Source organism: Narcine bancroftii, chromosome 4, assembly GCF_036971445.1.
Source record: "Narcine bancroftii isolate sNarBan1 chromosome 4, sNarBan1.hap1, whole genome shotgun sequence".
In the NCBI taxonomy this organism is placed as follows: domain Eukaryota; kingdom Metazoa; phylum Chordata; class Chondrichthyes; order Torpediniformes; family Narcinidae; genus Narcine; species Narcine bancroftii.
In genome coordinates, this window is record NC_091472.1 from 119,481,283 (window position 1) to 119,625,461 (window position 144,179).

General features: G+C 41.8%; 1 protein-coding gene and 1 long non-coding RNA gene across 6 annotated transcripts; one reads left to right on the forward strand and one right to left on the reverse strand.

Moving 5' to 3' along the window:
• Window positions 1–706: 706 nt before the first annotated feature.
• On the reverse strand, window positions 707–82,435 carry LOC138761052 (uncharacterized). Its single transcript, XR_011356088.1, has 3 exons — window positions 82,142–82,435; window positions 61,460–61,511; window positions 707–4,229 (listed from the first exon to the last, which is right to left on the reverse strand). It is a non-coding gene; the product is annotated as an uncharacterized lncRNA (long non-coding RNA).
• On the forward strand, window positions 55,556–107,006 carry gnb1l (guanine nucleotide binding protein (G protein), beta polypeptide 1-like). 5 transcript variants are annotated; one of them, XM_069932606.1, is made up of 7 exons: window positions 55,556–55,662; window positions 74,005–74,135; window positions 95,619–95,744; window positions 101,187–101,349; window positions 102,457–102,555; window positions 105,237–105,452; window positions 106,505–107,006. In XM_069932606.1, exons 2-7 carry the CDS (start codon window positions 74,020–74,022, stop codon window positions 106,769–106,771), a joined length of 987 nt encoding a protein of 328 aa, XP_069788707.1. In that variant the 5' UTR covers window positions 55,556–55,662; window positions 74,005–74,019; the 3' UTR covers window positions 106,772–107,006. The 5 variants fall into 5 exon arrangements, with proteins under 5 accessions (XP_069788707.1, XP_069788708.1, XP_069788705.1 ...); XM_069932607.1 differs by lacking the exon at window positions 55,556–55,662 and adding an exon at window positions 55,706–55,780; XM_069932604.1 differs by lacking the exon at window positions 55,556–55,662 and adding an exon at window positions 55,726–55,805.
• Window positions 107,007–144,179: the final 37,173 nt, after the last annotated feature.

Consider the following 144,179-nt stretch of genomic DNA (forward strand, 5'->3'; position numbering starts at 1 on the left):
CACCCCACCTCCCCACCACCAGACAATGCTAATGCTACATTTTTCTGACCTCCCACAGATTGTCTGTGGCTGTTCACTGTGTCACTTCTCACATCTTCCCAGTTCATTTACCATCCTCCCCATTCCCAAGAGCAGAATACCAGGGTTCTAAAGCAGAAAGCTTTCAGTTTTTCATCATTACTTTCCTTTGATATTCCACTTCCCACAGAGACTTGTTTTAACTGTGAAAACCAACAAAAACACTCATAGCTCCCACGTTGGTCACATTCTACACGTGAGGCTTTCTGTGTGTCTTGCAACTTAGAATAAATAACATGTCTGTATTTCACCATCACTTTACCCCATGAAGCTTAGCTATGACTGTCAAAGTTGATGCAAATCGAAAGTCAACAGAACCATTAAAAAAAATGTTAAGAACCCAGACTGCCCTTTTTAAAATCTTGCTATATATATTTTTTAAAACATAATAAATTTAAATGTGCCCTTAAGTCAGCTACAGCGCCTGCATTGCATTTGATTTAAGAGCCCCTTCAGTCTATTGTAAACAACAGGAAACATTTTGCCCAACAGTACAGGAGAGTTGTATGCATTGTTTATTCAAAAAGAAAAGGAATCTTGATGTGGTGATGACAATTATATGGGCAATTAGTCTTCATAGATTGTCAATTACACACTAAAATTTATAGTAAAAGTTGCTGAGAGTGAATTGAAAATGTGTGCTAAAATCCATTTTGTGATACAAAATAAACCCCTAAATGAACAAAGACCAGCATTGCATAAGAGGTATTTTCTTATGCCTACAGCAGTGGTTAGATTACAAAAATCCATGAGCGATCATATTGGTGTACTCCATGTATTCATCATACATATACCGTTGTGTCTAAGAACTTGATGACTGAATCAAACCTCACACTGTCCTATTAAAGAAATCCTTGTGTCAACTGGAACACCATTCATCTTCTTTTCTTCTATTGGCTATGCTTGAAATTGGCACCAGGTCCAAAGTTATGGCTTCAAGTCTGATTCTGACGGGATGTCCTGTACCTTAAACTGTAGCCCCTTTTAGACTGGCACCCCACTAAGTTGGCCGTTTAGTGTCCCGGGATAGGAATAGGGGTTTGGGTTTTCACCCTTGACCACTCCCAACTGGGTCACTGAACGCTTTCACACTTGCAAGGAGCCATCCCCAGGGTTAGGACTTTTCTACCTTCTGTTGGTGATGTCATGACGATCAAGTGATGGTGGACCTGCCCTAAATCCTGAACAAGATTAATCATGCCTAATTATAACATAATTAAGTTTTATGTACAGCACAGTATTATCCCATCAGCCCCAGTTGTTGTACTGACCTATGTAAACCTTTATAAGGGACCGTGGGAAAATGCTAGCAATAAATAGCAATAACAGACAATTTTTAAACAGCATGGGAATGTTGGTAACTTTTTCCCATGGTCTTTATAAATTGTGTGCTATAGCTCTACCAATTTTCCCAAGCTGTCTAAATATTGTCCCCTATTGCTATTTATTTCCTCTCTCTTTCTCTCTCCCACTGCAACTTTCTCATGGCAAAGTTTATACTTTCATTTTAATCTTTTCTTCCTTCACATTCCTGCACTCACACAAAACTTGGGTAATTTCAATCACACAGTGCAATTGCCTGTTTCACGCTTGCCTGATTTCAGCGCCGGCATCTGCAGACAGCGGGGATTCTTCTGGGGGTTGAGGCTATCAATCCCCAGCATGAGATGATGTCATCTGATGCTAGCATTGAGCTGATTTTGCTTTCACACTTCGCACTTTAAAGGCCAATTGGCCGTTAATTCCTGGGATCACTTGCAAGTGTGAAAGGGGCTATTAATTGCTTCTCCTTCCAATAGAGATGCTGCCTGCCTTGCTGAGTGTTTTCAGTGGATTTTTTTTGTTTCAGAAACTCATCTGAGTTTGGTTCCTGTTGCGGCAGATTCCAATTAAATAAGACTTGTGTTCTTTACTCAGTCCTCAATTCTTAAATTCCACACATTTTTGTAAAGAGAATAATAACCAACATTTGAAAGTCATTCTTTCTAAACCTCTCGTCTTCAGGACACACTTCAGAACAACCAACTCATGTTAACAGGTTCTTAATATTTACTACTATGTCTCTTTGTTAGCTCACAGACAGTTAGAATTAGCAATGTGGAACTGGAGTTGCTGGCACCTTGCCTGTTTAATAAAAAATTTACAGAATTTTCCCAAACATGGGTTGTATTCTCTGGGGCATCAGAGGCTGAGGGATCACATGATGGAGGTATATAAAATTGTGAGAGGTGCTGATAGGATAGATGAATCTTAATCCCATGGTAAAAATAACACATACTAAATGTATTTATGGTGGAGGGGGGAAGGGATGTTAAAGAAAATATGTAGGGCAAGTGGTAGTAAAAACACACCATAATGCTAGGGGATCTCTGCCGGTCTTTTTGGTGTCTAAATGAGATGAAGATATACTGCCGATGTTTCGGGCCTGAGCCTTTCTTAAAGGAATAAGAAGAATAAGCTAGAAGCAGGAAATCTCAGAAGGTCTCAGAACTCAAACAATGGGGGAAGAATCCAGAACAACAAAAGGTGTTAATGGGAATGAGGAAAGAATTTATCAAGCTTGTGCAAATGGAGAGACAGAGATAGGGGAAGGTGATGGGGGAAGAAGTGAGGGGGGTATAACGAAAGCCAGAGAAGTTGATATCAATGCTATCTGTATGGAGGTTGCCCAGTCAGAAGATGAAATGTTGTTCCTCCAATTTGCAGTGGTTTCAGTCTGGCAGTGCATGAGACCATTGTCAGATGTCAGTAAGGGAATGGGACAGACAATTGAAATGGATAGCCACTGGGAGATCCACACTTTTGTGGCGGACAGAGTCTAGGTGCTCAACTTCAAGACCGGCTGAGTTCCTCAAGCATTTTGATGTGCTTTTACTACAATCACAGCATCTGAGACTTTCATGTTTTACTCAGGGCAAGTGGTAGTGCCTGGAACAGGTTGCCAGGAGTACTGGTAGAAGCAATGTTCAATGTGAGTTTATTGTCATAATCATAAGTACACCATGCAGATGCAAGGAAATTCTTACTTCCTGCAGCCAAACCTGTACACAAGCTGCACCAACTACAAAGTAAAATTTGAAGTTATCATAAATTCAAGGCAGAAGAAGAATGTGAGACTGCCAGCAGTAATGAATGAAAACAGGAATGTGCAAGAGACAAGGCACAAAGAAATCTGGAGAACTTGGAGAAGATTTTCGAGATGGAAAAAGGATGGGGGAGCAAATCAGAGGAGAATGAGAATTTTAAAGTTTAATTTATCCACTACTTCACATCCTTATGTTCATCCATGTGCTCTCTCTGTGGTTTAGAATTATTTTCTTCATTTATTTCTTGATTTCTAATAATTATTCTCTTCCTGAAGCCTGCATACACTTTCTCTGCCTGGCCTGTGTAGTCCAGATGCTGGTTACACAGAGCCCCAGTATTTTCTTGTGGTCCTTTTGGTGTCTGTTCATTACCAGGCTTTGCAAAATCTTGTTAATTGAAATAAAATATGCTTATGTTACATAAAACTGTCTCACCTAAAATTCTATTTGAAACAGATATTAAATATCAAAATAATGGAATGTTCAAGACCAGCAGCTTAAATCCCTTTTTTTGCTTTGAAGTAATACAATTTTGTGGTCGTTGAATAGTCTGTGGATGAGAAAACCATGACTCATATTAAAAACATTAAAACTATTTCTGCAGGGTGGTGAATGGAGTTTCATTTTACCCCTTTGTTTTCAAAGAAAAACATTCAAATATGTTGTTACAGCAAAGTGGCTCTTTGATCACATTCAAATGATATTTTGTACTGTAAAACAACCTAACATTTCACTGAAAGCTGTGGAATCAAATATATTAATTTGTTTTCTTCTAACAAACTTTTTTATCAGTATTAAAATTATTTTGTGGTTGGGTTTTAGTTTGTGATATGCATGTACTTGTATGGTGGTGATTATGGGTTGAAATCCACATCCAAAATTCAGCATCTTTAATTTAATTTTGACCTTGCTTAGACCATTGAAGACATACTCCAGTTGAGAGGACAGGAGCCTGTCATTCATGTCTGGTCACTATTGACAGGAGAGCCATCTGGTGGCAACAAGCTTGACGTGACAACCTGAAGCGGAGATCCCAACTGTTTGCACAGACATCTTTGGGGAATACTGCAAAAAAAAAGCACAACAAAAGGTTAAAACCAAATTAACAATTGCAGAAACATTATTCTGACAGCACACTAGATTCAGGTGCAATGAGGAGCAACATTAAGACAGAATCAGATTGATTTGGAAATAATCAGCTGGTTGGACAGCATCTGTGGAGAGAAAGATGGTTGATTTCTCAACAAATTAAACTTGAAATTTGAACTTTTTTTCTCATTCCACAGATACAGACTAATCTGTTTAGTATTTTCAATATTTTTTTGGCCAAGATAATAACAGCCAAGAAAGTGCATCACTGCCTCAGCTTCTTCAGAAGGTTGAGAAAATTTGATGTCACCTGCTTCCCTTAACAACTTTGAAAGCATCCTGTTGGGGTGTATGATTGTGTGGGTCAGGAAATACTCTGCCCAAGAATGCAGAGGGTGATGAACATGGTTCAGGCCATGACATAAAACCCCTTCCACTCCGTTGACTCTGCCTATCACTGCCGTGGCCTGCAGCCAACATATTAAAAGACATATCCCACCCCATACACATTTTCTTCACTCCCCCTCCTGTCAGGAAGAAGATTCATGAGTATGAGATCAAGTGCCACCAGATTCAAAGATAGTTTCTTTCCTGCTGTTAGACTTCTGAATGAACCACAGAGGAGTAAAACTATGTTGCCTTTGCCAACTGACCTCTCCCTGTAACTGCACTTTCACACTTTATCTAAACTTGCTGTCCTATGTATAAGATGTCTTATTGGTTGCTTGCAAATCAATCTTGATCAGTGCAGCTTTGAACCTGTGAGAATAAACTAAGGCTTTTGCTTTGCATAATTTTTTGGTCAGCATCTAACTCCCCATCCCTAACCCATGTTTTCATGGATAGTCCACACCCAGTAACAAATAGAACAGATTGTCAAGGAGAGCAATGGAAAACAGGACTGTGAAGTCGTTTGATGCTGTTTTTGAAAGAAGAATGAATTTGTATATTATCACCTCCCTTTTTGGATGGTTACCAGCCTCTGGCAACACACCTGCCTCTTGACCAAACCCCAACCCTCACCATTTGAAGACTGACAGAGACTCAACAAATAGAGACCAGTCCAGCTCAGGAACAGGCCCTTTGGCCCACATTTCTGCATGGAACCTGATGCCCAAATTAAACTGAAATTCGGCTGCTTGCACATGATCCTATATCCCTCTGAACTCTGCCTTTTAAATGCTACTATTATATCTGCCTCAAGCGCTGAAGAGCTGGCTCTGAATGGGCAACTAAAGCGGCATCATCTGCAAAGAGTAGTTCACGGACAAGTTTCTCTTGTGTCTTGGTGTGAGCTTGCAGGCGCCTCAGATTGAAGAGACTGCCATCCGTGCGGTATCGGATGTAAACAGCGTCTTCATTGTTGGGGTCTTTCATGGCTTGGTTCAGCATCATGCTGAAGAAGATTGAAAAGAGGGTTGGTGCGAGAACACAGCCTTGCTTCACGCCATTGTTAATGGAGAAGGGTTCAGAGAGCTCATTGCTGTATCTGACCCGACCTTGTTGGTTTTCGTGCAGTTGGACGTCCTGCTTGACGTCCTGCTTTGCGGAAACTGCCAAAATGTTTGGCCTGGAAGTCAGCCTGAAGAAAACTGAGGTCCTCCATCAGCCAGCTCCCCACCATGACTACCAGCCCCCCCACATCTTCATCGGGCACACAAAACTCAAAACGGTCAACCAGTTTACCTATCTCGGCTGCACCATTTCATCAGATGCAAGGATCGACAATGAGATAGACAACAGACTCGCCAAGGCAAATAGCGCCTTTGGAAGACTACACAAAAGAGTCTGGAAAAACAACCAACTGAAAAACCTCACAAAGATAAGCGTATACAGAGCCGTTGTCATACCCACACTCCTGTTCGGCTCCGAATCATGGGTCCTCTACCGGCACCACCTACGGCTCCTAGAACGCTTCCACCAGCGTTGTCTCCGCTCCATCCTCAACATGCATTGGAGCGCTTACACCCCTAACGTCGAAGTACTCGAGATGGCAGAGGTCGACAGCATCGAGTCCACGCTGCTGAAGATCCAGCTGCGCTGGATGGGTCACGTCTCCAGAATGGAGGACCATCGCCTTCCCAAGATCGTATTATATGGCGAGCTCTCCACTGGCCACCGTGACAGAGGTGCACCAAAGAAAAGGTACAAGGACTGCCTAAAGAAATCTCTTGGTGCCTGCCACATTGACCACCGCCAGTGGGCTGATAACGCCTCAAACCGTGCATCTTGGCGCCTCACAGTTTGGCGGGCAGCAACCTCCTTTGAAGAAGACCGCAGAGCCCACCTCACTGACAAAAGACAAAGGAGGAAAAACCCAACACCCAACCCCAACCAACCAATTTTCCCTTGCAACCGCTGCAATCGTGTCTGCCTGTCCCGCATCGGACTTGTCAGCCACAAACGAGCCTGCAGCTGACGTGGACTTTTTACCCCCTCCATAAATCTTCGTCCGCGAAGCCAAGCCAAAGAAAAAGAAGAATTATATCTGCCTGCTCTCATCATCAGTAAGATGAAGGAACTTATCGAAGGGAACCACACTCCTGTCTTCATTGATGGGACAGTGGCGGAGACGGTTCATACCTTCAAGACCACCTATCACACTCCTGAGGCAAAATGCATTGGCTGCCCATATTAAACTCCACCACCCCCCTACCCCCGCCACACACACACTTTATAGATTCAGATATCCAGTTGGCTGGTGTTTAAAGCTAGTTTCAAGCATCACTAACAAATCCATGTCATTACCTTACTATCTATTAATCACTTTGTAAATCTTTTCATTGCACATTCTTTCTAATGTGACCCTTATATTTGCCATACATGAGCATAAAGTAATTGATCTAATCAAACCAAACATGTGGTAAAGCCACACTTATCTCACTGAAAGATTCATTTAAGATTGCAGTAAGCAAAATATTTAACTTGGCCAATGAACAGAGACCTAGCAAACACAAGAGCAAAAATCACAAGCCAAAGGCAAGATTAGAACTTTGAATAATTCATTTTCGCAGGGCAGTATGGAGAGAGTGACCAGGGAACTATTTGATTGAGGGAGCATTTAACACACACATGTCAAACTCAGGCCTGCGGGCCAAATTTGGCCCGTGATATAATTATATTTCGCCTGCAAGATCATATCAAATATGTATTAGAGCTGGCCCGCTGGCCGCCGCGCCAGTATAGCGCATGCACAGCTAATACTACAAATCCCAGAATGCTTTGCAAATCCATTGGCGCCGGCCGTCAGCCCGCTAATCGCCCCCGCCTCCTCTCTTTACTTTCATTAGCATCTGCGACCTGTCGCCCGACTCACATGTAATAAACCCCTTACGGAAAATGGCCAAACGAAAGACAGAAAACAGGACCTTTCAAGACAGGTGGGAGGCAAACTCTGACCCCAGAGTTTGATGAACTTGCATCTAAGAAGAGATGCCAAGTATCTGGTTTAGACCCAGGTGCATCAGAGTAAATCACAGTGTAGCAAGCTAAGCTTGGATTCATATTTTCTTTGGTTAACTTTGGACTGTTCATAGTTGAAAGATTGCATTTTCATTGAAGCAAGTTGTTATTTTTTGGACTTGTTGGCTTGTGAAAAAAAATACATTTAAAAGGAGCTTAAAGGCTATAGAGAAATATTATTTATTGAATATTTTATTTCTCATTTGTGAATGCTTCTTCTGGAAAGAGTTTAACCAAAACTATTATTAAACATTTATTTTAATAAGAAAAAGTTTAACATTACATATGTTGAAAGAAGAGAAAACATGCAGATGTTGTTGAAAATTTTCAATAAATATTTAGTTTGGCCCACGACTTAGTCCAAGTTTTTAATTTTGGCCCTCTGTGAATTTGAGTTTGACACCCCTGATTTAACATTTTAAAATATTAACTTGGGAAATAGGGGAAGGGAAGTTTAGGGGGCACAAGAAACGGCTGCTGTTGGAATCAAAGCAGCAACTGTGGGAAGGAATAGCCGGTCAATGTTTTGCATTGGGATCCTTTCACAAGAATGAAAGGGTTCTGACCCAAAATGCTGACCGACTATTGCTCTTCGTGGATGCTGCCTGACCCATGGAGACCTTCCAGCTCCAAATTAGGTACTTTCAGGTAGACCAAACACTCGTTTGTAAGGGCGGAGGTTCTTCGCCCTTATGGTAAAGACGTACCTTCCTGAATGCGCCATGGCTGGCTTTGAGCTACCGATTCCAACCCTTCTTGGGGAAGGGTAATCGGTGGAGCTGACCTAAATGCACAGGTGGCTGGTTAAGGGCAGGCTGCTGATAATGATGCCATCAGTCCGCGACCCACCTCCCCACTCACCCCTCTCCCTCCAAGGCAGGGGCGGTGGGGCAGCGGGAACCGTCAGGGGCGGCTGGTGTGGGCTGAGACAGCCACACTGGGCCATTTCGGCCTTTGGGGCCACTCTCTGTGGATCAAAATGCAGCAGAGCAATGGCCGTCTTCCCTACCCATAATCCACCATGCAGCTGGAACTGTTCTGCTGCATATTTGTGATGGGTGGCGCTATGGCACCAGTCATCCCGCCTCCATCGGCCCTGGAGGGCGTCTTGAGGCGCCTCTGGATATGAATGGGGCACTGGAGCAGCCTTTAGGGCTGCTGTCTGTAAGGTAAGTTCTTCGTTTTCCATCCGTTCCTGTGACTGGCCTCCAGATGGAGGCCTGACATGAAATGGCCTAATGTTTGCTTCAGGAGATATGAGCAAGCCTACTTGATAATTATTCCATCAGAATCAGAATTTGTTGTCATGAACACATCACCAAATACAGCAGCATTACAGGTGCAAAAATGGCTATAAATTACATTTTAAAAAATAAATAAATTACTGCATAATAAGAATGAAAGTGAGGTAGTTCATTGGCCATTCAGAAATCTGATGGCAATGGGAAAAAAGCTGTTATTGTACCATTGGGTGTTTATCTTCAGGCTCTTGTACATTCTTTCTGATGGTTGCAGTGTGAAGAGGGCAGAGCCTGGGTGGTCAAAGTCCTTGAGGGTAGAGGCTGCTTTGTTAAGACACCATCTCTTGTAGATGTCCTTGATGAAGTGATGGTGCTGGCTGAGTTAACAACTCTCTGAAGTGTTTTCCTGTCCTGTGCATTGGCACCTCCAAACCAGAGAGTGTTGCAACCAATCAAAATGCACTCCATGATACACCCTGTAGAAATTTGTAAGAGTCTTTGGTGACAGACTACATCTCCTCGCTCTTCTCATGAAGTGTTGCCACTGGTGAGCCTTCTTTATGATTCCACCAACATGGAAGCCCCAGGATTGATCTTCAGAGATGTTGACACCCAGGAATTTGAAGATCTTTACCCTTTCCACTGCTGAACCCTGATTGAGAACTGGTTTGTGTTCTCCTGATTTCCCCTTCTTGAAGGTCACAATCAGTTCCTTAGTTTTTGAGTGCAAAGGCTATTGTTGTGACACCACTCAACTCGCTGATCTATCTCACTCCAGTATGCTTCTTTGTTGCCTTCTGCAATTCTGCCAATAACTATGGTGTCATGGGAAAATTTCTTGATGGCATTTAAATTGTGCTTATCCACACAGTCATGATTGTAGAAAGAGTAAAGCAGTGGGCTAAGCATGCATCCTTGAGGTGTACTTGTGTTGAATGTCAGTGAGGAGGAGATGTTTTTGCCGATTCACACTGACAGTGGTCTTCCAATGAGGAAGTCAAGGATCCAAGTCAAGGAGGGGCAGAGGGCCAGTTTCTGAAGCTTGCTGACCAGTTCTGAAGGTATGATGATGTTGAAAGCTGAGCTGTAATCGATGAAAACCTGTCTGATGTACGTATTTCTGTTGTCTAGGTGATCCAGGGCTGTGGAGAACCAGTGAGATTATGGCAATGAGGTGTGATAATTGGGCCCTTACACCATAAAATCAGGCATAAACTCAGCTAAACCTGGACAGATGGCATTTCCCATCAATTAAGATCTTCAGCAAGTAGATGGAAATAATTGTTAATGCACTTTCCTGAGAAGTTGGGGGAGCTGGAGATGCAATTATGCTCCATTCTCCTGTGGGTTGTTCCAGGAACTGGGACACTGAAGAAGTAGTGGACCAATTTACCAGAGGGCTGAACCAAGATGAGCCAACCCCCTACAGGCCACAGATAAAACCTTGTGGTCACTTTGTGATTCCTTATTGTAATCAACAGGATATTTAATTGTTACGCTTGATTGGGGTAGTGCAGAGGGCTTAAATCAAACTTTTAAACTAATGTAGAATAAAAGATATTTTTTACTCAGTGGTCCAATAAGAAGTGATAAGCTGAAGAGAGTTACAGGAGAAGCCTCTGGCTTAGAGGGAGAGTCAAATGTGGAACTCACAATAAGGAAGTGAGATGTTGGAGAGCACACATTGGAGACAGCTGGTATGTGTGGAAAGGGGAAAAAGATGAAGGACAGTGAGGGATGAGAGATGTCTGCATGGAATATAAATTATCCATTGGTTTCTGTGTTGTGAATGTCACCTGAATCTATGCAAGGGCTTTAATGAATCAGTTGCTTTTTCAACAAATCAATTATGTGGCCTCCTTTTCAATTTTGGTTTAATACCAGATTAATTGAACATGAATTTTCAGGTGGCCTTGTTGGGGTTTGAACTCACAACTTCTAATTTACCAGTAGATTTAGTCCTATTGTATATTAATGTTTTTGCATTTGTTCTGCTACTCTGGATGCAGATTACTCAACTATGATTTACACAAACAATGGCGATAAAAATAAATTGTGGGTGTGCATATTTGAAATAATTACATAAACTATTAGAGAAATGATAAGGCAACATATTAAAAAGAGAGCTGTGAGATCCTCCTTCAGATTTATTGTCAGAGTACATACATAACATCACATACAACCCTGAGATTCTTTATTTTGTGGGTGAGGCAGAATTACTACTTATTGGCTGTGCAATAAAAAATACCCTGACTCAATGAACACATGTAAACAAATAAAGAAATGTAAACAAACCGACTGCAATACAGAGAGAAAAAAAACAATAATGTGCAAAAGTAAGAGTCCTTGAATGATTTCCTGATTGAGTTTGTTGTTGAGACTGATGGATAGCAGCTGTTCCTGAAGCTGGTAGTGCAAGTGTTGTAGCACCTATACCTCTTTCCCGATGCCAGCAGTGAGAATGGGGCGTTTGCTGGGTTGTGTGGATCCCTGATGACTGCTGCTGCTCTCCACAGCAGCATTCCCTGTAGATGTTCTCGATAGTGGGGAGGATTTTACTTGTGATGTCCTGGATTGTGTCCATTACCTTTTGCAGAGCTTTTTGCTTGCAGCCCATTCATTTCTCTGTAAATATATTTAAGACAAGGTTGTCTAGATTTTTACATAGTAGAGGAATTAAGGGATATGGGGAAAATGCAGGTAGGTGGAGATGAGATTATCCTCAGGTTGAATGGCGGAGCTGGCTTGATGGGCCAGATGGCCTACCCTTGCTCCCATTTCTCATGTTCTTATGTTCTACTGAATGCACCATGTCCACAGCATTTCGATCTTTGTATCCTGATTCTGAATGCTGATTGACATGTTGCATGTTTCCAGACACTGTGCACACATCTACAAATCAATCATTTGGACAGACATATTATAGAGAAGCAGCTCTTTAGCCATCCGACTCCCACAGGTGCTAAACCAGTTTTCCTTTAAGTGCTTCCTTTAAATCCTCTGCATTTCAATCACTCCTTGTGGGCAGTGACTGTTGTACACTCAACACATTCTGATAAAAAGATTTCTTACAAGTACCTTTGATTTATTTACTCTTTAACAAAATGGTTCTGATCATGGAGCTCGTCTATTATTCTTTTTTTTTAAATTTTTTATTTTTCACACCGTAAATCACATTAGCCATGATATACACTATTTCTTTTTCACACATATACAGTGACTTTTTCTCCCCCCCCTCCCTCCTCCCAAGCCACACCCCACCCCCCCCCCTCTCATCCATTTTAGGTATTCAATCTAGGTTGCATTAAGCCAGTCAGACAATGTTGTCATTCAACAAAAATACACCAGAAATTCTACTGAGTCCATTCTTTTCTTTCCTTCTCCTTCCATCAACTTAGGTAATGTTTGTCCCCGGTAGGTTTTCGCTATTGTATTTAATGTAAGGCTCCCATACTTGTTCGAATATTTCAATATTATTTCTTAACCTATATGTTATTTTTTCTAATGGAATACATTTATTCATTTAAATTTAGTAGTTTCTTCCTTTTAATTTGGTTATGTATTCCATTAATATTTAAAGTCATATAGTTCAGCGTAGCCATTTTATATTTTGTTTATCTTCTCTTTCCGTTTTTCCATCATTACCTTTCCTCCTTTTCCATCTCTGTTTTCTTATTTTCAACTCTTTATAAGACAACATTCCTACAACATCCAACATTTTCCTTATTCTCCTATTTCTATCTTCTTTATCCCCAATCTCCCCTTCCCCTCCTGAGTTGTCCTTTATCCCTTGTCGGACAACCACATCTCCCCTCTCCATTTGGATTTGCGAATCCACTCGCAAGCGTCAACTGATTTTGCAGTGACCACTATTTCCCCCCACCCAGCACCCCCCCAGAAAAGATTTCACTTTTCATATGTCACAAAGGTCACTCTTTTAATTCCCTCCTTATTCTCTCTATTCCATTACCTTCCCTTATTAATTCTTGTCTATACTATCTATATTTTCCTCTAAGTACAGATACATTCACGTATGCACATTGTCTCTATTCACTCTTATACCTCTTTACCCGCATACATATCAATCGTGATCATTTTTACTCTCATTACCTGTCTTCATCCCTCAGTCTATTTTTGTCTTTACCCACATACATATCAATCGTGATCATTTTAACTCTCATTACCCGTCTTCCTCCCTCAGTCTATTTTTGTAATTGTTCTGCAAATTTTCGTGCTTCTTCTGGATCCGAGAATAGTCTGTTTTGTTGTCCTGGAATAAATATTTTCAATACCGCTGGATGCTTTAGTATAAATTTATACCCTTTCTTCCATAAAATCGCCTTTGCTGTATTGAACTCTTTTCTCTTCTTTAGGAGTTCAAAACTTATATCTGGATAAATGAAGATTTTTTGCCCTTTATACTCCAGTGGTTTGTTGCCCTCTCTTACTTTTTCCATTGTCTTCTCCAGTACCTTTTCTCTTGTAGTATATCTTAGGAATTTTACTACAATAGATCTTGGTTTTTGTTGTGGTTGTGGTTTAGAGGCCAATACTCTATGTGCCCTTTCTATTTCCATTTCTTGCTGTAGTTCTGGACATCCTAGGGTCTTAGGGATCCACTCTTTTATAAACTCCCTCATATTCTTGCCTTCTTCATCTTCCTTAAGGCCCACTATCTTTATGTTATTTCTTCTGTTATAATTTTCCATTGTATCTATTTTTTGAGCTAGTAGTTCTTGTGTCTCTTTAGTTTTTTTATTAGATTCCTCCAATTTCTTTTTTAAGTCTTCTACCTCCATTTCTGCTGCTACTGCCCGCTCTTCCATCTTGTCCATTTTCTTTCCCATTTCTGTTAAGGTCATATCTATTTTATTCATTTTCTCTTCTGTGTTGTTTATTCTTTTTCTTAAATCATTAAATTCCTGTGTTTGCCATTCTTTAAATGACTCCATGTATCCCTTAATAAGAGAAAGTACCTCCTTTATCTTGCCTTTCTTTTCTTCTTCTATTTCACTGTACTCTTCCTCTTCCTCTTCTTCTTCCTCTGGGTTGGCCATCTGTTGTTTCTTTGGTGCCCTTTCCTTCTCTTCTTTCTTGTTTCTATTGTCTTCTGTGGTCTCTTCTTGCTGCAGGTGTTCTGCAGCTGTCGTTGCCGGCTGTGGAGATCGACTCCCCAGCTGGTCCCCCCTCCCGTCGGTGTTTTTTTTTTCATGCGTGGTTGCGCACTTTTACTCGGCTCAGCGAGCCATTTTTGTAGTCCATTATTTACCGACCTGAGGGAGCGGGTTTCTCTCTCCGCAGCGGGCCTCTTCGGACAGGTAAGGCCTTCACCTTTTTCCTCCGTTGTCTTCTCTTCCTCTCTTCTTACCGTTGGTTTTGATTTTTCTTTTTTTGTCGCCATCTTCTTTCCACCTTTATACTCACTTTTCTGTAACTTTTATTTCTGTGCCTTTGTGTTTTCCTTTGTTTTTCCCGACTTTTCTGGAGAGGGCTGGAGTTCACCGTCCGGCCACTACTCCATCACGTGACTCAACCCTCCTAGCTCATCTATTATTCTAGAGCACCAACACCTGCCAACAGGTTTTCCGTGTAATATTAATTCCATTTCTCCCTCTCCACTGATTGCCTGATCTGCTGGGAATTTCCTGCATCTCTGAAACAATAGAAGCTCAGCAGGTCATGCAGCAATAGACAGTTGACATTTTGGGCCTGAGCCCCTCTTCAGGTGAGCCCTTTTTAGCACTGGCGTCACTAGGTGGGTGTAGACCGCACCAGGTGACACCATCAAAGGGGGTGACACCAAAATGACTTGTCTATAAAAAATTTTTTTCAGTGTTTCGCAGTATTTATTATTTTCTATAAAAATATTCCTGTAGCTAGGTATAACAACAGAAACATTTTTCGTAAGCCCATCTTACATGTACCTACAAGGCTAAAACTCTGCTAATGCGCTCTGGTCAGAGCTGTCATTATTACCCAATGACAATGACACTTCGAATCATGTGGTTTCGTCTGCACGTGCTACATGCACGCGCTGTTGTTTTTGTTGCTGCTGTGTGTATGATATTGTAATTTAAGGGTGTAGTTTTAATTTTGCTCATTGTTTATCTCACTACTATTGCGATTACATTCACTGATTATACAGGAATTACAATTTGCAAGTAACAGTACAAAAAACATTACTAAGGATTCTGTATGGTCTGATACAGGAGGAGGTGCATGGGGGGGGGTGGGGAGGTGGGAGTGGTGGGGAGGGAGGTGATACCATGAGTTACTGCACTGGGTGACACCAACCCAAGGATGCCACTGCTTCTTAGGCCCATAACATCAACTGCCTACTGCTTTCCATGGATGGTGCATGAGCTGCTGAGTTCCTCCACCATGTTGTACATTGTTGCAATCCTCCAGCGTCTGTAGACTGCTTGTTTAACCTCCGATATTCCTGATAAAACCAAAAAAACGACAGTGTTCCAGGTGCCAAATCTATCCTGCAGCTGCACAAACGAACTTTCAGATTTCAAGGCTGACAAATGCAAACACACATTAACTCTTCACACAGAAAGACTCACATTCACGTATAAAGTCATTCACAGAGCTGTTTGAAAATATGGAATTGCACTTTAGGTGGAGTTGCTAGGTGCTAACGATCATCCAATGCTTTCCCTTGCACACTGTCCATGCACACATTCTCATTCTATCCTTCTCTCCCTCTGACACTATCTCAGCCCATCTTTCCATCTTCCACTTTCTCTCTCCACCTTCTTTCGCTCACACAAACTTTTTCTCATCCTTTATTGTGCAATCTTTCACAGACTCTCTCCCTCCCTCACATACTCTCTACCTCTTACACACACACACACATACACCCACACACACACACCCACACATACCCACACCCACCCACCCACACACACCCATACACACCCACACACACACACACACACCCACCCACCCACACACACACACACACACACACCCCACACATACACCCACACACACACACCCACACATACCCACACCCACCTACCCACACACACCCATACACACCCACACACACACACACACCCACACATACACACACCCACCCACCCACACACACACACACACACACACACACCCCACACACACACACACACACCCATACACACCCACACACACACACACACCCACACACACACCCACACACACACACACCCACACACACACACACACACACACACACACACACACACACACACACACACACACACACCCCACACACACACACCCACACACACACACTCTCTCTCTCTCTCCCACTACCAACACTGCTTCCCCCTAACCAGGAATGGGACCTTTGTGATCCCTGTGCTGAAAGTGTCCCAGTGAGTCTTCTGCTGAGGTGCAAACACTGCGGTTACCCAGAGGCAAAGTTTCTGGTCCTACACTACCATCCCAATCACTGCGATGCTTCAACCAGCCCAGTAGCTTCACCCTCGACTACAGCCATTACCTAAAAAGAGCAGAGTCGTGCAAGTCACAAATACCTGTTTGGGTAGTACCATGAATTGTTCTTTGTGGTCTCTCAAAGCTTCCTGAACTCCAAGGAGTGTTACATCCTTCAAACATGTCACAGCATGGAGGAGTCACGTGATGGAGTAGTGGCCGGTCAGGGAACTCCAGCCCTCTCCAGAAAAGCAAAAAAAAGACAGTGAAAAAACAAAGGCACAAACACAAAAACCAAAATAAAGTGAAAGTAAAGGTGTGGAGAAAATGGCAGCGAAAAAAGAAAAGCTAAAAGCAACGGGAAGAAGAGAAGAAGAAAGGATGTCGGAAGAAGGTGAAGGCCTTATCTGTGTGAGGAGGCCCTCCACGGAGAGAGAAGCCCGCTCCCTAAGGTCAGTCGAAGCCCCGAACTCGGGACTACAAAAATGGCTCATAGAACCAAACAAAAGTGTGCAACTGTGCATGAGCGAGGAGTCGCGCGTGCGCGATGCGCAAGACAAAAATAACACTGATGGGAGGGGGGACCAGCTGAGGAGTCGATCTCCACAGCTGAAATTGACAACCACAACAAAGCAGCAAGAGGAAAACACAGAAAATAACGAGAACAAGAAAGAAGAGAAAGAAACAACAGATGACCAACCCAGAGGAAGAAGACCAGCTTCAAGACACTTCTAGTAAAAATAAAAAGATCAAAAATACCCAACAAAATAAAACAAACAAACCAACAAGAAAACCAGAAGAGACAGAGGTAAAGGACACAGATCCTGGAGTGGACTCAGAAGAAGAAGAGGAAGAACACAGAGAAATGGAAGATGAAGGGAAGGGCAAGTACATGGATATATATTTTTTTAAAGAATATATGGAATCAGTAAAAAAAATGACAATCACAAGAATCAAGTGAAATAAAAAGAAGAGTAAAAAGTACAGAAGAAAAAATGAATAGATTAGAGATGATCATGTCAGATATAGGAAAAAGAGTGGACAAGGTGGAAGAACGAGAAACAGCCGTAGAAATGGAAGTAGATGACTTAAAAAAGAAATTAGAAGAATCTGATAAAAAAAGTTAAAGAGACACAAGAGCTGTTAGCTCAGAAGATAGATATAATGGAAAATTATAATAGAAGAAACAATATAAAGATAGTGGGCCTTAAGGAAGATGAAGAAGGCAAGAATATGAGAGAATTTATAAAAGAATGGATCCCCAGGGTCCTGGGAAGACCAGAATTACAGGAAGAAATGGAAATAGAAAGGGCACACAGAACATTAGCCCCTAAACCACAACCACAACAAAAACCAAGATCTATTCTAGTAAAATTCTTAAGATATACAACAAGAGAAAATATATTGGAGAAAACAATGAGGAAAATAAGAGAAGACAAAAAAACCACTGGAATACAAAGGTCAAAAATTTTTTTTCTATCCAGATGTAAGTTTTGAACTCCTGAAGAAGAGGAAGGAGTTTAATACAGCAAAAACGATCCTATGGAAAAAAGGATATAAATTTATGCTAAAGTATCCAGCGGTACTTAAAATAGTTATTCCAGGGCAGCAAAACAGACTATTCTTCGATCCGGAGGAAGCAAGAAATTTGTAGAACAACTACAAATCAGACAGAGAGAGGAAGATATGTAATGAGAACAAAAATGACCACAAACTACATGTATGTGTGAATGTATATATAAAAAAAAAATAGAATATAGGTAAGAACTAAGAAGGGAAAGAAAGGGAAGAAAGGAAGTATGGGGGGAATTAAGAGAGTGAGCTTTGTTTTATATGAAGATTAAAATCTTTTCTGGGGGGGCTGGGTGGGGAAGAGTTACGGTCACTGCGAAATCAGTTGACGCTTGCGAGTGAATTCGCAAATCCAAATGGAGAGGGGAGATGTGGTTGCCCGACAAGGGACAAAAGGCAACTCAGGAAGGGGAGGGGATAGTGGGGTTAAATGAATTTTAGATAGGAGAATAAGGAAAATGTTTTATGTTTTAGAAATGTTGTCTTATAAAGTGTTCAAAAAAAGAAAGCAGAAATGGATAAGAAGGAAAGGTGATGATGAGGAAACAGAAAGGAAAGATAAACAAAGTATGAAATGGCTATGTTGAACTATATGACTTTAAATATTAATGGAATACATAACCAAATCAAAAGAAAGAAACTGCTAAATTTATTGAAAAAAGAAAAAAATGATATAGCATTCGTACAAGAAACACAGTTAACTGAAGTGGAACACAAGAAATTAAAGAGAGATTGGATAGGACATGTAACAGCAGCGTCATATAATTCAAAAGCTAGAGGAATAGCTATATTGATCAGTAAAAATGTACCAATCAAAATAGAAGAGGAAATAATAGATCCAGCAGGGAGATATGTAATGATAAAATGTCAGATATATTCAGAGTTTTGGAATTTACTCAATGTATATTCACCTAACGAAGAAGATCAAAAATTTATGCAAGATATTTTTTTGAAGATAGCAGACACGCAAGGGAACATACTAATAGGAAGGGATTTCAACCTTAATTTGGATTCAAACATGGATAAAACTGGGAAAAAAATTAACAGAAAAAACAAAGTAACCAAATTTATAATTAAATCGATGCAAGAAATGCAACTTTTGGATATATGGAGGAAACAACACCCAAAGGAAAAGGAATATTCATATTATTCGGGTATACATAAAACATACTCAAGAATAGACCTATTCCTGTTATCAGCTCGCATGCAAGACAGAGTTAGGAAAACAGACTATAAAGCTAGACTATTATCGGACCACTCACCCCTGTTATTGACAATAGAGTTAGAGGAAATCCCACCAAGAATGTATAGATGGAGATTAAACTCCATGCTACTTAAAAGGCAGGATTTTAGAGAATTAATTGAACGACAAATTAAAATTTACTTTGAAATAAATACAGAATCAGTGAAAGATAAGTTTATACTATGGGACGCAATGAAAAAGTTCATCAGAGGGCAAATAAGACTAAGATGAAGAAGGACTACAATCAGGAAACAGAGCAGTTAGAAACGGAAATAGCAAATATAGAAAAAGAATTAGCAATGAAGGAAGACACAGCTAAAAGAGGAGAATTGGCAGATAAAAAAATAAAATATGAAACACTACAAACATATAAGGTGGAGAAGAACATAATGAAGACAAAACAGAAATATTATGAACTAGGGGAAAACACGCACAAAATTCTAGCGTGGCAGCTTAAAACAGAACAAACTAAGAGAATGGTATTAGCATTAAGGAAAAAAGACAAGCAAATCACATATAATCCAACGGAGATTAATGAAAACTTCAGAGAATTCTACGAACAATTATATCAAACTGAAAATGAAGGGAAAGAAGACAAAGTAGATGAATTTTTAACTAAAATTGAACTACTGAAATTACAAACAGAGGAACAAAATAAATTAACAGAACCATTTGAAATAGAAGAAATACAAGAGATATTAAAAAAACTACCGAATAATAAAACACCAGGAGAGGATGGATTCCCAATAGAATTCTATAAAACATTGAAAGATTTATTAATTCCTCCCCTTCTGGAAGTAATCAACCAGATTGATAAAACAAAAAGCTTACCAGATTCATGCAAAACAGCAATAATTACAGTAATACCAAAGACAGGGAAAGATCCACTCGCACCAGCATCATATAGACCAATATCTTTACTTAACACAGATTATAAGATAATAGCTAAACTATTAGCAAACAGATTAGCCGACTATGTACCAAAAATAGAAAATCTAGACCAAACTGGATTTATTAAAAAAAGATGAACAACAGACAATATTTGTAAATTTATTAACTTAATTCATGCAGTAGAAGGAAATAAAGCTCCAACAGTAGCGGTTGCTTCAAACGCAGAGAAGGCCTTTGACAGAGTAGAATGGAATTATTTATTCAAAGTACTACAAAAATTCAGCTTACCAGAGAAATATATTAATTGGATTAAAGCATTATATAAGGGGCCATTGGTGAAAGTGACAGTAAATGGATATATATCAAAACATTTTAACTTAAGCAGATCAACAAGGCACTATCTCCCTTATTGTTCGCATTAGCCATAGAACCACTAGCAGAACTGATAAGAACAGAAAATAAAATAAAAGGGATAAAAATAAAAGACAAGGAATATAAAATCAGTTTATTTGCAGACGACGTTATAGTATACTTAGCAGAACCAGAAATATCAATAAAGGAATTACATAGGAAATTGAAGGAATATGGAGAAGAGTCGGGGTACAAGATTAACGCAAATAAAAGTGAAGCAATGCCAATGAATAATGCGGATTTCTCAAAATTTAAGAAAGAATCACCGTTCAGATGACAAACGCAAGCAATGCGATACCTAGGTATACAAATAAATAAAAACCTCGGCCATCTATATAAACTCAATTATTATCCACTAATGAAAAAATTACAAGACGACTTAGAGCATTGGAAAGACTTACCACTAACACTGATAGGAAGGATAAACTGTATTAAAATGAACATTTTCCCAAGGATACAATACCTATTTCAGGCATTACCAATACGCTTAACAGAGAAATTCTTCAAGGAGTTAAAGAAAATAATAAGGAAATTTTTATGGAAAGGGGGGAAACCGAGGATAGCACTAGATAAATTAACAGAATGGTATAAACAAGGAGGCTTACAACTACCAAACTTTAAAAATTATTATAGAGCCGCACAATTAAGATACCTATCAGATTTTTATCAAACAAGGGAAAAGCCAGATTGGACTAGATTATAACTAGATAAAATAGGGGAGAAGATACCTGAACATATATTATATAAATGGGATGAAAAATTGGTACAACGTAGGAATTCTCCAGTATTGCATCATCTGCTCAACATTTGGAAGAAGATTCATGTAGAAAGGAATAAAACAAATTACCAACTACCAAAACTAATACTGATGCAAAATCAGCTAATCCCTTTTACAATAGATAACCTTTCCTTTAGAGAATGGGAGAAAAAAGGGATCAAAAGAATAGAAAATTGTTTTTCGGGAAATAAATCCTTTGAACAAATGAAGGATAAATATAATATAACTCACGATACAGTATTGGCATACTACCAACTGAAATCCTACTTGAAGGACAAATTGGGAAGCAGTCTGAGTTTACCAGAGGGAAGTAATTTTGAATATGTGATTACAGACACAATGATAATCAAAAAATTTGTAACAAACATGTATATTAAACTACAAGAAAAGGAGAATGAGGAAACAAATGGTAAAACTAAACAAAAATGGGAACAAGATCTAAACATAAAGATAAAGAATGAAACATGGGAGAAGTTATGCTCAGGAACTATGAGAAATACAATAAACACGAGGTTACGTATGATACAATATAACTGGATACACAGGCTATACATTACACCTCAAAAGTTAAATAAATGGTACCCAACAGTATCAGACAGATGTTTTCGCTGTAAAAAGGAAACGGGAACAACAATTCATGCAATTTGGACATGTGAGAAAGTGAAAAAATTTTGGGAAGATCTAAACCAGATATTAAATAAAATCACAAAAAGCAATATACCAAAAAACCCAGAGATCTTCATCCTAAGTAACATAAAAAACAAAGAATTTGGACTCAATTTGGATGGTGCACAAAAAAGATTTGTTTTGATAGCCCTAGCTGTAACAAAAAATGTATTATGTCAGCCTGGAAATTAGAAGATAACTTGAGAATACAACAATGGTATATAGAAATGAATAAATGTATTCCATTAGAAAAAATAACCTATAATTTAAGAAATAACATTACAATATTTGAACAAATATGGGAGCCGTACATGAAACATAATAGAGAAAACCTACCATGGACATCTACCACCTAAAATGACAGAAGGAGAAGAGAATGAAAAGAACTGACTCAGTGGAATTTCTTGTTTATTTTTATTGAGTGACAACATTGTTTGACGGGTTTAATGTATCTTATATTCTGAACTTTAAATAAATGGGAGCGGAGGTAGGGAGGGAGGGAGGGGAGGAGGGAAGTGGGGGGGAGAAAATGACACTGTATATATTTAAGAAGGAAAATGTATGTACCTTGATCAATATGGTTTATAGTGTGAAAAATAAAAATTTAAAAAAAAAAACATGTCACAGCATGCACACCTCTCCACATCATACAGGTGAAAGTCCTGGCTGGCTTTGTTTTCAGGGAGAAGGGAGATGGTGGGGAGGGACATAGTGCCCCAGTGGAGGGAACAGCATAGTTCAAGTTAAAGGGCTACTCCAGAGTCTGGTTTGAACTTTGGCAATCGCAGATTTTATTTCAAAAGCATGTGGGAACATCAGACCCAGCACATATTAGATTCAAAATAAAAAAACAACAGATGTCTGGCTGCAAGTTCAAGATAGTAATTCAACCTGTTCCAGCATTCTCTGATCATAAAGACTTCAGTCAGGAAGCTTGAGGTGTCACCAGAAAGTTTGACTAAGTTCCTATCATCCACTCCATTATTAAACTTAATAACCCGTTTTTCACCAACCACATTCCAATAAAAGGATTTTTCCCCAATGAAGTGCCATGATCCTAACCCTGGTGATGAAGTGAAAGACCTCTATTTGTACAACAATCTTTATGTCTTGGAATGTCCCAGAGCACTGTATGCATAATGATATGCTTTGTCGTACTTCTAGCATTTCCAGATTTTGATTTTCATGTACTTAATTGTGTTAGTTAAGGGATAAATAAAGGGTCCTGATGAACGGTTTTGGCCAAAAATGTCAAACATTCTTTTTCTCCCAAGGATCCTGCTCGAACCACTGAGTTCCTCCAGTAGATTGTGTGTTACTCTGGATTCTAGTGTCTGTCATCACCCCTGCATCCCCAGGTGATAAGTATTGGTTGGACCCCAGGGATGACTTCCATTGGGTTAAACAAGAATGTCTGCACACGCTGGGGGTCGAGTACAATACGCAAAGGTACTGGTTGCACAGCATCCATTGGAAATAAAGGGTGACCAAAGTTTTGGATTGGGCCCTTCATCAGGTATATGCAAAACAGGCAGGTGTCTGAACAAAATGATGGGGGAGGGAAAGGAGGAGAGGAGGGAGAGGAAGGGGAGGAGCACAGGGTAAGAGGGGGATACAGAGAAAAATACTGAGAAGTGATGGGAGAGAAGGTAGCTCTCAGAATTGAGAGGGAAGCGAAGGGGGTGAGGAGCTGAAGGAAAGGAGACAGAGGAATAGGGAAATTGAGAGACTCAAGAGAGGGGTTTAATGCAAAATGGAAAAGTCAATGTTAATGTCGTCTGGTTGAAGAGTGTCCAGATGGAATACAAGGTGTTTCTCCAATTTGCGGGTGGCCTCAGTTTAGCAGGACATGAGGAAATGGAAGGACATGTCAGTGGGCAATGGCGTGTGGAATTGAAATGGTTTTCAGCTGGGAGGTCCTTTGCTATTGCAACAGACAGAGCGAAGGTGCTCAAAGAAATTATCTCCAAGTCTGTGTCCAGTCTCACCGATGTAGTGGAGGCAGCATCAGGAGCAGATGCAGTAAATTATCCTGTCAGATTCACGTGAAGTCTTGCTTGGAAGGTCTGTTTGGGGCCCCCAAATGGTGGCGAGGGAGGAGGTGTGGGCACAAGTGAGGCATTTTTTGCAGTCACAGGAGTAGGCACTGAGGGTATCCTGGAGGGAACAAGGGAAACTGGAGCACATGGAGAAAACGCACGTGGTCATGTGAAGATCATAAAAACTTGTTACAAATAGCAGGTGGATTAAAACCCAGGTCGCTGGTGTTGTAAATAGCATTGTGCAAACCACTACACCAGGGCTTCCCAAATGTTATAACTCGCAGAACATTTGGGGAGCACTTGGAAATCACGGAATCCTGTAGTTATGAGCTGGAAGACAAATGGAAGTAGAAAGGCATCAACTTCCGGTTCGAGTGCAGTTGAGTCTAATTTAAATTAAATAATTTTCTTTAAACAGTTAGTAATCTGAGGCAGTGTTTGCAAAATCCCATTTCTTGAGAATTTGATTATTTTGTTTCAACTGAATATTAACCAGATTGCAAATACAAATATCACCAACCTTTCAGACCCCAAATGCCCACTATCACAGACCTTCCAGAAGCGGGTTTCCAACCTGTCCCCAGCTGTTTACAGGCCAGATCTTCCAATGCCTCTGATGCGGGAATCCACCTCGGCTACAGCTACCTGCAGGTGGAGCTCCTGATGCCTTCGACGTGGGTTTGCATCCCAGCCCCTGCTGCCCACAGGGCTGAGGTTCCAACACCTCCATCGCTAACCCCCATCCCAGCTGACCAGGTGCTGGAGCCACCATTGCCTCCTCCGGTGACCCTGACACTGCAAACATACTGTAGCTCCCGATGCCTCTCATGACACAGGTCGCAGTCTCGACCAACACCATTCCAGTGCCCAAGCCGACTTCAACACTAGTTCCCACACCAACCTCAGCGAGAGGGAAGGAGCGATTGATTGAGAGGGGGGAGGGAGGGGACAAGCGAGTGAGCGAGGGGGAGTGAGGGAGTGTATGAGTGAGTGAGGGAGGGGGAAGGGAGTGAGCAAGTGAATGAATGAGGGAGAGGGAAGGAGGGGCAAAACAAAAACCACAGAATGTCAGCAAAAGCCATTTCCGCTGTACAGAAGAGGTTGAATATCTTTCAGTTTAAATTTTAAAAATGTGGCCAGCCTTGTGCCAAAAGAAATTCAAGTCTCACTGGTTTAAAATGGTGTCTTGAGGCCTGTCGTCTGCGCTGACATCTGTGCTGCTGATGTCAGGCCTTAAGAAGCCATTTTGTTTTGTTATCGTCAAGGTAACTGTTTAGAAACACAGGTAAAAAGTCATTTAAATTAAATAAAAATAGTTATTTCGAGTTTTAGTTATTACTACGCATTTCTTCCTGAACCCAGTTCGGGAAATGTCGCTCCACATTAACCATGCCACCCATAAACTTTTTTTCCTGTTTTTTTTGGGGTTGAAATGAACTAGAAAAGCTGAATGCCCCCTCCCCTCCCCATATAAATTTCTATAAAGCAGATCTTTAATGACATGTCATTGTCCGTGCTTTGTATGAGCTTTGTTTGTGTATGTGTAAGGAAATAAAATACAAGCTACAGCAGAATATTGACTCAGTGATAAAGCAAGCTTAATAACACATCACCAAGGAGAGCAGTGAAAAATTCCCCAGGAGTCATCCTGAGCCCTGCTTCCACAGTCATCACACATCTCAAACTGACCCATTCCACAGGCAATGTATGGTAAGAAAGGTCAAATCAAAATAGAAGGCAAAAAAAAAACTGCACTATTTAAAAAAAATCCCATAAATGTTTGAAGTGGGTTTGATGTTATAGCGGCTTTCAACTTGTAATGGAATCCCTCCTCAACCTCAGCCAAAGGGAGTATCCTGTTTCTCACTGCCATTGCAATGGTTGTGTACTTGTGGAGTCTCTCCTCCTCAAACTATCCCGCTATTTACACTTTGCAGAATTTATCGGTGGCCCAACCTTGAACAAATGCAAGTTATCACATTGCAATCCTCCCTGCGGCCTTCAGCATTGCTGAGTTACTTCTGTTGTGCTTGTAAACTTCCTTATCACATCTCCTTTTTAATTTTGTTACTAGACCTCACTGCTTATGCTCAAATCTTTCATTAGTACAGATTTTCAGTAATTATCCATGGGCTTGGTTGCAGTGAGTCCATCTTTTACAGATCAGTCAGTTTAACCCATACATCTCCAGATTATTCCTAATAACTTTATGGGGTGAAATCGCTCTGTTTCTCCAAACTGGAGAAAGTGTAGAAAAGATTGATATAAATGTTGCCAGGACTTGGGGGGGGGGGGGGGGGAATGGACAGATCAGAATTTAAATCCTATCATAGGAATTGGGAGTTCATTAAAAATTTGGTGGCCTGAAATGGTTGGATTGTTGCAACATCCACCTGGACCCCTATGCTACCCTAAGCAAGACTCCACTTCAGCACCACCAAAAATATCTTTACTGTAGCATCACACCTTTTGTTGCACAAACTGCATCTGTGAATATTTATATTTATCACCTGTTCATTACTTTGGTGGTAATTTAATCCATACTGATAGTTTGTTGGCGTATTTTATGTACCTGTGTGGCTGCAGCAAGACAGAATGCCAGTGTGCTTCTGCACATTATACCATTCTCTGTTTTCACTGCTACCATCAGGAAAGAGGTATAGGTGCTACAAGACTTGCACCGCCAGGTTCAGGAACAGTTGCTACCCCTCCACCATCAGACTCCTCCACACCACCAGGTTCAGGAACAACTGCTACCCCTCCACCATCAGACTCCTCCACACCACCAGGTTCAGGAACAGCTGCTACCCCTCCACCATCAGACTCCTCCACACCACCAGGTTCAGGAACAGCTGCTACCCCTCCACCATCAGACTCCTCCACACCACCAGGTTCAGGAACAGCTGCTACCCCTCCACCATCAGACTCCTCCACACCACCAGGTTCAGGAACAGTTGCTACCCCTCCACCATCAGACTCCTCCACACCACCAGGTTCAGGAACAGTTGCTACCGCTCCACCATCAGACTCCTCCACACCACCAGGTTCAGAAACAACTGCTACCCCTCCACCATCAGACTCCTCCACACCACCAGGTTCAGGAACAGCTGCTACCCCTCCACCATCAGACTCCTCCACACCACCAGGTTCAGGAACAGCTGCTACCCCTCCACCATCAGACTCCTCCACACCACCAGGTTCAGGAACAGCTGCTACCCCTCCACCATCAGACTCCTCCACACCACCAGGTTCAGGAACAGCTGCTACCCCTCCACCATCAGACTCCTCCACACCACCAGGTTCAGGAACAACTGCTACCCCTCCACCATCAGACTCCTCCACACCACCAGGTTCAGGAACAGCTGCTACCCCTCCACCATCAGACTCCTCCACACCACCAGGTTCAGGAACAACTGCTACCCCTCCACCATCAGACTCCTCCACACCACCAGGTTCAGGAACAGCTGCTACCCCTCCACCATCAGACTCCTCCACACCACCAGGTTCAGGAACAGCTGCTACCCCTCCACCATCAGACTCCTCCACACCACCAGGTTCAGGAACAGTTGCTACCCCTCCACCATCAGACTCCTCCACATCACCAGGTTCAGGAACAGTTGCTACCCCTCCACCATCAGACTCCTCCACACAACCAGGTTCAAGAACAACTGCTACCCCTCCACCATCAGACTCCTCCACACCACCAGGTTCAGGAACAGCTGCTACCCCTCCACCATCAGACTCCTCCACACCACCAGGTTCAGGAACAGCTGCTACCCCTCCACCATCAGACTCCTCCACACCACCAGGTTCAGGAACAGTTGATACCCCTCCACCATCAGACTCCTCCACACCACCAGGTTCAGGAACAGCTGCTACCCCTCCACCATCAGACTCCTCCACACCACCAGGTTCAGGAACAGCTGCTACCCCTCCACCATCAGACTCCTCCACACCACCAGGTTCAGAAACAACTGCTACCCCTCCACCATCAGACTCCTCCACACCACCAGGTTCAGGAACAGCTGCTACCCCTCCACCATCAGACTCCTCCACATCACCAGGTTCAGGAACAGTTGCTACCCCTCCACCATCAGACTCCTCCACACCACCAGGTTCAGGAACAACTGCTACCCCTCCACCATCAGACTCCTCCACACCACCAGGTTCAGGAACAGCTGCTACCCCTCCACCATCAGACTCCTCCACACCACCAGGTTCAGGAACAGCTGCTACCCCTCCACCATCAGACTCCTCCACACCACCAGGTTCAGGAACAGTTGCTACCCCTCCACCATCAGACTCCTCCACACCACCAAGTTCAGGAACAGCTGCTACCCCTCCACCATCAGACTCCTCCAAACCACCAGGTTCAGGAACAGCTGCTACCCCTCCACCATCAGACTCCTCCACACCACCAGGTTCAGAAACAACTGCTACCCCTCCACCATCAGACTCCTCCACACCACCAGGTTCAGGAACAGCTGCTACCCCTCCACCATCAGACTCCTCCACACCACCAGGTTCAGGAACAGCTGCTACCCCTCCACCATCAGACTCCTCCACACCACCAGGTTCAGGAACAGCTGCTACCCCTCCACCATCAGACTCCTCCACACCACCAGGTTCAGGAACAGCTGCTACCCCTCCACCATCAGACTCCTCCACACCACCAGGTTCAGGAACAGCTGCTACCCCTCCACCATCAGACTCCTCCACACCACCAGGTTCAGGAACAGCTGCTACCCCTCCACCATCAGACTCCTCCACACCACCAGGTTCAGGAACAGCTGCTACCCCTCCACCATCAGACTCCTCCACACCACCAGGTTCAGGAACAGCTGCTACCCCTCCACCATCAGACTCCTCCACACCACCAGGTTCAGGAACAGCTGCTACCCCTCCACCATCAGACTCCTCCACACCACCAGGTTCAGGAACAGCTGCTACCCCTCCACCATCAGACTCCTCCACACCACCAGGTTCAGGAAAAACTGCTACCCCTCCACCATCAGACTCCTCCACACCACCAGGTTCAGGAACAGCTGCTACCCCTCCACCATCAGACTCCTCCACACCACCAGGTTCAGGAACAGTTGCTACCCCTCCACCATCAGACTCCTAAACAATAGACGTAATCATAGATTTTTGAAAGGACACTTACTTTGCACGTTATTTATTACTGAAATATCACTTTTTTCTGTATTGCAGTTAGTTTGTTTACATTTCTCTTTTTTGTATACATATCTTTTTCTCTTGAGTATACTTTGCAGTTACCAATAAGTAGAAAATTTGCCTGGCTTGCATGAAAAAAAGAATCTCAGAGTTATATGTGATGTCATGTTCTGACAATATTGTCTCTGACAATAAATATGAACTTTGAAACTATATATAATAACACAGTCTCATCATTTACATACCTGATTGGTAGATTCTTCACTATTACTGTGAGCCATTCAATTCAAGGAACAAAAAAAAAATCCTTCCCTAATAAGTGAGTCACACAAATGAATAAATAAACACTGATATCCCTTGAAGAAGATCATTTAAAAATTTCCTGAGTGAGTTGGTTGAATGACAAAAATTGACATGGAAAGCTGGAAGAGATTCCTAATTCTTCCTTGAAATGCTGCTGTGGAATTAGATGGACAGATGGACCCTTGGCTTGACAGCCTATTCAAATGAGTCTCCTCTCTACTTCAGTATTGCTGCCTTTCACCATCCATTTTAGCCCTCTGGCCTTTTAACCCTGTCTGTTGGCCTGTGCTCCCCCACCTCTCCCCAGTCCTTTTCTCCCTTCTCCCTGGCCTTTTTATTCAACTGACTGTTTTTTTTACTAATTCCTTGAAGAAGGGCTCAGGTCTGAAAAGTCAGTAATATATCTTTACCTCCTATGGACACTACAAGACCTGCTGAGTTCTCCCAGCATTTCTGTGGTTTTCCTACAATCACAGCATCTACAGACTTTTGTGTTTCTCTGGGATATTCTTTGCATTTTCCACATGTTCTTAACTGTTAAAAAAGTAATTGGCTTTAGTTTCAATGGGATTATGTTCATAGGGAAATAAAGACAAAGAAATATATTTATGTCTATGCAAGTGGAAATTCAATGATATTCTGTTTGTCATAAACTTTGCAGGCAGTTTGTAAAGTGATCTGCATCAGAGAGTGGCTAGCAAACTTTTGTGTGTTGTGAATCTACAAAACCAGATTCTGATTCTTAAATGACACAGATGCCACTGGTCCCTTGAGTCTCGGCTGGCTCATGGCCAGTCCCATTGTCCCAACTATTTATCTGTAACCTATTCTCTCTTTAACATGCCCATCAACTCAACCCTGATTCTTCTCGCGTCCATCTACACCAGGGGTTACTTAGAGTGGCCAATTAATCTACTAACCAGCATGTCCATGATATGTGGGAGACACACTGAATACCCATGGGAATGCCATGCAGTCACAGGAAATCTGTGCAAGTGGTGAGTGCTATACATTAGAGACACACAGGAGACTTCAGATGCTGGAATCTGGAGCTACAGCCTCCTGGAGAAACTCAGTTGGTTGAACATCAGTCAGAGAAAAAGACTCAATGAAGGTTTCTGGCCAGAAATGTTGGCAATTCTTCTCCCACTGATGCCGCTTGACCCCTTGAGATCCACCAGTAGAGTGTTTCAGTGCCACACAGACAGCACTGCACATTTGGATCAAACCCCAGGCACTTGGAGCTATGAGGCAGTGCCATCATCTATTGCATCACTTTGCAACTGTGGACAGAAGAATCAGACAAGAATTTTACCCCAGTTGGCTTTTTGCATTGACCTACCCATGTGTTTTTGTTCATCATGTGGTTTGGGTAAAGCAACCTTGTGTGTAACAAATGTGCTTTACACTGGTGTTGGGTGTGAGGGGATTGCTGCAAGTTGACTTATTGTTTGATCTGCTGGAAACATTTTGATGTAGAACTGGACAGAATTGGTCAAGTTGCGAGCAAATACCTTAAGCTTTTGAGTCAGTAAAGACTTTGCAGATCTGTAACTGTACTCAATTTGTGCAAGTGAAAGAGAGTGCTACTGAAACATAGAAAGCAGAATACTATAGCACAGTACAGGCCCTTCGACCCATGATGTTGTTCCCACCTACAGTATATAAACCTGCTCAACAAACTAAACTTTCCCTATCTCACACCCATAACCCTCTATTTTTCTTGCATCCATGTGCCTAAGAGTCTTTTAAAAGTCCCTAATGGACCAAATTCCACCACCACTTCTGGCAATGCATTGCAGACACCGCTTCTGTAAAAAAACTTACCCCCTGAAGTCTCCCCTAAACTTTCCTCCCCTCACCTTGTACAGATGTTCTCTGGTGTTTGCTATTCTTGCCCTGGGAAAAAGGTGTTGGCTGTCCACCATATCTAGGCCTCTCATAATCATGTAGACCTCTATTAAATCACTGTGGTTTAAATTGTGTTAATCCAGGGAATCACAAGAAGATTACTGCAGGTGGGATGTGGGGTAGGATGATGCCAGTTGTGGAGAGTGAGAGGAATGGCTTTGGCAGCGGAGGCTGCAGATCAGACCAGGACAGTTATTGAAATTAATAGGCAAAATTAAATGCTACCATTGCCATGATTAATCTTATTACCGTTTCCTGTGAACTGATCCAAAATGGCACTGGAACATGCCAAATATTTGCTCTCTGTAGGGCACACAGAACTAAGCATTTCACTGTACTTCGGTACAGCGAGAACAAACAGTTCAGTCATTCCTGACTTCCTGTTCATCCACCTGATCCCGTTGTTCCTCATGTGATGAGTTCACGACAGTTTATTGTCACATAGATAAGTACTATGTTCAGATACACTAAAATTCTTACTTACTGCAGTAACTTAGTAACTTGCTAAGTAACACCAACAACAATAGTATAAATTAAATTGCTGAATTTCACTTTAAGACAAAAAAAAAACAGATATAAAATGATAGATAATCAATAGCGGTTAGTACAAAAGAAGTGATGATTCAATCGTGCAGACAATAGATGTGTATCTGATCCTTGCCCTCTGTCATCTGCTTCCTCCCCTCTTGTGTTCCCTCTGCTTCCCCTCCACCCATTGCTTTAACATTCTGAGGCAGGCAAGGTTGAAACAAGAAGCCATATTCCAGCTCTCTGTCACTCGCCTGTTACTACATGTGCCTATCTCAAAGGGATGGATCTAACAGAAAGTGAAAGCAAATTGGTTCTTTGTAAATTAAACCCACAAAATGAAGTTGTGATAGTACAGACCTATCACCACTGTATATAGTTACAGTATCTAGAGTATGTAATGACTGTGCGTACAGCGATTGGCTGAGAGCTTAGCCACACCTACTGTCTGGGCCTTAAAGGGTTGTGTCCCTAGCCAGGTCGGATCATTCCGGACTGGTCGGATCATTCCTGACTGGTCGGCCACCTGTGAAGAGCTCCTGTCTTTTGCTAATAAAAGCCTTGGTTTGGATCAACAAGTCTTTGGTTCTTTCGACGAGCTCTACAATTTTATTAGCAAAAGACAGGAGCTCTTCACAGGTGGCCGACCAGTCCGGAATGATCCGACCTGGCTAGGGACACAACCCTTTAAGGCCCAGACAGTAGGCGTGGCTAAGCTCTCAGCCAATCGCTGTAAGCACAGTCATTACATACTCTAGATACTGTAACTATATACATTGGCGATAGGTCTGTACTATCACAGAAGTATAAAAGTCTTGTCTCGGAATGAGTGCATGTTACAGGGAATGGTATCCAGGATGGAAGTTGAGTTCTGTAAGGTAAAACATCATGAGATGGGAATGTGCAGGGCTGTAACAAGATGTGAATGCATCCTTGTACTTACAAGATAAGAGAGACATTGATGGATTGAGAGGCAGGAAGCTAGCAGGGAAAGGATAGCAACAGTTTTAGTCATTGGACAAGTAATGATATGATGATGTTCTAAGCACATATCCAAGGGTATAAAAAATCACCATTTTGCTGATAACGGCAGAATGCATTCTCCGACTAACATGGTTAGTCGCAAGTGTTACAATCCGGTAATAAAGAACAAAGAACCCTGATTTCGACTCAGCCTGGTGTTTGTCTCACTCATTCATGAACAAAGCAGACCTAACAGTTCCCAGAAAAGTGCACAGGAAACGTGTTGGTTAGAGATCTTTCAGGTAATGTCAAATGTAGTGAATAACAATTAATTGTGAGTTGGAGCACCTTCAATTAATTGGTTTGCCAAAGTTTGATTCTGATAATGTATTTCCTTTATGTTTCATTGCCACAACATCAACAATCTAAACTTAACATGTCTCAATGACTGGAGAGGAGTTGGAGACTCAGGATAAGCTCCTTGGTGCTGGTATACGAGTTCTGCCACCCATTATCTTTCTGGAGTGTCAGTTTCACTTTAATTTATTTGACCCCAGCATTAAAGATCTTCCCTTCCTGCATTGGTGACTGTGTTGCTTGTTATATCTTTGGATTTGATGGTACAGACACAGCAAGGATGTCACCCTTGCAAATGAAAATGAGCTATAAATAAAAAGGAAGCTGCTAATAAATTCAATGGGGGATTCAGGAGGGACATCTTGATGCAATAAATGGTTGGAATGTGGAATTTGCCATGAAAGGAGTAATTGAATTTGTTGGTATTTGGAAGGAATCTGGATAAATTTATGAGGAAGGAAGGATTTTAAGGAATATGTGGACAGATTTAAATAAAGAGTAGAAGGGAGATTGTTTGGAAGATAAATGCTAGTAAGAACCAAATAGGATGAATGGCCTGCTTCTATACAGCCTGTAGTCTTTGTCAGGTGAAGGGAAAGGAAAAATTCAGAAGGGTATTTGTGGTCCAACATCTTCTATAAAACTAAATCTGCATCTGACAGTTTCCATTTCAGGATTTTCCAAACAAATCTCCAAGTTTTTTGTTGCAACTAAATGGGGGCAATACATAGAAAATGGTGGTGCTGCCAGAGTTGTTGAAACGGCAGCCCTGCCTCTGGTGTAGGCCCAGGGAGAGTGGGGAGTGGAGATACAGCTCTCCTTGGCAGGGTCCAACCACCTGGCCTTAATGTCATTGACTCTGTACAGGTTTTAAATGGCTTGTTAAAGGAGCTGACTGTGTTTTTATTTGATATCCTGCCATTGTGGGATCAGATGGTGACGCCTGTGCTTCGAAGGTTTGCAGACACCAGAGGAGCAGTGGACTGCCACTGGGCACCAGAAACGATGAGAAACCCCTGTTCAGGAGAGACATAGGAGATGACCCTACAGATGGTGACTATGGCAGTGGATCAGCGAGGGCTCAGTGGCTGAAGGACCCACAAAGGCTGCAAACTGTTGCTGATGTTGTCAAAGGACCCATATAGGCAGTGGACTGCTGGAGTCTGGCTCATGGGAACCAGGTATCAGAACTGGGTTTCTACAGGGTGCTGAGGGCAAGAATGGCTCCCGAAGTGCTGAAGGCTTCCTGATTGCATCAGCAGTTTGGATTTGGAGCCCAAGTTGCCAACGGATAGAACAGGGGTCTGTGTAGCTGCAGGAGTGCTGGAAGCAAATCCAAGGACTCTCAATCACTCTGAAGGGACTCTCTTTTGCTTCTCTTTCTCTTACTGTAAGGGGTGCTGGGCAATACTAATGGCCACTCTTTGTCAGCCTTAGGACAAACTATAGAAAATGTGTAATATTACATTTTCTATTTTATTTGAAAACTCAGAAGGACACACAGCATCCATAGGAAGTAAAAGGCAGTTGATGTTTAGGGCCTGAAACACTTCATCAAGAATCTGGAAAAATGCAGATTTTCTTGTTTTACTAGCTTGACGTCCTGCTTTGCGGAAACTGCCAAAATGTTTGGCCTGGAAGTCAGCCTGAAGAAAACTGAGGTCCTCCATCAGCCAGCTCCCCACCATGACTACCAGCCCCCCCACATCTCCATCGGGCACACAAAACTCAAAACGGTCAACCAGTTTACCTATCTCGGCTGCACCATTTCATCAGATGCAAGGATCGACAATGAGATAGACAACAGACTCGCCAAGGCAAATAGCGCCTTTGGAAGACTACACAAAAGAGTCTGGAAAAACAACCAACTGAAAAACCTCACAAAGATAAGCGTATACAGAGCCGTTGTCATACCCACACTCCTGTTCGGCTCCGAATCATGGGTCCTCTACCGGCACCACCTACGGCTCCTAGAACGCTTCCACCAGCGTTGTCTCCGCTCCATCCTCAACATCCATTGGAGCGCTCACACCCCTAACGTCGAGGTACTCGAGATGGCAGAGGTCGACAGCATCGAGTCCACGCTGCTGAAGATCCAGCTGCGCTGGATGGGTCACGTCTCCAGAATGGAGGACCATCGCCTTCCCAAGATCGTATTATATGGCGAGCTCTCCACTGGCCACCGTGACAGAGGTGCACCAAAGAAAAGGTACAAGGACTGCCTAAAGAAATCTCTTGGTGCCTGCCACATTGACCACCGCCAGTGGGCTGATAACGCCTCAAACCGTGCATCTTGGCGCCTCACAGTTTGGCGGGCAGCAGCCTCCTTTGAAGAAGACCGCAGAGCCCACCTCACTGACAAAAGGCAAAGGAGGAAAAACCCAACACCCAACCCCAACCAACCAATTTTCCCTTGCAACCGCTGCAATCGTGTCTGCCTGTCCCGCATCGGACTGGTCAGCCACAAACGAGCCTGCAGCTGACGTGGATTTTTTTACCCCCTCCATAAATCTTCGTCCGCGAAGCCAAGCCAAAGAAGGGAAATGAAAAGATGGTATTGTGATCCAGTAACTCATTGGTGGAGCAGTAGAAGGTCAAAGTGTTGAGTTTTTTTAACTCGCCTTTCTTTACAACCAACACCAACCTACTTTAGAACAGAGGGTTAAGCAAACAGGAAATAATTTTGGTTTAGCATTAAAGAAAAGAACAACTAGAGTTCAAGAAAATGTAATTGAAAAAACTTGCAGTTTGAAGTTTGATTTCAAGACCATTGATAAACAGTATATACACGTATTATTTCCTTGAAATATCGATGGCCAAGATTGTTGCTGGATCATGGCCTGTTTGTTAGATATGCTGGTTCATGTGCAGTGTTAGATTTGTTTGCCCATAACTTCCTTGAAGTGCCAGCTGAAAATGGAAAATCTGGCGTTTAAGATCCAGGGTTAATAGTAGGTCAAAGGAGAGATCTCCAGACTGGTAGGATCAAAGCATTGAGAAAGGAATCAGAAAGGTGAAAAGGGGTGTTAGTTCAATATCAAATCAGATGCAGGGAGAAAGGTCTTTATCATTCAATGATAATCATTTACATCCTCCACAGCCCTCTAGACAGTAAATTTAAAAAAAAATCCCAGCATTACGAAGGAGTAAGTTTCTCCCCATTTCACTCTGATATGGATGACCAAATATCCTCTTCCCCCACACACATTACTCTTAGAGTATATCTGGACATGAACTGCCCAGATAGTGGACATGCTCTTTTAACATTTCCCATGTCAATCTCCTTAAGAACTTCACTTATTTCAATGAAACTGCACCGGCAAGCCTAAAAGTTCTGTGAAGCATAGTTGTCCTCCATGGACCCACTGTAATTGGATCCTTGATTTCCTCATCTCCAGACCACAATCAGTGAGGATTGGTAAGAACATCTCTTCCACAATCTCCCTCAGTACCAGAGCACCATAGGGCTGTGTTCTTACCCCCCTGGCCTACTCAGTTTACATCTATGACTGTGTGGCTTGGTATAACAACAACACCATCTACAAATTCGCAGATGGTATTGGGTTGTATATAAAGGAGCTTTGAGTCAGCATTGAGGGAGACTGAAAACTTGGCCAAATGGTGAACTAACAACAACTTTGCACTCAATGTCACCAAAACCAAGGAAATTATTGTTGACTAGGAAGGGAAAGCTAGAGATGTACAATCCAGTGATTATTGGGGGATCAGAGGTGGAGCGGGTGAGCCAATTTAAGTTCTTAGGAGTCACTATCTTGGAGGATCTTTCCTGGACCCAACACAGGAATGGCATTCTGAAGAAAGCACATCAAGAACTCCTCCCCCCGACCCCCCACTCATGAGTTTCTGACGGTTTAGTATGATGAAACCCTGGCAAATTTATACAGAGGTGTGGTGGAAAGTGTGATGACTGGCTGCATCACGGTCTGGTATGGGGACATCAATACCCCTGAGTGAAAAGCCTTGCAAAAGGTAGTGGACACAGTCCAGGACATCACAGACAAAAACCTCCCCACCATTGAGAACATCTACAGGGAACACTGCAGTGGAAGAGCAGCAGCAATCATCAAGGATCCACACCACCCAGCACACACTCTGTTCTCACTGCTAACATCAGGAAAGAGATATAGGTGCTGCAAGACTCACACCACCAGGTTTAGGAACAGTTTCTACCCTCCTCAACAACAAACTCAATCAGGGACTCATTTAAGGACTTCTGCACTTTATTGATTTTTTTCCTCTCTGTCAGTTTGTTTACATTTCTTTATTTGTTTACATGTATATGTCGTGTACAGTTTTTTGCACTACCACTACGCTGATGTTACCTCCACGGACTTATCCCCACCATCACCAGTTTACGCTGACGTTACCTCCATGGACCTATCCCCACCATCACCAGTTTACGCTGACGTTACCTCCATGGACCTATCCCCACCATCACCAGTTTACGCTGACGTTACCTCCATGGACCTATCCCCACCATCACCAGTTTACGCTGACGATACCTCCATGGACCTATCCCCACCATCACAGTTTACGCTGGCGTTACCTCCATGGACCTATCCCCACCATCACCAGTTTACGCTGACGTTACCTCCATGGAACTATCACCACCATCACAGTTTACGCTGGCGTTACCTCCATGGACCTATCCCCACCATCACAGTTTACGCTGACGATACCTCCATGGACCTATCCCCACCATCACAGTTTACGCTGGCATTACCTCCATGGACCTATCCCCACCATCACCAGTTTACGCTGACGTTACCTCCATGGACCTATCCCCACCATCACAGTTTACGCTGGCGTTACCTCCATGGACCTATCCCCACCATCACAGTTTACGCTGGCGTTACCTCCATGGACCTATCCCCACCATCACAGTTTATGCTGGCGTTACCTCCATGGACCTATCCCCACCATCACCTGTTTACGCTGACGTTACCTCCATGGACCTATCCCCACCATCACAGTTTACGCTGGCGTTACATCCATGGACCTATCCCCACCATCACCGGTTTACGCTGATGTTACCTCCATGGACCTATCCCCACCATCACAGTTTACGCTGGCGTTACCTCCATGGACCTATCCCCACCATCACAGTTTACGCTGGCGCTACATCCATGGACCTATCCCCACCATCACAGTTTATGCTGGCGTTACCTCCATGGACCTATCCCCACCATCACCAGTTTACGCTGACGTTACCTCCATGGACCTATCCCCACCATCACAGTTTACGCTGGCGTTACCTCCATGGACCTATCCCCACCATCACAGTTTACGCTGGCGTTACCTCCATGGACCTATCCCCACCATCACAGTTTATGCTGGCGTTACCTCCATGGACCTATCCCCACCATCACCTGTTTACGCTGACGTTACCTCCATGGACCTATCCCCACCATCACAGTTTACGCTGGCGTTACATCCATGGACCTATCCCCACCATCACCGGTTTACGCTGACGTTACCTCCATGGACCTATCCCCACCATCACAGTTTACGCTGGCGTTACCTCCATGGACCTATCCCCACCATCACAGTTTACGCTGGCGTTACATCCATGGACCTATCCCCACCATCACAGTTTACGCTGGCGTTACATCCATGGACCTATCCCCACCATCACAGTTTATGCTGGCGTTACCTCCATGGACCTATCCCCACCATCACCAGTTTACGCTGACGTTACCTCCATGGACCTATCCCCACCATCACAGTTTACGCTGGCGTTACCTCCATGGACCTATCCCCACCATCACAGTTTATGCTGGCGTTACCTCCATGGACCTATCCCCACCATCACCAGTTTACGCTGACGTTACCTCCATGGACCTATCCCCACCATCACAGTTTATGCTGGCGTTACCTCCATGGACCTATCCCCACCATCACAGTTTACGCTGGCGTTACATCCATGGACCTATCCCCACCATCACAGTTTATGCTGGCGTTACCTCCATGGACCTATCCCCACCATCACAGTTTACGCTGACGTTACCTCCATGGACCTATCCCCACCATCACCAGTTTACGCTGGCGTTACCTCCACGGACCTATCCCCACCTTCACCAGTTTACGCTGACGTTACCTCCATGTACCTATCCCCACCATCACAGTTTACGCTGGCATTACCTCCATGGACCTATCCCCACCATCACCAGTTTACGCTTGCGTTACCTCCATGGACCTATCCCCACCATCACCAGTTTACGCTGACGATACCTCCATGCACCTATCCCCACCATCACAGTTTACGCTGGCGTTACCTCCATGGACCTATCCCCATCATCACCAGTTTACGCTGACGTTACCTCCATGGACCTATCCCCACCATCACAGTTTACGCTGGCGTTACCTCCATGGACCTATCCTGACCATCACAGTTTACGCTGGCGTTACCTCCATGGACCTATCCCGACCATCACAGTTTACGCTTGCGTTACCTCCATGGACCTATCCCCACCATCACAGTTTACGCTAACTTAGTTTTTTTAAGAAGTATGTATTCTCCTGAAAGTTTTTGCCAACAATGTGACAAGTCTGCAGTCTCCCTGAGGTGCACAATTGACAGTTTAATATTCAGGAGAATAAGGATACCATTACGTGGTAGTGAGCTCCCGGGTGCATCAAGGCATTTGGCTTAATCCAGCATGCCATTCAAATATGAACTGTAATTATGAGCTGAAAGAAGTGCAGAGCACATTTTAATTAAAAAAAACATATAATGCTCAGAGAACTTGCTTTTTGGCTTTACTCTAATTCATTATAGAAGTGAGAGGGACATTCCAAGTCAGGAAGGAATACATCTCCTATTCTTTATTTCCAATATAATACCAAAAAAGTTTGTTATTGCATTGCATATTTATTTATTTATGTTATATTTTTATGTATATATGTGATTATTATGTGCTGTGTGAGGAATGTATTATGTGTGTATGTGTGTGCACCATGGCCCATGTTTCGTCTGGATGTAACTTCCTTTTTTTTAAACTTAGAGGGTTTAAAAAAATAATTAAAATTCTCAGGTAAATTCCCTTCTATGTTAAATATTTAGTCTATAACAATTTGAAAAAAGATTTAAGTTGAATAGTAGGTACATTTCTGAACTGGTACCCGTAGGCCTGGATGAATAATCAGACGTGCTGAAATCTCAAAATAGCAATTTAAATTCAATTAATTAATCAATCTGGATAAAGACATTTATATCAGGAATGGTGACAATGAAACAATTAGGTTGCTATGCAGATCCATTTGGCTTCCTGATACTCTTTCAGTAAATGTTCTTCCCTTCAGAACCATAACAATGTGGTTGACTTGCAACTGGCCTCCTGATGTGGCCCATTAAGCATGAGTAATTAATCAGAGTCTGGCAGTGCCGATGTCTCATGAAGAATTAAAAAATCTAAGCCTAGCTCCAAGGGGCCATAGAAGCGCAGTTTCACACGTCCAATAATAGCCCTGAGGATTTGGTGAGGGAAGAATTTGTCCATGAATTACAAATGTCATCCAGGTAACTTTAATCAACTGTACAATTAAATGTTTTCAAAGTATGTTAATAGCATTTCATTGCAAGGCATAATTTTGATACCAGTGAGTAATTTGGATTGACAGCATGACTAGTTGAAACAAAAAGCTCAATCTACCACCACCTGTGTGAATGGACACTTATTTACTCTGATATAAAATACATTGGGATGTCTTCAAACATATTTCTTTTCGTTTCAAATACCTTTATGCAAAGAACTTCAATTTCTTTTCCAGCCCCTCTTCTCCATTCTACACTTTATTATCAACTCTCATTACTTGAGTCAGTTTTACAGCACAGAAATAGGTCCTTCAGCCCAACGCCCAAGTTGTCAGCCCAAACTAGTCCTGTTTGCCTGCATCCTCATAGCCCTTTAAACCTTTTTTATCTATGTACCTATGTGTCTGTTGAATATTGTCATTGTACACTTCTCTCCAATTTCCTGTCCAAGTCAAGTCACCTCTATTTATTGTTCATACCATAAGCACAGTAAAAATGAGATAGCGTTTCTCCAGTACCATGAAACAGATTTACACAAGTAGGAATGAACTAATAAGTCATAATACAATAAAAAAAGAAAAAAAAACATGATATACTAGCACATGAATTGAGGAGCCTGATGGCTTGGGGATAAAAACTATTGCACAATCTAGATGTGTGGGATTGAATGCACGATACCTCCTTCCAGATGGCAAAAGGGAGAAAAGTTTACAACAGGGGTGTGTGGAGTCCTTCACAATATTATTTGCCTTCTGTCTGCATCGTGTGTTGTAGATGCCCGTCATAGTAAGAAGATAGCCCCGAATGATCTATTCTGCTGACTTCACTATCCTCTATAGGGTCTAAGGTGATGCAGCTTCCAAACCAGGCTGTAATGCAATTGCTCAGAATGCTCTCAATACATCGTTTGTAGAATGTAGTGAGGAAGGAGGGTGGGAGATGAACTTTCCTCAGCCTTTGCAGAAAGTAGAGGCACTGCTGGGCTTTCTTGGATGTGGAGCTAGTGCTGAGGGACCAGGTGAGATCCTCTGCCAAGTGCACACCAGGAAACTTGGTACCCTTGATGACCTCAACAAGCCGTCAATGGTCAGAGGAGAATGATCATTCTAATAGTGTTCTTCCTCATAGTGACATTAATCAGTTATCCTTTGCCAGAGAGATGGATGTCAAACTGTGTGACTTAACAACCCAAGGTGAGATGCATAGCTGTATTCCCATGGAAAAAAATCATGTATGATCTTAGAAACCGACACAGCACCTTTGTTAGAATATGGTAACTATATTTGACTCACATGGGAGCGCAACTGTAACTGACCCTGACGAAAATGCCAATAGGTAGATTAATAAAATAAATTATATAAGGGGGTGGCCCCACTGCTTCTCCGGATGTCCATTGGAATCAACGATGCCACACCTAGTTTTTTTTTCTTTATGGGGAGAGGGAGGGAAGAACATCAAAAGTTTGTAATTAGTTGGTGGATATCTGTATATATTGAAGATATGTGTGATGCTGTTTTGTTTTTATTAATTGATGAAAAATTTATTTTTTTAAAATAAAAACAACAACACAGGGCAAGTACTAATTGTCCTAATTATAGTCCCTTTCACACTTTCCAGTGATCTCAGGAATCGAACACCAATCGGCCTTTAAAATGGCAAGTGTGGAAGCAAAATCTGCTCAACACCGGCCTCGGATGACATCATCTCATGCCAGGGATTGCTGGCCTCAACCCCTAGTACAATCCTCGGCATCAGTGTGAAACGGGCAATTGCATTGCAAACACTTCCTATTAAAGGTAGAACAGACCAAACACCGGGGATAAACCCTTGCAAGTGTGAAAGTGTTTAGTGTCTCAGTTAGGAGTGGTCTAGTGTGAAAGGCCAAACCTCCATTCCTATCCTGGGACACTGAATGGCCAATATACTGGGATGCAAATGTGAAAGGAGCTTATGCCACCAAATGGAAGGCCATCTAAGAGAGAATACGAAATAAAAGATGTCAATTACATTGGTGCACTATGTTTAATTGTGCCATTACAGGTTGTATCCCTCAACTGAACAAACTATAACAGCTCAGAATAGATTTTACTGCTGCCAATTACAAATCTGAAACAAAAATGGATTTATCACTGCAAACCAGAATTTTCTCTATATTTGAGTTGGAAGATGAAATTACAGTATAGAATTCAAAAACAAATTCAACATTTGTTATTTCCCCTCACTCGAAAAATGGGGATAAAACATAATTATTGCATAATTGATTTTCTGAACCTTAGGTAGGTTAAATTATGGATAGGAGATGGAATCTAACAATATAATTTAGCAGTTTCAGGCTGCCTTTAACCATTCACTTCCTTTGTTCTCAGCACTCAAGCTTGATAGATTTGATCCATTGGATCATTGATATTAATTAATTCCAAGTCAGACCAGCAGAAAATGCTTTAATGGCAAGATACTTCAACTTTAAAACTGAAAAAGCTAAAAGCAGTTTGCTTGGGGTTCTGTAATGACTGGAATAAGATCGAATAGCTGCATTATTCCTCTGGAAAAACGGGGTTGAATTTCCACATAACAGCTTGGGAATTAAATAATATGGGCTAAAAACTAGCATCAAATATAGTGTTCATGAAACTACCAGGAAGCACTCCAAGCTGCTGTAGTAGCAGCACTGCCACTGGGGAGCTGAGATACAGCGATCCTGCAGGGTCCAGGCGCCCAGTAGACTGCCATTGGCACTGCACAGGCTTTGAACAGCCTGTTGAAGGAGCCAATGGTAGTTTAAGTTGAAATCCCAAGCCCAAGATGGCAGTGCCTTTTAATCGACAGCAGCCACGAGGGGTTGCAAACTCCGGGTAAACGGAGGATTAGAGCAGGGCACCAGAGGACGGGAAGATCACACACCGTCTGAAAGAGCAAAGTGGAGGAGGTGACCCGTGGGGATGGTGACCACGGCAGCAGACCAGTGGGGGGGCTCTGCTGCTGTGGGACCAGTGCATGCAGTGGGCTGCTGGCGACTTGAGGCAAGGAACCTGTGGAAGCTGCGGGCTGCTGAAGACTGCTGTCGGGAGACTTGCGCTGGGCTGCAGACTGCTGGAGACTGGCTCAATCCATCTGGAGGGGTACCAGGTATCGGAACCAGGATGTGAGGAGGTGCTGAGGGCGCTGAAGGGTTCCTGACCATGTCGGAGGTTTGGATCTGGATCTCGGGTTGCCAATAGTTTGGACTGGACTCTGTGTGGCTGTGGAAGCGCTGGAGGCAAATTTATGGACAATCAGTGTCTCTGAGAGGGACTCTCTTTTGCTTCTCTCTGTGACAGCAAGTCTGACTGTAAGACAGTAAAAGGCGCTTAGGTAATTCCTGCCAGTGGCGAATCTGTCTGCCTTGCAGAAGGCAAAAAGAAATTTCATGTAATATGACATTGCTTTATGACTATGACAATAAATTGAATCTTGAATCTTCTTAAAAGCCCACTTGTTCATTAATTTCCTTCAGGAAAAGCAAAGCTGCTACTTTCCCTCATCTGCCATACATACAGCCCAATATCTGTGACTTTAAAATAATCCAACAAGCAACTCAGGTCAGGGTCATTGAGGGATGGGCAAGAAATGGTGGGTTCACCAGCAACACCTAGATCTCATGCACCAGTATGTCTAAAAAACTTAGGGATGAGATCTAACTTGTGATCAAATTCTTATGTCCATCTGAGGAAAGTACTCAAAGATGAAATGATCTGAAGGTGATTTTGGAACTCTTAATTCATTCCCAGTCAGACAGAGCAAAGCATGTGCAAGCTAAAAATGGTTTAAAAATTTTTTTGTCTCTCCACTGTCACTGTTTCCCCTATTTCCTCCTCGTGTGCACCTTAGATTTCAGCCTTTGGTGGCTGAACCTTTTACCACTTAGGTTCTAGGCTCTGGAATTACTTCCCAAACCACTCAGCTTTAACATCTATTTGCATGAGTGAGCATATACTCATTGTTCCTAATGATGTCAAAAATAGGATCGAGAAACACATCAGGAATATTTACAAAGTTCAATGCACTCTCTACATATAGTACTAGCAATTATTGGCACAACCAGATAAATTGACTTTAATTCAATGAGTTGTAAATTAATTCTTAATCTGTTTTATATCTGTTGATGTGCATTTTCTTGTGTTTTAACTAGATTTGCATGTATTAACGTGTTCAAACACTTTCTGAACAATGATTACTCTAAATAGTAAGATGGTTGTGAAGATCCCATTTCCTTCATAAGGGAAAGAATATCAGTGCTCACGAACCAATGAAACTGCCATTTATGTAATTTTGCTCAATAGGCCTTGTGCTTATTGATGCACTTCAATAAAGAAACCATAGAAAATAGCCCTCTTTGTTAATTAGGTACAGTATTTACTCCCACAGGTTGTTTTATGCAAGGGCCTATCCTTAGATATACCTCCTGAATCCCCAACCTCAAGCAGAATGCCCATAAAAAACATTAACTTCCACCTGTTTTATGGATTATAGTGGCTGAAATGGATTTGATCTTATTGGGAAAGATGAATTGGGATGTGGGTGGGGGAGGGGGGGATAATCGTCAAATTTTCACTAATTTGAATGATATTTGAGTGCTTTTGTAATTGATTAGTCACACTGAGTTTCAGGCACTGCTGGGGAAAATAACTTTCAACATATTCAAGAAGGTGTTCCCAATTCAAGGAAATATCCAAATGAAAGTCACTAATTTAACCAGGAGCAACAGATTAAATCTTGCACAGAATACTCATGTGACCATCCTGCTTATTTAACTCATCAGTAATCCCACATTTCCTTTCACGTCACCATTAACATTTAAAAAAAATTCCTCCAAGCCTTCCTGAAATTTTCCTGAACACCTGTGATTATCCTTCTTTGGAACTAGCCCTGATGTTTGAACTGGTATTGCTGAGAAAGAGGCCGCTTCGGACTGTCATGGACTAATCCAAGTCTGCAAATAGGTTTAAAACACTCCTGTTTCATCTAATCCTGAAATCCAAACCAGTTTCTTAAAACCTCGATACACTGCAGCAGTGGGAAGAAAATAAAGGATTCTTGTGGTGAATTACAGTACTAAAAGGGCTGTGTGTATTCTTTGGATCAAACCCTCACAGTTCTCCCTAAGCAGGCTCACAAAGAATTTTGTTCAGTTTTAAGTTTATTCAGTCGCATGGTTCTGAGGTCTTTGGAAAGAGATAATGCTGTAGCAAAACAGCCAGTAAGGAAAGATAATGTTAATAGATTCCCTGTGGCCTGGTTAGTACAATGGACAACCATTAGTGCATTTCTTTTACTTTAAAGGAGCAATTTGATTATATTGAGGATTTTTAGGCACGATTTCAAGGCCGGATTTCCCAGGAGTTTAGTTTTCTTTTTTTGTTACCACCGACATTAAGCACATTTAAGATCACTGATTTCAGGAAACAGCACTGCAGTTACTTGAAATACAGTGAAAAGACAGTATACATTAACTCCTTTAACATGGCTCAGCAGATCAAGGTAAACCATAAGAACACGGTGAAACAAAATGGTCAATGGGACAACTAAAAGCTTGGTCAAAAGGTTTTAAGGAATGCCTTAGTCAGAAAATTCTTGAGGAAACAGGATATTCTGCCCATTGACCCTGTGTCGAGCATCGAACACCCATTTACAGCATCTTAAGGAAGACATGGAGAGAGGCAGCAAGGCTTTGTGGATGGGTTCCAGACCTTAGACTCGACTGCCAGTGATGGAGTGAAAAAAGTTACAGTTAAACAAGAAAGTTTGCAGACGCTGGGGTTAGTGCTGGAGAAACTCACTTCACGCAGCATCCATAGGAAATAAAGGGTAACCAAAATTTTGGGCCTGGGCCCTTCATCAGGTATATACATCACAGAAACGTTAGTTACCCTTTACTGCCTCTGAAAGATGATGTGTGTCCTGCTGAGTTTCTCCAGCATGTTTGTATATTGAGCAAAGAAAATTACAGATGGAAAAGATTTAAAAATTGGAAAAGTGCAATGAATTTAGAGCAGGGGTGTCAAACTCAAATTCACAGAGGGCCAAAATTAAAAACTTGGACTAAGTCGTGGGCCAAATTAAATATTTATTGAAAATTTTCAACAACATCTGCATGTTTTCTCTTCTTTCAACATATGCAATGTTAAACTTTTTCTTATTAAAATAAATGTTTAATAATAGTTTTGGTTAAACTCTTTCCAGAAGAAGCATTAACAAATGAGAAATAAAATATTCAATAAATAATATTTCTCTATAGCCTTTAAGTTCCTTTTAAATGTATCTTTTTTCACAAGCCAACAAGTCAAAAAAATAACAACTTGCTTCAATGACAAACAGGTTTGTCTTTTAAAAGGATGAACATATAGTCTGCCTCCCACCTGTCTTGAAAGGTCCTGTTTTCTGTCTTTCGTTTGGCCATTTTTCGTAAGGGGTTTATTACATGCGAGTTGGGCGACAGGTCCCAGATGCTAATGAAAGTAAAGAGAGGAGGTGGGGGCGATTAGCGGGCTGACGCCAATGCATTTGCAAAGCATTCTGGGATTTGTAGTATTAGCTGTGCATGCGCTATACTAGTGCGGTGGCCAGCGGGCCAGCTCTAATACATATTTGATATGATCTTGCGGGCCAAATATAATTATATCACAGGCCAAATTTGGCCTGCGCGCCTGAGTTTGACATGTGTGATTTAGAGAGTTTGGACTGGGGGGATTATGGAGAAAGGAAAGAAGCTGATCCTATGAAAGGATAAAAAAGGACTGGAGTTTCAAAGCTTCTGTCCAGTGATGTCACGAGCACAGAGGATGATGAACAGTGGAACCACGATGGAAATTAGGCAGCAAAGATTTTTGGAAACTAACTTTGCAACTGCAAGTGATCTCTGCTCAGCTTGCTCAGCTGCTGGGTCCAGAGGATAAGAACACATATAGGTGTACAGGTAGGAGCTGGGTAATGTAGACAGAATCCATCCTGATCATTTAAGATGGTCATTGCTCCAAGTGCCATGTTTCTGCAGACCTGTGCATGCTGGGTTTTTTTGGAGGATGATTCTACTAGTGACCGAGTACAAGATGACCCGAACATTATCTACTTGGCACAAATAGCCAAGCTTGACTGCATCTCAGTGAAGATTTGTGCTCAGCTTTGCATGTTGGTACTTTTACTGACACAAAAACACGGGAAATCTTTCAATTACACTCTCCATTTTAACCACATTTACTCCATCTAAAGTAATATAAAATAAAACAATACAAATATTCTTCTGCTTGGCAGAAGATGAAAAGTGCTTTCATCACATTGAAAAATAAAGACAAGGAGTAATAAATTTTTATGATAGAGATATTAGAATCATGGAAAACTATCTAAAGGCCCCACTGGAATTGTGCCATAAATATTATGGAAAAATAAGTCTCAAGAATTGGAGCTTTGTTCATTGGAAGGGAAAAGGTTAGGGGATTTTGAATACTGCACACCTCTAATGTGTCATAGCCATGTCATGGCACTAAGAAAAATTCACTGGGCTAATTTCTGGAGTGAGAGAATGTTCCATCTCATGAGACTAAAGGAATTAGATCTGTATTTTTCTGAGTTTAGAAGAATGAGAGGTGACCTTACTCAAACATATAAGATCCTGACAGAACTGGGAGGGTAGATATCATGATGTTTCCACCAGTAGGCAAAATTTGAACAAAGGGGCATTGTTAAAAGATTTGGGTGGTGGCCATTTAAAGTTGAGGAGGCGACAGGAATCTCTAATTAAATTCTCTGCCCCGGAAGGTTATGGAGGTAGATTATTGGGAGAATTTAAAGAGGAAGAAGATTTTGTTAAAGTACAGAAAAATGGAGGCTGTGGACAATTTGTCCCAGAAAAGGAGGAGACCTGGAGCAAATCAGCCAATCATATTGAAAGGTGAGGCAAGCTTGAGGGCAGAGTGGCCTACTTCTGTTTCTATTTTCATATATTTCCTTGTTCTTAAGTGACACATGTCCAGGCCAGGATGTCTCTCATCGTTAGGTGATTTTTCCCATTCACATTTACCCAATAGGTTTGCTAAATCATTAATGGTCCCCTAACCTGAGGGAGGTTTGAAGTGAATGGATGTTTTGGTGTTTGGTGTTGGAAAATACCTGTGGGAAACATCTTTTGAAATATCCCACTGGATTTCAAGGGGAGGCTTTCTGGTCATAATATCAATACAAAGCAACTGCACGACAAAAACAGCTCCAATTTAACTTTATAAATTCCAGTGGATTCTCTGATCTACAGAAAGTAGCTGGAGAATGATGAGATCAGTTGGCGTTTTTTATTTATTGGAGAGCTTTACAGCTTGCTCTGAACTGTTTTATCTCTTCTGCACACAAACTGAAAGAGATAAAAGATAAATCTGAGTAATCTTCTCAAATTTAAATAATAAGTGTTTGTCTACAGCTACTCTTTTTTGCCATTGTAGAATAATTCTAATCCTGTATAATGCAAGTCAGAACCAAGATCAGTTCTGTATTTCCACAGAGGAACATAGCTACCTGTGCAAGAGGTGACAGAGCTGCAATAAGAAGTACTTGGGAAGATATTTTACCTAAATTTTCCTGTGGAAACCTACCACTTCAGATCAAAAGAAATTAGCAGAAAATTATTGATTCTTAGAATCAGAATTTATTGTCATGAACAAGTCGCAAAATTTGTTGCTTTGCAGCAGCGTCATAATGCAAACATTCATATAAACCACCTTACAAAACTAAATAAAAATAGTGCATGATGGTAGCAGAGTGAAGAGGGCATGGCCTGAGTGGTGGGGGTCCTTGAGGATAGAGGCTGCTTTCTTAAGACACCATCTCTTGTAGATACCCTCGATGGATCTAAGTCTTGTGCCCCTGATATCGCAGGCCGGTTAACAATTCTCTGGAGATTTTTCTTGTCCAGAGCATTGGCATCTCCATACCAGACAGTGATGCAACCAGCCAGGATACTATACACCTGTAGAAATGTTCAAGAGTCTTCAGTGACATACTGAATCTCCTCAAACACCTCACAAACTATTGCCATTGGTGAGTCTTCTCGTGATTTCATCGACATGGAGGCTCCAGGTCAGATCCTTGGAGATGATGACACCAAGGAATTTGAAGTTCTTGACCCTTTCCATTACTGAGCCTTGAATGAGGACTGGATTGTATTTCCCTGACTTCCTGCTGAAGTCCATAATCACCTCCTTGGTTTTGCTAATGTTGAGTGCAATGTTATTGGTATGATACCACTCAACGAGCTGATCTATCTCCCTCCTGTCCACTTCCTCATTGCTGCTTGTGATTTTGCCGACAACCATGGTGTCATCAGAAAATTTGGAGATCGCATTGGAATTATGACTGGCCACAAAGTCATAGGTGTATAATGAGTAGAGCAGTAGGCTAAGCACATATCCTTGAAGTGCCCCTGTGTGGATAGTCAGTGAGGAGGAGATGTTGTTTCCAATTTGTACTGATTGAGGTCTTCCAATGAGGAAGTCAAGGAACTAGTTGCAGAGGAGGGTGCAGAGGACCCTAGATTAGCACTGAGAATAATGGTGTTGAATTCTGAGCTGTTGACTTTGAATAGAAGCTGTATGTATGAGTTTCTGTTTTTGAGGTATTCCAGAACAGACTGGAGAGACAGTGATATTGTGTCTACTGTGGACCAATGGTGATGATGGGTGATTTGCAGTGGGTCCATATGTGTTAATTGCTTAGGTATGTGTTAATTCTGGCCATAGCCAACTCTTGAAGCTTTTTTTAATGTGCTTTGTATTCTTTAAAATATAACATTTGAGACATATCTTTAGTCAAAGAATATCTGGTCAAAAGTGAGAAAAAAATATCAAGTCCCAAAGTTAGCCTTCAGTAACTCTTTCTCAATGGGAAAAAAATCTAATTTTGAAAGGGAATCAATATTATTAGGTGTAAAGAAACACAAAACTGCAAATTCTGGAATCTTTGGCAAACAATGAGAAGCTAGAAGGACTCAATGGATCAGGTAGTAGGTAGAAATAGTCTGTCAACATTTTGGATAAGAAATAGGAGCAGGAGTAGACCATCCGGCCTGCTCAACCATTCAATAAGATCTTGGCTGATCTGATCATTGACTCAACTCCACCTACCTGCCTTTTTCCCCATATCCCTTAATTCCTTTTTTATGTAAAAATCTATCTAGCTGAACCTTAAATATGTTTTAATGAAGTAGCCTCAACCGCTTCCCTGGGTAGAGAATTCCACAGATTTACTAGTCTCTGGGAAAAACAGTTTTTCCTCATCTCCATCTTAAATCTACTCCCCTGAACCTTGATAGAATAAAGGGGCAAAATCATATAGCAATATCTCCTTTGATAGCTTGATAGTTTAGTCTTGATAAAGGGTCCAGATCAAAATGATGACTGACCATTTTTACCCACTGCCTGACCGCTGAGTCCCTCCAGCTTCTCATTGTTTGTTGAATATTATTAGGTGCCATAAGACAGGAATGGTAGAAGGCTGAGCAAGTGATAGAAAATGGAAGAAATAAACTCCATAGGAGTTACATAAATGCAATTTAGGAACCCTGCTGAGTCTCTCCAAAATTGTGTGTGTTTGCTTTCCCAACATGTGCAGTGTGTGAGGTCTGGATTTTAGCTGGCCAATAATTTGGTTTAAAACTCCTTGCTTAGATGCTCTGTTTAATGCTGGCATTGTAGTTTGATTATATATTAATAATAATGATTATTGGGGAGAAATAATTCTTGCGTGCTAATATTTTACTATGTTAAACTCCACTGAGTAAGCCTTTTTGTGCCTATATTATTTGAAGACAGGGTGTTCTAATTAGAACCTGCCAAAGTTTAAAATCTATATTGTAAGATAAGTGAGAATTACTGAATTTCTTTCCTGTTTTTGCAGGAAACTTTCTAAAACTCCTTGTGATAAGGAAACAAATATGGATTCCTGCCTTTGACAGAGCTAGCTTTGTGGATTGTCCTTGATACATCACCCTGCATTATTGAAGGGCACGCAAAAGCAGCATTATAAGAGAGACTTCCTTCATGCCATGGAGTTTCTGTGCAAATGAAATAATACTAAGAAAAGTAAAGCAAGAGTCTAAATATACTCTCTTATAGAGAAGCAAATTTATGTTTGGCAGCTGCTGGCATTGGAAAACATCAGAAGTCCTCCCACTGAACAGGAAATTGAGGGTTATCCTCTTATCAGCTCTTGTACAAGTGCCCTTTATTATTAAAAGTGTGATCTATAGCCTGTAGAATGCAGACGGCTGTGAATAAGAACAGTTTAAAGCATTTAACAAAGGTGTCTGCCTTAACCCGAAGCCGAAGATCACCAAAATAAGAATTCAATTGCAACTTCAACTTAATTAATCCTCAATTAATCACAATTAAACCTTTGACTGGAAGTTCCAACACTGCCAGTGTTGTTGATGCCAGGAACATTGAGAGGTTGGACAGGCTTGGGGTGTTTTCTCTGGAGTGTTGGAGGCTGAGGGGTGAACTGATAGAAATTAATAAAATCATGAGAAGCATTGATAATGTGGACAGTGAGAATCTTCTTCTTGGGTAAAAGAGTCCATGTGCTTAAGGTGAGGGGGAAGGAGAGGTGCAGGGCAAATCTTTTGTCCAGTGACTGGTGGGTCCCTGGAACAGGCTACCAGGAGTAGTAGTGGAAGCATATAGAATAGTAGTGTATAAGAGGCTTCTAGATGGACAGATGAATATGAAGGGGATGGAGGGGAATCTATCAGGTGCAAACAGCAGAGTTTTAGTTTGATTTGGACATCATGTTCAGCATGGACATGTGTGCTGAAGGGTCGGGTCCTCTGCTGTACTGTTCTATGATCTAAATGATGATGAAGGAGCCAGGCAATGTTTTCAGGTGTGGCAGTGAAGGATAAGTGAGAGGTCTGGCATAATCTTGTTACATTATCAAAGGCTCAGATGTCTTACTTCTGCTCCTATTTCTTATGTGCTTAAGTACAGACATTTTAGAACAGAGAACAAGGAATATTACAGCACAGTCAGGTCCTTCAGCCCACAATATTGTTCTGACCTATATAAACCCACTCAACAAACTAAACTGTCTCGACCTCACACCCATAACCCTCTATTTTTCTTGCATTCATATGCCTAAGAGTTTTTTATATGTCCCTATTCTACCAGCCTCTACCACCACCCCGGCAATGCATTCCAGGGACCCACTACTGCCTGTGTAATAAACTTACCCCTGACATCTCCCCAAAACTTTCCTCTGCTCACTTTATTCAGATGTCCTCTGGTGTTTTCTACTCTTGTCCTGAAAAAAAGGTGCTGGCTGTCCACCTTTTTTTTGCCTCTCATAATCTTGTAGACATCTATTAAGTCAACTCTCATCCTTTTTCACTCCAAAGAGAAAAGCACTAGCTCTGTTAACCTTAATGTAAGATTCAGAAAACTGAATAAAGAAGGGACGCAGGAGTTACAAAATACATTTTTACCAGCGACTTGTATGTGGGATCTTTCTTATACTTATTCAGCAATAATTGAGCATGAATTGGATTGAGGACTTGTGTTAGTGAGGTGCAGTGAAGTGGATTGTTTAAGAGCACATCCTTGAAAGAACCTGGTTTCTGGAAATGACAGCCATAGGGTCCTAGTTATTTTTCACATGGAAAAGACAAACAATCTTACAATGATGTTGTTTGCTTTCAGGGGAGGGTAATCTTCTTGTTCCTCCAACTCTTTATGTCTCTTTCTAAAAGAGACACCTTGGCATGAACTGAGTATTTGGTGTTTTTTTTAAAAAAGGAAGAAGTCAATGCACAAGTTGTCTGTTGTGCAAACACACACCAATAAAATACACATAGCCTTTGTCATTGGGTAAATGAAGACTTAATTCACCATCATAACTTTGTTTATTATCTCTTGCAGTGGCCTTTGTTCTGCATATAGTACCCACAGTGAGCATCATAGTTAGTGTTCAATGATTGGTCCCATTGCTGTACTTAAAAGATTCCAACCAAGGGCAGAACATAGTTTGTGCAATTTGAAGTACTGCAATGCAGGTTAAATAAATTAATCATGAGCTCCATGCAAGTAAAAGCTACTCATGTTTATGTATTACCTTTAACATAGTAAAACATCCCAAAGTCGTGCAAAAAAAGTGCTAGAAAACGAAATGAAGAAGTGTGCCAAAAATGGTCAAATTTACCACAAATGACCAAAGGCAGAATAGCAGTAACACAGAGACTTCAAGGATAGAGAGGATAATATAGAATTGTCTGGAACAAAAAAGACAATGAACTTTAAAGTTGAGGGTTTGCTGAACTCGGAACCAGTAAATGTCAGGGTCACAGCAGTGATTTTGGAATAGGAGTTGGAACAAGTTGGGATGTGGCAGAAAATATTCAGTAGATTGATAACAATTCAGGCTGGAGATCTTTCACCAGAACTGGAAATAAGAGAGCAATAACTGTGGCTATCTTAAGAATTTACTTTAAAAAATCACCTTTGCAGAAATTAACATGATGAGAGTCATCTTTTTAATTTTACATCTCACTTTTATTCCGATATCACTCCATGGTGTAAGAGCAGAGAAGCGTAATTAATTCATATGTCCTGGACTTGTCCTGGTCTAGAAAAATATCGGAGAGAGGTTTTTCATACTTTATCAAAAATTTTCAATGTAGATTTAACCCTTTGGTGACCCTTTCCAGTACCACAGGAGGGAATGATTCTCCTTCATCTTTGGTTCAGAGTCGCGCCATTTCTTTTGCTTCTCCTTTGGTGAGGCGTGTGATTTTACTTAAATGGAAGGATGCTGCCTGGCCTACTCATGATCAGTGGTGCATGACATCATGTCCTGTTTGAATATGGAAAAGATTCATTGTTCAATTAATAATTCAGATATCAGATTCCAGAAGTTATGGGAGTCATTAGTAACTCACTACCTTACTTTATAATTTTACTCCAATGTAATTGAATTGTTTGACTTGTATCTTTTCCACGTTACTTAATTTTTTTTTCACCTTCACTTTTCTTTTAATACTAGTCATATGTAGTATCTGACAATGTGATTAGGTAAGGGGTTTGAGTTTTTCTCCTCTACTATTTTCTTCTTTCCTCTTTTTAAAAATTTTATTAGAGCTTTTTTCCCCAAAAAAATGTACACTATTTAGAATATGAATATGATTTACAATTTATTTATGTTAGTGATACACAGAATGTCTTATTTAGTTTATGTAACTGTCCATACTATCTTATTGAATTGTATCCTTTTTGCTTGCATAAATTCTTTATTAAAATCAATAAAAATATTTTGTAAAGAAAGAAATTTTTTCCATCAGATTTATTCAATTTTCTTCATACTTATGCATCTTGTTCTTATTCATGTAGGTAATTCACAGCACCTTGTGGTATAGGAGGTCCACAGGTGACTTGGCTATTGAAAAACTTTCTAATGTAGTCCCATGACCAATTGTTCTATTGCTTTGCAGATGATTTCCCCTTTATTTGACTCATCTTGTAGTTTGTCCCTGTTTCTTTTTGAAGTGTGGGACATATCCAGCCTGATTTGCTGGGCATGCCTTCCTATACTTTGCACCATTCTCTTCCTCCCTGTCACCAGTTAACCCAATTTTAATCTGTCAGAGGCAACCCCCTCTCTCCCTGCAGATTATTTTGTCTTCAATGCGGTCCGCTCTGCTGAACATTTTCATCATTTGGTGCCTCTCTTCTCCTCACCCTCCGGCCCACTGACTACATTTCCCAGAAGCCACAGCGGCCGGCGGAAGACGTCGTGTCAGAGACTGCGAGGATCGTGCCACCGCCCCCCCCATCCTGCTGGGAAGATATCAACGGTGAAATAAGGCCAGCCGGCGTGATTTCGGTACGTCCCTCGGGTGGGTGGCCGTCACCAAGGGCGCCGTTGCCTTGGCGACGAGGGCGGGATCGGGAGCGGAGATGCCCTGCTCGGGGGTGGGACGGTTTGAGGTGGGGCTGCAGAGGTCGGTGCACAGGGGACGGGACAAGGTGGGGACCCGATGGCACGTTGTCCTCGCTGCAGGGGAGGGGGAGGAGAGGGGGGGAGGGGGAGGGGGGGGAGGGGGAGGGGGGGGGAGGGGGGAGGGGGGGGAGGGGGGAGGGAGGGGGGAGGGGGAGGGAGGGGGGAGGGGGAGGGAGGGGGGAGGGGGAGGGAGGGGGGAGGGGGAGGGAGGGGGGAGGGGGGGGATCCCTCGCTGAACTGTGGGGGATCCCTCGCTGAACTGTGGGGGAAGAGGGAGCTCTAGCTGGAGGTGATCGAAGGGGAATCCCTCTCTGTGAGAGCCCCACTGTGACATCGACTGCATTCCATGGATGCTGTGTGCCCTGCTGAATTCCTCCAGCATTTTTGGACCCTCCACCAATGCATTACCTTCTCGCCCCTGAGTGGCTGTTCCCTAATTTTGAGTCTAGACACATCATCCTTCTGTCTAGACATATGAAATTTGTATACTTCAAATAGATCACCTTTCAATTCTTCTAAAATGTAGACAGTACAGGCCAAGTTTACTTGAATTTTTTTTTGTCCTTTCAGCAAACCATTATCCCCATTGCAGAAATCAATCAGGTGAATTTTCTTTCCACTCCCTTTGAGAATATATCTTTGGAGACTAAACTGGTACATCGAGTTCCAGGTAGGGTGGGCATTCCAAAAGGAGGACATGGTCATAGGTTACCATATATATAGTGTGTTTGCATTTGTTGTTTTTGCAATATTGTTTAAATCTTATATAAAAAAAAATTTGTTTTGAAATGCACTGTATATGTATGTATGACTATGTCCTCCTTTTGGAATGGCCATCCTAGATCCGGGTATGATGCCTTTACCCTTGTGCTCAAGTCATCTTGCAGTAAAGGTCAACATATATCACTTATCAAATGTTAATTCTCAGTGATACATGTACATATTTTTTTCAAGAAATGCACATTCCCCACTGACTTCTGACACATGACGACTCAAGATGGTGGAGCATTGGGAGATGTGTGCAGTGTATATTACATGAAAGCTCTGTGTAAGCAGTGGCAGGTATATCTTTTCTTTGGAGACTAAACTGGTACATAGCGTTCCAGGTTGGGTGGCCATTCCATTTGTTTGCACTGTCCTCTCAACTACCACTGCTCCACCTGAGGAAAGAATTTGTGGTTCCCTCATTGTTTATTAGTGGCCTTAAAATCCCCCAAAAAAGAGTGGAAACAAGTCATCCTTCAATCCTGAGGCATTATCCAGTCAAAGAGGATTAAATGGTATTTCTTAACTCTGCAGAATGGTGCATTATAAGCCCCTTTCACACTTGCATCTTATTCCAGAAATTAATGGCCAATTAGTAGGATAAGGGTAAGTGTGAAACCAAATTAGTCTGAATGCCAGCATGAAATGATGTCATTTCATGCTGGGGATAGACTGCCTCAACCCCTACTGCAATCCCCAACATCTGCAGATGTTGGCGTTCCAATTAGCTGAGTGTGAAAGTGAGAATTGCATTCTAGGACAGCAGTGACACAAGTTTTTTGCGTGAGTGCAGAAACGTGAAGGAAAGAAAAGATTAAAAATGAAGGTATAAACTTTGCTGTGTTTCAGCGGGAGAGAGAGAAAGTGCTAGCAATAAATAGCAATAGTGGACAATTTATATCAGAGTGGGAAAGTTGGTAGCACAGGAACACTCATGAAGCGGTTTCTCTGCCACAGAATTATGGAGGACAAATCCGCCATTGCTTTTTCTCACAGTCTTTATAAATTGTGCGCGATAGCACTCCCAACTTTCCCACCCTGTTTAAAAATTGTTTACTATTGCTATCTAGCCCTTTCCCATGGTCCCTTATAAAGGTTTATATAGGTCAGCATAACAACAATGAGCTGAAGGGCTCATAATGTGCTGTACATAAAACGTAAGTATGTTATAATCAAAAATGATTAATTTTGTTCAATTATAAGATCATAATACATTGATCAGGGTTTAGGGCAGGTCCACCATCGCTCAATGCATCATGATGTCACCGGTAGAATGCTCCTATCCCCAAGAATGGCTCGTGGTGTGTAAGAAAGCATGCAATGTCCAGTTAAGAGTGGCCAAGTGTGAACAGCAAAAATACCATTCGTAACTGAGTCACTGAATTGTTGATTTACTGGGATGCAAGTGTAAAAAGGGCTATAGATTTGCACCAGTGGTTACTGCTATCCATTAAACCTGCTTGTCTTTTCTTTCTCCTCCACTTTTCCTGTCCTAGTTCTTTCACCCACACAGCTCTACTATTTTCCCCCTCCCCCTCATGCTTTCTCCACCTATCATCTCCTGCCTTGCCGTTTCCTCCCCCCCCCCCCCCCCCCACTCTTTTGTTCGGACACTTAACAGCATTTTCTCTTACTTTAATGAAAAGCTAAACCCCGTAACATTGGTATTGTATTTTTGTCTTTGCTACATAAAGGATGCTGTTTGACGAGCTGAGCATCTCCAGCTTTTTGTGTTTTTACTTCAGCCACAGTGTCTACAGAATTTTGAGATTTACTTTACCACCAGTGGTTTGTTTATTTTCCCCACCAACCTACTTGGGATCCTTGTCTTATTGATGAGAACTATTCTCGATACTTGTTATGAAAGATAACTAAATGAGGCATTGTAGAACTATTTTTGTAGAGAGAAAATGAAACCGCTTGATACCCTGATGCATGATCAATAATGCAAAGACTGAAGTTACTGGAACTGAAGGCTTTTATTAGCAAGAGATGGACAGTATCCCTTGTGTTGCTGGCTCACTCTGACCCGGGCTTGAAATGGGGGCAGGGTTGTGGCATGACAATCTTTATGGGGAATAAAGGGGAGGAGTCACGAGGCAGCCAATGACACCAGGGTCAAACATAAAAGGTCATATCATTTACATACACAATAATGGTTTCACTACATTCACCTCCTCTTTCAAAAATAAGTCTTGGGGTGGGTGTGGTGCAGTCAGGTACCCTCATGTTCATTGTGTCTGGCAGCCTCCTTTGGTGATGTGACCAGCATGCTCTTGTCCAGAGGTCTGTGGTGGTCTCCATCGGTTGTGGCTGCTCCATCTTGGTTGGCCCAGCTGGGGTGCTTGGTTGAGTGGGGTGGGTGCATGTGTGTTGACTGGCAGGTTGGCCGAGGTGGTGGGGTAGGGATCTGAGGCCCTGGAGAGCTGGTTGAAGGAGGGGGTCCAGATGCTCCCACATGTGCCAGGTCCCAGATGGATACTGTATCCTCGGGTCCATCTGGGAATGCCACGTAGGCATACTGTGGAGCAACTGGACCCTCTCAACCAGAGGGTTGGACTTGTGTGTCCTCACATGCTTGTGGGGGAATGTAAAGAATCTCTCCTGAGGTGTCTCGTTGGTGGCTATACACAGGAAGGACCGAGTAGCATGGAGGGCCTCTGGAAGGATTTCTTGCCAGTGAGGGACAAGGAAGTCCTTGGACTTTGAGGCCTTCCAGATTGTGCCATTCTCCTGCTCCAACTGGCCATTCCCTTTGGGGTTATAGCTGGTGGTACGGCTAGAGGCAATGCCCTTGGACAGCAAATATTGATGCAGCTCATCGCTCATGAAGGACGAACCCCTATCACCATGGACATAGCAGGGGTATTTGAAAATGGTGAACAGGTTGTTCAGAGCCTTTATGATGGTAGATACGGTCATATCTGGGCAGGGGATGGCAAAGGGGAATCGTGAGTACTTATTGATTTTGTTGATGAAGTACACATTGTGGTTTGTGGAGGGTAGGGGTCCTTTGAAGTCCATATTCAGACATTCAAAAGGGCGAGTGGCCTTGATCAGATGTGACCTTTTGGGCTGGTAGAAGTGCGAATTGCACTCCATGCAGACTTGGCAATTTTTGGTCAGTGTCCTGATGTCCTCAGTGGAGTAGGGGAGTTATGGGCCTTGATAAAGTGGGGAACAAAAAGGGTGATTCTAGGGTGGCAGAGGCCTTGGTGCAGTGCCTGCAACCGGTCCATCTGCGCACTGGCACATATCCCTCGAGACAGGGCGTCAGAAGGCTCGTTGACCTCTCCAGGCTGATACAGTATGTCATAGTTGTAGGTGGAGAACTCAATTCTCCACCAAAAGATTTTGTCATTTTTGATTTTACCCTGCTGCTGATTGTTGAACATGAAGACGACTGCCCATTGGTCAGTCAGCAGGGTAAAATGCTTACCAGCGAGGTAATGCTCCAGTGCCGTACCACTTCACCCATAGCCTGGGCCTCTTTCTCAGTGGAGGAGTGCCAAATCTCGAGGCCCTGGAAGGTGCACTAAAAAACACTACAGGCCTGCCCACTTGGTTAAGTGTGGTGGCCAGGGAAAAGTCCGATGCATCATTCTCCACCTGGAACGGGATGGATTCGTCCACTGTATGCATTGTGGCCTTTGTGATGTCGGCTTTGATATGGTCGAATACCTCATGGACTTCTGCCGATTGGTGGAGAACAGTGGCCCTGATGAGGGCCTTCTCTGCATAGCTGGAAACGTAATAAGAGATAAACCCCAGACACCTTTTCAGGGCCTTGAGGCAGTGGGGTGGGGGGGGGTGGAAATTCTAACAGGGGGTGCATGCGGTCAGGGTCGGGGTTGATGGCTCCATTCTCCACAATTCAGCCTAGAATAGCCAGGGACTCCAAAAAAGGACTCTGAGAAAGTTGGAAAGTCGACCATCCGCCTCAAAAGCAGTGTATTGTTGGTCCTTGGGGCAAATGGGGAGCTGGTGCTATGCGTTGTGGATGGCTATTTCCAGGGTGTTTGCCAGTTCGATTGTCAAGATTGTCAGTCTTTTCTGCTCGTAGCCTCTGCTTCACGTAATTGGAGTGGATGCCTGCTACACAGGTGTCTCTGATCAGCAGCTGCCTGTGCTGTTCAGCACTCACAGCCTGGCTGTTGCAGTCCCCTGCAAGCTCCTGCAGGGCCCTGACAAAGTCATTGAGTGTTTCCCCAGGTCGCTGCCTGTGTGAGCGGAGTATGTGCTGTGGATAGACTTCATTCACCTGTACCTTGTACTGGTCTTTTAGCTTCTCCATAGGTCTGGCAGTCCCAGGCCACTCTATGCCTGATGTACGAAAATAGCTCGTCTTCATCGTCCTGGATCGCAGCTTCAGAGGCTGTGAGGAATCTTACAAAACAGCGGGGCTTGAGCGTGAATTTGTCAGCTGCTTCGGGTTCTCTCTGGTCAAGCTTCAAGTATTTGTCCATGTTCCGACGAAACAGTCTTGCTAATAAAATTGATGCATGACTGAAGTTACTGGAACTGAAGCCTTTTATTAGCAAGAGATGGACAGCATCCCTTGTGTTGCTGGCTCACACTGACCTAGGCTTGATCTGGGGACAGGGTTGTGGCATGACAGCCTTTATGGGGGATAAAGGGGAGAAGTCACAAGCCGGCCGGTAAGAGCAGGGTCAAACATAAAAGGTCATATCATTTACATACACAGTAGTGGTTTCACCACATTCCCTTACCAAAAAAAGATTCTTCTTTGGAAAGGCTTTAGCTGAAGCCATCGAGTTTCGTAAGAGAACAAGAAACTTTTAGTTATTAAGGGTTATGGCGAAGGTGACCGAATGTTGAGCTAATGTTAAATAATCAGGCAGAATCTTACGGAATGCTGGAAAAGGTTTGAGGACTTGAATAGTCTCCTACTTACCATCTTTATGTCATTTGTTTTTGAAGTGTGGAATGTCATGTAGTGAGATCTCCTGAAATAGTGAAAAATATCAAAAGACACAAGTCAATATTCCAAGAACATGTATTTCATAGAAATGTTTGTATTGAATTTATTCTATGATCGAGTAACTTTTGGAACAGGAAATTGTGGATTCAAGTTCCAGTTCAGAAATATCTCCACATAAGCAAGTTTGACATTCTAATTCAATGCTGCATCTTTTTGAGATGCAATATTTCAGGTGGGATGTTAAATTAAGGCCAGTGTGCTCAAATGGATATAAAAGAATCCTAGGGTACTATTTTTAAGCGGAGCCAGGAGCTTTCCTGGGTGTTCTGGGCAATATTTAGCTCACATAAAAATTACAAAACTGGGATAGTTCTGAGATGCCTTGTCTGCTGTGTTTCCTACATTACCACAGAGGTTGCATTTTCAAAATAAATGCGCACTCCAGCACCTTAGGACTTTTAGTGGTTAAATGTGAGGTTACAATAAGCACGGTCATCTATTTATCCTTCTTTAATTGCTACATTTACAAGCGCATGTTGATATTATTGTCTTGCATTGAATAACCATGTTTCTGGTGTTGATGATGGAAGTGAAATTCTTTGCTGGATGACAGAAGTGAATGCCTTTGTGTCCACTGCTTTCAGAGCACAACAAAATGCCAACATCCAAGTGCAATTAATCCTTTAGAATGAAAAAAGTTAGCACTGGTGCATAGGTCTAAATCAGTGGTTTTCAAACTTTTTCTTTCCACTCACATAGTAATCCCTATGCCATAGTTGCTCTGTGATTAGTTAGGGATTACTTCAGGTGGTATGTGAGTGGAAAGCAAAAGGTTTGAAAACCACTGTTTTAATTGTACCTCTTTGACTCGTTATGTGCACGGTTTCATCACTCCAAAGGAAATGAGCCAGTGAGAATTTTTCTCAAGCAAAATATTTCAGTAACAATTGGGTCTAGAGCAGTAGTTCTCCACTTTTTTTTCCCCACTCACATACCACCTTAATGATTTGGATTTTGAAGTGATAATGCTAAACACATTTTGTTTCACATTCACTACATGAGATCAGAAGTTTTGTGTGACATCAGTAATAGATTATTACACAAGTTCAAATTTTAGCTCCGAGAGCTCCTCTTTCTTTTGCTCACTGGTAGAAAGAAGAACATTTGCTCTACATTTGAAAGAGCAATCACATTGAAACCCTTGTGAGACTGTGTACTTGGGCTTACTTTGCAAGAACTTCAGGTCATTTGTCTGTAGCAGAGGTACATTTTACATTCTGTTGCCCTTGGGCACTAAACAGTGAAACTCCACTTAACGATCTACAATGAGGTTTAATTTCATATTATTGACATTTCTTTCATTAAAAATTGCAATGCAAATATGCCAATGGTTTGTATATTTCATTTTCCATCCCTCCAACAGCTGCTGTATTCAATGTGGGTGGTCTGGTGTAAGTGTAACTGTGTTTGCACCTACCTGCAGTTTGACCCTATTTCCCAGGCATTGTAGGGGCAGGAACCAGGTCAGAATAATGATCATGTCTAATACTGTTTTCAAAACACACATTTTCAGCTGGAGTGCTATTGCAGCTTTTTCAAAAGTCAACAATTAAAAATAATTACTGTTTATCATTCATATTCACTGAATAGGAACAGTGGAGGAAATGTATTTGTTCCCATTGTAGATTATCCACCTAAATATAATTTACTGCCTGTTGTTCAAATGACAACATGATCAAGTTGCTGTTTTACTGGCATGTCTTGTGTGCATAGATTTTTTTCCTACAAAGAATAAAATGTGTAATTGGCCTATGAGTTTGAATCTGTGTTTGGATATCACACTTTTAGTTAGTAGTATGCTTATTTAATTATATTGTTTCCCATTTAAATGAATTCATAGAGTCATAAACACACAACATGGAAATGGGTCCTTCAGCCCAATGTCTCTAACACAACCACACAAAGGTAGTTTGTAGAATGAGACGTGACAAAAGGATGATAAATACGCTCGGTCTTAATTTCTTTGCAAATCTGTACAGTCCAGTTCCTAATTACAGATGAAGGAAAGAAAAGTGCTCCGTGAATGCAATACCTCCATCGCCATCTTTTGAGAGCTAAGTGTCAAAGTGTCCATAGTAACTTATTTCAATGATGCTAGGGGCTTTTCACTGAATTGCCCTCCAAAGCCCAATTCTTCAACTCATTTTATTTCAATTGGTTGCAGTCCTGTTTTATTGTCCTTTTAATATATTTTTCAATCCATTTACAAATCGTGTTGTAGTTACTGCTTCATTTTGCCAGTATGAATTCCTTCCATCTTGAAAGCCTTATTGTGTGGAAGGTGAAACAATTGTATATTCTTCTAGTTGAATAAATACTGACTTTGTATCCTTGTTACTACTCTTTTACCATGAATGGAAATGATCTTTCATTGTTTAACTTGTCAAAATCTTTCCACAGTTTTACAAACAATAAGATTGACCCACTTCTTTCTACTGTTCTTTAATATAAAAGAGGCTTAATTTCTTAAATCGCTTTTTGATCATTATAATTTTCCTCTCGTATTATAATTCTAAAGAATTTCCTCAATAAATTGATTATTGAGCTCCTATCCTTTCTGTTCAACAATGGTTAGAATTTTATTCAGTGTTTAAGTACGGTTGGTGTAGTGGTTAGTACAATGCTATTACAGCGTCAGTAATCCACGTTTATATCCGGCGCTGTCTGCAAGGAGTTTGCACATTCTCCCTGTGTCTGTGTGTGTTTCCTCTGGGTGCTCTGGTTTCCTCCCACCCTCCAAAAAAAATACAGGGTATGTAGGTTAATTGGTATAGTTGGGCAGCATGGGCTCGTGGGCCTGTTTCCATGCTGTATCTCTAAATTAAAAATCAAATTAACTAAAATAATTTGGCCTGGGGTAATTATTATTAGACCAATTCAATATTTTTTGGTAAATCAGACAGAAACCTGAAATAAGTATTCAGCATACTAGGCAACATTTATGGAGAGGTAAATGTACCAGGCCAATGATCCTCTGTCAGAATAACAGTGTGAGAACAATGAAATATTACAGAAGCCTCCTGAAGGTTCTGATGTTAACTGTTTCCCTTCTCTCAGGTGATGCCTGTGCAGCTGAATATTTCCAGCATTTTCTGCTTTTGTCACTTGTTGTTCATGTGTTCAGTGTCCCTGTATAAAACTATTATCTTTTGCATTTATCTGCATCCATAGTTGCCTTTAAAAATGGGGTTGATCTCCCAAGTTATATGTTATCGGATGTATGATCTCTGATCTCAATATAAGCTAATGTATCTGAATAATCTTTAAATGGATAGACAATATAATAACAAAATGTACCAAAAAACATGTTTTCCTTCACATTTGTATCAGATATTTTAAAAAGTATCAATCGATTTAAAATCCTTTAAGTAAAATGGGTAACAGTGCGGGGAATAGGACAATATATGTGAGACCATTTTATTTCAATGTTTATTCCCCATATGATTTTGGACAGGCATTTTGGATGTGGAGCAGGTCAGGTTTGTGTATGCTTTGAGTTAGCTAGTATCAGGGCACAGTATTAGAATATGGTACTCAATATTTTAACATGGTGCTCCTTTGTTTCAAAAGATTAAATGACACCTTTCTTGATGAGTTTATCCATCTGATGTACAATTTTGCAATGGGTGGTTGTTTGACATTAATAAAAATATGTTTTCATGTCTGTAATACGGGGTGAAGCACCAGGCCCTTTTTTTTAATTGTGCGGTGTTGACGTATTTTGTGTTTAGTTTTTGCTGATGTTTCATTGCTGGCACTAGTTTGTCTTGGTCACAGGGAACATGGTGAAGGATTAATGATTGTATGCTATTCATTGCAAGTTTTATCTAGAATCATGTGAAATAATTAACCACTGGAAAATAATCAGTCTGAAGCTATTTTCAACTTTTTTAAAATCCTCTAACTTTTTGTATATTGTTCTATCTTTCATTACTGGTCACTGAAGTATTTGAACCAGAAAACAGTAATGTAGCTTTCTCTAAATTTAGCAATAAACATCCTGTTTATCAAATAAATGTGACATTCTTTAGTATATGGTAACAACAACATTTCATGCCAAAATTTACATTAGAAATAGAATCGGCAAGATATACAGTATTCATGCTGACTTTGAAAACTTCCTCAAATTTCAGTAGAATCCTTGTTTTTAAACTTTATCTAAATCCCTGGCATACAGATTCCTCTAGAAGTACTCACAAGTAATACAATCATGGTTCTTGGAATCCAATCAATCTGTCCTGTCTTTGTAAAAATACGGGGCTTGTATGGAGTTCATTCTGCTCACACTGATCATTTTTCCATAACTTTGTCCTTGCACCATGTTTTGTTATGAATGCATTTTAAGAGTTTAGTATGTTATTCATTCAATATTAGCTTACAAAAGCTAATCGGTATCTTTTTGGAGCGGTAATTTGTGAAATAATACAGGGGTCAAAGGTGTCATTGTCAGTCATACAGACGCATCCACTCCCGAGAATGCATCATTGGCATGCTGCAATGGGACCCGGATCTTTTGAAGCCAGGAGAAATTGCCAAGTTAGCTCTTCCAAAGACTGGGCCTGATAGTGGTTTCAATTGAATTAGGGTCTCCGGTCCCTCAGGTGCTGACAGAAGCCTGGGCTCGTGATTATTTCTGATTTAATAACATGAAGGGGAAGCAAGCTTTGCCTGATAATTAGGCCTAATTAGTGAGAATGTGTGGATGGACAAGCCATCATATGGTCACAAGGAAACAAACTTTCTTTATCCAAGGCTTAGAGTCAGATTACAGTTCCTGTGTTATCTGCTTTTGCTGACTACAAGGCTGACTCTTGGTTACTTCTTCAAAGAGGGAAGAGATCCACAATATATGGGATTGGGATGAGAATTTTGAAAAGGAAAATGTCTTTGATTCATTCTAACTAAATTAATTACTCCCTCCCTTCCCCCTCCTCCCCAACTCCTCTCCAAGGTTTAAATTATCACTGTATTTTAGTTTAAATTACAAAAGAGATTCAATTTCAGCATTGGAAAGATGATGAATAAGAATATTTTCTTTATCTATTACTCATTGGTTCAAAGCTTCTTATTGCCAAACCATATTTAGCACTTACTTGGTGTTGAGAAAATACTGATTTTGCTTTTCTGAAGCCTGTGAATCCTCAGTGAAAGAAATAGATAGAACTGGTGCTGTGAACAATTAATTGACTTTAGCAATCTTTGTTTCATGGTAAACACACAAAGTGAAATATCCCATTTTCCTGTCAAAAGCAATTCATTATTAATTTTTGTATCTTAATACAGTGTTAAAGTGAAAATATTGAACTGGGAGTGTTTTGCTATTTATGATTTTTAAATCACTATGGCCACATTTCATATTAAAAATGCCTCATAGCTAATGGTGTAGCATGCACCATTAATTTTATGTATGTAGTTTGTAAAATTAATTGATTTAGTTTGCATTAAAATAGCATTTAATATGTTTGACGAAAGGGTGTTAAGTGAAAGCCTGTTGTCAAACATCCTCATGGGAGAAAAGACCAAGCACGAAACATACTTCCTAACAGTTAGGAGAACATGGCTGTGAGAACAACTATCTTAATCGCTCAACATTTACTTAGGAAGCTTTACCCTGCTCTGGTCTTAATTAGGGAGGCAGGGCCAACAAATCTGAATGGCTGACAGATTAGCAATGCACTATTAAGCCAGGGCTCCTTAACCAAGCAGTTTTCTAATCGAGACAGGATATCCAACTTTTTTTTCTTGATTTTGCTGACATTACTCACAGACTGCACGTAGCATTTAAAAAAAGAGGTTGCTTGAATGAGAAAGCTCTTGACTTCCTTTGTCATTCTTAGCCTGATGAACTAAGCAGTATCATCCAGAAGGGGGATCATTGAGTTGTGGGTGGGTGTGAAATGTTCTGGTCTGGCACATGGTACTCTGTTTAGCTATTGCACTTACTTTGTCAACCATTGAACTGAATAACTGAAATATTAATTATTAAAAGGCATTCAGTCAGTGGAACTTGATAGATATGTAATATTCCTCAGAGCAGGTAGTAAATGGTGGTTTTGGATACCAGCTATTGCGGTTTGAGTCATGTAAGGAATGGTGAAACCAATTGCCAAACATTTAACTAACAATTGGAATGCTGCAAATCAGAATTTATTGTCATAAACAAGTCACAAAATTAGTTGTATTGTGGCAGCATCACAGTGCAAACATTCATATAAACTTCCTAGTGTCTGTGATGCTGAAGGCTGAGTTAATAACCTTCTGGAGTTTTCCCTTGTCCTGAGCATTGGCACTTCCGTACCAGTGATGCAACCAGCCAGAATGCTCTCCACAATACTCTCCACTATAGAAGTTTTCGAGAGTCTTCTGTGACATACTGAATCATCTCAAACTCCTTACAAAGTATAGAGGTTGGAGAGCCTTCTTCGTGATTGCAGTAACATGGAGGCTGCAGGACAGTTCCTTGGAGATGTTGTCATCCAGAAATTTGAAGTTCTTGACCCTATCCCTTACTGAGCTCTTGGTGAGAACTGGATTGTGTTCTCCAGACTTCCTCATGAAGTTCACAATCATCTTCTTGGTTTTGCTAACATTGAGTACAAGTAATGTTGTTGGCGTGACACCACTCAACGAGTTGTGTACTTGTATACTTTTTAATTGCCATTTATGATTCTGCCAACAACTGTGGTGTTGTTGGCAAATTTGTAGATAGCATTGGAATTGTGCCTCATAGTCATGGGAGAATAGTAAGTAGAGCAGTGGACTAAGCACACACCCTTGAGGTGCACGTGTTGATAGTCAGTAAGGAGGAGATGTTGTTACTAATTCATACAGTCAGTGGTCTTCCAATGAGGAAGTCAAGGATCCAGTTGCAGAGGGGGGCGCAGAGGCCCATGGTTTAGAGCTTCTTGAGCAGCACTGAGGGAAATAATGGTGTTGAAGGCTGTACTGTAGTCTATGAATAGTATTAGTTGCTGTTTGAGGTGATCCAGAGCTGAGTGGAGAGCCAGCAATATTGCATCTGCTGTGAAGCAATGGTGATGATAGGCAAATTGCAGTGGGTCCAGACTACTACTTGATAATTTAGTCCATGACCAATCTCCCAAAGCATTTCATCACGGTAGATGTTAGTGCTACTGGAGAATAGTCATTGAGGCAGCTCACACTGCTCATCTTGGGCTTCAGGATGATTGATGCCCTTTTGAAGCATGTGGGAACCTCTGACTGCAGCAATGAGAGGTTGGAAATGTCTGTGAACACTACAGCTGGTTGGTTGGCAGAGATTTTCAGTACCCTTCCAGATACGCCATCAGGTACGCCTTGCAAGGGTTCTCTCTCTTGAATGATGTTCTTACATCAGTCTCAGAGACAGATATCACAGTGTCCTCATCTTCTTCAGGAATTTTTCATAGGCACTGTTGGCTTCTCCTTCTCAAAGTGGGCATAGAAGGTATTCATCTCATTGGGTAATGAAGCATCAAAGCCATCTATGGTGTTCACCCTCACTTTGTAGGCTGCAATGGCCTGCATTCCCTGCCATAGCTGGTTAAGCATCTATGGTGTTTGCTCTCGCTTTGTAGGCTGCAATGGCCTGCGTTCCTTGCCATAGCTGGTGTGTATCTGTCTCTGCCTCTAGTTTCCTCCGTAATTGCCACTTTGCTTCAGAGATTGTCTCTGCAGGTTCTTAGAGTCTGAATTCCCAGCTTTAAGTGCTCTTGATCTCATCCTCAGCAGGTTGCAAATCCTCTGATTTATCCAAGGCTTCTGATTGGGGAAAGTCTTATACGTGCACATAGGCACACACTCATCCACGCAGTTCTTGATGAAGTCGGTGACACATTGTTCATTCATTCAAGTCAAAGGATGAGTTCTTGAATATGGTCCAGTCCACTGATTGAAAGCAGTCCTGTAGATGCTCCTCTGCCTCCCTCAACCATACTTTTGCCTTCTCCACTATTGGAGCTGTGGTCCTCAGTCTCTGCTTGTATGACAGGAGTAGAAGTACAGCCAGGTGATCAGACTTGCCAAGGTGAAGTTGTGGTATGGCTTGGTAGCCATTGTTCATGGTGGTGTAGCAATGGTCGAGTGTGTTGGCTTCTCTGGTCTCGCATGTGATGTTTTGGTGATGGTTTTGGTTGGCCTGATTGAAATCCTCTACAATGATTGGGAAGGCATCAGGATGTGCTGTCTCATGGCTGCTAATCACAGTACTCAGATATGCAGAATAAGAAAGTTCAACCTCTCAAATAAAGTAGTTGTTTGATTTATAAGACATAATAGTTTGACTTATAAGGATGGCATGGTTGGCATAGCAGTTAGGGCAACGCCTTTACAGCACCAACGATTGGGACCGGACTGGGATTAAAGTCCTGTGCAGTCAGTAAGAAGTTTGTATGATCTCCCTGTGTCTGTGTGGGCTCTGATTTCTTCCACCATTCAAAATGTACTGGGGGTGTAGGTTTATAGGGTGTAAATTAAGGCAGCACAGACTTGAGGGGTGAAATGGCCAGTTACCATTGTGACAGATTATAGATATGTTTTTGGGAAATAAATTGGGGTAGGATTTTTAGTGTAGGTCACATACAAACACTTTTAAACAGATCTTATTTGAAATACTGGAGCTATGCTCATGCTAGACCAGGGGTGTCAAATTCAAATTCACAGAGGGCCAAAATTAAAAACTTGGACTAAGTCGTGGGCCAAACTAAATATTTATTGAAAATTTTCAACAACATCTGCATGTTTTCTCTTCTTTCAACATATGTAATGTTAAACTTTTTCTTATTAAAATAAATGTTTAATAATAGTTTTGGTTAAACTCTTTCCAGAAGAAGCATTAACAAATGAGAAATAAAATATTCAATAAATAATATTTCTCTGTAGCCTTTAAACTCCTTTTAAATGTATTTTTTTTCACAAGCCAACAAGTCAAAAAAATAACAACTTGCTTCAATGAAAATGCAATCTTTCAACTATGAACAGTCCAAAGTTAACCAAAGAAAATATTAATCCAAGCTTAGCTTGCTACACTGTGATTTACTCTGATGCACCTGGGTCTAAACCAGATACTTGGCATCTCTTCTTAGATGCAAATTCATCAAACTCTGGGGTCAGAATTTGCCTCCCATCTGTCTTGAAAGGTCCTGTTTTCTGTCTTTCGTTTGGCCATTTTCCGTAAGGGGTTTATTACATGTTAGTTGGGCGACAGGTGGCAGATGCTAATGAAAGTAAAGAGAGGAGGTGGGGGTGATTAACGGGCTGACGGGCCAGTGCCAATGGATTTGCAAAGCATTCTGGGATTTGTAGTATTAGCTGTGCATGCACTATACTGGCGCGGCAGCCAGCGGGCCAGCTCTAATACATATTTGATATGATCTTGCGGGCCAAATATAATTATATCATGGGCCAAATTTGGCCCACGGGCCTGAGTTTGACATGTGTGTGCTAGACAGTCTGGCTCCAAGAGCCTTTGCAAAAGTTTTGGAGAGTGCCCAAGAGATTTCACTAATGGATTGTTGTTTACAAAAAGGCAACAGATGAAAGAACTCATCAGAGCTGCAGGCTGTCTGGAGTGGTCATGTGGTTTTGCAAGCAGAGAGAAAAAAAACAGACATTTTTCTCTGTGCGAGAGAGAGAGAATTTAGTTCTGCAGTGCTACAGTCGGCAGCATCAGCGGGACTGCAACAGGGCAAGCTGGAAAGCTTGTGGTAAAACCCCATTTGGAAGATAGGTTGTGAGTGCTTAGTTCATCCTGGTCATACAAGACGAGAGGACTGGCTGCCTAATGTTTCACTTGAAATAAGGGAAACATAAAGGAACTCTGTGGTGACCTGAAAGAAAGAGGTTGTCATCAGCAAGACATTGGAGTGTCTGATTAAAAAGGAATCAGTTGTGGATGTCCTGGAACAACAAATCTTTCTCTGACAACCAACAAATCTCTCTCTGACAACCAACAAAAACTTTCCTGAGTGGTAACCATTTACCTTTCAAGCTCCAAAGCCTGGTGAACTTCATAAATGTTAAATTCTGTGCACAGTATAAGAATTACCTGCAACCAGTAAACTTGGAGGAATGAGAAGTGAGATTGGACTGTGAATCAAAGAACTTTTCTAAACTTACATACACATTACATACACGTTTGCTTAGAATTGGAAGGGGGTTAAGTTAATAGTGATAAGATAAAGTTTGATCCTGTGTTCATGTTTAAAGATAATTAAAAGCAACTTTTGTTTAAGTAACCATTTATCTTGGTGAATATCTATTGCTGCTGGCTTTTGGGGTCCTCTGGGCTTGTAACACCATGCTATATGTCTAAATTTAAAATTTAATCATTTAAAAAAAATTAAATCTTCAGATACCTTCTTGAGAATTCTGCCACTGTTGGGATACTGAATTCTCTAATTATAATGTGATTGTATCAATTATAATTGATAATGTGAAATTTTTCTTCTTGATTAATTTTGAGCCATTTATCCCGGCCTGCAGTTAAACAAGAACATCTGCAAACACTGATCAAAGTAGTTCAATACACAAAGCGCTGGAGAAATTTAGCTTTCTTTATATAGCCTGCAACCTCTCACACTGAATTTAGTCATGTCTTCAGATAACATTTCCATTACAAATATTATTTATTTATTACATAATTGTCTGCAGGAAACAATAGTGTATAAATAAAGTAACTACTGCATTCAAGAAGAGAAAACAAGTTAATAGTAGTAGAAATAGGAGATGTGATATGCTGAGGTATAAATACATTCTTAGCAATTTACAAAGAGTGGTAGTAAATCTTTAGTATGGAAATGGGTACATTTCAAATGGGAAAATGAAGCTTCTGCTTGGCCAGTTTCTCTGCTTAGTTTGAGGATTCTGTCAAGTTATGTTTGAGTTGTTTGCATAATGACAGTTTATTCAACTGGTTTTCGATTTGTCACAGAACATTACATTAAATGTATGCCCCTTTCTTACAGCATAGATAGATTTTTAGATATTAAGGCAGATTTCAGATTTATTGTCAGAGTACATACATGACATCGCATACAACCCTGAAATTCTTTGGGCGAAACTGAATTGCCACTTATTGATAGTGTAAAAAAACATTTGCACTCATCATACACATGTAAACAAATAAAGAAATGTAAACAAATATGCAAAACAGAGAGGAAAAAAATCAGTAAAGTGCAAGAGTCCTTAAATGAGTTCCTGATTGAGTTTGTTGTTGATGAGTCTGATGGTGGAAGGGTATCAGCTGTTCCTGAACTTGGTGGTGTGAATGTTGTGGCACCTATACCTCTTTCCTGATGGTTGCAGTGAGAACCGAGCATGTGCTATGTGATGTGGATGCTTAATAATTGCTGCTGTGCTTCGACGCCAGTGTTCCCTGTAGATGTTCTCGATGGTGGGGAGGGTTTTGCCTGTAATGTCCTGGGCTGTGTCCACTACCTTTTGCGGGGATTCATGCTCAGGGGTATTGGTGTCCCCATATCAGACCATGATGCAGATGGTCGGCATACTTTCCTCTATATCTGTAGAAATTTCTGATGTCATACCAAACATCTCTCTGCAAGATCCCAAGGAAATGGAGATCCTGCCGTGCTTTTTTCATGATGCCATTGGTATGTTGGGTCCAGGAAAGATCCTCAGAGATAGTGACTCAAAAGAACCTAAATTTGCTCACCCTCCCAAATAAATGGGATTTAGGTTAAGCTTAATGCGGAGAAATGCAAGGTGCAGTTTTGCAGGATGAGAAGTAGCAGCATGGTTCATGTAGCGTAACATTACTAATGCAACAGTGAACGGATTTATATCTGCCACTATCTGTGAGGAGTTTGAACTTTCTCCCTGTAACTTTGTGAATTTCCTCCGGGGGCTCCAGTTTCCTCCTATGTTCCAAAGACATACTAGGTTAATTGGTTATTTGGGAAGTGTAGACTTGTGGGCCAAAAGGCCTGGTACTGTGATGCATCTCTACATTTAAAAAAATAAAACAGTGAACCCCTCTGTGATCCTTGCATGTAGATGAATATTGTGTTTATTTTACACTTTTCCTAAATTGTATGGATAGTCAGAAATTAATCACATAAATGAATTTAAAACTATATTTATCTATTCTAAACTATAGTACTACCTTTGATGTTATAATTTTGAAATAATATATATTATTCTATAAGCCTGTTTTGTGCTTTGTTCACTGAATAACTATCTTTTTGTGTTTTCTATATCTTTTTAAAATCTACACTGAATAATTGCAACTATTTATTTATTTGAATGCTGTCAATTTATTTCAGAATGAATTCTGTTATTTTCATGAGGTCCAGAATGTATGTGCTATTTTGTTAAATGTTGTGTCAAATAAAATTTTGTTTTATCAACCAATGTAACTGGGTCATTGAGAATTATGGAACATTATATCACTTTCTTAAACTTCTTGCTTTTCATAACTCATTGGCTGTTTCTCTTTGCAGAATAGTGGTAATCACATGGCCTTACCTCCTCCTGATCCAAAGTTTGTACTTCGAGGAACTGGAGCTTCAGTAAACACTTTGCATTTCTGCTGCAAAGATCAGGTGGACTGTAATCCTATACTCTACTCAGGGTAAGAAGTGTCACTTGCACCTCCTGAAGGGCATGCATGTGTGAATTTAATGCTAAAGTCGTATGCGTGTGCAACTAATGAAATGGAAGATATTGTATGGTGTAAAGAATACTGAACTGATACAGGATAGTATTGTGAGGGTAAATGTAATGTACAATCATTCTTAAACAAATTTTGGTGCATTGTAGCATACACGTTACCCGAGTGTGGAGAAGAATGACATGCACACCAAATCCTTGGAACACAACACGGTTTTATTAATCTGGTCATCATGCTTATATGGGCCCTGCATCATCGGAGCGCTGGCCTCAGATTGGTTGGTGTTCCTGCCAGAGTTTTCTAACTTCCCCTCTTGCAGAGGAAAGATGGTCGGTGTCTTCCCCATGCCTGTGTGGTCGCCGTGTTCATCGTTCATTTTGCAGGCCAGTCTGTGTCTCTGTGCATGGGCCGCTATACAAACTGCCCCCCCCCCACACCCACCTCGAACCTGGGACATTATCCGTAGCCTTAGATGACCTGCCCTTGCATCGCGGAGGAGGAGTGGAGACCGGCTCATTACAGTCCAGATATGCCAGCTTCAGGTGGTCGACGGTAAAAGTCTCCTGATGTTAAGGTCTAAGTTGGAACCATTGTCCCTAACGTCCTGGTAGGCCCCCTTGTGGGATTGTTGTAAGAGTGGTCTGTGTGCACCCACTTCTCACAAACACATACTGATTAGTGTTTAGGTCCTTCAGGACACGATGCTTGGGTTGGCCGTCCAGTGAGGGTTGTTGCGGGACCAAGGACCCCAATTTTCACCGCATTCTCAAGGATCACCGCGGGGTCTTCCCAGTGTTTATCGGGGGCCATGAACTCCCCAGGGATGATTAAAGGTGTGCTGTAAACACCTCTGTGGCTGAGGCATTGAAGACCTCCTTCAGTGCGGTACGAATTCCCAACAGGACCCAAGGCAGTTCGTCCACCCAGTTGGGACCCTTGAGGTGACTGTGGAAGAGCTCCATCAACCTATTGGCCTGAGAGTGATGCGCTGTTGTGTGTGGTGGACCTGCATCCCCAGAAAGTTAGGCAGTGCTGCTTGGAGGTGAATTGTGCCCCCCCCCATCCGAATTGAGGTGTTCTGGGACCCCGAATCAGGACACCCATTGTCAATGAGTGCCCTGGCGCAGGTTTCTGTGGTGGTATCAGTCAGCAGAACTGCTTCCAGCCTTGTGGAGCAGTCAACCATGGTCAAGAGGTATCTGGCCCCACAGGAAACCAGCAATGGCCCACTATGTCAATGTATATATGACTGAACCTGCACCACACCGACTCAAATGTTTGTGTGGGTGCTCTCGTGTGAACCTGTCCTTTGGAAGACTGAGAATTTGTGTAGGTCTTGGCCCACTGGCTGACCTCTTTATGGAGGCCATGCCAGACAAACCTGCTGGGCACCATTTTGACCATGGGGTGGCTGGCCTTGAAAACCTGGCGCCTCAATGTAGCCAGAACGAAGGTACCAGGGCTGCCGGTAGAAATGTCACACAGCAGTGTCAGGTTATTTGGGCCGATGGAGATGTCCTCCACCCTGAGACTGAAGACGGCTGTCCTATAAGTGGGAATCTTGGGGTCCTGCTGCTGCGCTTTGGTGAGGGTCATCTAATCGACCCCTTGGGACAAGTATCGATTCAATTGCGGGGTGTGACAGAGCATCGGCTACTACATTCTTTTTCCCTGCGAACAGCTCTTGGACGAAAGCGCTACATTTGAGCTCTGCGGAGGGTGGGGGCAAGTGCCTGCTGAAAAAGGTCAGGGGTTGCCATTCATGAGTTGCTCTAGCACACCCCCTACTGCTGTGCTGAAGGTGTGGACAGTTAGGGTCCGGTCTACGGTGGACCAGGAGGGTGGCGTTGACCAGCGCATCTTTGGTATTCTGTAATGCCCTGGAAGATTCACCATCCCAAGCAATGATTTTTTGCCTTGCCAGTCATTAGTGCGAAAAGGGGGTGCATGGTGCATGCCGCTGCTGGTATGAACCTGTAGTAAAAGTTTATCATACTGGCAAATTCATGTAGCCCTTTTACCGTGTGCGGCTTAGCGAAATGACGGACCGCCTCAACCTTCTCGTTGAGGGATGTCTGTTAATCCCGTCTGTTAATCCTGTGCCAACAAATTGGCACTTTTCAAGGTTGCTAGTCACCCTGAACTCACTCAAGTGGGTGCACAATTGTCTCAGGTGGGCGGTGTGGTCCTTGCAGCTGCGACTGGTGATGAAAATATCGTCCAACTAGACGAATGAAAATGGGAGGTCCTGACCCACTGCGTCCATCAGCCGCTGAAAAGTTTGTCCCGCTTTCTTTGGATTGAAGGGCATGTGGAGGAATTCAAACAAGCCTAAGGGGGTTATGATTGCTTCTTGGGGACATCCTGGGGGTGAACTGGGATTTGGTGATACCCAGGATGAGGTCCACCTTGGAGAACACCCATGCAGGTTGACGACAAAGTCTTGGATGTGGGGCAAGGGATATCTGTCTGGCATGATGGCCTCATTGAGGTGGCAGTAGTCACTGCATGACCTCCAACTCCCTGCTGATTTGGGCACCATGTGGAGAGGAGAGGCCCAGGGACTGTCGGAACGCAATACAATTCCCAGCTCCTTCATTTTCTTGAACTCCTCCTTTACCAGGCTGAGCTTTTTGGGAGGGAGTTGGCCTGCCCTGGCATGGAGTGGGGGGGGACAACCCTCAGTCAATATGTTGTTCCTTACCCCGTGCTTTGGCTCAGCCGCAGAGAACTGTGGCATCAATATCGAGGGAAACTCCACCAGGATGCAGGTGAATTCATTGTCCGAGAGTGTTATGAGTCCAGGTTGGGGGGTGGGGGTGGGTAGTTTGGCTTCTCCAGAGGCATAGTCTGAAAGGTTTTGGTGTGCACCAAGCGCCGTCCTTTGAGGTCAACAAGCTAGCAGTGTGCCTGATGGAAGTTGGCCCCGAGGAGCGGTTGTGGCTCTGCCACGACGGTGAAGGTCCATGTAAAACAGCTGTTGCTGAAATGAAGGCAGATGGTGCGGGTCTCAAAATGTCAAATGTAGGAGCTTTTGGCTGCCCTCAGTGTTGGGCCCTGCTTGCCGTTGTGGGTGTTGAGGCCTGCAGGGGATAGGACGCTTATCTTGGCACCCGTGTTCACCATGAAGCACCTGCCCAACAGTGTGTCCCAGACATAGAAGAGGCTATCATATGGGCCAACCGCCGCAACCATCAGGGTGGGTGGCATCAAAGGGCCTCCACACCCCTTCGCTGGTGGTAGTAGCATAGCTGTCCCGGGGTGTTCACTTGGCTCTCCGCTGGCCTTGATCTCTTTGGGGGGTTGTTCATGGGGCTTGCTGATGTGGTCTAAGATGGTGCTGGTGTCCTTCGCTCTCCAGAGCTTGTCCGCTCAGGTTGCGACCTTCTGAGGGTCGCTGAAGTCCTCGTCTATGGCAAAAGTCATATATCCTCGGGCAGCTACTCCAGAAAGCTCTGCTCAAAGAGCAGGCAAAGCTTGGGCCCTATGTTAGAGTGAGCATCTCGCTCATTAGGGCAAATGGGGCCCCTGTCACCTAATCCGTCCATTTGCAACAATTGGGTGACGCACTTGCACTGGGAAAGCCCGAAAGTGTGGGTTAGTAGCTCTGAGGGCCACATATTTGCCTTGCTCCAGAGGCTGCCATAGGAAATCGATGTCCTTAGCCATGGAAAATCTATGACCCTGATCGAGGGAGCTCATGACGTAGGGTGCCATCGGCAGTGATGTGGCAAAGCTGGAACTGAGCCTTGGCCTGCTTGAACCACGTGTGGCTGTGACACCCAGAAAGTTGGAAGCCTGAAAGAGACCATCATCTTTGGGTCCAACTGCCAATTGGACCTGTCGGGGTCACCAATATAGTGTATGCACTTCACAAGCATGGAGAAGAACAACATGCACACCAAAGCCTTGGAAAATGAGACTGATTTATTGTTCTGGCTGTCACACTTCTATGGGCCCCTGGAGCGCTGGCCTCAGATTGGACGGCATTCCTGCCAGAGTTCCCCATCTTCCCGCCATCCAGAGGTCATCTGGGACGACAGCCAATATCATCCCCAGATCCATGTAGTTGCCACGTTCGTCGGCCATTTTGCAGGCCGGTCCGTGTTTCCATGCGTGGGTTGCTACAGCATCCCTTTTTTTTACATTTCCAGTATGTTTCACTGCAGAGATGCCATCAGTCTATAATATTGTTTTATAATAACATTGATAGAGCGATAAATTGAAGAGATTTCCAGATTTTTCATTCAGGATTTTTTTTAAATTAAAATTTTTTTGCTTTCAATACAATAGAAGCTGATTCTGGCCACTGAAACCCGTGCTGCCCAATTACACGCAATTAATCTGTAGAGGGTGGGAGGAAACCTATGCAGGTCACGGAGAGAACATACAAACTACTTACAGAGAGCACTGGATTTGAACCTAGGTTGCTAGGGCTGTAAAAGCATTACACCATGCCGCCTCTATGCTAACCTTGAGGGATTAGTAGGTTAATTGGGTGTAAATGGGCAGCACGGGTTTCATGGGCTCTAAGTGCCTTCAAGTCAAGTCAAAGTTTATTGTTATCTGATTGTAAAAGTACAACCCAAAGAAACAGCGTTATCCGGTCCTTGGTGCAAAACATGCAGATACACAACCAGACATAACACACATACAGACAAAAAAATACATATGCAGAACAAGAATTTCATCAATTCAGATAAATAAATAATTATTGCTTTGTACATACGAGAGTCTTGAATGGTTAGTGTGAGCAGTTCCTTTGGTTGTTCAGGATTCTCACTACCCATGGGAAGAAGCTGTTCCTTAGCCTGGTGGTGCTGGCTCTGATACCCCTGTATTATTTCCCCCATGGGAGCAGCTGAAAAATGCTGTGTGCAGGATGGAATGGGTCCTCAATGATTTAGCACACCCTCTTCAGACAATGATCCCTGTAGATCACATCGATGGTGGGGGCGTGGGGTGCAGGAAAGGAGACTACAATCGTCCTCTCTGTCACTTTTATGGTCCTGTGGATTTACCTCTGATCCATTTTTCTCCAGCAACCGTACCACACTGTGATACAGCTGGCCAGGACGCTCTTGATAGAGCTCCTATAGAAGGTTAACATAATTGTGGACGGTAGGTAGGCTTGCATGCTTGTCTTCTCAGGAAGTACAGTTGTTATTGCACCTTTTTGACAAGGGAGGAGATGTTGAGTGCCCACAGTAAGTCACTAGTTAAGTGAACTCCAAGGAACTTGGTGCTCTCCACTCTCTCTACAACAGAATTGTTGATGTGTAGTGGAGGGTGGTTGTTCCTGGTTCTCCTGAAGTCCACGATCATCTCCTTCGTCTTGTCCACGTTGAGACTCAGGTTGTTACTCTCGCACCATTTCACAAGATTTTCCACCTCTTCTCTGTAGTGCGACTCATCATTGTCGCTGATGAGACCAACTATTGCTGTGTCATCTGCAAACTTGGAGCTGGATCTTGTGATGCAATTGTCGGTTAGTAGCATGAACAGGAGTGGGCTGAGTACATAGTGCTGAGGTGTGCCAGTGCTCAGTGTGACGGTTTGATGTTCTGCTACCGACCTGGACAGACTGTGATCTTTCCATTAGGAAGTCCACAATCCAGTTACAGAGAGGGGGTGTTGCCTTCTACTGTGCTGTATCATGTTATTTTTGTGATGTAGGAAATATTTTTCTATGTACAGTATATTATCGAGTCAATCTAATAAGGAGCAACTTTAAAAAACAAAATCATTAGATTGATTATTTGGAATATTTAGTAGCAACACAGCTAGCAAAGATGATAATAACTGACCCCGATGATGGCTTTGCTGCTCCCCGCCCTTTCTTCTCAGTTTAACATAATGCTGTTCATGGCAAAATGGAAGCATCTACTGCATCCGGTGCTCCCATTGTGGCCTTCTGTACATCAGAGAGACTAGATGCAGACTGGGAGATCACTTCACTGAGCATCTTCGCTTTGTCTTCATCAATGACACTGATCTCCCTGTGGCCATTCATTTCAATTGTGCACCTCACTCCTGCGTTGACATGTCTGTCCATGGCCTTGTGCACTGCCAAACCAAGGCCACCTGTAGATTGGAGAAGCACCACCTAATATTCTATCTGGGCACTCTCCAACTGGATGACATTGACATCAACTTCTCTGGTTTCTGCAAGATCACTCCCCATTCCCCCTTTCTTCCCTATCCCTTTGTCTCCTTTTCTCTAGCTCTTCACCCCTTCCCTCTCTATTCACAGAGCTATTCCCCTCTTCCCATTTGCTGTTGTGCCCTCTCTCCCTTATCTATCTATTGCCTCCTGCCTTTGGGCTTATGCTCTTCCCCCTGCCCTTCTCCCACCCACCCACCACCATTTTATTCCAGCCCATCTACACTTTGCTCATGTCTTGATGAAAGGCTCAAGCCCAAAAGGTTCATTAAATAACTTACTTTGCTATTAAAAAATTTGCTGTTTGACCTACTATCTCCAACATAGTGCTTTTACTTTTTTCAATAAAAATCATCAGTATTTATATAGCACCAGTCTGTCCCAATAATGATAAACACCTTTGACAAGAGCATGGAGAAACTGAATTTAAAATTTTGTGGGTTCAGCTGAGGTCTGCTTAGGAATGGGTACTGAGCTTTTAATTGAGCTTGTCATGGGTAAATATAGTGTGCTGTCTTTGCTTGGCTCTCTTGGCTTTTTTAAAGCTATAGTTTTAGGTGTGCCTGGAGTATAATTAATGCCGTATAACTTGAGAAGATGGTGGTGTCAGATGACTACATAATTAAATAAAGACTCGCAGTCAATAGCTCCAGCAATGGTTTCATAATGAGGAAGAAGTATGAGGAGAACTTCAACTAACAACAGGAGAGGAAATTCAATATTCACTTCTATGTTTTGGTCTCTTGCTAAAAGAAACATAAAATGAACTCTTGCTAAGTAGACAGATTTATATAATAAACTGATTTTGTAATTGAACCTCTAGTTAAAATCACTTATCATTTGCAAATTATATTTATTCTTTTTTGTAAAATTGAGATAAATATTCTCCACTTGTATCAATTATCCTGGCCTGAGTTGATAAGTCGCTAGTAACATTCACACGGCACAAGTACCACACAATGATGAAATCTAACAAAAGAAAATTGAGCTCTCAAACTCTGACATTCAGTGACGATTATAATCACTGAGTCCCCCATTAACAATATCCTGAAGGTGGAAGGGTAGGGTGGTTAACCAGTGACTAGAAAATGAACAGGTGTAGCCATATATTTGGTGCAGCTTCAAGAGTTGATCTGAGGTTAGGAATCCTGTAGTGATTAACTCACCATTTAACTCCTAAACGAGGATACCTTGACAAAGCTCATGCCAGGAGTGTGAAGGGTTATGCTATACTTGCCTGGATAATTGCAGCTTCAACCATCAAGAACCTGACACCATATAGAACATAGCAGCCCAATTGATAGACACCCCATTCACAACCATTCATTCACTCCACTGCCAATGCACAGGAGCAGCAGTTTGGACCATGTACAGGATATACCACAGCAATTTACCAAGACTCCTTAGACAGCACCTTTCAAACCCTGTGTCATTAAATTGCTAGATGGACAAAGGCAGCAAAAAGCATGGGAACATCACAACCCAGAAGTTGGGCGAAACACAAAAGTCTGCAGATGCTGTGATTGTAGTAAAAACACACTGAAATGCTGGAGGTTCTCAGCTGGTCTTTTCACCATCCATTGAAAGCAAAGATATACTGCGACATTTTAGGCCTGAGACCTTCTTTACAGGAACAACACCTCATCTTCTGATATCCCACAGGATGGCATTAATATCGACTTCTCTGGCTTTCATTAAACCAACCTTCCCCCCCCCCCCCCCGCCCCTCACTTCTTCCCCATTGCCTTCCCCAGCTCTACCTCTCCCTTCCCTTTCTGCTTTCTCCCCTTATCATATTTAATACCTTTTGTTGGTCTGGATTCCTCCCAGGCAGCATTGTCTGAATTCAGAGATTTTCTGAGATTTCTTGCTTCTGGCTCATTCTGTTCTTTCTTTGAAGCAGGGCTCAGACCCGGAACTTCAGCAGTATCTTTGCTTTTTATGGATGCTGAAAAGACTGGCTGAGTTCATGCAGCATTTCTTGTGTTTTTACAACCTGGTTGCCTCCAAGCTACACTTCATTCTGACTTGAAAGTGTATCACTGTTCCTTCACCATCAGTAGAGTACTGGAAATCCTGGATTTCAAAATTCTGGAACTCTCTGCCTACAGTTTTGTTGACACACCCACACCTCAAGGACTACAGTGGTTCAAGACGCAGCTCCCTCAAGGGGAATTAGGGAGACAGATAAATAGTTGCTCCGTTCAGGAAGCCCAGACATTTGAAGGCATTTTTTTAAAAAAGTGGTCACATACACCAAAATACATAATGGGATTGAGATATTGACCAGTCTTAAACTAAATGTTTAGGCTTGAGGAGCAGAATGGCTCCTTTTGATTCTATGATTGATCCATTAGGAATTTTGTCCAAGTTCGTTTATTATCATCTGACATCATATACAACCTGGCAAAACAGTGTTTTTCCAGACCACACTCCACACACATAGAACATAAAACACTACAGCACAGCACAGGCCCTTTCACCCTCGACATTGTGCCAACCCATATATTCCTTTAAAAAAAATACTAAACCCACACTACCCCGTAACCCTCTATTTTAGACAGACCTCCATGTGCCTGTCTAAGAATCTCTTCAATATCCCTAATGTTTCAGCCTCCACCATCATCCCTGGCAAGGCATTCCAGGGACCCACAACTCTTTGTTTTTTAAAAAAAAACCCTGAAAACTTAACTTTGTACATATGTCCTCTGGTGTGCTGGCTGTCCACACTACCTATGCCTCTCATAATCTTGTAGACCTCTATCAAGTCTCCTCTCATCCTCTATGCTCCTTAGAGAAAAGTCCCAGCTCTGCTATCGTTGCCTCATAAAACTTGTTTTTCAATCCTGCCAACATCCTGGTGAATCTTCTCTGCACCCTCTCCATAGCTTACACATCCTTCCTATAATGAGGTGACCAGAACTGAACACGATACTCTGTGTGGTTTTATCAGAGATTTGTAGAGTTGTAACATGAGCTCTCTACTCATGAACTCCATCCCCCTATTAATGAAGCCCAACATCCCATAGGCCTTCTTAATTATTCTTTCAACCTGTGCAGCAACATTGTATGGATTAGAACCCAAAGGTCCATCCATAGTCTTAAGTAACTGACCATTAACTAACCCTGCACTCAGCCTCTGGTTTGACCTTCCAAAATGCATCACCTCACACTTACCCAGATTGAACTCCATCTGTAACCTTTCTGACCAACTCTGCATCCTGTCTATATCCTCTTATAACCTTCGACATCCTTCAGCTCCATCCACAACTCCTCCAATCTTTGTGTCATCTGCAAACTTACAGACCCATCCTTCCACCTTATCATCCAGGTCCTTTATAAAAATCACGAAGAGCTGTGGTCCAAAAACAAATCCTTGCGGCACTCCACTAGTCATCGACCTCCAGATAATACTTTCCTTCCACTAACTACTGCAGGCCAATTTTTTATCCACACAGCCAAGGTTCCACTGATTACATTGTGACGGATTATATTGTAGCAGCTACTTTGGTCGAGCTACTCTTTTTCTTCTTTGGCTTGGCTTCGCGGACGAAGATTTATGGAGGGGGTAAAAAGTCCACGTCAGCTGCAGGCTCGTTTGTGGCTGACAAGTCCGATGCGGGACAGGCAGACACGATTGCAGCGGTTGCAAGGGAAAATTTGTTGGTTGGGGTTGGGTGTTGGGTTTTTCCTCCTTTGCCTTTTGTCAGTGAGGTGGGCTCTGCGGTCTTCTTCAAAGGAGGTTGCTGCCCGCCAAACTGTGAGGCGCCAAGATGCACGGTTTGAGGCGTTATCAGCCCACTGGCGGTGGTCAATGTGGCAGGCACCAAGAGATTTCTTTAGGCAGTCCTTGTACCTTTTCTTTGGTGCACCTCTGTCACGGTGGCCAGTGGAGAGCTCGCCATATAACACGATCTTGGGAAGGCGATGGTCCTCCATTCTGGAAACGTGACCCATCCAAAGCAGCTGGATCTTCAGCAGCGTGGACTCGATGCTGTCGACCTCTGCCATCTCGAGTACTTCGACGTTAGGGGTGTAAGCGCTCCAATGGATGTTGAGGATGGAGCGGAGACAACGCTGGTGGAAGCGTTCTAGGAGCCGTAGGTGGTGCCGGTAGAGGACCCATGATTCGGAGCCGAACAGGAGTGTGGGTATGACAACGGCTCTGTATACGCTTATCTTTGTGAGGTTTTTCAGTTGGTTGTTTTTCCAGACTCTTTTGTGTAGTCTTCCAAAGGCGCTATTTGCCTTGGCGAGTCTGTTGTCTATCTCATTGTCGATCCTTGCATCTGATGAAATGGTGCAGCCGAGATAGGTAAACTGGTTGACCGTTTTGAGTTTTGTGTGCCCGATGGAGATGTGGGGGGGCTGGTAGTCATGGTGGGGAGCTGGCTGATGGAGGACCTCAGTTTTCTTCAGGCTGACTTCCAGGCCAAACATTTTGGCAGTTTCCGCAAAGCAGCAAAGCAGGGTTTACAGGCTTCTTTTACATACTTCATGTCCCGGGCTCCATGAGACAAGGTGGGACATCACAATGAGATTGCTGCCGATCCACGGGACAGGCAGGTTTAAGTTTAGCCTTGTAAGTGTCCCGTGCCTTTTGGCAGGAGACTCAACAGCTCAACGTGCCGTTCCTCGGCACTCTATATCTCTTGCGTGTGGTCCTGGTGAGTAGGCAGACCCTCGCGTAATGGTTCTGCACACCCACAGAATCGTGCCGGCGACAGTTCGCATTGCTGCGCTGTGCGCCTGCTCCACGGCTGCTACAATATCCTGTTTTATGTGGTATATAGATATGTTTTTGAAGGAGATAGATTGTGGGGGTAGAGTAGGACACAAACACTTAACAAAACAGATTTAATTTAAAATGCAAGAGCTTTGCTGAAAGTGAGTCATCCAGGCACTGAGAAAGGAGACTGCTTTCAAAAGCAAGTGTAAATGGATTATTGTTTTGAAAGCAACAGATGAATGGACTCAGAGTTTGGGTCCAGTGCTACAATCTGCCTGGTTAAAGTTTGCTGTTCTAAAAAGGTCATGTGGTTTTGCAAGGAGAGAGAGAGAGAAAAATTTGTTTCTCCAGACATGGCAAGGTGGCAGTTTGTTAAAACCCCATTTTGAAGATGGGTTGTGAGTTCTGTGTTCAGCCTGTTGAAAACCCTTGTGGTCCATACAAGAGAAAATGACTGGCTAGAGTGTTTCACCTGAAATAAGGGAAACAAGAGGAACTCTGTGGTGACCTGGAAGAAGAGATTATCATTTAGAAAACCCTGATGGGGTGAGTTTCTTTGGCAAGACACTGAAGTGATGGAAGTAAATCAGTTTGTGTCTGTCCAATGAGCAACGAATCTCTCTCTGAAACTGACAAGAACCTTCCTGAGTGGTAACCATTTAAGCACCAGTGCTTGGTGAAAATTCATAAATGTTAAATTCTGTGCACAGTATAAGAATTGCCTGATACCGGTGAACTTGGAGGAGTGAGAAGTGAGTTTGGACTGTGAATCAAATAACTTTTCTGAACTTGTACACATTACATACACATGGGCTTAGAATTAGAAGGGGGTTTAGTTAATGGTAAAAAGCTAAAGTTTGATCCTATTTTTATGTTTAAAGAAAATGAAAAGCAACTTTTATTTAAGTAACTGTCTTGGTGAATTTCTATTCCTGCTGGGTTTTGGGGTCCTCAGGGCCTGTAACACCATGCCTCAAGACCTTCTGGTTAAGTCATTCATGGAGGGCATTATCAAATGCCTTGCTAAAATCCATGTAGGCCACATTTACTGCCCAATTTTTTTTGTTATCCTCTCAAAAACTCAATTAGGCTCGTGAGGCATCACCTTCCCTTCACAAAGCCACGCTGACTATCTTTGAGTAGACTGTACTTCTCCAAATGCTCATAGATCCTATCCTTAAGAATCCTCTCCAATAGTTTGCACAGCACTGACGTAAGACTCACTAGTCTATAATACCCAGGATTCTCTATGTTATCTTTTTTAAACAAGGGGACTATATTTCCATTCTCCACTTCTCTGGCACCTCCCCTGCAGTCAAAGAGGACCCAAAGATCATAGCTGCTACTCCAGCTATTTCTTCCCTCACTTCCCACAGCAACCTGGGGTATATTGCATCTGGCCCTGGGGACTTACCAATCTTGATGTTTTTAACATTTCCTCTTCCTTAATCTCCACATTTGTCCAGCACACAGCCCTGTTCTTTTTTTTATAACTTTATTTATTTGAGAAACCATGAATAATAATACAAAGTACAGTCAATAACAACATTTTTATATAAGTATATTTAAAAAATCAAAATTAATTTTTTTATTAATAATAAAGAAATAATTTTAAAAATATTTTAAAATAAAATCAAATTAAATCCCCACCCACCCTCTCCTCCCATCAGCCAGCTCTCTTAAGGAGAGCCAAAAAGATATGAACAAAAACTAACAGTATACTAGTTCAAAATGCATCTAAATGTATATATTCCAATATGGTAGCCACTGTTAACAAAAAAAAAAGTAATCATCATGCAAAACATATGTAATTTTTTCCATAACGATACAAGCTTTCAATTCGTTATGCCATCGCATTATATTAATCACCACATTATCTTTCCAAGTAAGTTGCTGCACATTTTCGAGCTCCGGACAATGCTAGATATACAAATGCAATTTGAAATGTATCCAGTCCTAATCCCCTTAAAGCACACATGTCAAACTCAGGCCCGCGGGCCAAATTTGGCCCGTGATATAATTATATTTGGCCCGCAGGATCATATCAAATATGTATTAGAGCTGGCCCGCTGGCCGCCACTCCAGTATAGCGCATGCACAGCTAATACTACAAATCCCAGAATGCTTTGCAAATCCGTTGGCGCCGGCCCGTTAATCGCCCCCACCTCCTCTCTTTACTTTCATTAGCATCTGTGACCTGTCGCCCAACTCGCATGTAATAAACCCCTTACGAAAAATGGCCAAACGAAAGACAGAAAACAGGACCTTTCAAGACAGGTGGGAGGGAGACTATATGTTCATCATTTTAAAAGACAAACCTGTTTGTCATTGAAGCAAGTTGTTATTTTTTTGAATTGTTGGCTTGTGAAAAAAAAATACATTTAAAAGGAGCTTAAAGGCTATAGAGAAATACTATTTATTTCTCATTTGTTAATGCTTCTTCTGGAAAGAGTTTAACCAAAACTATTATTAAACATTTATTTTAATAAGAAAAAGTTTAACATGTTGAAAGAAGAGAAAACATGCAGATGTTGTTGAAAATTTTCAATAAATATTTAGTTTGGCCCACGACTTAGTCCAAGTTTTTAATTTTGGCCCTCTGTGAATTTGAGTTTGACACCCCTGCCTTAAAGGAATCATATAACCCAGTAAAAAAAAAATGGATGGATCTAATGTTAACTTAAAATTATACAGTTTTTCCAAAATTAACTTGATTTCTTCCCAAAATGGTTGCACATACATACAGGACCAAACAGCATGTAAAAAAAGTTCCCACACACATACCGCATCGAAAACAGGAATCCGAATTACTAAAGCCATATTTTTTTCAATTTCTCAGGAGTTAAATATAACTGATGTAAAAAATTATAATTAACCATTTCATACCACCGCCAGTGGGCTGATATCGCCTCAAACCGTGCATCTTGGCGCCTCACAGTTCGGCGGGCAGCAACCTCCTTTGAAGAAGACCGCAGAGCCCACCTCACTGACAAAAGACAAAGGAGGAAAAACCCAACACCCAACCCCAACCAACAAATTTTCCCCTGCAACCGTGTCTGCCTGTCCCGCATCGGACTTTTCAGCCACAAATGAGCCTGCAGCTGACGTGGACATTTAGCCCCTCCATAAATCTTCGTCCGCGAAGCCAAGCCAAAGAAGAAAAAGAATAAGTAACTGATTAATTCTTTTTAACAGCATTAATAACCCGTGAAGCCTGTTCCTTCTTTAACTGCCATGCAAGTACTTTATGTGCCCTCTCACCCAACTCATAATATCGTTGCTTAGATCAAATTGATAAATCTGCAACGTATTATAACGTAGTTTCAATCTAGTCAAAGCTATTTTCGGGTCTTCTGTCACTTTCTTCTGAAGTTCCTTCTCCAATTAATCAATTTGCTTCTCTAATTTAAGACTTTCAGCTATATACCCTTTCTTAACTTTAGTAGTATAACTAATTATCTGCCCTCTTAAGTAAGCTTTTAACGCATCCCACAACACAAAATGACTTTTAACTGAATTAGCATTTTTGGTTAAGAAAAAACAATCTGTTTCTTAACAAAAGTAACAAACTCAGGTTTTTTCAACAACATTGTAATAAATCTCCATCTATAGGATGAACATATTACCTCTGAACTTTCATAGGAAAAAAACAATAAAGAATGATCTGATATAACTCTACTCTTATATTCTGCCTGCAATACTTTTCCTTGTAAATGTGCTTATATTTTAAAAAAATCTATTCTAGATAATGAATCATGTTAAGAAGAATGAAAAGAAAAATCTTTCTCTGTAGGATTAACCCTTCTCCAAATATCTACTAAATTTAAATCTTTCATTAAGGCCCCAATTTGTATCGCCATCTTTGATTTCCTTATACATTTTGGGGATCTATCCATCAAAGGATCCAAAACACAGTTGAAATCCACTCCAATTAAAATATTTTCATTAGCTTGACTTAATAACAAAACAGTGTCTGAGATAAAAACACTCATAATCCACATTAGGTCCATAGATATTAAGTAGAGTCCAAAGTTCATTAAAGATTTTATGATCCACTTTTAAAACCCTCCCAGCATTCCCCTCCACAGTGTGCAACTCAAAAGACAAATTCTTATGAACTAAAATCGCTACACCCTTTGCCTTAGAGTTAAATGAAGAAAAAAAACACATGTCCAACCCAATCTCTTTTCAATTTCAAATGCTCTTTTTCAGTCAAATGTGTTTCTTGTAAAAAGGCAATATCAATTTTCATTTTCTTAATATAAGCTAAAACTTGCATTCGCTTAATTGGATTATTTAATCCCTGAACATTAAAAGTTGCAAATTTCAAACTAGACATCTTAACAAACTAACAATAGAATCACTTAATACAAAATTTCGCTCCCCTACTAATAAACAAAATCCACTCTCTCTCCCCTAATATTTTAAAGAAAGTTTATATAGAAAAATAAATATAATTAGTTCCCAAAAAAACCACCCAAAGGTAGTAATGCCCTAAAAAACTGGGTGTGGCAGATGACTATCAAAGATTTCAGTGCCATCCACCCCCCAAGCCAGAAATACAATATACATAATGATACAATTCAGTATTATAAAAATGTTCAGCGCAACGACTCCATTCCCAATGATTGGTTCGGGTCTTCAATGTCCATAGGACTGTGTGTCAAAACCTCCTTCTTTCCATCTTTCCCATTCTTTCCATTCTGTCCATTTCCATTTCCATTAGCCCTCCTTTTAGGTGATGGTGGTGAGACTCTTCCCTGGCCACGAAAGTCCGGTAATGAATTAGCAAAAACCAATGCATCATGATCATTCTCAAAAAATTGAGATTGAAAATTGCCGTAGAAAACCTTCAACACAGCAGGGTATCGAAAAGCAAATTTGTATCCCTTCGGCCACAACGCGTCTTTAGCAGAATTAAATTCCCGTCGATGCCTAATAATTTCTTGTCTCAAGTCTGCATTAAAAAAACTCTATTGTTCTGACTCATTATTGGAGATTGACGTTGTCCGGCCTTCTGTCCCGCCAACCGCACAATCATTTCTCTATCTTGATAATTCAGGCACCGAATTAAAACTGCTCTTGGTGGTTGTCCCGGTAACGGTTTCTTCCATAACACTCTATGTGCCCTCTCCAATACTAAATCTCCCGAGGAAAAATTCTTTACCCAGCATCTCGGGGATCCAGTTCTTAAAAAATTTTATTGGATCAGATCCTTCAATATCCTCTGGAAGACCCACAATTTTTACATTATTTCTCCGACTTTGATTTTCCAATGAACAATCTTTTTCAATAAATCTCTCTTCTGGATTCCCCAATCCACGAACGAATCTTTCACTCTCTCTATTTTGTCCTTATTATGCACAATTTGATCCTTACATTCAGAAAAAGTTGTCTCAATTTTTAAAAAAATTTCTTGTACTACATCCACTGATATAAGGCATTTATTGACATCCCTCTTAAGTGTAGACATAACTTCAGACATATTAGAGATTTTAGTTGTCACGAGTCATTTGAGATATGTTATCCATATGATAGGCAATCCCTTCCGGACAGCAAAAATAGAATCCAATCCAGGTTCCAGTTCCACATCTTGAGGCCCACCTTCTGCAAACTCTTCCTCCTATTGTTCCTGCGAACTGGTCATTGCAGGTAAGTCTTCTTCTTGCTCCACTATTGTTGGGCCTTTTCCTGTGTGGCTGCGGGTCTGCACATCTGACAGCGGCACCCCGACCACATCGGGACGCTGCTGCTCGGGCCCCCCCACAGACCACACACATTCCAGCAAATCGCGGATCCTAGAGGCACTGTGCATGCCCGGCAAGTCCAGGGGTTGCGCAGGGGTGGTCTCCAACACCATCCTGCACGTCCTCGGCTCCCTCGACAGCAGCACAGTCTCTAAGGCCCTCCTCTCAGTTGGGTCGCCCGCGCACCCGACGTCGCGAACACGCGGGCCAACATCGGCTGAACTCGTCAACAAGCCAGTGCCATCTTGTGGGGACAAGACTGGCACCGGCGTAATACTTAACCTAGCTGGAGTTCTCTGTGGCTTGGAGGTTCCAGACGATGACTCCGTGGTTCCAACTGGACAGGTAGGTCTCAGTTCTTCAGCACTCTTTAAAAAGTAATTTTTTTATAATTGAGTCTTAGGTTTTTTTAATATTAGCCGCCATTATGAACAAATAGTGTTCTTAGAAATAAAAATAAAATGTTTGTGTACTTAAAGTTTAAAAACGGGTGTTTAAAGAATTGGCTGGGGAGGATTAGGACCGCATGTCTGCCTTCTACACCATCTTGCCACACCCCCAGCCCTGTTCTATTCATTTAGGACTTCCCCAACTTCCTCCGCCTCCAGGCACACATTGCCTCCTTTATCCTTTAGTGGTCCCACCTTCATTCTTGTCATCCTTGTTTTCTTCACATACACATAGAACACCTTGGAGTTCTCGTTAATCCTACATGCCAAAGCCTTCGAGCTCTCCTAAGTCCTTTCTTAAGCTCCCTTCTGGCTACCATATATTTCTCATGAGCCCTACCTGTTTCCTGCCTCCTATATGTAACATGTGCTTCCTTGTTCCTCTTTACTAATTGTCTAATCTGTTTTGTCAGGCACGGTTCCTTTTTCCTACCATTTTTTCCTTGTCCCACTAGGACAAACCTATCCTGAACCCAGCACGTGGTTCCTAAACTACCTCCAAATTACTTTTGTGCTTTCACCCTTGAACATCTGTATCCAATTTACTCTCGCTAGTTCTTACCTCATCCCTTCATAATTAGCCCTTCCCCAGTTAAGCATTTTCCCATTTTGTCTGTTTTTAATCCTTTTCCATAGCTATGCTGAAGTTAAGGGAGTTGTCACTTTCACCAAAATGCTCCCCCACCAAGAGGTCCACCACCTGACCAGGTTCAATACCCAGAACCAGATCCAATATGGCCTCTTCTCTCATTGGTCGGTCCACATACTGTGTCAGGAATCCTTCTTAAACACACCTGACAAATTCACCCCGATCTATCCCTCTTGCAGTTAGGAGGTACCAGTCAATATTAGGGAAGTTGAAATCACCCATTTCTACAACCCTCTATTTCCTGCACCATTCCAAAATCTGCCTGCTTTTCTTCTCCTCGATGTCCTGAGGGCTATTTGGGGGCCTATAGACTACTCCCAGCACAGTGATAGCTCCCTTCTTATTACTGACTTCTGCCAACACTGATTCAGTGGACACTCCCTCTGCAGCGTCCTCCCTTTCTATAGTTGTGGCACTATCCCTGACCAGTAAAGTTTCTCCCTCCACCCTCTTTTCTACCTCCTATTCCTTTTAAAACACCTAAACCCCGGTACCTGCATCAGTCAATTTTGCCCTTCCTCCAGCCAAGTTTCAGTAATGGCCACAACATCGTAGTTCCATGTACTGATCCGTGCTCTAAGTAAATCCCTTTCATTCCTAATGTTCCTTGTGTCGAAATAGATACATTTCAACCCCCCTCAATGGCTACATTTATTTTTGTCCCCTGCCTGTCCTTCCTCGCCAACTCAGAACATATAGCCTCATGCTTTTGTCCTTTTGCCCTAATCTCTGCACTCAAATTCTGATTCCCACACCCCTTCCAAACAAGTTTAAACCCTCCCCAGCAGCTCTAGCAAACCTCCATGGCAGGATATTGGTCCCTTTCCAGTTCAGGTGCAGCCCGTCATTTTTGTTCAGGTCAGATCTTCCCCAGAAGAGATCCCAATGATCCAGAAGTCTGAACCTCTTCCCCCTGCACCAACTCTTCAGCCACGCATTCATCTGCCACAACTTCCTGTTCCTACTCTCTCTGGCGTGTAGCACAGGCACCAATCCCAAGATTGCACATGCTAACATAACACATTTCTCACAAATTCAGCACATAATAATATCATACATCCATAAAAATGTAATATAAAATAAATTAATTAATATACTCCTTTTCATTTATGAGAGACTGAAAGTTACAGATGAGGAAATTAATGTGCAGCACCAATGCTTCTACAAAGCGAGAGCAGTATATATCTTGTCTGAATAAGTTATGAACCAACAAATGGTTAAATGTGATGCATTAGACTGAACAATATTCTGCTTCTGAGAATAAATTAAATCAAGTATTGACAGTTATCAATTGCACTGTTTGAATTTCCAAGGTTTGAGAAATTTCACATAGAATTGAATGTCAATAACATGTTTAAACATGGGACCTAAAATGATCCAAAATCAATAATTCAACCGGGCTATCTACCTTGCCTCCACCTCATGAAAATGCAGTCATGAACTTGTTCCTTAATTATATGTCTGTCTTGCTGCCCCACCTCACCAAGCCTCATCATCCAACTGTTTTGAAGGTTGAACTGATTACTATTTGTCATTGACCTTTTAAGGAGCCCAAAGAATTGTCTCTTGTGATCTTTTTGATCCAAAGCAATAACTAAAAATAATTGGTATGAAATAAGCTAAATTGTAATTACCACTATGACATTGAGTTTGATGTGGTACTTTGATTGATGGAACTGTTGTTGGGTTTTGAGCGGTGCCAGGTCCCAGATCATTTCAGTGTTGCATAACATCATCATTTACATGGTATATTTTGAAACAGGAGAGCAGGTAATTTATCTTTATTTTCAAACTTAATCATAATCTTTTGGAAGGGAAGGGATGAACATGGTCAGGTCTCTTCTTGAATTTAGTAATATTGCTCCAAGATGAAAACAAAACTCTGCTGCCTGTCTCAGTTCTCTTGCCAACTATCCCATAATTTTCAAGAGGGTTGAAAATAATCTCCTCTTATTCATTGTTTTAAAGATCTTGATAGGATAATTAGCACTGAAATAGCAGACAGAATATGTATTTATAATTTAAGGTTTGACTGCTTGCTATTTTATCTTAGTTTTAAAAAAAAATTTGCTCTGCGTGTTTTGGGCATAGGTTTAGAAGGAATATTTACCAAAAGGTGCTTATTCTTGTTGAATGATACATAATCTATGTTGACCAGGGTAGCAGAGGAGGTGAAGTTCAGACCTATGGGATGTTCAATTTCCAAATCGTGAATACTGTTCCTTCATTGGGTCACAGTCCTGGAACTCCTTAACAAATAACTGCAGTGTGGAACAGCTTCAGTACACTGACTACAGTAATGCTTTGAGGTGAAGGTCCTCTATAGTGAAGGATTCTGACAATAGAACGGAAAGAAACCCATGTTTCTGACAAGAATTGCTGACCCAACATAGTACCTCTGTGCCTCACTGCACAAAGATTCTGTTTTATTCAAGCTATTCCTGTCTAGTGATTGGCTGGAGAGGGAGGGCAGACTCAAATAAACTGTGGAAGATGAAATGAGAAAAGCAGCAAATTAAAGCATTCCACAAATATTCTCACATACTGTATAATGTTCTGATTTTGAATTGAAAATATGATTCCTGAGTGCCTTTCAAAACCTTATTTGCTTCTAGATTTTTTTGTCACATACACTCCATTCTGACAGTCTGTGTAACACTCAGATTATTCAACTTTGATCTAAAGTACACACCACGGGTAGTCAATTGGTTTAACCAGCCCATACAGCTGTTCATGCTCTGCTTGATCCTCCTGACATCCTTATACCAATAACTTTATTCAGCATAAGTTCTTCCTCATATACTTTAATGGCATTTCTAGACCCCCACCCCACTTTCTTCCACAATTTAGATGAAGAAATCTTTCTGCATAATGAGTTGGGTTTCTTGGTGACTACATTGTGTTGGCAATCTTTAGTTTTGCCGTGCATTGCTTGTGCTGTTCTTCAGTGACTCTACTAGAATAGAGCATAAATTTATTGCTCAAAATATAGCATGATAAGGTGCACATTACACTGGGCAACAAATTTTTCAAAAGGTTTGCTTCCTGAAAAAAATGGGGATCATGATAGACAACTACAAGTTGAACACAAAGAACATTTCAGATTTGCTGTATCACATAGGTAGTTGGAGAAACATTAAATTAACATTTATCATTGAATTTAGCATGTTTAATTGCATTATGTTAGTTCAACAGATATAAAAATGTTTTGCAGCTATTTTTGTTTATAATTAACATCTGATGCTTCTTGTGTCAGTGTTTAACAATAGTTGGCCAGCATCGATGGATTCCAAATGCCCTGATACCGTGTTTCCATTGTTGCAAAGTCCTGGTGAAACCTTTCACCATGTTCAGTCGGGAAGAAGTGCAAATGAATTTTCAATGAGATGTTGCTTGAAGTAGTCTTAAAATATGCAGGAAATCACAACAATAGGTTATATCCAAAAATTGGTACGTTATAGGAAAATGTTATGGTGATTTTTGTGATCAGCAGCCAGATTGCATAATGTACACTCAAGAGTGTTCCGGAAGAGAAATCTTCATTGTTCAGTGTTATTAGACAGTTTGAGTCAAATATTAATTCCTGCCATTGAGAATTATGAATTGCATGAAGTTTGTTTACAAAATTAAATACTTGAGTTGTATTTATTCCCCCAAATCTGATTGCAATTTTATTGACCAAAGGACTATAATTTTACTATTAACAGCTCAGCTAATGGACGAATACACGTTTGGAACTTAAACACATGCAGGGCAGATACAATATTGGAAAGTCATGATGGAAAATCCATTTTATGGACGCAAACATTGCAAAGTAGAGACTCTCTCATCAGGTTAGTATACAGTTGAATTTGATTATTCAGTGAAAGTTGGATGTACTGTATAAAGATGGCGATCATAGTTGAAATTCCTGAGAACTGCGATGTTTTAGAGCTAGGACTTGGTTTAGAAGAACACACCAATCAAGGGTTGCCAAGGACCTGTAATATTGCCCCATCGGAGATCAACAAATAGGTAAGGATTGAACCAGAAATCTTTTTGTTAGTAAACTGGAGACACAAGAGACTACATATTTTTGGAATCTGGAGCAACAATCTTCTGGATGAATTCAGCGGATCAAGCAGGATCAGTAAGAGGAAAAGAAATGTCCATGTTTTGGTTTGTTTTTGGGTTGGAATCCTTCATTAAAATTAAGTTCCTCTGATAGGTTTTTCTTGCTTCTCATTCTTAATCTTTTTCTGTCCCTCTGGTATTTGCTGTTTAAGTAATTCAATTAAGGTATCTATAATTAGTTGAAAGTATAATTTTTATTACGTCACTCCGTTTAAAATATAATGCTTAACTGGTATATTCACTGCAAACTCGGACAACATTTCTGTAATGCTAATCCCAGCATACAGACCACTTGTCAGATGCTCCACATCAGCCATGAAGCAAGTAAAGACCAGGCCGGCAGGAGCCATCTTTGCCCTTTATGACTGCTTCGAGAGCACTGACTGGCACATGTTTAAAGAGGCAGCCATGGACGGGATCGCATCAAGTTAGAGGAGTACTTGGCATCATTGATCAGCTATATTAGCAAGTGCACCAATGTCATTACCGTGCCGAAGACCATCACTGCTTGCCCCAACCAGAAGCCATGGATGACTGCAGAGATGCATGTGCTGTTGAAGAAGCATGGCTCTTCCTTCAGAGTATGCAACAAAGCAGTCTTAGCCAATGCAAGAGCCAAGCTGTCTAAGACCATCAGGGAGTTAAAGAGGCTCATGCCTGGAGGATTCAGAGTAACTTCTGGGTCAGCAGCAACACACAGCGCATGTGGGAGGGCATCTGTGCCATTACCAACCACAAAGCCACACCAGCTGTCCGTGCTGGGGATGCCTCCCTCCCGGATGTTTTAAATGACTTCTACGCGCGCTTCGAGGTGAAAAATGACGTGGTGGTGAATAAATCCACACCTCCCCCATATGAACAGCCACTGTGTTTCATGGGGGCTGAAGAGAAAAGGATGCTGCTCCAGGTCAACCCTCGTAAGGCTGTGGGACAAGATAGCATTACTGGCAAGGTGCTCAGAGGATGTGCGGATTAACTAGCCGACTTCCTCACAGACATCTTCAACATCTCCTTGAGCAGCACTGTCGTACCAGCATGCTTCAAGGTGGCCACTATCATCCTTGTGCAGAAGAAGCTCTGTGTCCTGTCTCAATGACGACTGTCCTGTCACACTCATGTCCACCGTCATGAAGTGCTTTGAGAGGCTAGTCATGGAGTACATCAAGACTCAGCAACCCCCCCCCATTGGATCCCCTGCAGTTTGTGAACAGTCCCAACCGATCTACAGACAATGTCACACTTCACCTAGCCCTCACCCACCTGGAAAATAAAGACTCGTATGTTTGAATACAGTTCATAGACTTCAGCTCAGCATTCAACTCAAATCATACCACAGCATCTGATTAGGAAGCTAAACCTGCTAGGCCTAAACACCTTCCTCTGTTTCTGGATCCTTGACTTCCTCTCCGGAAGACCTCAGTCAGTCTGGATCGGAAACAGCATGTTCAACACCATCACACTGAGCATGGGGGCCCCTAAGGACTGTGTGCTCAGCCCACTGCTGTTTACCCAGCTGACCCATGGTTGTGCAGCGAGATACAGTTTTAATCACATCATCAAGTTCGCTGATGATACAACTGTGGTGGGGCTCATAAACAAGAACAATGAGTCACCTTACAGAGAGGAGGTGCAAACACTAACAGACTGGTGCAGAGACAACAATCTACCTGAACAAAACAAAGGAGATGGTGGTTGACTTCAGGAGAGCCCAAGGGGATCAATTTCCGCTGACCATGGATGGCTCCACCGTCAAAGTAGTCAAGAGCACCAAATTCATTGGCATGCACCTGGCAGAGAATCTCTCCTGGACCCCCAATACCAACACCAGATCCATTTTCAAAAGGCCCAACCTGCAGAGGTTGAGGAAAGTCCAGCTTCCACACTTCACCCTCACTCTATTCTACAGAGGATACATTGAGAGCATCCTATGTAAATGCATCACCGTCTGGTTGGGGAACTGCATCATCCCAGAACATGTCCTTGCAGCAGACAGTAAAGATAGCTGAGTGAATTATTGGGGCCTCTCTCCTTGTCATGATAGATATTTATTATGGCCTTTGTTTGCGGAAAGCTGTAAACATAGTGAAGGACTCCACACACCCCTCCCGCAATCTATTCTCCCTCCTGCCATCTGGGAAGAGGAACTGAAGTGTTTGGGCGCTCACGATCAGATTGAGAAAACTTTTTTCCCCCCAAGCTATGAGGCTTCTGAACTCTGGGGACATAAGAAATATGATATTTATAAGTGAGATGTTATTTATAAAAAAGTTTCTGATATAATTCAGCCATGTAAATAACAAGCTCCACAGTCTGGAGAAACACTATCTCATTTTCACTGTATACTGCAATGGTTATGGTATGAACGACAAATAAACGTGATGTGACTTGGAATGAACCAGAACCCATCAGTTCTAGGTTAATTGATTTCAGTCCTGGAGCAAGCAATATGGATCAATTGAAAGTTGCTGGGCATAATTAAATGAAAGTTCGTTTATTTTAACCAATGAATCTGCTGGAAAGTGTGTTTGTATCTTGATGTGAGTTGGGCAGGAACTACAGTGTATAGTGTATTTGCCATAGTTTTAGTCTTTGTTCTATAGAGTGAGTTGCCTGCTGATAGTCATAACACTACTGCCTAAAATAGAGATACTAAAGGTCTACTGATGTCCATGGATATGCACATAGCTGGAATTTGCTTGCGGAAACATTCAGATATGTCACCTGAGCATTGAACAAGACTTGGCTAAAGGGAAAGAAAATTCATAGATAAATAGAACAGGCTTGTGTGCTGGACAGTGTTGAGATTAAGGAAGAGGAAGTGTTAAATCTTCTTAAAACATCAAAACTGATAAGTCCCCGGGGCTGGATGCAATCTACCCAAGATTGCTGTGGGAAGTGAGGGAAGAGATAGTGGGGGAGTTGCTAAGATCTTTGAGTCCTCTTTGACCGTAGGGGAGGGGCTGGAGGATTGGAGAATGGCAAATGTAGTCCCCTTGTTCAAAAAAGGTAATAGGGAGAATTCTGGGAATTATAGACTGGTGAATCTTAGGTCAATGGTGTGCAAACTAATGGAGATGATTCTATGAGCATTTGGAGAAGTATAGTCTACTCAAGCATGTAAAAGGTAAAGGTTCCATTATTGTCACGAAATACTACATTTAGAATGTGACATACATGAAATTCTTAAACTTTGTCCACTATAAAGAAGACAGAGAGTTGCCACTTTGTCAAGCGCCCCTCACAGAAATGAGGCCTCAGCAAGGAACAAACTCACAACACAAGACCAGTGCTCTAACCATGGAACCTCTATATGTATAAGTAAATAACAAAAATTTGTAGACCACGTGGTTGAAGTAAAAACACAAAATACAGGGTCTACAAATTTTTGTTAGTTACTTCTGACTATTATAACAACTTTGTGAAAGCTCTTCAAGGGATGTCTACCCTGAAGAGGTTTGCCTTTGCACTCTGGAGGGAGTTCTGTGGGATTCTCTCTCGCTGCTCCCCATCTGTAACCCCTGCTGCTGTCAAGCTCTATGCTTCCACCAACCCAGCCATCCCCCCCTCCCCCTCATTGCTGCTGTCCCTTCCCTCCTTTCTCCACCTATCATCTCCTCCCTTTGCCACCCCTGTTCCCCCACCCCCCACTCTTTTGTTCGGATGCCTATCGGAATTTTCTCATACTTTGATGAAGGACTTAGCCCGAAACATTGTATCTTTACCTTTGCTACATAAAGGACATTGTTTGACCTGCTGAACGTCTCCAGCATTTTGTGTTTTTATGATAGTCAACATGGCTTTGCGAAGGGAAGGTTCATGCCTCAGAAGCCTACTTGAGCTTTTTGAGAAGGTAACAAAAGAAATTGATGAGGGTAAGGTGGTAGATGTGGTCTACATGGATTTTAGTAAGGCATTTGACAATGTCTCTCAAGAGAGACTCAAACAGAAAGTCATGAGGCACGGGATCCATAGAACCTTGACTGTGTGGGCTTGCAGGTAGAAAGCAGAGAGTAGTAGTGGAAGGAGAATATTCTTCTTGGAGGTCAATTACTAGTTAAGAACTGCATGGATCTGTTCTCGGACCCCTGCTCTTCGTGATTTTTATAAATGACCTGGGTGAGGAGGCAGAAGAATAGGTTAGTAAGTTAATGAATGATATGAAGGTTGGAGGAGTTGTGGATGAAGCTGAAGGTTGTTAAAGATTACAAAAGGATATACACACAATGCAGAGTTCGGCAGAAAAGTGGCAGATGGATTTCAATCTGGAAAGTGTGAGGTGATGCATTTTGGAAGGACAAACCAGAAGACTGAGTACAGGGTTAATGGTCAGTTACTTAAGAGTGTGAATGAATAGAGGGATTTTGGAGTCCAAATCCATACATCCCTCAAGATCACCGCACAAGTTGATACGATAGATAAGAAGGCCTATGGGATATTGGGCTTCATTAATAAGGGGATTGAGTTCAAAAGGTCATGTTGCAACTCTACAAAGCTCTGGTGAGACCACACTTAAGGTATTGTTTTCAGTTCTGGTCAGAGGAAGGATGTGGAAGCTATGGAGAGGCTGCAGAGGACATTTACCAGGATGTTACCTGGATTGAGAAATAAGTAGTACGAGGCAAGGTTAGCAGAGCTGGGACTTTTTTCTTTTGAGGGTAGAAGGATGAGAGGAGACTTGATAAAGGTCTACAAGATTAAGAGAGGCATAGATAGGGTGGACAGCCAGTGCCTTTTTCCCAGGACAGGAATAGCAAACACCAGAGGACATGAATGCAAAGTGAAGGGAGGGAAGTTTAGGGGAGACATCAGGGGTGTTTTTAATACAGAGAATTGAGGGTCCCTGGAATACCTTGCCAGGGATGGTGGTGAAGGCTGAAACATTAGGGAAATTTGAGAGATTCTTAGACAGGCACATGTATGGAGAAAAAATAGAGGGTTATGGGTTAGGGACGGTTTAGTACTTTTTTTAAAGGAATATATGGGTTGGCAAAACATCGAGGATTGAAAGGCCTATAGTGTTCTATGTTCTAAATGTCACTATTTTAATGAATTTAAATTCACTGGAACTAAAACTTTGCTCTTATACCACATGATTGCTGATTTACTGAGGAAATGTGGTCAGGGTCCTACTTTGCATTGACATGTACCATATTTCCATCCAGCCAAGGTCGTGACTCAACCATCTGCATATGGGACCTAGCACAAGGGCGCAAAACTGTATTGGATTGTATTCCTTTGGATAACTATGGATTCTGTCAGTGTTCACTTTTGGATAAAGGTGTTAGCAGCTACCTATTAGCTTTTCCAGGCAAGGATCTGTCAGAGGTAACTATATATTGTACCACAACTATTGCACAGGGATACAAAGCACATGCTTGGGTACTATTCAGGTAAGCTTTCCTGAAAACTGATTCAGTACTAATTGCTGTGTCTCATATTGTCTCAATTATTTTTGCCAGCTTCTCTGAATGTAGTGCAGTGATTTTTGTCATTGAATTGGTAATACAGAGATCTGGATTAATATCCAGAAACAGTTCAAATTCTATCATAGCAATAATTTTGGTAAATCAAATTTATTCCCGAGTTTAAAAAAAAATTAAAACCAGATGATGGAGCCTTGTTCATTTTGTTAGCTACCTTCTCATATTTAGTTACATGTTGTGAATGAACATGAATGAATATAGCATATACTGGATGTTTCAACTGAAATAATAATTTGCTGGAGAACTGGTCCTATCTCTTGAGTTGGCATAAAGAATGTATTGCATTGCTATTGGGTCTTTCATAACTGTAGGATATCCCAGAGCACACTACCTACATTAAACTATTGTTAAACTGCAGCCACTATTGATACAAATAGGATCGCTATGAGAAACATTTGTTTAAAAAGCTCAAATTCAAGTTAATCGTCACATTATACATGGAACATACTTTTTCTTGAACATTTTCTTTTCTCAAACATACAGCTGTGTAAATTAGAAAACATTATTATTGTGTTAGATTGCAAGATCAGCAGCTTTTACTACTTTTACTACTTTTGCTAATGGTGATGCCAGTGATAAACCCTTGTGAGTTGTACTCTCGAAACTAAGTTCCAAATATTGTACCACTTTTAACAAATAATATTTCTGGTTGACCTTTATTCTTTTAAGAAAAATAATTGCCATTGGATAACCCATTTGAGGCTTTTGGAACTTTGCTCTGCAGTGTAAGGATTTTGTATATGAAGGTATTGAACTAAGCATGACGATTTGATGGAGAAGACCTGTATCTTGATTAGTGGCAACGCAGTTGAGAAAATAGGATTCTGCTTTGTGTTTTTATACATAATTGTAGATGTTGCTGATGGGTTTCTATATAGGCTAGAACCTGTAAGCCTGGTCTACCAATCAATTAAAATGAGCCATTTATTTTTCTCCTGCTGAAATATAGGTGAAGATTATAGAAATACCAAACAAGACACCAGTCTGGACACTAAAGCCACCAGCAGATGCTAAATTGGGCATGCCCATGTGTCTGAAACTCTGGCAGGTAATCACAACTAATGTGTAATCTGAACACTGACTCATTTGGCCTTGAGCATGTGATTCATATTTTGATTAGGTGCTTTTTTTTTTAGCTTGTCACCAATTCATCCAGAAAACTATAATTTTCCAAAACATGGATATACTTAGTATTGCAGAAAGTTGAACAGCAGGCGCTATTTATTTCATGGAAATGTAGGAGCAGAGGGCTGGGTTGTTGGCTGTAAAGTTTGGCACTTTGTCAACGTCACGAGCAGGAAATAATAACATTGACTTTAAACCATTTTGTGATTAACAAGACATTCCTTCAAAAAGATGTTTAATTACAAAGCTACTGGTTAAGTATCTTCAATAATAATGAATCTATATTTCAGTGAAATATTAAATAATTATAGATGGTCTAGGTCTCTACAATTAACAGGCTAAATGTGAAATGGTGTTTATGAGCAAACTAACATTGCAGCCAAGTAAATATTTAGTTGTAAAATTACCCAATTTAATTGTGACATTGTTGATAAATGCTTCTTATAAACTTTTATTAACATTCATAGTAATTACAAAATAGCAAAGGAAAAATTACCTGAAAGCCCAACTGAAAATATCAACCATGGCTTCCCTTTTGATAAGTTTTTATATCACTGAAGTCTCTCTCAGGCTTGTGGGAAAAGGCTGAGACCTTGATGAAGGGCTCAAGCCCAAAATGTTGGTTATGTATCTTTATATTTGCTATATGAAGTACACTGTTTGACCTGCTCAGTTTCTCCAGCATTTTGTTTTTTCCTTCCACCACAGTCCCTGCAAACTTTTGTTTTACTTGCGAGAAAAGGAATGATTATACATCTAATTTAGCATTTTTTCAAGCATGGTCCTGTGGGATTTGCTGCAGTTTTGTTGATGTTCACTGAAGTAGCCTTTGACTTTTTCCATCCATCTCAACTGCTCTCTGTCTCTTTCGGACACTTCTTAATGCTCCACACCTGTTGTGATAGATTATCCTTTACCCCGGCATGACCTTTAATCACATTTATTGTGAAAAAATATGCAACTATTAAGAAATTTATTTTAACATTTATTTTGTTTAAAATTTGGGATTACTTGGGGATTTTTAAAAAATAACTACAGTTTCTATGCCCAACAATCCACAATGTATTGCAATTTTTAAAATAAGGATTAAATATATCTAATATTTTTCTTAGAATCTTGATTTTTGCCCTGTGAAGGAAACTTTATTTAAAAAACAGTAGGAATGGACAAGATTAATGTGCAAAAAGAAGCAGCCAGAAATTAATTGGTCATAGCATAAATGGCTGGTTGTGCCAATAAATGAGAGGAAGTAACTAAAATACATTGGAAGATGTATAACATTAATGCAATTAAAAAAAGAGGGTAAAGTAGAAGTAAAAGAAATAATAATTTTCAAGATATCCACAACAATAAATCTTTTTCTTTTTTTCCCCTCCCTATACAATGCTGTCAGAAAAACAGAAAAGAAAATAACTCTTACCCTCACCAAAAAAAAATCCCTGGGATTTTTTGACATAAAATTAAAGGTAGTATGGTTCTGTTGAATCTATAAAACATTACTAACTGGGGAAAAATACATGCACATAAATGAATACATTCAATGATCAGGACAAACACATTTAATGCGCACGAATATAGTCTATAAAAGACTCCAAATTTTATGAAAATTAGTGTTAGCTTATAATGCAGAATGCCTAGAGTCAAGAGAATCAAAATCGACTTGGGATGAAGATTAGAATTGCATCAAAATTCTTACTCTAAAAAAAACTGTTGTTGATATTGTCAAACATAACACAGTAAAATAATAATCTGGCACTTTTAGGATTTTGTTGATAGCCTGGCAGATTTTTCCATACCAATGGATATTATTCTTATTAATAAGCCAATACACATTAAATTACCTTTTTATAGATGCTATACGGTATTGGAAAAAATATTTGTGTGAATATGGTAAAATTCAAGGGAATATGAGGCCCAAGGGAGTTTCAAGGGAGCTTGGAAACTGGGACTTGATGGGTTTCAAGGGAGTACTGGAACAGAGGCTCTGGAGATATTCAAGGAAGCATGTGAATTGGACCAAGGTTTTAAGGGGACGTAGAAATCAGGGCATCAGAACTTCAAGGAATCACATCACCTGGTGCTTGATGCAAAATGATTGGAATTTCTGAGCAGTCGGACTATCAGAGTTTTACTGAATGGAGATTTGTGATTAAAGCACACATGTTCTTTTTAAATCTGTGTCCCAATGCGAAGGTATTGATTCTAAAGGAGTATGAATTTTGTTGTGTTTGTATTTTAAAAAGGTCCCATTTTTTAAATAGTGATAATGAAGGTTATGACTTTGATCTTGTACAAAGATAAGTTAATTTTCAGATAATGAACTTGTACATTTAAGCTGGAGTTTAAAAGTGTTCTGAATGTATCTAGTTGAGAATAGTTAGAATGTTAGGAACAGGAGCTTGTTTCACTATTTCTAATATTGAAAACTTTAGGGATTTCCCAGTTGAATTTTTTTGCTCCAGCTGTATTATTTGTTGGATAATACAAGGAGAACTGTAGGTTGCCTGATTTTTAAGTTTTTATTTGATTAACTGCAGCAAAGTTATGAATTTGTGAATGTTTAATACCTGCTGCATCACCGTCCCCTTCTCTGCCTCTTGCTAGCCTCTTTCCTGTTCTCGGCCTTTGATATTGATTGGATACGAAGACGGATCTGTGACCCTCTGGGACCTATCGGAAAAGAAAATATTGAGTCGTCTCACATGCCACAAAGAGCCGATCATGTGTCTCGACTTTGATCCGGAGAAGGTGAAAGGTATCTCTGGCTCTTCAGAAAATAATCTAGGCTTTTGGAAACTTGACAAGCAACAGAATCTTAAGGTCAGCAACAGCGATCTGCATACTATTTATTCAGTGTTGCACCAATAGCCTGATATGCTGAAAAAATATTTAGTCATGATGAGGAGTTGTTGCAGATCCTAAGCTAATTAATCACGTACTACTGTACTTGCAATTTATGTCACCAGAGCATGTCTCGATTTTTCAATTTAGCAGGTACAAAATTGTAACTATTTTTATGTCCTGTGTTTCTGATAAACACAGAATCTCTTATCAGAATAGTATTGGCCTACTGATTCAAACAAAAACTAAAGATGAGGAATGACTGAATATGATGGTTGACATTTTGTATCTTGCCTAAATTCAGCTGTCCATTCTCTTTAGTATATTGACCTATTAACAAAATAAACAATAGAACACAATCAAAAGATATCACATATCTGTCACATTATTCATCACAATGAAAAATATTGCTATATTATGTTCATGTGCTTGCAGTTAAAGATCAAGTCTAAGAGCTTTAATGTTACATTTTCCAAGTTGTGACAGTATTTCATCACGCTGAAACTTGTTCCTCTTCCCCCGAGGTAAAAATATTCTGGCTAAATTGCCATTGTCTATTCACTGTGCTTCAGTGTATAATAGATCAAAAATTGGAACAATTGCACAATGTTTGTTATTGCTGAAATTCCAAAACCAAATCCTGAATTTTAGAAATTAATCTCATACATATCAAATTTTAGAAAAGAAGTATAATTAAGTTTCAAACAGATCCATAAAAGTGGATGAAGCAGAAATGACTGGACCAAAAATATATTTTGATGGTATGAAACAAATAAAGGGTGGCACGGTTAGTGTCATGGTTGCCAACGACCTGGGTTCAAATGCTGTGCTGTCTATAAGGAGTTTGTACATTCTCCTCGTGTCTGCGTGGGTTTCCTCTAGGGATGCTATGGTCTCCTTCCACATTCAAAAAAATGCATGGGGTTAAAAGATTAATTGGTTGCATGGGTATATTTGGGTGGTGTGGGCTGGAAAGGCCTGTATCAAGATTAAATTAAAAGTGGCTAATTATCTCCAACTTAATTTCTCAGCTACAGAAAATGGTAGAGTTGGTAAATGCTGGGATAGCTCACGCTTGCATTCGTCAAGACAAGAAGATAGTAGCCACAGCTGGTTGGGATCATCGGGTTCGTGTCTTTAGCTGGAAAACCCTGAAGCCCCTGGCTGTCCTACTGTACCACACAGCCAGCATCCACTGTGTGACATTCTCTGATCATGCTGCTCTAAGTGAACGATTTATGGCTGCAGGATCTAAAGACCAGCGCATAAGCCTGTGGTGTCTTTACAACGAACCATGAAAGAGCTGATTTTCCACAGAGGCATCATTCATACTCTTATTGAGCTGAAGTCCGTATGAGTAGTTTTACTTTGGTGATGGATGTCAGTCTTGAGCACAATTTATAGCGTCATTCTATTTGAAATGTTTCTTGTTGAACCTGTAAAGGAAAATGAAGCAGTGTCCATACAATAATGTTCACATCTTTGTGGCATACCAGACCACTTCACAGCCAATAAATTATTTTTATAAAGTTATTGTTTTGAAGTCAAATCAACAGCTGATTTTAATATTGCAAAAACCCACATGGTGAATGACAGTACATTTTTTCCAATTTTTTTAGGAGGGGGATAAATGTTTAAAGCGATCACTGATTGGAATCGTGCCATAGGATTTTCTTAAAAGAATTAATCCACATGAAGCACTATATACGACAACTTTTCACTTCTGCAACAACTTGTCAGTGCAAAATTAATGTTTAAAAATTAGGTTTACTCTGATAACTCAAGAGTCATTGTGTTTAACAAACTACTGACAAAGGTTTTGGATTATATAGTTCCTTTAACAGCAAAGTGCCCAAGGCACCTTAGGAGTGTTGTAATAAAATTTAACACCAAGGCACTTAAAGAGATAATAAGCAGATGTCTAAATACTTGATAAAAAAGAGAGATTTTGAGGGGTATCTTTTTAAAAAAAGAGAGAAATGTAAGGACAGAATTCCAGAGTTTAGGACTAGGTAGCTGAAGGCATGGGTGTATGGTTAGATTTAGCATTGCTATGGAATAACACAAAAGTAACAGGAAAGATACAGACAATTTTACTAGGCTGGGAGGAAAAAAAGAAGCAGCTGTCCAAAGGTAAAATCAGGGTGAGGGTAATGAGAGGAGGGATTGAGACAGTTACACGGTTCAGGCGAACCACCTTCCCACATAGAAAAGGATGTGACTGTCAGACTGAAGGTGTGTGGATAACAGAATTAATAGAGGGTAAGATATGGCAAGGAAGGAAAAGAGACAGAGAGGGCTTCAACTACAGAGGCCAAGGGCGAATAAAGAAAGAAAGGGAAATTAGGAAAGCAAATATATTGGCAAATAAAACCAAAGGAAATACAACAGGTTTTCTTTAATTCCCTTGTTTATTTTCATGTGTAGCAAGATAAATTGAGCAACTTTGATTTGGGGCTATCCAGACAAGTCATCCTAGACTTGGGTACTACAGGTAGTGCAAAAATAATACAAAAATACAGAGTATGATGTTACAGAGAGAAGTGCAGTTAAGGACAGTGCAAGAAAAGTGATGAGGTAGGACTTTTGAGATCATCGTCTTTTACTAATGGGAGGACCATTCAAAGGTTTGCCTACAATGAGAAGTATATATTCCTTGAATCTGCTGGAGAGTGTTTTCAAACTTGTGCATCTTTTGCCTGATGAAAGAATGGAGAAGAGAGTGTTGGGGTGGGAATGGTCCTTTATTGGCTGCTTTCCCAAGGCAGTGGGAGATGCAGATGGAATCGATGGAGGGGAAGCTGGTTTGAAAATGGCCTGAGTTATGTTCACAAACTCTTTGGAGTTTCTTGTGGTCTTGGGCAGCGCAGTTCCAGTACCAATGTATGCATCCAGATCTGGTGCTTTCTTTAGTTCATCTGTAAAAAATTGGTAAAAGACAAACATAAAAAGAAAGGAGATAATTAAGGAAAGAATAAAACCTAATAGGGTCATATATATATATATATATATATGTACCCAATATATGGAGAAAGATGTGGGTAGGATTCTTAATGAAATCTTTTCAGCTGTCATAACAAGAAAGGAAAACTGTGACAATGTAGTAGTTAACACAGATAAGTATGAAATATTGGATGGGATAAACATTTTGAGAGACAAAATAGTATAGGGTTTAAAATGTTTGTAAGATGATAAATTGCTAGGTCTGGATAAAATGCAATCTAGGCATTTCATTGTAGCAAGGGAGCAATTGTAGGCACTGGCTATCATTTTTCAGTCCTTCGTTGCTAATGGACTAATGTCAGATCTTTGGAGGACTCCTAATATCAAACCTTTGAAAAGAAGAGGATAGACTGAGGGACAGTATAACTGTTTATTTAGAAAGTCATTGCTTAATCAAGATCAGTATTATGGATTTGTTAAAAGGAGTTGCGTTTGACTAACAACTGAATTCTTTGAGGTGTAGCCAGGACATTTGATGAACATGTAGTTTGTATTGACTTAAACAACATTTTTGACAAGGCCACACATGGCAGGTTGCCCAAAAGCCAATGGAATACAAGGGAGATTGACAAATTGGAGCCAAAATTTGCTCAAAGCCAAGCAATGATTGACGGGTGTTCTCGCAAATGCAAGGCTATTACGAGTGGGATTTCACAGGTCTTGTTTCTTGAGCCCATTATGTAATATATATTAATGATTTACACTGTAGGGAGCAAGGTAAAGAAATTTGCAGATTGTATAAAACTTGACTGTGTGATTGACAGGGAGGAGAAAGGGAGTAGAAGATTGTGATGGGTTTGGGTAGTTGGGCAAGAGCTTGCCAAATGGAATTTAATCCTGAGAAATATGAGGTAATGCATTTAGAAATTTGCCACAGTGTAAGGGAATGCACAATGGGATGTTAGAGATGCAGAGAAACAGCAGGACTTGCTCTCCTCCTGATAAAAGATACCAGGACAGATCAATAACGTGGTTGAGGAAAATGTGCAGATGTTTTCCTTAATTAGCTGAGGCTTAAATGTAAGAACAGGGAAGTCATGCCGGAAATGTATTGTGTGTTAGTGGTGGAAAGAGGTACAATAGTATCATCAAATGACTTTAAAGGCTTCTAGATGGACAGATGAATATGAAGGGGATGGAGGGATAGCTATCAAGTGCAAGCATCAGATTTTTAATTTGATTCAGACATCGTGTTCAATTCAGACATGTGGGCTGAAGAGCCTGTTCCTGTGCTGTACAGTACGTACTATATATGTACAGTCCACAGCTTAACATACTTCATATTATTTCTGGTTACCACATTACAGGAAAGATGTGATTGTTTAGGAAAAGGCAATAGGAAATTTTAATTGTGAGGAAAAGTTGGATACAATTGAATTATTTTCTTCAGAATAGAGGTTAAGTTAAATAAGAAAGCCTCATTTCCCTTAACAGATTTAAAACAAAAAAAACGAGGTAGTGTAGTGGTAGCAACGAGGGGGAAACTCGAACAGAACTACACACTGGAGTCAGTTTTGTTTCCAACGGTTTATTCGAAAAAGCCCGCACTGAGCCTTCTAAGGCAGCTATCAAGTCTCGCCCCTGCGTTGGCGGTGACGCAATGACATAGCCGAGTGTGCGTGCGCAGTCCTCTGCCCACAAGGGAAGCAAAACCTGGTGGCGCCATCTTGAAGTGGCTGCTCCGCTGCCACAGCCATGACAAACACTGAGCCGGTTCGCCTGCATCGCGATGTACGCCCCCACACAAACCCCCTTTCCCCCCCCCAGAACTGGCTCTAGTGTCCTGCTGCCCTTGGGCACTGTGGGGTTATGCCCTTAGGCAGTCATCCCCGGAGCATGAGCTGTGCTGGTACGATCTGCTGGCTGAGGTCCAGATGTGCCAATTTCAGTTTGTCTGCTATGAACAGTTCCTCCCTACCCCCAATATCCAGTGTGAAAGTTTTGCCAGAGATGCACAGGACCTTGTACGGGCCTTCATAAGGTCATTGGAGGGGGGCGGAATGCGGACCATGATGGATGAATAAAGTCTGTGGTTGGTAAGTCTTTGGGGACGGACACCGCTTGGCATCAATGGTGTGAGGGTGGGGTGGTGCAAACGAGGCTAACCTGTGCCCTCTGACCCTGGATCTCGGGACGGTGGGAAGAATTGGCCTGGCAGGGTTAGTGGGGTGCCATAAACTAATTCAGCTAAGGATGTCTGTAAATCCTCTTTAGGTGCTGTCCTGATGCCCAGTAGGACCAGGGGTGCGTGTCCTCTCAATTGGAGCCATTTAAATGGGCCGTGAGGGCTGACTTCATGTGGCGGTGGAAACAGTCTATGAATCCATTGGGCTGGGGCTGATAGGCTGTGGTGTGGTGCAGATTGATGCCCAGAAGCATTGTGAGCTATGTTCACAGTGTTGACGTGAACTGTGCCTCTCAATCAGTGGTTATGTGGGCTGGTACCCCAAACCTCACGCTCTAATGCACACATGTCAAACTCAGGCCCGCGGGCCAAATTTGGCCCATGATATAATTATATTTAGACCGCAAGATCATATCAAATATGTATTAGAGCTGGCCCGCTGGCTGCCGCGCCAGTATAGCGCATGCACAGCTAATACTACAAATCCCAGAATGCTTTGCAAATGCGTTGGCGCCGGCCCGTCAGCCCGCTAATCGCCCCCACCTCCTCTCTTTACTTTCATTAGCATCTGCGACTTGTCGCCGAACTCACACGTAATAAACCCCTTATCAAAAATGGCCAAACGAAAGACAGAAAACAGGACCTTTCAAGACAGGTGGGAGGCAAACTCTGACCCCAGAGTTTGATGAACTTGCATCTAAGAAGAGATGCCAAGTATCTGGTTTAGACCCAGGTGCATCAGAATAAATCACAGTGTAGCAAGCTAAGCTTGGATTCATATTTTCTTTGGTTAACTTTGGACTGTTCATCGCTGAAAGATTGCATTTTCATTGAAGCAAGTTGTTTTTTTTTACTTGTTGGCTTGTGAAAAAAAAATACATTTAAAAGGAGCTTAAAGGCTACAGAGAAATATTATTTATTAAATATTTTATTTCTCATTTGTTAATGCTTCTTCTGGAAAGAGTTTAACCAAAACTATTATTAAACATTTATTTTAATAAGAAAAAGTTTAACATTACATATGTTGAAAGAAGAGAAAACATGCAGATGTTGTTGAAAATTTTCAATAAATATTTAGTTTGGCCCACGACTTAGTCCAAGTTTTTAATTTTGGCCCTCTGTGAATTTGAGTTTGACACCCCTGCTCTAATGCGTGAGCAGTACCCTGGCGCAGGAATCGGTTGAGGTGTCCTTTAGAGGAATGGCCTCCAGCCTTCTCGTGGAGCGGACTATTACTATGAAGAAGTACCGGGTGTTCCAGGAGACAGGTAGTGGGCTCACAATGTCGACATGTATATGTTTGAACCATTTCTTCAGAGGTTTGAACTGGTGGACAGGGGTCTTGACATGACGATGGACTTTTTCCAATTGCACACTATCTGCGCAACTTGTTTTCTCAGGCTGTGCCACACAAACCTCTCTACTACCGTACTGGTTGTGGTTTTTATGGATGGGTGTGCGAGGTCGTGAATGTCATTGAAAACTTGGTACCTCCACTGGTGAGGCACTACCGGGCATGGTATCCCAGTGGAGACATCACAGGAGTGTATCAGGGCTGTCCTGCAGCCTGAGGTCCTCGAGGTGGAGGCCAGTGATGGCTGTGCGGAAAGCCTGAATCTCCTCATCCTCCTTTTGGGCCTGTACTAGCTGGGAGTAGTCCAATCTGGGGGCTAAGGACTGGATGGCGGGCTGGGATAGTGTGTTGGCCACGACATTGTCCTTGCCAGAGAGGTGCCAGATGGTGGGGGTGAACTCAGATATATAGGATGGGTGGCATTGTTGGTGCACTGACCAGGGATCCTTGACCATGGCGAAGGTGTGGGTGAGAGGCTTGTGGTCCATAAACACCGTGAACATCCTGCCCTCCAGGAAATACCGAAAGTGCCTGATAGTCAGGTAGAGTGCCAGGAGCTCCCTGTCGAATGCGCTGTATTTGAGTTGGGGGGGGGCACAGGTGGGGGATGAAAAAGGCCAGCGGCCTCCACTGACCTTTGACCAACTGCTCCAGGACACCACCGATGGCTGTTGCCGATGCGTCTACTGTGAGTGCTGTGGGTACGTCAGATCTGTGATGAAGCAGAAATGTGGCATTGGCCAGGGCATTCTTCATCGCAGTGAAAGCTGCGTCAGCCTCCTCCGTCCACGCTAGGGTCTTGCTTTTGGCTGATATCATGGCGAACAGTGGTCTCATGATGCAAGCTGCCCCCCGGGATGAATCAGTTGTAGAAGTTAACCATTCCCGTGAATTTCTGGAGGCCTTTGAAGGTGTCAGGGCAGGCAAACTGGCATATGGCTGTGACCTCTGCCAATGGTGCTGCCCGGTTCGCGGTGATAGTGTGGCACAAGAACTGCATGGAGTCTTTCCCAAATTGGCACTTCGCCACATTGACCATGAGTCCAAACTCTGACAAGCAAGCAAAAAGTCTGTGGAGATGGTCCTTGTGCTCCTTGTGGTCCTTGCTTGCAATGAGTATGTCATCCAAGTAGATGTACACAAAGTCTAAGTCTCTGCCCACCACATCCATCAAACATTGAAAGGTTTGCACCACGTTCTTGAGACCAAAGGGCATGCGGAAGAATTCAAAAAGTCCAAAGTGGGTGATAATAGACGTCTTGCCAATGTTGTCTGGGTGGACTGAGATTTGGTGATAGCCACATACCAAATCGACTTTGGAGAACACCTTCACACCGTGAAGGTTAGCCGTTAAGTCCTGTATGTGTAGGATTGGGTAGCGGTCGGGTGTGGTGGAGTCGTTAAGGCAGTGGTAATCCCCACAGGGTCGCCCACCACCTGAAGACTTGTGGACCATGTGTAGTGGGGATGTCCACGGACTGTCGGACCTGCATACTATGCCCAACTCTTGCATCTGGGAAAGTTCCTCTTTGGCCAACTGCAGTTCATCTGGGGGAAGTCTCCAGGCTTTGGGGTGGAGTGGGGGGCCCTGGGTCTGTATGTGGTGTAGCACCCCATACTGTGGCATGGTGGAAGTGAATTGTGGCTTGAAGATAGCTTGGAATTCATCCAGTTTCGGCTATACTCATCCTTAATTCACTCACCGTGGCCATGCCTGGGTTGCAGGCAACAGTAGCTTTGTGTTGGACAGTTTGCAAAGTCCGGGCATGCACTAGGCACTTGGCTTTCACATCCACCAGCAGGCTGTGCGCCCGAAGGAAATCAGCTCTGAGGAGCGATGTGCCCACAGCAGCTAGTGTGAAATTCCACTTGAACTTCTCATTGCCAAGCTGTATTTGCACATTGTGCATGCCAAATATTTTGATGGTGGTGTTGTTTTCCGCCTGGAGCATGGGACCTTGTGGTTGTGTTCGTGTCTCCAGTGCCATTGGTGGGATGAACCTGAGTTTGGCACCCGTGTCGACCAGAAACTGTCAGCCACTAACTTTATCGGTAACATGCAGAATGCTATTGATATGGCCAGCCGTCGCAGCCATTTGCAACGGCTGGCCTGGCCATTTTCCGGAAATGAGCATGGTTGGCTGCATTTACGTGCCTGTGCCCCCCAGCATTGGTGATAAAAGCACCAGGTAGTGTTAGATTGCTGGAGCGCGGTTGTGCCCGTTTGGAGTTGGGGCATGACTCCTGGTTCGTGGTGGACTCGTTTTCGCGTTTCGTGCACCACAGGATATCTGCTCTGGCCGCAACCTTGCGTGGGTCTAAGAAATCCTCATTTGCTAACTACAGCTGTATGTCATCTGGCATCTGCTCCAGGAAAGCCTGCTCAAATATGAGGCACGGGTTGTGGCCCTCTGCCATGAGGGCGGATGATGCTCTGTTTCCAGGCCATCTAGGTGCACGAGCCTGGCGGCGTGCTGGCGCCTGGAGAGGCCGAAGGTACTTAGGAAGAGCTTCTTGAGAGCTGGGTATTTACTTTCCTCTGGGGGGGTTATGTATCAGGTCGTCCACTCTGGCTGTGGTCTCTTGGTCGAGGGCACTGACGATGTGGTAGAACATTGTTGAGTTGGAGGTGATCTGTTGGAGTTCCGCTTGCCCGACCCAAGTGCGTGGGCGAAGTGTTCAGAGGGGCAATAGTTTCATAGCCACTGCGTTAACTGCTGCAGTGTCCATGGTGTAGAGTTCAGAATCGTCAGGGCTCGTCGGGGTCACCAACTGTAGCGATAGCTATGAGGGGGAAACGAGAGCAGAACTACACACTGGAGTCAGTTTTGTTTCCAATGGTTTATTCAAAAAAGCCCATGCTGTTCCTGATAAGGCAGCCATAAATTCCCGCTCCTGCATTGGCAGTGACGCGACAATGCGGCCAAGTGTGCGTGTGCCACGAGGGAAGCAAAACCTGGTGGCACACCTTGATGTGGGTGTGACAAACACAGTGCCAGTTCACCTGTGTCACAATGTGTGCCATCACAGTAGCATCGATTTAAAGTAAAATTGGTGGAAGGTTTAGGTGGAGAAGAGGAAATTCCTTTTCATTTGAGTGAGCTTTGTACTCTACCTGAAAGGTTGGCAGAAATGGAAATCCTTGTCACATTCAAAATGTGCCTACCATTTACTGGAACAGCCACAACCAGTGGTGCTGTGAACTTAGTGACTGAAGTTGGGATCAGGCTGGGAGGCTCCTTTTGCCTGATTCGTATTTCAAATTTGGAGTGATTTCTATGATTCATTGATCAAGAGGCTAGAATTGCAGTACTTGTGTTGGAGGGTTTGTAGATTGGGCAAGATTACACAGAAAGGAGTGGAAGCTTTTGAACCAGGTTGAGAACTGTGACATGTTTCTTCATTGAAAGCTAGTAGGTCAATAAGAACAGAAGTATGGTGAATGGAATTCAGGGGAAGTATAGCAGCAAAGATTTGTTTGAACTCCAGTGTATAAAGGATAGATTTATAAATGATGGGCAGAAATACATTGCTGTGCATAAGACTAGAGGTAACAAAGCCAGTTTGAGATCATCTTAAATATCATTGTTAAGATTTTACTGTAAATATACAAAGTTCCTCTACACTCTTTATTCTCTGATTTTGTTTATCTTGCTTAGAAGTACAAAAAGTAGCATCATACAAGCAAATAGCTTTGGATTAGATACCTAATATTAACCCAAATGAGATTAATTCTTCAATGACTGAACGCAAGCTTTTATTTCAATCGAATCATGACTAATATACACAGTGCATCTTTCAGTCTGAAATTTTTTTGTTGTTTTTGCATGATTTTGTGGGCTACCATTACTAACATAATAAGTAATCATATTTTCAAACTAATTATTTATCATTGTTTTGCATTTTGATCAACTCCCACTCTTATTTCCACAATTTACTTACTTTTGATTACTGGCAGCAATTTCCAAAGTCCTAAATGATCTGGCAGATGCAGCTTCCTGATTTGACTTTTCCTGTTCAATACAGATTTGGTTTTTCCCTTATTTTTCCTGTAATTCTTTGATTTCTTGCTTATGTCTATGTGTGTGCACTCATTCTCAATCACACATCAAATATACCCAGAACTATACAGAAACAGCGAAACAATAATTGGTCCACTTGAACCATCAGAATTATTAAAGTTAAATAGAATCTCATATAACTTCAGAACTTAAACTCTCTACTTCTTTTTATCCTATATTTTTAATATTGAATCATAGAGGAAAGAATAAGCTTATGCAAACTTAGCCTATAAAATCCATGTCATGCCAACTCCTTTTATAGTTACAAATAAAAGAAGCAAATATAATTGAGTGTTGGTTGGGGTTTCGTCGATCTTTCATGACTCTCTGGTTCTATTAGTTGTGAAATGAAGGAAGTGTAGTGTCCCAAAAATGGATAAAAAGCTAAGGTGCCCTCTGGAACCCTCAGCATCTAAATTGATGAACTGGGACCCCACCATTTATTGCTACTCTATGTTGATTCAGTATTGTAAATCCCTAAGATTTAATGACATTCATAACGACCAGCCTCCTCTACACAGGCTTCTGTTTCGTCGTGGTGCTGTCATTTTAAAAATGGGACTTGGGTTGTGATGTGGGCATGAGAGGGAAGCTGGAGTCTCTGTCTTGGCCTGAAATATCAACCATTCTTTTTCTCTGATGCTGATTGACTTGTGTAAGGTAAAACATCATGAGATGGGAATGTGTAGGGAGTTACCCTGTACAGGGCAGTAACAAGAAGGGGAGGTGTCCTTGTACTCCTGTTAGGTAAAACATCATGAGATGGGAATGTACAGGGCTGTAACAAGATGTGAATGCATCCTTGTACTTACAAGATAAGAGAGACATTGATGGATTGAGAGGCAGGAAGCTAGCAGGGAAAGGATAGCAACAGTTTTAGTCATTGGACAAGTAATGATATGATGATGTTCTAAGCACGTATCCAAGGGTATAAAAAATCACCATTTTGCTGATAACGGCAGAATGCATTCTCCGACTAACATGGTTAGTCGCAAGTGTTACAATCCGGTAATAAAGAACAAAGAACCCTGATTTCGACTCAGCCTGGTGTTTGTCTCACTCATTCATGAACAAAGCAGACCTAACACTTGCTGAGTTCTTCCAGCAGATTGTTTTTTTTTGCTCCTGGATTTTGATGTTTCTTTGTCCATTTTTTATTTTGGAGTTCCCCATTGCTTTATTTCTTTGTACATTGATGACACATGCATAGGGACATGTATAGAAAAGCTTTTCAATCCTGCTTAACCATTTAATAAGACCTGATTGAACCTCAACTCTGCTTTCCTCTCAATCCATGGTAACCTTTGAATCCCTTTCTGTCTACTGTTGCCTTAAAGCTATTCAAAGTCTGCTTTTATTGCCCTTTGAGGAAGAGCGTTCCAAAGGCTCACAGTGCACAGTGAGACAACTAACACTCCTGCTGCCTCAGATCTCCAGCAACGTGGTTCAACTCTTGGACTCTGGTACTGTCTGCACTGTGTTTGTACTTTCCCTTGGACACTATGGGATTTTGCCCAGGGGTGCTCCAGTGTCCTCCCGCATTCGAAAATCATGTTTTATTTTGGTTAATTGGCCGCCAGTATGTCTGGGACAGGGTGGGGGAAGGGGGGAGGTAGTTGGTGTTGAGGGTAAGGTGGGGAGAATAAAATGGGATTAGTGTAGAATTAAACTAAATTGGTGTATGATGGTAGCCACAGACTAAGTGAGCTATAGGGCTTGTTTTTAATGCCATTTGATACTATAAAGAGCCTCAGAGAGAAATAAAATCCCACCGTGGCTCTGTCTTAAATAGACAGTCCCTTATTTTTAAACTGTAACCCCGAATTCTCAACTCTTACTCAAGAGGAAACATCCTGTTCACATTCATCCTGTCAAAACCCCAGAGAATTTTACCTATTTCAATCAAATCCCCTCTCCCTCCAATGATACAAGCCAAGCCTGGCCACTGTTGATATTAGTCTCATCATTCCAGGTATTAGGTTAGTAATGCATGTATGATTGATGTGTTATCCTAACTTTTCTTATCCTGTGCCCTGAACCTCTTAAGCAGGCAATGTTGCAGGTATTTTAAAATGCCATTAAAGGCATGGTGTTGGCATTACTAAAATAATGTTTCCAGTGTAATGTATTAAGTGAAAAGTGGTTGAGTTTCCGAACCTAATGAAGCATGGCTGCTGCTATCATTAAGAATATGTGACTGACGATACAATGAAACACCTGGAGGAATTTGCTCCTTTATCTATATTTTGGTAAAAATTTAAGACAAGCCAGGCTAATAGAATGCAATATTTTGTCTGCTAAGCATACAATTTTAAAAATACAATATCTAATATCTCAGTTTATTGTTTTACTACTTAGTCCTATTTATTTAACCATTCTTAACCCACACTACAGGAATTTCAAAGATTAAACAGACAGAGTTTAAACAGACAATTAGTTTCAGGGTTGGCTGTTAGGGGTTCAGATGCCTGGCTTGCCACAGTTATTTTTCCATATGTGCAGTGGTCAACTGTTTCTCTTTCACTAATGCTGGCTGACCTGCTGAGCATTTCCAGCATTCTGTCTCTTTCAGTGTCTGTCCTCTGGACAACTCATAAGCTTCAGTTAAACACAACTCCTTACTTCAACGTTTATTTTTCTAAAAAATCTAATTACTTTCAGAAAGTAAGAACGAGGAGAAGGAGAAGGCCATGTGGCTTGACAAGCCTGCTCTGCCATGCTCTAAGATCATGGCTGATCTTGCCGTTAACTCAGCTCCACTTACCTGGTCTTTCCACGCAATTCAAAAATCTATCAATCTGTGTCTTAAATAGATTTAACGAGGCATGCTCTGCTGCTTCATTGGGCAGAGAATTCTCTGGGAGAAGCAGTTCCACCCTATCTCTGTCTTAAATATCGAGGCAATATCTCCTAGTTCTAATCTCGCATGCCAATGGAAACAATCTCCCTGCTTCTATCCTATCCATATATTTCGGCGGATAAGATGCCCCTTGAAGCACCCAAAAAAAAGGGGTCGTCTTATGGGCCAGCTACAAAAACAGATGACCGTAAATTCTAGATGGAAAAGTGGACCGGGCCCGACTGCCACCCTACTACTGGCGCTAGGCCCAAACACTTCCTCACCGCCGCTGCCTGTCCCAACACCTCCCCATCGCCACTGGTTCCCGACCACTTCCCCGCCATAACCCACCCAGAAATTTTATGATTGTGAATTCTAGAGCCTGGGTGGGGGGGGGGGGGGGGGTGGTGGTGGTGGCGCGTGTCATGTCATGACGTCGGGTTAGACTGCAAATTCCTACTCTCCTCAAAAAAGTTGAGAAAAACAGTTACAAAAGGTTGAAAAAGTTAAGGAAAATAGAAGAAAGTATTTGAAGATTTAAAGAATAATTTAAAACGACGCCGAAGAAAGAAAAGCCAGCTGTAGTACCATAAGAAACGGAGCAAGAAAAAGATCCAGATAAAGAAGCGAGGCCTACCTTGAGGAAGGATCCAGGAGGTGTGCTTAAAGTACTGTCCAAGGAAGACAAGCCGGGAGCTGGAGAGAGCTTAGACATGGTTGTGCAGGGTCTCTCCCAACAATGGCTCCTCGCAATGGGTGAAGAGTGCAAAGAACACTGAGGCAGTTTTAAAAAAGGCTCAAGAGACTTCTAGCTCCAGTGAACAGGAAGAAGAGCAAGAAAAACACTCTGAACAAGGATATGAACAAGGAGCCCGAGATGACTTCTTCAAGTAGATGGCACTGCACCCAATGTTGAGAATAGAGGTATCATCACCAACTCCGGCTCCAGCTGATAGATGCTGAAAACTTGGACCCAGCTCCATTTGGCATCTTCCAGGCCAGAAGCAAAATTTTGCTGATTTTTTTATTGTTATTGTAATCACTTGCTTGCTTAATTTACAGATTTGTTACTTGGCAATTGGGATGTTGTAACAAAGTTTGGGTTGTTGCTAGGAGGCCCAGACATCAGTCTCCAGCAAGTTCCTTGTAACTGCTCTGAGGCGTTAAGCAGAAAACTGGCAGGTCGTCTTATACGACCGATACGAGCTAAAACCATGAAATTCATACTGAAATTAGCGTCCTGTCTTGTCTGAAGATTGTCTTATCCGCCGAAATATGTGGTATTCCTTTTCAGTTTCTATAAGATTCCCCCGCAACCTAAACCCTCAGGCTACCCAATCTCTCCTCATAAGCTAACCTTCATTTCCTCGGGAGGTATACATTTTTTTCAGATTGGTGATGTGGGAGACCATTTGCATTTTGCAAACTCGTATCATAGGTATGAGGGGAATGACAGGCACTTGTTGTTGGACGAGGAAAATTGTGCCTCTTCTTTGACCAATGCCCTGATGTATTTTACATCCTCCTGACATAGACACAGTATTGGTTTAACTAAAGAGAGTGCCTCTGAGCAACGTTCACTGATTACTGAATGCAGTTTTGGGCCCCTTACCTAAGAAGAGATACAATACGAGGTGGTTCAAAGGAATTTCATAATGCTAATTTCTAGCTTGACTGGATTGTCCTTTCAAAATAAACTAAATAGTGTTGTGTCTGTACTCCTTGGAGTTTAAAAGAATGAGGGGTAACCTTATTGAGACATACAAGATCTGAGGGATCATGACAGGGTAGGTATTGAAGTAAAAATATAATACTGGAGAAACTCAGCAGGTCAAACAGTGTCCTTTATATAGCAAAGATAAAAATACACAAGCGACGTTTTGGGCCCTTCATCAAGGTATGGTAGGCATCTGAATAAAAAGGTGTGGGGGGAGGAGCATGTATCAAAGGCAGGAGGTGATAGGTGGAGAAGGGAGAGAGGGCATACAGTAAGCAAGCAGAGGAGGGTTGGCTAAGTGAATAGAAAGAAGATGTTTCACTAGTGGCAGAATCAAATGAAGGAAAATAATTTCAAGATAAGGAAATGGTCATTTAAAACTGAAGTGCATAAAAATTTCTTCTTTCAATGTATGCTGAAAGATCAAGATCATGAAAAGTTATTTAAAATGGAGGCAGATTTTTTTTTGAACGATCAAAGAAATAGAAAGCTATAGAGATGGCATTGAGGCCTAGTAGGTTAGCCATCATCACACGACTGGTGGGGCAGGGTTCGGAGACCAGGTTCCCTACTCCTACTCCTCACCTCTTGTGTTCTTGGGGACTGCATTGAATTTACTCAAAGAGGAAGCCATCTGTCTTCCAACTTAATTCTCCCAGCTTATGGTGGTGCCACCCAATACCGCTAACTTGTGAGTTCCCTGATCTCTCTAATGATAATGTCAGGCCCTCTTATAAAGCCAGTGATCAAATGCTTGCTCCTATACCTGGAGTCTTGCTAAGTTGCTCACTGTCAATAATTTGGTAACATATCACTGTATTTATGGAACCCATTCTCTGTTGATTTTCAAGAACAGTTCATACTTGCAGTTACCATAAACTTTATAAAGTGTTTGGGGTATTATATTTGTTTCTCATGATCTGTGAAAATAAATCAGCCTAATTTCTCATCTGCCGGAAAAACTCAGGAGGTCAAGCAGCAACAGTGGGAGAAAAAAGAATTGTCAATGTTATGGGCTGGAACCCCTCATCAAGACTTCATAAGGATTTGGCTCAAAATGTTGAGCATTCTTTTTCTCCCATTGATGTTGTTCCAGCTTCCAGCATCTGCCATCTCCTGAATGTCCTCAGTCCAATTCCTAAACTTGTAAATTTATTCAGGGGAATCGACCCTGGACATTACAAGAACAGATGAGATAGTTAACCACTTAATTAATTTTGGGTCTAGTTATAATTATTAAATGTTATATTGTAATGGATATATTATATTTTATATATAAATATGTTTTAAAGGAGATAGATTGTGGGGGGGGGTGGGTAAGAATGTAGGTCACAAATACACAAACACTTCACAAAATAGATCTCATTTAAAATGCAAGAGCTTTTCTCAAGCCAGACAGTCCAGGCACCGAGAGCCTTTGCAAAGACAAAAACTATTTTGGAAATGCATTCCTAAGGAACTTCAAAAGCAGGTATAAATGGATTATTGTTTTGGAAGCAACAGATGAACAGAAAATCAATTAGAATCAGAATTTATTGTCATGAACAAGTCATAAAATTCAGTGTTTTGTGGAAGCGTCATAGTGCAAACATTCACGTTATAACCATCTTACGACATTACTATAAAAAATATAAAAATAAAAGTGCACAAAATGTAAAGCAGTATCTTTGGTTCATTGATCATTCAGGAATCTGATGACAGTGGGGAAGAAGCTGTCCTTGTGCTTGTCTTTAGGCTTCTGTAACTTTTCCCCGAAGGAAGAGGGCATGGGGGTCTTTCAGGATAGAGGCTGCTTTTTAAAGACACCGCCTCATGTCAATGTCCTCGATGGTGTGAAGTCTGGTGCCTGTAATGTTGCAGGCTGAGTTAACAACCCTCTGGAGTTTATTCTTGACCTGAGAGTTGGCACCTCCATATCAGGCAGTGATGCAACCAGCCAGAATGCTCTCCATGGTACACCTGTAGAGGTTTACGACTGAATCTCCTCAGACATCTCAAAAAGGTGTATTTGTGTTTGCATCAACATAGAGGCTCCAGGACAGATCCTCTGAGATGTTGACGCCCAGGTGTTTGAAGTTCTTGAGCCTTTCCACTACTGAGCCCTCGATGACGTCTGGGCTGTGTTCCCCCGACTTTGTCCTGAAGCCCACAATCATCCCCTTGGTTTTGCTGATGAAGAGCATGAGGTTGTTGCCATTCAACAAGGTGACCTCGCTCTCTCCTGGACGCTTCCTCATTGCTGTTTGTGATTTTGCCATTCACCGTGGTGTCATTGGCAAACTTATAGATGGCATTGGAATTGTGCTTGGCCACACAGTAGAGCCACTGGTAAGCACTCATCCTTGGGGTGCGCCTGTGTGGATCATTGTTTCCAATTCGTACTGGCTGTGGCCTTCCAATGAGAAAGTCAAGGATCCAGTTGCAGAGGCCTAGAGCTAGCAGACTTCTAGTGGACAAGTGTGTATTAATGGGAACTGAGGAACATGTCAGTGTGCTGTAAAATGTCCATTCCCAAGAACAGAAGTGTATTTGCCAGTACGTGGGCCACTGCTTGAAATACCTGCCTGACAGATTGTGACTCTGTCGGATGATTGATAGTGAACAACATGGGCTTATTTTACACACCTGTGTTTGCATTGGGTTACCAAGCACCTGCGAACACAACAACCCACAACTGGAATCCAAACTGGAAAGTGGAGCGAGCTTTTCAAATGCGGGCGGACCGATTAACCATTTCATAACGCGATTTTAGACATTTCCTTTGGGGCGGGGAGGGGAAATATCTCTGCAGACAAAGCCCAAATCAATGTTTTCAGTTCGTTTGAAATCATCCCGAACAGTAACCTGGTAACCCCTGGGATCGGATGTCATATTTCTGCTGCCGGGGAGCAAAGAGGAACCGGCAGGGAGTGGGTCTCAGCACATACAACTCATTCATTCTTCGCCAAATACTTTAGCAACCGAAATCTTTGTTTGGGCCGCTCGGAGTCTAATAATACTTTAGCCATCTCCCTTTTCGTTAAGAACAGGTGCCATTATAGTAGATTCGACGTGGTGTAATATTTATCCACAGGGCATCTGAAGGAGAGTGGTCAAATTAAATACTCTGCATCATTCCTCTCTGAGCTCACCATCACGACTTGTTCGGGGTAAGTTTCTCTCGGTTTAGGAGTTACGATGTAGAGTCGCTTTCGTGTTGTTGCAGGTGTTCCTCCAATTCCGTGCCCGGTCAGAGAATGTGTGTGGATGAGTTGGTTCTTTTCCACAATGGGGAGATGAAGTAGTTGGCCGGACAATAACTTTTCGATGGGCATCATTGTTCAGACGAAGTCTAAAGTTGCAGCTCATTTACTTCTGTGGAGAGCAGGGATATCGTGAGCCTACAAACCTCTCTTAAACTCCAGTGGTTCACACCATATTTGATCTCCCGTGGAATATGGTAGACAATTAGTGTCTTGTCATTCCCACAAGTACAATGTAGATATGCATTCGAATTACCGCTTGCTGCAGCAAATCAGGCACCACGTAACAAGAAAATTCACTCCAAAAATATACATTGTTACTATAAGGTTAAAAAAAATAATGCATTGAAAAAGATAGATAAGGAATATTTACAGTTACAGTAGAGCAAGTTGTTTTAGTGGTGCAGGCAGTCTATTTATGGTTAGGGTAGTAAGGGGAGGTACCAGTTGTTGGGGAAAAAAAAGTGTTCTTGAACCTCTAGATACTGGACTTTTAGGCTTCTGTACCTTCTTCTGGAAGGTAGCAGTGAGAAGAGGTTGTACCAGGGTGGTGGGGGTCCTTTCTGATGTTAGTTGCCTTCTTGAGGTAGCGCCTCACATGGATGGAAGGTGATGGACTTGGCTGTATTTGCTCATTTCTGCAGCTTTCTGCAGTCCTGGACATTTGAATGGCTACAGCAGGCTGTGATGCCACTGGTCAGTACACTTTCCACAGTGCACCTGTAAAAGTTTGTTAGAGTATTTGTTCACAGAACAAATCTCCTCCGAAAGCATTGGCATTGGTGTGCCTTCTTGACTTGACCATCGCATCAATGTGAATGGTCCAGGTCAGATCATTGGAAGTGTTTACTCCCAGGAACTTGAACCAATCCACTGTCTCCGCTTCAGTATCATTGAAGTGGATAGGAGTGTTGGCTCCACCCTCCTTTCCTGAAATCTATGATCAGATCTCTGTCATACTGATCATGTTATTGCCAAGTAAACTGGAATTGGATTGTCAATTTCAAGTCAGGTTTAGACTCCTATAAATAGGCCATAGATTGGGTGAGATATCCAGTGGTAGCAAATCCACAGTGCTCAACTGGAATAAGCATGTGCACACACTGTAACTCTTGTTCATTGAGTAACACTTGTCCCTCAATCATGATTTTATGAGCCTATGTTTTTTGAGTTTGCAGGTCGCATTTTCTGCATGCCTTAGGTCCTACTCAAAAACAGCCAACAAACATTTCATCCTTTAGTGGGAAGTGATTAAGGTTTCATGTCAATTCTACAGACAATGTCTAAGCCAATGGTTCTCAACCTTTTTCTTTCCACTCACCTACCACTTTAAGTAATCCCTATGCTATCCATGCTCTGTGATTAGTAAGGGATTGCTTAAGGTGATTTGTGAGTGGGAAGGGAAGGTTGAGAATCACTGCTCTAGATCTAATTGTTACTGAAATATTTTTCTTGAGAAAAATTGTCATTGGCCCATTTCCTTTGGAGTTATGAAACTGTGCACATAATGAGTCAATTAGGTATGATTAAAACAGTGGTTTTCAAACTTTTTCTTCCCACCCACATACCACCTTAAGCAATCCCTTACTAATCACGGAGCACCGATGGCATAGGGATTACTTAAAGTGGTATGTGAGTAGGAATAAAAAGGTTGAGAACCATTGGTATACTTGTTGACATTAAGGACTGTTTCACTGAATCAGATCATTTGGAATTTTGACTTTCCTTTCTCCATGCAAATTCAGCATGTGCATTTCCTTTATATTGCTTCTCAGGGAATTACATCAAATGGTAAAGAGCTCTGTAGCTAATTTACAATAAACCACAGATAAATAAATGATTCATATATTCTGCTGCAGGGCTTCCATCTGAAATGCTAACCATCATTTTGCCTCCATAGATATTTCTTGACACATTGAGTTCTTCCAGGGTTCTGCTTTTTTTCTTCCCAGATCCTAGCATCTGTAGTCTCCTGTATATCTATCATAAATCCTAACTGTTTGGCATTTGGCCCACCAGGTGTTGTATGCCCGTGCTTTCTTCATGACCCTAATTCCCATTCACAGAACTCTATTTCTTGTGCTTCCTTCCCTTAGACCACACTTTGGCTCCTAGGCTCTCCTCCCATTCACTGGGCTGCTGGTTACTGTGCTCTCTTTCAACTCATCAGGTCATAGTTGATAAGCTTCCTTTAAAACACTGTTAACTGTAAAATGTATTAGAACACAATGGAATATCCAAAACTGGTGAAATAAAGGAACATTGAGGTATTAACAGAAATTACATCCAATAGCCTCGAAGATTCCACAATCTGGCACCACCAAAGTGTGCCTGATTACTAAAGTTTTACCATACTTGCATTTGCTCTGAATATTCAAAGGAATTGAACTTTTATTCGACCATGACATCTTTTCCATGGATTGTCATCTTGTCATGGCGGAGAAAGTAGTGTGGTCCTGGGATCCTGAGAGTGATGCTATCTGGAGCTATGCTCCTGGTTGGTCCATGCATGGCAGTAAGGTCGAGGGTGAGATCCCTGACAAAGAAAAATCCAACCAAGACCTCAACGGTGGAACAGACGAACAAAATTACTTCAAACTCAATGGCTGCAAAGGCAGACGAAGGCTGCAACAAATCCATCAGCTCCGATCGTCGTGGTTTCCATGCCATTGGAATTAGTTGATTGATTTGTGAAGTTTTGTGCACTTCTTGGTGTACATGCACAGACATGTAAAATGTGGAAAATGGAACAAAGTCCATCATCCTCGACCTAAAACGATATCCACGAAGATGACATCTTCTTAAAAGTTGTTCCCAATGATACGATAGGTATTGTATATTTGGACATTCAGAAAGCATTCGATAAAGTGTGATAAAGGAGGCTAATAAAGAAAAGGACCTACATAATTAATAGGATGGGGTGGAAAAGAAACAAAAGATCTCAGTGACTGGAACAGGGAATGGCTACTGATGGTTTTCATATTTGGAGGTGGTTTTTCCTGATTTTTCTCCAATGGTTAATATTGAATGCACTATAAATCAATGATTTGTAGATGAACTAGATTTGGGTGTAGACGGCGACTTAAAAGTTTGCAAATGATACAGAGTCATCCATATTGATGTCATTGGAGATAATGAAGAAGGACAACATATGCATTCATTAAAAACACACTGAAATGCTGGAGGAACTCAGCCAGTCTCGCAGCATTCATCGGAGGTAAAGATATATTGTTAATGTTTCGGGCCTGAGTCCTTCTTCAAGGTATAAGCAAAAAGCACTTTAAGTGCGCCCTTCATGATGCTAAATGGCTTTATTGAACCCCTCTCAATCTCTTTTGTTCCATTTTCTCCAGTCTTTCCACATAACTGAATTTTCTTATCCCTGGAATCATTTTGGTCAATTTCTGCTGCATTCTGCCTCAAACCTTTGCATATTTCCTAATAGGTGGTGTCCAGACTGGAATTAGTACTCCCATAGTGGCTCAGCCAGTGTTTCTAAAGGTTCATCGTAAGCGCTGGCCAAGTTGTCATCTATTGTTGGCAAGACACTAAAATAATCATTTAGGAAAGCTCAATTTTTCAATCAAATTCAGCATGATAAATATCTTTGGACATATTTGAATTCCCCAAGGAACTAATATATTGTCAATAGAGGGAAACCTGTAGATGTAGCATATTTAGATTTTCACAAGAGACATTTCACAATGTGCCATAAGTTAAGAGCATGTGAGATCAAGTGTGTAAACTGATTGAAAACTGGTTATCACAGAAAACAGAAAGTTTGAATAAATGAATATTGTTCAGGTTGAAGCCTAATATTCCAAATTGATTCTCAATAGTTCCCTGCTATTTATAGGCTCCACTTTCTTTTTAATTAAAGGTTCAATATTTTCTGTTTCTTTTCCTCATCCAATCCCTTCTCTTTCACCCCCTCCATCATTGATACGGATTTCAATCAACAGAGAATTGGCAAGACCATCGGGGAAGATGAAACATCAGTTCCAAAGGATTAGAGCAGGCAGACGTGGTATGAAATGATCATTCTATTCCAGACCCGTTCAGATCGTGTTAAGACTGAAATCTGCTGACGCTTAGAGTTAAATATCCAATTCATTCATTTATAGAAAAGTACATGGAAAATGTTCAAATAACAATCGTCTTTTTTTTTAAATCTGCATTTCAAAAAGACGCCGAGTTAGAAACACGCGAATCGAATTCATAACCTGTGCAATAAAACGATTGTATAACAAAGAGCAAATAGATGCAGAGTGAATGTTTCTGTCTAAGTTGGCTGTCAGGAGAAAGGAACTGCGCAGATTCACTGTCCCTCACGTCTCAATGTTGGTTGCAGGCACCGAGTTGCTTTGAAGTGTTGAAATTGTGCAGAGCGCAGACAAGCAATGGAACTGAGTGGTTATTTTGCAACACGACCTTTCCTCCCAGGTGAATATGACTGCGAATGCCTGGTATCCGTTGTTGTCCTGTTGACTTGGTTCAAACTCACGGCTGCCTTACCCTCTTCGCCCGCATCCATCTGTTCTACAATGTCAGCGAACAGGAAAGGAAGTGTCTTATTGGCTTCAAAGTAAAAAAAAATAGGAGCGGCCCGGTGGTGGAAACATCATGAAAGTTCGCCTGCTCCCGCTGCTTCGACCTTGAGTCTCTGACAGGTTGCCATCACTGAGTCAGACCTCGGGCAGAGAACACACGTTTAATGGGGTTTCCGTCTATTCTGTGATAAATCGAATTCTTTTACTATTGCAAACAGATGTGGGGAGAGATTTTACGAAAACATAATGTGCAAGGAAGTGGTGAGAATCATTTGAGGTGAATTGGGAAGTCAATAAAGGGAAGCCGGGTAGAAATGGCAATTCCTTGAGCGGCAGCTTTTGGCCCCAGGCGGTCGTTAACAATGATTTATTATTTGAAATAGAACGATGGTTTTGAGCTCAGTTTTCACTTCTGAAGTGGACATTGTTTGGTTTGGACACGAGGAGAGCATCCGTCTCTGGCCCAGCGGATTGTTCGTGGCTTTCTCAGTCACAACGTTCCCAGCTCAACCGTGGGCACAAAGAATCCGGAGCACTTCAGTTTTATGTGGCACGTCTTACTGTATGGGTTGACTTGTATGGATAGCACGCAAGCAAAAAATGGATACACGACTATAATAAACAATGAGAGCATAAAAATAAAAGAAGCAGGAGCAAGTGTGGGGGAACTGGACATTCAATAAGATCATGGCTGATCTAGCGCTAGACTCAGCTCCACTTCACCACCCATTCCCAATCACCCTTAATACCTTACTATCTATCTGTGCCTTAAATACATTCAACCAGGCAGCCTGTGATTCTCTTCCTTGGACAGATTCACTACTTTCTGGGAGAAGCAGTTCCTCCTCTGAGATTCTACTATGGATTTAACAATATTTATTTATTTTACATATGTATATATGTACTGCATCTCTATGTGTACTGTTTGCCTGCATGTGGGTTATGTCTGTATGTGTGTTTGCACGTTTTCATACCAAGGTTGTACTTGTACTTGAACTCATCTTTGTCTTAAATCTACTCCCCTGAATCTTGATGCTATGACCTCTAATTCAATTCAACCACTCATCAAGCAGTAAAGGTCACTGCAGCCTCCTCTCTGGTGCTCCCTCTGATATTTATTGATACTAAAATTGGAGGTGTTGTGGGCCGTGAGGAAGGCTTTCAAAGCTTGCAGAGGGATCTGGACCAACTGGAAAAATGGACCAGAAAATGGCAGATGGAATTTAATGCAGACAAGTGTGAGGTGTTGGAGTCTGGAAGGACTTACCAAGGGAGAACATACATAGTAAATGGCAGGGCACAGAAGAGTGCAGAGGAACAAATGGATCTGGGAATACAGATACATAATTCCCTGAAAGTGGTGTCACAGGTAGGTAGGGTTGTAAAGAAAGTTTTTGGCATCTTGGCCTTCATAAATTGAAGTGTTGAGTATAGTCGCTGGGAAGTTATGGTGCGGCTGTACAAGACATTGGTGGGGCCAAATTTGGAGTATTGTGTGCAATTATGGTCACCGAACCATAGGAAGGATATCAGTAAGATTGATAGAGTGCAGAGAAGATTTACTAGGATGTTGCCAAGTCTTCAGGAGTTGAGTTACAGGGAAAGATTAAACAGGTTGAAACTTTATCCCTTGGAGCATAGAAGAATGAGGGGAGGTTTGATAGAAGTTTACAAAATTATGAGGGGAATAGACAGAGTAAATGCAAGTCGGCTCTTTCCACTTAGATTGGGAGAGATAAATATGAGGTCATGGCTATAGGGTGAAAGGGGAAAGGTTTAGGGAGAACTTCACTTAGAGAGAGGTTGGAGTTTGGAATGAGCGTCATCAGATGTTGCAAATGCGGGCTCACTCTAAAGTTTTAAGAATAAATTGGATGGATACATGGATGGGAGAGGTCTGGAGGATTATGGAATAGGCGCAGGTCAATGGGACTAGCAGAATAATGTTTCAGCACAGACTAGAAACGCCTGTCTTCTGTGCTGTAGTTTTCTATGATTCTATGGTTTTATTACAAGGCACTTTCTGCTCTGACCTCTATCTATGTTTTAACAAATAGATGATCTGGTTAACTGTTATGAGAACTCAGCTGCTGTGTTTTCCACATTGCAATGGTGACAGCACTTTACAAGTAGATCATTGTTTGTTCATTACTTTGCAACACTTTCACAATTTTACTGCCCTCTATTGCAGAGGCATGGATTTTAGGCGAGAGTGGAAAGATTTAAAAGGAACCTGAGGGGCACCTTCTTCAGACAGGGTGGTGGGTGCATGGAATGAGCATCCAGAGGGAGTTCAGGAGGTAGGTACAAACAATCGTAACATGTAAAATCTATTTAGATCTCTTACCTCTGCTAGCCTGTGCTCCTCTCTCCTCCCCCAACCTTTTTTATTCAGGTGCCTGTCTGCTTAATAAGCCAATCAGCCCCAAAATGTTGGTTGCTCTTTGCTTCCTATGGATGCTGCGTGACCTGCTGAGTTTCTCCAGCATTGTGTATTACATGTACATGTATAACTGAGGAGCTTGTGAGCCAAAAGAGCATCGAGAGAGCCAAAATTTTGTTTGCATTTCGCCAACCACAGGAATTGGGAAATGAGGACCAGGACCTTCAGGCTGCTGTATTGGGGCATGTAATGTGAAGGAAATTTACTGAGGGCAAGATGATGTGAGGAAGGGGATGGAGTTCAAAATCTTGGTGAATGAAGCAACTGTGGTGCTGGACAATGGGAAAGTGTGGTCCAAGATGGAACTGCAAGGTTGAAAAATAGCTTCTTCCTGCAGGCTGTGAGATTAACAAATCATATCCTGTAACCAAGTAAATCATTCAAAAATGTTTATATATATTTATTTTAAATGATATCTTTATTTGTGATGATTATGTGCTGCATGCTGTGTGTGTATGTGTGTGCACTGTGATCTGGAGAAATGCTGTTTCATCTGGTTGTATACGTACAGTCAGAATAACAATGAACAAACTTGTAAATGCAACTGGAACCAGAACTATCTTGGAGGATCTTTCTCGGGCCCAACACACTAATGGCATTGTGAAGAAAGCACATCAGTGTCTCTACTTCCTCAGAGGTTTCCAGAGGTTTGTTATGACGTCGGAAACCCTGGCAAATTTCTACAGATGTATGGTGGAAAGTGTGTCGACCAGCTGCATCATGGTCTGGTATGGGGACACCAATACCCCAGAGCATAAAGCTTTGCAAAAGTAGTGGATTCAGCCCAGGACATCACACGCAAAACTCTCCCCACCATCGAGAACATCTACAGGGAACGCTGCCGTCGGAGAGCAGCACCAATTATCAAGGATCCACACCAGCCAGCACATGCTTTATTCTGACTGCTGCCCACCATCGAGAACATCTACAGGGAACGCTGCCGTCGGAGAGCAGCACCAATTATCAAGGATCCACACCAGCCAGCACATGCTTTATTCTGACTGCTGCCATCAGGAAAGAGGTATAGTCGACGCAAGACTTGCACCAGCAGGTTCAGGAACAGCTGCTACCCCTCCACCATCAGACTCCTCAACAACAAATTCAATCAGAGACTCATTTAAGGACTCTTACTTGTGCATTTATTGATTTTTATAATCCTCTTTGTATTCCACATAGAGTATAGTTTACATAGAGTATAGTTATTTTTGCACTGCCAATAAATTTTCCCATATGTACTCCAACAATAAATCTGAAATTTGGTGAGCGGTATTAGTGAACATTACAATTATGGTTGGGCAAAGTAGAGGCCAAAGCCATCAGCATACACATGACTTCTGATCCTGTGCAGGTGGAAGATGTTCCTGAGGCACACCATCTGGATGGTAATTGAGAAGGCACCAGGTTGTTCAGATAACTCCAGTCTATCAGTGGAGATGAAACAGCTGCTTTAGGACCACAGACAGAATTCCAGAGACCATGGAAGATTAGAAGTGATTATTTGAGGCATTTTTTTGCAATATTTCTGTGGAGATTCCACCCACCTCTGACAAAATGTGGTTCCACCGTGCTTGAGGCTATCCTGAAAGGATCTGTAGAACCTCGGAAAAATAGACTACTTTTTGTTCTGATACTTATCTTAGATACAGCTGTTGACAAACACTGTAGTTTAAAATATAATTATGCTAATTGCAGTAGATTTCTTGAGTTGGAGAACTTTAATCTGTGCACTACAGTTCATGTCCATGTTAATACAATAATGAGATTCTAGATTCCCTTCCTTCCCTGCTGTCAGTAACTATCTTTGAGGAAACAGAAATGAGGCAGCAGAATAGATTTATCATTCTACTATTTAACAAATGTGGTAAACTCTTATTTTAGCCTGGATTACATTAGCCTGAATCTAGTAAATATAGAATGAATATATCACAACATTTTTTTTCTTGAGAAGTCATGTTTTTATATGCAAACATGAGCTGCCTGCTGACACTCAGTTTGCTGCAGCCTGCTTTTGGTCAGGACAGGACATCAATACATTAGAAGGAGTCAAGAGAAGATTCACCAGGAAGTTGCCAAGGCTGGAGGGGTTGAATTAAAGGGAGAGGTTGGATAGACTGGGTCTTTATTCCCAAGAGGGTAAAAGGCTATGAGTGATCTCATAGAAGTTTATAAAATCATGAGGGGCTTGGATAAAGTGAATGTTCTCAGTCTTTATCTCAAGGGTAGATGATTCTAGAACTGAAGATCATACATTTAAGGTGTGAGGGGAAAGATTAAAAGGGGCCTGAGGGGCAACTTTTTCACTCAGACGATGGCCCATATATGAAATCAGCTATAGATGTGGGCACAATTCTGATATTCAAGAGACTTTGGACAGTTACAATAAAATCCCTGTTATCCAGAATTTAAGCAACTAGCACGGAAAATAAATCAGTAAAGAATACAGAAGTTTAGAATTGGCATACCTTGCCACTAGTTCTCCATTCATGCAACATGCATTATCAAGCAACCGGAAAATTCACATATCTGGTATCTACCAATCCCAGTGGGTGCCAGATACCAGGGGCTTTACAGTATATGAATAGTAAGGATTTAGGATATGGACCAATTGCAGGCAAATGGGACTAGCCCAGAAGGTCAACTTGATTGGCATAGAATATGATTTGGGTCAAAGTGCCTGTTCTCTGCTATACGATTCCATTTGATTTTCTGTACCATTTTTATACTCTTTTCTGTGGACCATGCACTGGGCAAGTATATGTCTTGAATTATGAAAGGTACTTTGTTGAAAGGCCTTGTGCAAGAGACAGCTGTTCTCCAGTTCATTGGTTGGTAGAGTGATGTTAACTACACCTTGATCTTTGTCTTGCACACACAAATTTGTATGTTCTACCCCGTGACTTGCGTGCGTTTTCTCCAGGTGTTTCAGTTTCCTTTTGCTCTCCAAAAACATATGCAGTCAGCAGGTTAATTGGATGTAATTGGTGGCACAAGTTTTATGGAAGGATCTTTTCATCATGATGTATCTTTAAAAATAATAAAAACAACCAAGAAGCCATTAATTTGTATCAAAAAAAACATTCATGTTTCACAAGAATGACCTTGTAAAGGCATTTCATCATTTATGAACATAGGTATCTGACATAACTGGTTGTTACCTGACCGGACCAGATATGCAGGCCAAAGGCAGATTAAAATGTATGAATGCTTCTGCAATTCAAAGAAAAAATTCTAAATGGTTTCTGGAACACAAATCATTACAGCACAATGTAGGCCCTTTGGCCCACAATGTTGTGCCAACCTATATAAACCTACTCAATAATAAACCTTCCCTACCTCACACCCATAACCCTCAATTTTTCTTGCATCCATGTGCCTGTTTAAGTTGTTTGAATGCCCCTATTGGACCAGCCTCCACCACCACCCCCAGCAATGCATTCCAGCACCCACTACTCTCTGTGTTAAAAAACTTACCCTGATGTCTCCCCTAAATTTTCCTTCCCTCACCTTAAACAGATGTCCTATGGTGTTTGCTACTCTCAACCCGGATAGAAGGTGCTGGGTGTCCACCCTACCTACGCCTCTTATAATTTTATAGACCTCTATTAAGTCTCCTCTCATCCTTCTACGGTCCAAAGAGAAAAGCCCAAGCTCCATTAACCTTGCCTCATAAGACATATTCTCCAATCCAGGCAACATCCTGAAAATTACCTCTGCAGCCTCTCCATAGATTCCACATCCTTTCTGTAATTAAGCAACCAGAACTGAACACAATATTCCAAATGTGGTCTAACCAGAGTTTCATAGAGCTGCTACTCCTTTCGGAGTGTGCACGTCTTGAACTGACAAAATGTGTAATGCTCATTCTGTCAACCAGTATTTCTTAAGCTGTAGTCTGTGCACCACTGGTGGTCAGTGGAGATGCAGCAAAGACAAATATTACTGATATAACAAAAGAGTAAAATGTAAAGCAAGGCTGTAAATTTGATGATAAATAAGCAAAAATTTTTTCCAGATATTTTCCCACAAAAACAAAACAAAAATCCCATTGGTGGTATGGGAAGGGGCTCAAACTCACCAAAACTGCCACCCACTGACTGATGGATTTATTATAGGTGGACTTTGGCAAGTAAAGGAACACTTAAGGCAGTCAGTGGCTCAAAAAGGCATTTGAGAACCAATGATTACAAGTAAACTCCATTGGCTACCTGGCCTGTTATAGGCTCTTATTGGGCCTGGAATTATATGGGTACATAGTAGAAATCTTATATCAATTGAGGAACCAATGAACATATTCCTTTTGGGGAATTTGCTCCCAGTTAACTTTGCCAATAGCATTATCCTTCAATTCATAGAAAATAGTCATTTGTCCAAAGGAATTTGGTACTGAGTTAATTACCAGAAAGGAAAGTAAAAGAAGCATATGGAGTACAACACAGACACAGGCCCTTTGGCCCATCTTGTCCATGCTGACCAAGTTGCTTTTTTGAGTTTGTCCCATTTCCCTATATTCCTCCAAACCTTTTACCCTTATTCATGTGCCTGCCCATGGAGATAAAAAGAACTGAACACAAGGGAGAGTATAGAAAGGAGTAAAACACGAAAGTCTGCAGACACCGTGGTTGAAATGAAAACACAATACTGGAGAAACTCAGCAGGTCAAACAGTGTATTTTATGTAGCAAAGATAAAGGTACATAACCAAGGTTTTGGGCTTGAGCCCTTCATCAAGATTATGGACAAAATGTGGACAGGTTCTGTTAGGTCTGCTTTGTTCATGAATGAGTGAGACAAACACCAGGCTGAGTCGAAATCAGGGTTCTTTGTTCTTTATTACCGGATTGTAACACTTGCGACTAACCATGTTAGTCGGAGAATGCATTCTGCCGTTATCAGCAAAATGGTGATTTTTTATACCCTTGGATACATGCTTAGAACATCATCATATCATTACTTGTCCAATGACTAAAACTGTTGCTATCCTTTCCCTGCTAGCTTCCTGCCTCTCAATCCATCAATGTCTCTCTTATCTTGTAAGTACAAGGATGCATTCACATCTTGTTACAGCCCTGCACATTCCCATCTCATGATGTTTTACCTAACAGGAGTACAAGGACACCTCCCCTTCTTGTTACAGCCCTGTACAGGGTAACTCCTTACACATTCCCATCTCATGATGTTTTACCTTACAGTTCTCAAACAAAATGGTGGGGAGGGGAAAGGCAGGATGAGGAGCACAGTCCCACAGGAAGGACACACCAGCAAACAATGGTGGGGGGGGGGAGAATGCTCTGTGAATGGAGAGCTGAAGGAAAGAAGACAGAGGGATGGAGAAGAGAGAGGAAGAACCGGGAGTGAGTCAGCAGAAACCAGAGAACTCAATGTTTATGGAGAGCGCCAAGATGAAAATTAGGTGTGGATCCTCCAATCTTTGGGAGGTCTTGGTTTGGCACTTCATGAGGCCATAGGCAGACATGTCAGCCCAGGTGTAAGGCGTAGAATTGAACATCGGGGGATTCTTAGTGAGGAGGGCAAAGAGGGGGCACAGAATATCAATGACATGCAAAATTATGGAAAACACCTAACATTCTATAAAGGCATGATGGTAACCAGGATACGAGTGAAGGTGATTAGGGACATTGGGGAAACATTGAATGAATACAACCTATCTGTATTCACTAAGGACGTTGAATTTGGAGAATTCTGAGAAGGGAAATGGTGAAGTTCTTGAACATATTATATATAAAAGGAGGAGATATTCATTATATTAGTGGGTTTAAAGGTAGATAAATCCCCATGGCTCAATAAGACACATCCCATGCTGCCATAGGAGGTAAGAGATTGATGGGGAATTGACCAACCTTCACTGGCCACAGGTGAGGTGTCAGATGACCGGAAGGCAGCAAAAGTAGTTCCTTGATTCAAGGAAAGCACCAGGAATAAGCTAGTAATTACAGGTCTCTGAGTAATCAGAATCAGGATTTATTGTCATGAACAAGCCATGAAATTTGGTGTTTTGCGGCACCATCGTAGAGCAAACGTTCATATTATAACCATCTTATAACATCACTATATAAAAATAATAATATCAATAAGAGTGGTTGAAAAGTAAGGCAAAGAACCTGTCCACATTTTGTCCATAATCTTGATGAAGGGCTCAAGCCCAAAACCTTGGTTATGTACCTTTATCTTTGCTACATAAAATACACTGTTTGGTTCATTGATTATTCAGGAATCTGATGGCAGCGGGGAAGAAGTTGTCCTTGTGCCGTTGAGTGCTTGTCTTTAGGCTCTTGTACATTTTCCCCAATGGTAACAGAGTGAAGAGGGTGTGGCCTGGGTGGTGGGGTCTTTGAGGATAGAGGTTGCTTTTTTAAGACACCACCTCATTTAAGTGTCCTTGATGGAGTGAAGTCTGGTGCCTGTGATGTCGCAGGCCGAGTTAACAACCCTCTGAAGTTTATTTTTGTCCAGAGAGTTGGCATCTCCGTACAAGGCAATGATGCAACCAGCCAGAATGCTCCTCGTGGTACACCTGTAGAAGTTTGCAAGAGTCTTCAGACACATACCTAACCACGTCAGACACCTCACAAAGTATAACCGCTGGTGAGCCTTCTTTGTGATTGCATCAACATGGAGGCTCCAGGACAGATCCTCGAAGATGTTGACACCCAGGAATTTGAAGTTCTTGACCTTCTCCAATACTGAGGCTTTGTGGAGGACTGGGCTGTGTTCCCCTGACTTCCTCCTGAAGTCCAAAATCATCTCCTTGGTTTTGCTGACGTTGAGCCCAAGGTTGCTGTCATTACACCACTCAACGAACTGATCTATCTCCTGTACGCTTCCTCATTGCCGTTTGTGAATCTGCCAATGACTGTGGTGCAAACTGATGGCATTGGGATTATGTCTGGCCACATAGTCATGGGTGTATAATGAGTAGAGCAGTGGGCTAAGCACACATCCTTGGGGTGCGCCTGTGTTGATGATCAGTGAGGAGGAGACGTTGTTTCCAATTCGTACTGACTGGGATCTTCCAATGAGAAAGTCAAGGATCCAGTTCCAGAATGAAGTATAGAGGCCTACAGTTTGTTGCTTCTTGACCAAAACTGAGGGAATAATGGTGTTGAAGGTCGAGCTGTAGTCAATGAAGGGCAGCCATATGTATGAATTGCTGTTTTCGAGGTGATCCAGAGCTGAGTGGAGAGCCAGTGATATTGCACCTGCTGTGGAGCGATTGTGACGATAGGCAAATTGTCAGTCATAGGGAAAGTTATGGGCATATTCTAAGGGACTGGATTAATTCACACTTGCAAAGACAAGGATTAATCAAAGGTGATCAGCATGGTTGTGTTTGAGGGAGATCCTTGATGACCATTTGATACCAGTAACAAAACATATTATCAAAGGCAATGTGGCTGATGTGGCCTGCAGGGAATTCACTAAGGTCTTTGACAAGGCTCCGCACAGGAAACTAGTCCGAAAGGTTAACGTCCCATGCAGGCTGACAAATTGGATACAAAAATGGCTTGGTAACAGGAGGCAAAGTATCTGGACAAGCACTTGAATCTTCGAGGCATAGAAAGCTATGTATTAAGGAGCTTCCATCATCAAGGACCCTCACCACCCAGACCATGCCCTCTTCTCACTGCTACCATCAGAAGGAGGTACAGGAGCATGAAGAAGAGCACCCAGCAGTACAAAAATAGCTTCTTCCCCCTCCGCCATCAGATTTCTGAATGGACAATGAACCTCCAACACCATCTCACTTTTTACCTTCTTTTGCATGAATGTATTTATTTTTAAAATGTAATTTATAGCAACTTTTGATGTGATGTTGCCGCAAAACAAATAAGTTTGACATATGTTCATGACAATAAATTTTGATTCTGATCAAAGGATTAGTGGAGATGGGTACTTGTCAGCATGGCCAGGGAGGCCAATGGGCCTGTTTCCGTACTCCATGATTCAATGATTAGAGTATAGGGAGAGATTGGACAGATTAGGTCTTTATTCTTTGGAGCATAGAAGGTTGAGAGGGGATTTGATAGAAGTATTTAAGATTATGAAAGGGATAGACAGAGTGGATGTGGATAGACTATTTCCGTTAAGAGGAGGAAAGATTAAAACAAGAGGACATGAGTTAAGAATTAAGGGGCAGAGGTTTAGAGGTAACATGAGGGGGAACTTCTTTACTCAGAGAGTGGTAGCCGTGTGGAATGAGCTTCCGGGAGAAATAGTGGCGGCGGAGTCAATTGTATTATTTAAGAAAAGGTTGGACAGGTATATGGATGAGAAGAAGATGGAGGGTTATGGGCATTGTGCAGGGAGGTGGGACTAGAGAGGGGTGTTTGGTTCGGTGCGGACTAGAAGGGCCTAATGGCCTGTTTCCGTGCTGTAATTGTTATGTTAATTTATGTTAAAAAATATATTACAAATAGAGGCATGGCTAATGTGAAATTAAGAAGCACAGCACGCAAAAGGGTTTTGAAACCCATCTACCTGAAGAGGATGTTGATTGGAGCCTTCATAGTTGAGATCAGTAGATCAGGACTGGGTAAGAGCTTTAAGGGTTTTTGGGGGATGGCTTGAGGCACTAATCATGCCCAATGTAATTAAAAGACAAGGGTGCTAATCAGTGCTTCAAGCTATCCTCATAACCCCTTCAACGTCAAATCAAGGTCATTTCTATTTCTCCATGGTTGTGGAATTGCTACATATGCTTGCCAATTATTATATCAGAAGTTGTTCCAAATGGTAATGCAGGCAAATCATGTAAGCACTTGTTGAAGACCATGGTGTAATTCTTGGAATTAGGTCTTTGTTTTGATGCTTGACTTAACCATGTACAAATCTATGAGGTTCTAGTTATTTGCTATGAACATGAATTATAAAATGAATTGATAAAGTCATCAGTAAGTACAGACCCACTCTTGTTTTGGACTGTTGTGGCATTCTTCAAACAATGCAACTCTCAGTTGTCTTCCTCTGGTTGCTTGTTTAACAAGAGGGGCACATAGATGAACAAAATGAAGTGTTTGCCAAAGAATCAACTCAAAGGTTCAGTCAAGGGTGAAAACTTCTGGATTTATTTTTATTTTTGAATCGCTCTGTGCAAATCAAACATTTATTAAAATGATTAGCTATGCAGTTGTCAGTTCCACATCATTAGACAACTAAATGTTAGTATGAACTTTATTTATTAAATGAAATTAAATGAGACATACAGCACGGTAATAGGCCAATTCGGCCCTACCAGTCCATGCTGCCCCAAATTATATCCCACTAACCTACACCCCGGTACTTTTTTTTTTGAAGGGTAAGAGGGAACCAGAGCCCCCAAGAAAACCCACACCAACATGGGGAGAATGTACAAACTCCTTACAGACAGTGTGGGATTGGAACCCATGTCCGGTCCCGATCGCTGGCGCTGTGAAGGTGTTGGACTAACTGCTACGCCAACCATGCTTCCCTGTGGTTGGACATAATAATGAGTTTCATCATTTTTAGAATTAGCTTGCTGAGTGATTTGTAAAGCTGAGTGCACTTTAAAACTACTGTTGCTATCAGTCTTCCAACACAATATCTATCTCACTTGTGATTTACACTGGGATTTAATTTTCAGTTAATTGGAGATAAGCGTTTGCTAATATTGTGCAGTGAACCTAATTAAAGTGGGGAACAGCCAACTCTTGTAACATCAATCCAGTACCACACCTAAACTGGTCTATTTATCTACTAATATTTTATGGGTACTCTGGACTGCAGCATAGAGTATACCAAATAAAAAGTCAAAGAACACATCATTATTTCCACTCATAAAGTTAAAATTGAAAGCAAATACCTTTGTATAAAATTGAAATATTGCTGATTGATGTCAGTCATATGCACTGTATCATCAATACAGTGTAATAGTCAACCCACCTCACCCACCCCCCCCCCAACCTTTTTTGGCCCAAAACATCGGCTGTCTTTGTATGACCTGTGTAAAAGTTGACCACCCTCCCTATTTTTGGTCCCGACTGCCTGCCCATCTGAGCTCCCAATGCCCCAACAATGGGCGCTTGCCACAGCTGCCTGCCCTCCGGAGCTTCTGATGCCACGGCCACGGACCCTCGCCCAGGCTGCCTGCCCACCAGAGCTCCTGATGCCCAGACACGGATCCCTTGCCTCGGCCGGCACCTGCCCATTAGAGTTCCTGATGCTCCAGCCACCCCCCCCTCTGAGCATCTGACCGCAGATTCTCGCCCCAGCCCCCCACCCATCCAAGCTCCTGGCTGTGGATCCTCACCCTGGCTGCCCACCCATCCAAACTCCTGATTGTGGATCCTCACCAAGAAATCTCTTGGTGCCTGCCACATTGACCACCACCAGTGGGCTGATATCGCCTCAAACCGTGCATCTTGGCGCCTCACAGTTCGGCGGGCAGCAACTTCCTTTGAAGAAGACCGCAGAGCCCACCTCACTGACAAAAGACAAAGGAGGAAAAACCCAACACCCAACCCCAACCAACCAATTTTCCCTCGCAACCGCTGCAACCGTGTCTGCCTGTCCCGCATCGGACTTGTCAGCCACAAATGAGCCTGCAGCTGACGTGGACATTACCCCTCCATAAATCTTTGTCCGCGAAGCCAAGCCAAAGAAGAAAAGAAAAACATTAATATACAACAACAAAATAAGAGGACAGGAGGGAGGAGGCAAGGTCAGCATAACATTTCCAGTTCAACTGATATTCTTGTAAAATTAGATAATTCCATGGTAAAGAAGTTAATCTTCATCATTTGCTTTGATGAAATATGGGCATACCGTACAGGCGTGCCTGGAATGGGCTGCCAGGAGTAGTGTGGAAGCAGATTTGACAGTAGGGTTAAAGAGGCTTCTAGGTGTACATATGAATATAGATGTGAGGCAGAAGAGCTGTGAGGTCATGGACCCTATGCAGATTACAGAGGAGGAGGTGTTGCTGTCTTGAGGTAAATAAAGATGGATAAATCCCCAGGGCCAGACAGGATACTCCCTCAGACTATAAGGGAGGCTAGTGCAGAAATTACAGGGGCCCTGTGTGGTGAATCTCTGCTAAGCTGTCTGTCTTCCCTTCGGCGAGCCTTGCTGTACTAATGTTGGCTGTGCATTATTTCTACTGTTAAGGACACTCCTCTTGGGTATAACTGTATATGCACACATTGTCTTTCATTATTGTACCATTAGTTTCTGCTAATTAAAGCCATGATTATTGCTTGACCACATCGTCTTTGTCTACTTCATCAACTGGCACTTCACCCTGGCAGAGGTATTTAGCCATGGGTAAGGTGCCAGATGATTATAGGAAAACTAATGTTGTTCTTTTGTTTATGAAAAGCTCTCACTATAATCCGGGTACTTTTAGGCCGGTGAGCCTATATCAGTAGTGATAAGTTATTGGAAGGTATTCTAAGAGACCAAATATATATAAGACACAGGGACTGATTATGATAGTCAACATGGCTCTGTGCATTGTAAGCCATAGCTAACCAATGAAGGAGAGACTGTGTGTATTGTCTACATGGGCTTTAGTAAGGCTTTTGCAAAGGTCCCACATGGGATGTTGGTTAAGAAGTTCAATCGCTTGGTTTCCAGGATGAGGCAGTAAATTGGATTAGACATTGGCTTTGCAGGAGAAGTCAAAGAGTGGTAGTAGATGATTGCCTGACTGATTGGTGGCCTGTGACTAGTTGCGTGCCTCAGGAATTGGTGCTGGGCTCATTGTTGTTTGTTGTCTATATCATTGATCTGGATGATAACATGGTAAATTGGGTAAGGAAATTTGCAGATGACACTAAGACTAGGGGTGTAGGGGACAGAAAGGAAGACTTTCAAAGCTTGCAGAGGGATCCGGATCCGCTGGAAAACTGGAATTTAATGCAGACAAGTGTAAGGTGTTGTACTAAGGGAGGGCAAACAGAGTAGGACTTAACATGGTTAAATGGCAGGCACTGATGGAACAGGAGGATCTTGGAATGCAGATACATAATTCCTTGAATATGGCATCACAGTTACCTTCTGTTAATGGGAGATGTAGCTGCACCTAAAATTGCTGCTGAGTTTATTCCTAGAGTAATTCACTGGCTAAGAAATGGTTTATAAGATATGACCGTGCTATTCAAGTTCAAATTAGTCTTATTTATATTGAGAATTGGAAAAGATAATTGGAAAAAAAGTTGAACAAAATAATTACACAAATTGGTAGCCGCAGATAAACTCCTTTCAAAATCCAAAATGAATGTCTTCTCGGCATTATATGAAATCCAGGGTTAAATACCTGGGTGTCAATATCTCAGAGGATCTATCCTGCAGCCTCCATGTCAATGCTATCTTGAAGATTGACACTATACGTCCATACTTTGTAAGAATTTGAGGAGATTTGGTGTGTCACTGAAGAAAACATCCACAAGTGGAGAGCATTCTGATTGGTTGCATCACTGTCTGGTATGTAGTGCCAATGCTCAGGACAAGAAAAAGCTCCAGAGAGTTGTTAACTTGGCCTCAAGCACCAGTTTTTTACTCCATTGAGAACACCTCCAAGAGGTGGTGTCTTAAGAAAGCAGCCTCTATCCTTAAAGACCCCCACCATCCAAGCATTGCTCTCTTCACTCTGCTACCATCTGAAGACGAGCACTCAGCAACACAAGGACATATTCTTCCCCTCTGCCATCAGATTCCTGAATGAACAATGAACCAAAGTCATGGCCTTATTTTGACTTTTCTTGCACTTTTTTATTTATTCTGTAAAATAGTTTATACAAATGTTTGCACTGTGATTCTGCCCCAAAGCAACAAATTCTGATAAATATCCAAAAATGAAATAATTATCTAAAATCCTTCCATCCAAGAAATTATACACAGAGGGCTATTCAGCTCATTGCATTTGTACTACACCTTTTCTCTCATTGATTTCCAGAATTTTATGCTTTCTTTCATATTTCCAGGATCTGCAGGGTTTTTTAAAAAATTTGTGTCAAAAGCTGAAGCTTCTTCAATTTATCCTATTTTTCAGCTCAGTGTTTGTAATCTTGGAGGTTGCTGGTGTTTTTAATACAGCACAAGTTTCTACCTCCTCCATTCCTCCAGCTCGTGAATTCCAGATCCCTGGTAAGCTTTTGATGAACAAGAATTTCCATAACTTTTTCTGAATTATTTTACCAATTACCTTAAATCTCTGCCTGCTTACGTTCACCCTCTCTTCCAAGGGAAACAGCTACTTCCAGTTCAACAAGTTTAGACCTGGGAAGAAGTCGATTTTGTTTTCTCATAGCTGTTTCAATGATTAAGCTGGTGGTGTCGGATTCCATAGAATCTCACAAAAGACAATTAAATGTCAGACTTGAAACCAGTCAACCTGC

Bases quoted from the DNA above. Each gene is read 5' to 3' on its own strand.
- gnb1l (XM_069932604.1), top strand. From the start codon at position 55,737: ATGCCCTGCTCGGGGGTGGGACGGTTTGAGGTGGGGCTGCAGAGGTCG. The intron at 101,350-102,456 runs GTAACTATATAT...GCTGAAATATAG, and splicing joins CAGGCAAGGATCTGTCAGAG to GTGAAGATTATAGAAATACC. The intron at 105,453-106,504 runs GTCAGCAACAGC...TTAATTTCTCAG, and splicing joins ACAAGCAACAGAATCTTAAG to CTACAGAAAATGGTAGAGTT.